This window comes from Staurois parvus, unplaced genomic scaffold, assembly GCF_062004578.1.
Source record: "Staurois parvus isolate SC_StPar_1 unplaced genomic scaffold, SC_StPar_1.0 ptg000320l, whole genome shotgun sequence".
In the NCBI taxonomy this organism is placed as follows: Eukaryota; Metazoa; Chordata; class Amphibia; order Anura; family Ranidae; genus Staurois; species Staurois parvus.
Genome location: NW_028318116.1, coordinates 2,068,112 through 2,212,290, shown reverse-complemented (window position 1 = coordinate 2,212,290; position 144,179 = coordinate 2,068,112). Strand labels below are relative to the sequence as shown.

At 43.3% G+C, this 144,179-nt stretch overlaps 1 protein-coding gene across 2 annotated transcripts; it reads right to left on the bottom strand.

Annotated features, from left to right (window-relative positions):
* Positions 1–28,911: 28,911 nt before the first annotated feature.
* On the bottom strand, positions 28,912–143,621 carry CLCF1 (cardiotrophin like cytokine factor 1). 2 transcript variants are annotated; one of them, XM_089683706.1, is made up of 3 exons: positions 143,411–143,621; positions 96,891–97,054; positions 28,912–40,129 (listed from the first exon to the last, which is right to left on the bottom strand). In XM_089683706.1, the coding sequence occupies exons 1-3, from the start codon at positions 143,424–143,426 to the stop codon at positions 39,638–39,640; spliced, it is 672 nt and encodes a 223-aa protein (XP_089539832.1). In that variant the 5' UTR covers positions 143,427–143,621; the 3' UTR covers positions 28,912–39,637. The 2 variants fall into 2 exon arrangements, 1 of the variants encoding a protein (XP_089539832.1); XR_016313626.1 differs by lacking the exons at positions 28,912–40,129; positions 143,411–143,621 and adding an exon at positions 88,798–89,372 and having other exon boundaries at positions 96,891–97,028.
* Between the last annotated feature and the right edge of the window lie 558 nt (positions 143,622–144,179).

Below are 144,179 nucleotides of genomic sequence, written 5' to 3'. Positions count from 1 at the left end.
CAGGGGTAGGTACAGTCAGCATTCAGGCAGAGTCGATAACAGGTCAGGTCGGCAACAGAAGATAACTTAAGAACATAATTCACAAATGCCAGAACGTAATACACCATGGCACTGATACAAGGCACTAGTGCAGCTTAAATAGCCCGCCTGGCGCCAATGTGCTGTTGTGCATACGCACTTGCACACACCTATAAGTGTGTCCGTGCGTGCGTACCTCCTAATTGGCCACAAGCAGGGTTCAGAGGGATTCTGCGCCTGTGACTAGGTATGCGCATTCCCTGACATTGCCCCCTCCTTAACTGGGCATGTTTTTCAGGATCCCTGTGGAAAAATGCTTGAATCAGTTCTTTGGCATGTACCTTAGTATCAGGTTCCCCAAGAGTTCTCGTCTGCCCCATACCCTTCAACTTAATCAAGTATTGTACATGGTTTCTCCTTTTCCTGCAGTCCAGGATGGTCTCCGCCTCGTATTTCTCCTCTCCATCAATGATTACTGGTTCCAGAGGATCTGTGTTGCGACCTGGAAAAGGATTAGGGACCATGGGTTTCAGCAAGGATACATGAAATACTGGATGACCTTTTAAAGAGTTCATAAGATACATTATTGATTCTTTTCTTGACAGGAAAAGGCCCCACGAACCTTGGCCCCAACTTCTTCATAGGGCATGCCAACCTTAGATTAGCTGTGGATAACCAAACCTGTTCTCCAGGTTCTAGAATTAATTCACCCCTTCATTTTCTGCCAAAATCTTTTGTTGCCCTCCTGTGCTTTAGCTATAGTTTATTGCAAGATCTCATTGTTCTGCTTGAATTGAAGATTCTGGCAGCTCATTGGATAGAAATGATGGATGCAATCCGTAATTTGTAAAAAACATTAATTGCTTGGTTGCTGAATGTATGGCATTATTGTAGGCAAACTCGACCTGGGGCAATTTATTATATATTGTACATTCACATTAGTCCCCAACCCTGAAGGGGCGTACAATATAAGGTTCCTAACTTACATTCATATACTAGGGCCAATTTAATCATTAGTAAGACCTCATCTGGAATATGCAGTTCAGTTTTGGGAACCAATTCACAAAAACAACATTGGGGAACTGGAGGAAGTACAGAGAAGGGCAACTAAACTAATACGAGGCATGGAGAAGCTCAGCTATGAGGAAAGATTAGAGGAACTAAATTTATTCTCTCTTGAGAAGAGGAGATTAAGGGGGGGGATATGATCAACATGTATAAATACATCAGTGGTTCATGTAGTGAACTCAGTGTAGAGCTATTCACCCTGAGGTCATCACAGAGGACAAGGGAGCACTCTTTACGTCTGGAGGAAAAGAAATTTATTCTCCAAACACCGAAAGGTTTCTTCACAGTGAGAGCTGTGAAAATGTGTAATAGACTCCCTCAAGAGTTGGTTCTGGCCAGCTCAGTGGATTGCTTCAAAAAAGTCCTGGATTCTTTCTTAGATACACAGAATATAATTGGATACTAACATTTATAGGTAGAGTTGATCCAGGGAATATCCGATTGCCTCTCGGGGGATCAGGAAGGAATTTTTTTCCCAGCAAGTGCAAATTGGATCATGCTTTGCTGGGTTTTTTTTGCCTTCCTCTGGGTATAGGAGTATAACTTTTTTTTTTTTTCTATGGTTTCAGCCAGACTATGTAACTGTGTAATTTAGACAGGATCCAATTAACCTACCAGCATGTCTTCTGAGTGTGGGAGGAAACTGAAGTCCCCGGAGGAAACCCACGCAGGCACAGGGAGAACATGCAAACTACAGGCAGGTGGTGCCGTGGCTAGGATTCCAACCAACCACCCTAGTACTGCCAGGCGGAAGTGCTAACCAGTTAGCCACTGTGCTGCCCAGGGGCAATAAAAATACACAATCTTCTTGAGAGAAGGATGTGAAGCAGCGAATATACTGTTTTGGGGTTTGATTTGTTCTCCTTGTCTGCCCATTGGTTTGTGGGTGGTATGTAGATGAAAACGAGAGTTCAATTTTTAGGGTCTCACAGAGCACTCTCCAGAATCTGGATGTGAACTGGACTCCTTGATCCGAGATTATATTGGCAGGAGTACCATGATGTCTCCTTAACGAAGAGCCTTGCTTTTTCCAGTGCAAAGGGTTCACTTCTCAAAGGCATAAAATGGTCCATTTTGGAAAAACGATCGACCACCACAAAAAAAGCCGTGTATCACTCAGAAGGTGGAGGTTCTACGATAAAGTCTATATCCATCATCTTCCATGGTTTGTCAGGAATCGGAAGGGGCGTGATTAAACCTCACGCCTTATTTCTGCTGCTCTTGCTACAGGTACACTTGACACAGGAATTCACATATGCCTTACAGTCCTTGGCCAGATCAAGCCATCAGGATAGGCGTTGAATCAAGTCAGTGGTTTTATGGATCCCAAAGTGACCTGCTAGTGGGTGGTCATGGCACAATTTTAGCACTGCCAAACGGAATCCTACAGGCTCAAAGATCTTGTCCTCCCAACACAGCAATCCTTCCCTGGCTGACAGAGGAACTCCAGGAGGTTCCTACAGATGCCTTCTTAATCTGAGTGACGAAGTCTGCCTTCAACAATATGAAGTTCAAAGCTGGCAGGCAGTTATCTGAAGAAGGAGATTGCTTGGGATCGTCAAACATGAGTGACAAAGAATCTGGTTTAGTGTTCTTAGACTCAGGTCTGTAAGTAATATGGAACACAAATCTGGAGAAAATTAGTGCCCACCTGGCCTGACGGGGACTCAGTCTCTTGGCTGTTTTCAGGTATTTCAGGTTCTTATAGCCCGTGTAAATCAGAATAGGGTGAGCTGACCCTTACAGAAGGTACCTCCACTCTTCTAGAGCAGACTTGTTTGCCAACAAGTTATGGTCACCCACATCATAATTTTTCTCAGCAGATGAGAGTTTACCTGAGAAAAAATGCAATGGGATGTAACAAAGTCTTTCATCCTTGGCGCTGTGACGGAACTGCCCCAAGTGCATTTTCAGAGGCAACTATCTTCATTCAGGATATATGGTAGTGCTGGGCCAGGGTGACTCAGAATGGGTACAGAAGTAAATAGTCTCTTCAGTTTTTCAAAAGCATCCCGCACCTCTGGGGACCAGGAGAAACGTGCACTTTGCTTGGTTAGTGGCGTAATTGTGGCAATAATAGCAAAAAAACCCTTGATGAATTTCTGATAAAAGTTCGCAAAGCCGATGAAGCGCTTGATTCCTTTCTTATCTGTAGAAGCAGGCCAGTCTAAGATGGCAGACACTTTTTGGGGATCCATCATAATTCTTTCTGCAGGGATAATCAATCCCAGGAACTGGATGCTGCATTGCTCAAATTCACATTTTTCTGGTGTGGTGTACAACCCAGGTTGTGGAAACCGGCCCAATACCTTTTTAACGTGAATAAGGTTTAGTTCCAAAGAAACAGAAAAGATAATTTTATCATCAAGGTAGACATGACAAAAATGTCCAGGAAGTCTTTGAAAATGTTAATGACAAAATGTTGAAAGGTTGCTGGTGCATTGCACAATCCGAAGGACATCACTAGGTATTAAAAATGGTCGAACCTTGTGCGGAAGGTTGTTTTCCATTCATCCCCTTCCTTAATTTGTACCAGGTTATAGGCCCCTTGCAAATCCGATTTGGTAAAAATTGCGGCAGTTCTCAGTCTCTGGAACAGTTCAGGGATTAAGGGAAGGGGGTATTGGTTCTTCACAGTAATTATATTCAATTCTCTGTAGTCCACACAGGGCCAAAGAGAATGGTCTCTTTTCTCCACAAAGGAAATCTCTGCTCCAGCAGGAGAAGTAGATGGCCGAATCCTCTGCTGAGGTTGTCATCCTGGTATTCTTTCGGAGCCTCCAGTTCATGCTCTGAAAGGGGGAAAATTCGACTAAAAGGAATCTCTGCCCCAGGAAATAGTTCAATGGGACAGTTATAGGATCTGCGAGGTGGCAGAGTTTCAGCTGCTTGCTTGTTACATACGTCCTGGCATTCATGGTACACTTCAGGAACCATCAGGCGAAGTTCATTAGCAGAGTCCATGTATAGTAGAGTGGAAGTCTGAACTGGACTTTTTGACAGACAATGCTCTTGACAATGGGAAGATTGAAAGTCCACTTCCCCTGTGGCCCAGTTGATATGGGGATTATGTGCCTAAAGCCATGCCATACCCAAAACAACAGGGTACAAAGGTGACAAGATGGCATCCAGGCGTTACAGTTCTTTGTGGGCCGAAAAAGAGGTGGTTACTGGTAGCAAAACCGTTTTGTGTGTTACAGTCCCAGATTTAATACTGGATCCACCGGCCAAAAAAACAGAGTCTTTTAGCCTTAGTTTGTAGGGCAATCTGGTATTGTGCTGCAAAAGACAGGTGTATGAAGTAACTGCAGGCCCCTAAGTCAATAACGGTGGATACCGGAAGGACTCTTCCCGGGAGCTGAAAGGAGATAGGAAGAGTTACTTGACCTGAAGCAAACAGTGCAGGTGGTTTACTGATGGAAGAGATGGACAGGGACTTACACATTTTGGCCGGGCAATTCTGCACATAGTGGCCTGCTTCTCCACAATAGAAGCACAAGTTGTTCAGTCGCCAACACTGGCGTTCCTCTGGTGTCAGTGACGGACACAGGAAGCTCAACTGCATAGGCTCAGGCTCATTAGGTACAGGCGTTGATATAGGTGCACATCGCAAACAAAGGATTTCCCAGCAACACATACCAGCCAATCTGCAAAACTACCAATTTGGCTCTGTCTAACAGTTTGCGTTAAAAACAGAGGGTTTTGCTTGCACCCGTTTGCAAAAACATGCATAAGCCACAGTCCCAAACTAAAATTTTGAAAGCCTCCATAGTAGGAGCACATGTATCAATGGATAGGTTAAGGACAGGTGTGCCTGACGGAGCCCATCCTTCCTTAAAGGTACAGGGACGCATATGATGCCCAGCTATACCAAAATGACAGCAAAGGCATCCAGTGCATCTCTGCATCCAAATTAGCCAAATACACCAACAATGGCAACCATCCCAACCTATAACCAGCCTTAGCAGTAAGGTGCACATGGAAGGGCAATACACATCACAAACAAACAAACGATTTCCCAGCAACACTTATGAGCCAGCCTGATAAACAACCAATTGGGATGGTTGACATTTTTTGTGTAGTTGATATAGGTGCTGCTGAGGATGCTGGAATGGCTGAAGATGGTACCTTGGGCATCATTCATATGGGACAGGTTTGGCCAGTGGATCTCTCAAGCCGTCGCTCTCTGAGCCAACAGTCAATCTGAATTGACAGATCAATTAGTCCTTCCAAAGAACTTGGCACCCCTACCCTGGCCAGTTCATCCTTTAGGGGTTCAGAGAGGTTTGAAAAATGTGGCCATTTTCTAAAGGCTGTATAGCAAAGGAGACATTAGGACTTATTATTAGAAAATGAAATTTTGCAGGCAGGCCATGAATTTTATAACTAATTCTTTTTTTGCCTGGCATTTACCTTTATGTAATGTAAAGGTAATCTTATTGTTATGTCATTGATATTTCTTTGTATAGTCATATACAAAGATAACAGGCTCTCTAGCCAATTTTCTGCCTGACTTCATTAAAGGAAGTCATACCATTCTGATCCCTTACCCGAACTGACATCTCCACTTGATTGCACTGTGTGCAGATATTTTCACGATTTACTATTTGGTCTGTATCCAAGTAAGAAACCGCACATTCCAGCAATAACAAAGAGGGAAAGAAAATGTATGAAATAAATTCCTTAATTTGTGTTCCATCAGATTATGGTACATGGAACAATCAGCAGAGTTTTCGGCTCAGGCTTGGTCTTGAGTCAAAACGGAGTTTAGGCTTGGTGACAGACAGTAAGAGCCATGTGTACAGCCTAATCTAGTAATTGTCCTACCTGGCAACTGGGAAAGGAAAGAGACTACTTGCTGAGTGGCTGCAATTTCCATCTTGGCATATATCTCTTGCGGTTGCCTGCTCCACTTAATAAGGGCTTGTGAAGACAAGCATTGATTTGCTGCAGATGGCATGCTCTGTTACTGGCTGCTGTGTGCAAGGCACAGCAGTTTAAAGTCAACGTATGCTTCAGTTTAAACTCTTTAAAGGCCCACCTAAGAGCAGATAAATGTTTGCTCTAATAAAGCGTCTAAAGCAGTGGTTTCCAACCTGTGGCCTGGGGGCCAGATGTGGTCTTTACTTGCCTTTATCTGGCCCTTGGGGTACTATTCCACCAACTGACACCAATGCTGGCGCTCCATTGCCCCCTACTGACACCATGAATGAGGTATTATTCTTCTCATTGATAGCAACAATAGGGTACTATTCTTCTCATTGATAGCAACAATGGGGTACAGGAGCGGACTGACAACTGATGGGGCCCCCGGCCAATAGGGGATCATGAAGCCCCTGTGTTCTTGCCCACACTCAAAGCACACCCAAAAAAGCCTATAAAAGGTACCAGGGGCATTTCATGGGGCCCCCTACTGACCCCAGGCCCTCGGGCAGTGCCCGAGTACTCGAATGGTCAGTCCGCCCCTGATGGGGTACCATTCTTCTCATTGATAGCAACAAGGGGGCACTATTCCTTCCATGAAAACCAATGATGGGGCACTAATGCCGGGGCGTTTTTGACTCCCATTGGCCACAGTCTGGCCCCCCTAAAGCCTGAAGGACAGTAAACTGGCCCTTTGCTTAGATGGTTTAGAGACCCCTGGTCTAAAGTCTAAAAACAAAACTCACAAGCTGACATGCAATGTTTCTTCTGCAATAAAATAAACGTATCTCCTTACTTAAAGTCTTCTGTAGGATGTACACTGAGCTGCGCATGCTCAGTTTACATTCTCAGCATTGTGCGCATGGGCAGGAGTTACACCTTACCATCAAGACGGCCAAAGACCCAGCACCTGCAAGAAGCCAGGGAGAAGATGCCAGCACCGGCAAGGGACCTCATGAGCCTCAGACCGTTGGAACAGCGGTTTGTATTTCGGACTTTAGTTCAGCTTTACCTTTATTGGACAGAAAAGCATTTTTTGTGCCCTCCTCTCATGCTGTTTACTTTATTATAGAGGCCCGAGTTTTCATGACATAGTTACACAGTCAGGTTAAAAAAAGACACAGGTCATACCTTATGTGCCATTGACAGCCCCTGCATGGGCGTGCCTTTTGCTTCAGTTTTTTTTGGTTAACCACTTGCCTGCTGGCACCCCCTCCCTGCCCAGGCCAATTTTCAGCTTTCAGCGCTGTCACAATTTGAATGACAATTGCGCGGTCATGTAACACTGTATCCATATGAAAATGTTATTTTTTTCACACAGATAGAGCTTTCTTTTGCTGGTATTTAATCACCGCTGGGTGTTTTATTTTTTGTGCTATAAACAAAAAAAGAGCAAAAAATTTGAAAAAAAAAAGTTTTTCTTTGTTTCTATTATAAAATTTTGCAACCAGGTAATTTTTCTCCTTCACTGATGTGCGTTGATGAGGCTGCACTGACTAGCAGCACTGATGAGCACTGACAGGCGGCACTGATGAGGTGGCACGGATAGGCAGCACTGATGAGCTGGCACTGATGATGCTGCACTGCTGGGCACTGACTGGTGGTACTGCTGGGCACGGATGGGTGGCACTTCTGGGCAGCACTGAAAGAGGGCACTGCTGGGCAGAGGTGGGTGGCACTGTTAGGCACTGATGGACACAGGTGGGTGGCACTGCTGGGCACTGATCATCAGGGCACTGATCATCAGTGCCCTGATGATCAGTGCCAATCTGTTTCCTGACAATTGCCGGTCATCGGCAATACTTTCCTCACACTGTGACACATGGTGATCTGCTGTGTCATTGGACACAGCTGATCACGTGGTAAAAGACTGCTGTGATTTGCCTTTTACCACATCACGTGATCAGCTGTGTCCATAGGACACAGCGATCACGGAGATCGCCGGGTGCGCAGGTGGGCGCTTTCTGGGAGGACGTCATATGACGCCCTCCCAGGACTGGACAACCACACTGTAGGCATCATTTGGCTATAGTCCAGTTGTCAAGTGGTTAAAATATTTAAAATGAATAAAAACCATTGAAATACAAAAAAAGACACAGGTCCTTCTGGTTCAACCAATATTTAAAAAATCTCCATATATACAATTACAGTCAGGTCCATAAATATTGGGACATCGACACAATTCTAACATTTTTGGCTCTATACACCACCACAATGGATTTGAAATGAAACGAACAAGATGTGCTTTAACTGCAGACTGTCAGCTTTAATTTGAGGGTAAATCAGGTGAACGGTGTAGGAATTACAACAGTTTGCATATGTGCCTCCCACTTATTAAGGAACCAAAAGTAATGGGACAGAATAATAATCATAAATCAAACTTTCACTTTTTAATACTTGGTTGCAAATCCTTTGCAGTAAATTACAGCCTGAAGTCTGGAATGCATAGACATCACCAGACGCTGGGTTTCATCCCTGGTGATGCTCTGCCTGGCCTCTACTGCAACTGTCTTCAGTTCCTGCTTGTTCTTGGGGCATTTTCCCTTCAGTTTTGTCTTCCGCAAGTGAAATGCATGCTCAATCGGATTCAGGTCAGGTGATTGACTTGGCCATTGCATAACATTCCACTTTTTTCCCTTAAAAAACTCTTTGGTTGCTTTTGCAGTATGCTTTGGGTCATTGTCCATCTGCACTGTGAAGCGGTGTCCAATGAGTTCTGAAGCATTTGGCTGAATATGAGCAGATAATATTGCCCGAAACACTTCAGAATTCATCCTACAGCTTTTGTCAGCAGTCACATCATCAATAAATACAAGAGAACCAGTTCCATTGGCAGCCATACATGCCCACGCCATGACACTACCACGACCATGCTTCACTGATGAGGTGGTATGCTTAGGATCATGAGCAGTTCCTTTCCTTCTCCATACTCTCTCTTCCCATCACTCTGGTACAAGTTGATCTTGGTCTCATCTGTCCATAGGATGTTGTTCCAGAACTTTGAAGGCTTTTTTAGATGTCATTTGGCAAACTCTAATCTGGCCTTCCTGTTTTTGAGGCTCACCAATGGTTTACATCTTGTGGTGAACCCTCTGTATTCACTCTGTTTGAAGTCTTCTCTTGATTATTGACTTTGACACACATACACCTACCTCCTGGAGAGTGTTCTTGATCTGGCCAACTGTTGTGAAGGGTGTTTTATTCACCAGGGAAAGAATTCTTCAGTCATCCACCACAGTTGTTTTCCATGGTCTTCCAGGTCTTTTGGTGTTGCTGAGCTCACCGGTGCGTTCCTTCTTTTTAAGAATGTTCCAAACAGTTGTTTTGGCCATGCTCAATGTTTTTGCTATCTCTCTGATGGGTTTGTTTTGTTTTTTCAGCCTAATGATGGCTTGCTTCACTGATAGTGACAGCTCTTTGGATCTCATCTTGAGAGTTGACAGCAACAGATTCCAAATGCAAATAGCACACTTGAAATGAACTCTGGACCTTTTATCTGCTCATTGTAATTGGGATAATGAGGAAATAACACACCTGGCCATGGAACGGCTGAGAAGCCAATTGTCCCATTACTTTTGGTCCCTTAATAAGTGGGAGGCACATATGCAAACTGTTGTAATTCCTACACCGTTCACCTGATTTGGATGTAAATACCCTCAAATTAAAGCTGACAGTCTGCAGTTAAAGCACATCTTGTTCGTTTCATTTCAAATCCATTGTGGTGGTGTATAGAGCCAAAAATGTTAGAATTGTGTCGATGTCCCAATATTTATGGACCTGACTGTATGTATCCAAAGTTGATGGCTTGAGGAAGGAAAAAAAACTCATTTAAGGTATGGTCAGATTTTCTCCAGCAGTGGAAAAATAAATTAATTCCCATTTCCCATAAGGCAATTGAAAATCCCCTGGATTGTTCCTATAAATGTTAATATCCAGTTGTTTTTTATTCATATAGGAATAAATCCAACTTTTTTTTTTAACCATTTGCCCTCCGTAAGATTTACCCTCCTTCATGACCAGGCCATTTTTTGCGATACAGCTCCGTATACCTTTTAAATGACAATTGTTTGATCATGCAAAGATGTACATAAAGGAAATTTTTGTAATTTGTAATTTTTCCCCCACAAATAGAGCTTTCTTTTGATGGTATTTGATGACCTCTGCTGTTTTTATTTTTTGCGCTTAAACAAAAAAGACCATCAATTGGAAAAAAAACAATATTTTTAATTTTTTTTAATAAAAAATGTCCAATAAAAATTAAAAAAAAAAATTTATTTTTACTAGTAATGGCAGCGATCAGCGACTTATATCGGAACTGCGGTGGGCATTCTGACACTGGGGGAAACTGACTAACTGCCACCGACATCTCCAGTGACACCAATATAGTGATCAATGCTAATAAAAAGCACTGACACTGTACTAATGACACTGGGCAGGAAGGGGTTAACATTTGGGGTGATCAAAGGGTCAACTGTGTACTGTATTGTAGCAGGGACCCAGAGATTGACATCTTCAGGAGCCAATGACCATGCGGGTAGAGCAGCACGCATGCGCTCATGCCCCCTACCCAGAAATGCAAAATCACGTACATTTACACCCTGTAACAGTACATCTGCCTATGGGGTTGTCTTAAAGTGCTTAAAACAAGCTACTGAGCCGGCCTATTCTTCATTTTCAGCTCTTACTGAGAAGAAGCCTTTCCATATGTAGAAGTTAAAGTAATATTAAAGCTTCCAATTTTTTAAATTAAAATAACAAACACATTATACTTATACTGTATGCTCTGTCCAATGATTTTGCACAAAGCAGCCCAGATCCTCCTCTTCTGAGGTCCCCCTCTGGAGCAATCCGCTCCTTCTCCTCTCCAGGTGCCACTATAGGAAGCAGCTTCCTATGGTGGTACACGTGTGCTTTAACCAGAGCCCCACTGTCTGTGTCTATTGACACAGACAGCAGGGCTCAGTCCCACTCCCCACTCCCTCGTCATAGAATTTGTTTGACAGTAGCGGGAGCTAATGGCTCCCACTGCAATCACAAAGGATTTTCTAGCACACTTACGAGCCAGCCTGCAAAACAACCAAATTGGCCATGTCTAGCAGTTTATGTTAAAAGTAGAGGGTTTTGTTTGCACCCATTTGCAAATATATGTGTAAGCTGCAGTGCCCATGCTAAGAGACCTCTGTACAAACTGCGGTCCTAACTCTAAATTTCCAGAGCCTCGATAGTAGGAGCACAAATTTGAATAGATTAAAGGCAGGAATGCCTGGAGGGAGTCTACCCCTCCTCAAAGGCATAGGGACACACATGACATCCAGCAAGAGCACAATGGCAGCATAGGCATCCAGTGCATTCCTACACCCATTCATCCATCTGTACAAAAAAGTGGTAAACACCCCAACCAACTGGCCTTCGCAGCAAGGTGCACATGGAAGGGCAATGCACATCACAAAAACGATTTCCCAGCACACTTACCAGCCAGCCTGCAAAACAACAAATTGGCCCTGTCTACCAGTTTACTTCAAAAGCAGAGGATTTTGTTGGCACACATTTGCAAATATATGTGTAAGCCACAGTGCCCATGCCCAGGGACCCCTCCTTAAAGGCACAGAGAGGAAGTATGTGTATATTTGCAAATGTGTGCAAACAAAACCCTCTGCTTTTAACAGAGGAAATCCTTTGTTTGTGATGTGCATTGCCCTTCCATGTGCACCTTGATGAAAAGACCAGTTATAGGTGGGGGGGCGGTTGTCACTTTTTTGTACAGTTGAACGAATTGGGTTGCAGGGACACACTAGATACCTTCGCTGCCATTGTGCCCTTGCTGGGCATCACGTGTGTCCCTGTGCCTTTAAGGAGGAGTGGGCTCCCACTGCAATCAATCTGCCCAGTGAGAAGGGACAGAGCCGGTGCTCTCGTGCACAGTGCTGGATCGAGATTGGGCTGGCTGGGTGGGGGTCCTCTCCATAAGAAGGTTTTTTACCTTAAAGTGTTACTAAACCCAGGACCCTACATCCACTATATCTGGTCTCCCCGGACCCTGCATTCACTATATCTGGTCTCCCCGGACCCTGCATTCGCTATATCTGGTTTCCCAGGACCCTGCATTCACTATATCTGGTCTCCCCGGACCCTGCATTCACTATATCTGGTTTCCCAGGACCCTGCATTCACTATATCTGGTCTCCCCGGACCCTGCCTTCACTATATCTGGTCTCCCCGGACCCTGCCTTCACTATATCTGGTCTCCCCGGACCCTGCATTCATTATATCTGGTCTCCCCAGACCCTGCATTTACTATATCTGGTCTCCCACAGTACACAAAACATGGAAATGCAATTATTTTAGTAAATATCTTTTCTGATCGGCAGTTAGAGCAGTCTTGTGACTTCTATCAGTGTTCAGCAGAACACTGGTTCAAGCTTATTGGAGAAGTTTTCTTTCTGCTCTAGGAGGATGCAAAACCCCTGACCCTATGTCTGGACAGTGCTGATTGGCCCTGTGCTGATCACATGCACTCTCCCAAGAAAAAAAAACCCTCTCTAGCAATACACACTAAACTGAGCATGTGCATGTGACTGCGGGTTCAGTCTGTTTTATCAGGTGAACATTTGAACAAGAGGAGGGGCAGAGAAGACAGGATCAAACAGCCTTTTTACACAATGCAGGGTATTGACCCCTTAGGTTCGACAATGAGTATAACAAGAATGCTTTACTGCATATACAGACTGATTTTACTGTTGTGGGTTTAGTAACAGTTTATGCATTAAGGTGAAAAAACTTAAAGGAGAAGTAAAGCCAAAGTTCTTAGAGCCGGCAGGGGTCAGAGGCAGCATCAGACCAATGCTGCATCCACCAAGAAAAGTATCATTTGGGGGGAAAAAGCACGCAAACTTCTCTTTTAAAGAAGAATTCCGAGTAGAAATGTTATTTTCCCATGCAGTGGAGCTGTGCCCACACTGCATGGGTTAAACACTTGTTTTTGTCAAGGGATTCCCAAAGCTTAGATATACTTACCTAATCTGCCGTTCTTCTAAGCTTAAAACCTGATCCTGTTGCCCCTGTCCCCCTGCACGCTAGCGGTCTTGTGGAATGGGCTATTCCTGACGTCATCACACTCATAGACCGGTACAGGACGTGAAGATGGAAGGAACAGTCCACCACTGCATCTGCCTGTGAGGAAGCATGGTTTTCTGGAGGATCGGAGGACGGGGTAAGTATAGCTTTGTTCCTGAGCCCCTTGAGAAAACAATGACCCCAACTGCACGGGAAAACAACAATTCTGACTGAAGTTCTGCTTTAAGGCTTTAGAAACACTTTAAAGCTCTTGTCCTCCAGATATAAATAGTGCCCCCTTGTCCTCTGTGATGACTTCAGGGTGAATAACTACACCGAGTTCACTATATGAACCATTGATGTATTTATACATGTAGATCATATCCCCCCTTATGTATTATACATGGCGATCATATCCCCCCCTTATGTATTATACATGGAGATCATATCCCCCTTATGTATTATACATGGTGATCATATCCCCCCTTATGTATTATACATGGAGATCAAATCCCCCCTTATGTATTTATACATGTTGATCATATCCCCCCTTCTGTATTATACATGGAGATCATATCCCCCCTTATGTGTTATACATGGTGATCATATCCCTCCTTATGTATTATACATGGGAGATCATATCCCCCCTTATGTATTATACATGGAGATCATATCACCCCTTATGTATTATACATGGAGATCATATACCCCCTTATGTATTATACATGGAGATCATATCCCCCCTTATGTATTATGCATGGTGATCATATCCCCCCTTATGTATTATACATGGAGATCATATCCCCCCTTATGTATTATACATGGAGATCATATCCCCCTTATGTATTTATACATGTTGATCATATCCCCCCTTAATCTCCTCTTCTCAAGAGAGAATACATTCAGTTCCTTTAATCTTTCCTCATAGCTGAGCTCCTCCATGCCTCTTATCAGTTTAGTTGCCCTTCTCTGTACTTTCTCCAGTTCCCCAATGTTCTTTTTGTGAATTGGTGCCCAAAACTAAACTGCATATTCCAGATGAGGTCTTACTAATGATTTGTACCAGGGTAATATGATATCTCTCTCTCTGGAGTCTATACCTCTTTTAATACAAGAGAGGATTTTGCTCGCTCTAGAAACCTCATCTTGGCATTGCATGCCATTATTAAGTCTATGATCTATCAGAACTTCCAATTTAACCATTGATTTCCCCCGTTTTGCTCCTCCTAGAATGTAATGTTGGGCTTGATGTTTGTGTCAAACATAAGTTCGACTTCGAACATCGGCCGTTCGTGTGTTCGGCGAACACACAAATGGTAAGGGCATTTGGCGGGCTATTCACCCACCACGCCCCACAATGCACTGCGCCCTGACAGTGCATTGTGATTGGCGAAAGCAATGTCAGGTGCAATGCTTTGGCCAATGACAGCGCATGATGATGTCACAAGGGGGTGATCCCGCCCCCTTCTGACATCATCACATTATTTAACAACTGTCATCTGGGCACAGCTGTCAGACGGCGGGAGCTAGCGTCAAGAGCGGAGCGGGTTTTTTTTTCTTTTTTCAGGTAGCAGGAGCAGGCATCATGATTGACATTGGATCTCCTTTGGGGAACTTTTTTTATTTTTGTTTTTAATAATGGACTTGTCAAGCACTATCTCTTTTCAAAGTCAGATGGTATTCTGACTTGAGGTGCGACTTGAAAGACATCTGCTGTAATTGCAGACAATAAGGTGCAACTTGCTATGTGATTTGCAAGTCGCATGGCATGGCAAATCGAATGCCAAGTCTCACTTTGTGTGACGGGGGTCTTACTGGCCATATGAATGACAGTAAAAAAGGCTTAGCCATGAACTCAGGGAAAGCATAAATGCTCAACTGAACTTCCAGTTTAAATCAGCAAAATAATTTCCAGGTGCATGGAAATAAATGGTGCTCAATGTCTCACAATTTGTTCTCTTTCTAAAGTAGCTACAGCCTGAGAAGAAAAGCCTGTCCCTGCCAGTAGTTGCAAAGCGGGACCCTTGTTCTTTATGTGATCTCTCTGCAGAGGTCTGACATCCCCCCTGCTAAGTCAGACCAACCAGTCTACAACCAGGAAAGCTCATGCTCTTTACTGACTCCAGAACTCTGGTACTGACTTAGCAGGGGGCGTGTTGGACCTCTTCATAGAGATTACTGCTTCCACAAAAAGAACAAGGGTCCCACTCTGCATCTACTGGCAAGGACAGACGTTTCCACTCAGGCTGTGGCTGCTTTCTAAAGATAGCGAACTGTAAATGTCATGGTCCAAGATTCAGGCTTGGAGACAAGTAGCTATAGCAGTAGAGAGGCCCCCACCGACCAGCAGAATAAGTACATAAGCAGGTTACCCTGGTGAATGATGTTGGTTCACCCAAGGTGTGGGATCTAAGCACTAACCGGTATTCAGCAGAGCTCCTGATAGTTACATAGTTAGTCTGGCTGAAAAAAGACAAAAGTCCATCCAGTTCAACCATTAGAAAAAAAAAAATTATAATCCTACACCCTCAGTTGATCCAGAGGAAGGCAAAAAACCCAGCAAAGCATGATCCAATTTGCTCCTACAGGGGAAAAAATTCCTTCCTGATCCCCCGAGAGGCAATCGGATATTTCCTGGATCAACTTTACCTATAAATGTTAGTATCTAGTTATATTCTGTGTATCTAGGAAAGAATCCAGGCCTTTTTTAAAGCAATCCACTGAGGTGGCCAGAACCAACTCTTGAGGGAGTTTATTCCACATTTTCACAGCTCTCACTGTGAAGAAACCTTTCTGTGTTTGGAGATTAAATTTCTTTTCCTCCAGACATAAAGAGTGCCCCCTTGTCCTCTGTGATGACCTCAGGGTGAATACATCTACACCGAGTTCACTATATGAACCACTGATGTATTTATGGTGGATGGTGGAGATGGGTTTTGCTACATGTTAAAACCAGGTCGCTGCCTTCAGGATTACCCACCAGTAGGTGAGCAGGAGGTGAGCAAGAGCTACAGCTAGGCACCAGAGGTTGCAGGTAGAAATCTGGACCCTGACAGTAAGAATTTGAACACCTTTTGTTTTGATGCAAAATGTTTTTTGCTGAATAAAGACTGAAAATTCAGTTTGGCTTTACTAATCTTTTGGATGCTCAATCTGCTGTCCTCCACTGTCTGCATTTGTAAATAGCTGTTGCTTGTTAATTACCAAAGAGCTAGTTGGTTATAGATAGGAACCTCTATGACCCTGCTATCTGGGAGAGGACCCTCTATGACCCTGCTATCCACAGAGAGGAACTACAAAAGGGAGAAGCATCTAAAGACTAGGCGATGTAACTGTATGTCACTTAGGACAGGTGCACTGAAATGCCCCCTGGGGTGCGCAGCAGTGCAATCCCATGATAGCTGTGTCTGGTGGACACAGTGGATCATGGCTCTCGGTACCCAGCTGCTGTGAGCAGCTGGGGTATCATATGATTCATACGACCTATCATAGCAATCACATGATATTATGTAAGCAACCTGTCATTAATGACTTTCATTCATAAACAGCTTTCTTACCGTTGTGATGCTATGATTGGCCCACAGCTATCGCATGGCACCTGGCCCCTTTACCATGTGATTAGCTGTAGCCAGTCACAACATTACAACAGTAAGTAATCTGTCATGAATAGAAAGCCATTCATGACAGTTAAAACTATTGCTTATAACAGTGATCATCACTGTTATAAGCAATAACAGTGAAAACAAAATCCCTGATCACTCCCTCAGAGTAGTACAGTGTCAGTGGGGACACTGAACTACTCTGAAGACAATATGTAAGAAAAAAAAAAAATAGTAAACAAAATATACTTTTTTTTTTACATACTGTGAGCAGTATGTAAAATCCTCGATCACTGCCAAACTAATCATATAATGACGCTGTACTGCTCTGGTGACAGTATGTAGAAAAAAAAAAAAGTTGTGAAAAAAAATTAATTTTATTTAATTTCTTCATTTTCCAGAATAAAGAGTTCACTAAGAGTTAAATTATGACTGAGAAAATTCAGTAAAATCGTGCATGCGGTAAATTTTTTGCAAATGTGCAATTCACTAAGAATTTTGCCGTAATTAACTCCTATCAATATCAGTATTGCAGCAATTAATGCATATTTTCATCCCATCCTTAACAACAGAGGACTTATCAGCTGTCAGCGGGTTTGAATGTAAACAAAACATGCTGGCAATTAAAAATTATGGAAAAAAAAACAGTGTGGGGGTCCCCCCCATCCTTACCAGGCTCTTTGGGTCTGTTTGGATTTTAAGGAAAAGCCCACACCAAAATTAAAAAAAAGGCCCTTAGGTCTGATATGGATTTGGGGGGAACCCCACGCCAAAATTACAAAAAAAAATGGCATGGAGGTCCCCCCAAAATCTATACCAGACCTAATCCTGTTTTGTTTTTCAATTTTGGCGTGGGGTTCCCCTTAAAATCAATGCATGACCTGAAGGGCCCGGTATGGATTGAAGGGAGACCCCCTTGCTGCATCCGAAAAAATACCACATGTGATACCGCCAGCAAAACCCTGGTGGTAAATTTTGCACCTTTTTAATTTCTGTTCTATTTGTTCCAAATGGACTTAATAGCTCACCGCATGATTTTTTGCAGTATTTACAGACAAATTTTTAATTTTGCGTTAAATACAGCAGAATCATTATTTTTTTGTGAATTTGACATTTTTTTTGTGCCCATCAGTGCTGGCTATCAGTGCCCGTCAGTGCTGGGTATTATTACACATCAGTGCTGGTTATCTGTACCCATCAGTACTGTCCATCAGTGCCTCCTCAGTGCTGGCTGTCAGTGCCGGCTATCAGTGCCCATCAGTGCTGGCTGTCAGTGCCCATCAGTACCACCCATCAGTGCCACCTATCAATGCCCATCAGTGCAGCTTATGCATACCCATCAGTTCCTCCTCATCAGTGCCCAGTAGTGCAGCCTATCATTTCCTCATCAGTGCATGTCAGTGAAGGAGAAAAATCACTTATTTACAAAACTTTATAACAGGAACTAAGAAAAACTTTTTTTTTTTTTTAATTTTTGGTATTTTTTTGTTTGTTTAGCAAAAAATAAAAACCTCAGTGGTGATTAAATATCACCAAAAGAAAGCTCTATTTGTCTCAAAAAAATTATAAACATTTAGTTTGGGTACAATGTTGCATAACTGTGCAATTGTTATTCAAAGTGCAACAGCGCTGAAAAAATAGGCCTGGGCAGGAAGGGGGTAAAAGAGCCCAAAACGCTGCTCTCCTGAACACGCAAGTGATTTTTTTTCTGCCTCTAAATGCCTATGTGAGCAAGGACACATAGGCTAACATATAGGGGTGTTTAGAGGCTGAAGTTTAATGCCTCTAACAGGAGCATTTTTAACATCCTGGACGCATGGGACCTTAATGTGTTATATCCACCTTATGGACCAGGCCTACTCTCACATTTAAAAATCTGTATTTTTTTGCTAAAAAATTACTGAAAACCCCCAAACACACACACACACACACACATATATATATATATATATATATATATATATATACTGTAGCTAGAGGCTACATTTTTTTTTTATTGTTTATTTAATTAAATTTCTTTGATTTTTACACTGTCCTTTAAATTTTTTTTATTGAAATGCGAACGTCCCTTGTGAAGAAAATAAAATGGCCTTGTTTACATCGTGATATCATGACATCGCTTTGGTCCTTCTAGGCCATAGAAATGAGTGGAAGCCATCTTTCCTCTGCTCATCTCAGTAGCCAGCTGCCGCCAGTGCTGGATCACTTCCCAGGCTCACCGATCATCCAGGTAAGCCCCAGAACCACCGGAAAGCGGCAGGATGGGGGGGCACCTGAGAAAACATTTAATACTGGGGTCATGGCATCTAGCTGAAGCCATAACCCCGGTATTAAACGTCAAAGTAATTACGTATTTTCCAAGTTAGGCGATCAGCAAGTGGATATAGTCAGAGCCTAAACTGTCAGCTTCCTTTATTTTGCAGTAATTACTGTTCCTTTTGGTTGGTCTGCGTCACCAGAACCCAGCTGCATTGTTGGGTTTAAGTGCTTCATTCAATTTACCAGTGTCTCTAATAAATGAAACTTTTACAGGTAATGGAGAGTTCTCAGTCTCTTTAATTGTCTCATTACAGCATGGCTAATATGTTTATATCTCAACTGTGCACTTGTATACATGGAATGTTCTAAGAATTTGCTCACAATCAGGACTCGTCCTGCAGGCCTGGATGGTCTAAATTAAAGACCAGCCTTCCTGGGTCCAAGGTTAATGAGGAAAATGCAAATGCTTAGCTCAAAGAAAGTCTGTGACTAAATGTTTGTACAATGTAGGTTGGAAGCTTTGTTGTCCATCACATACACAAGGCTAAACAGCGTGACAGATGAGAAAAGTTTCTTAGTGGATCCAGATGTCAGCACGGAGAGGATGACCTCATGGAATCAAGAGATGGTTCAGAATCTTCAGCTTTATAAAGGAAACCTGGTTTCCACTCACTAAAACTACCCTTCTTGTCTTTACAGATATTTTGAGCCACCAAATTAAATGCAGGATACCAGCTAGAGACATAAATCATGCCTGTCCTGGCATTTAGGTGGTCACACCTCTTGGACCTCTCTATAGTTACTCCCTCATCAAAAACTTGCCATCTCTGGTCACCTACCCCACCTCTATTGATACTTTTTGTGTTACTGTTTACCTTTGTAATAATTTTTACAGTCCTTCCAGTCACACCTTCTGGACCTCTATCATGCTGTTCTCCCCATGTGGAATTTTCTTCCTTTCAAGTCATCATTAATTGAACCTCTCAGGCTTTTTCTGTGCTGCTGCCCTTCTTAAGGACACCCTAGTAACTACTTCTAAGTACAGTATATCTTTTTATGTTTTCCCCCTCTATGAAACTATCTTTCTTTCTTATTACCCCTTTTCAGTCACAGCTTCTGTACCCATTTTTGCACCTAATTCAGTCTCACCTTCTCTAGCATTGTCATCTACCTGGCATCAGAGGTACACCAAGCCTTGAATCTTCCCCATAAAGACAAACAATCCTAACCCAAATCTTTTTTTTAAGATAATTTTTATTAAGGTTTAACAAAAGGGTACACAATTAAGCACACACACAAAACCCAAAGTTACCATAAACAAAACAACAGCCATATAGTGTCTCACAGGGCTCATACATGGAAATGAAGAGTCAGTATATAAATCACAGTAAAGTTACACAAGGTATAAAAGGTGTGCACTCCAGTACAAAACACACATTGTCCATAAACAGTAAAATAACAATTTTAATATCCTGAATCTAGAAAGTCAAACTAAGGGGATTGGAAATCCATGTGCTCCAAATTTTATCAAATAATTTAGTTTTTTTCCTAAATTCGAAAGGTTATCTCTACAATGGAAGGGAGTCATTGATAAGTTTAAGCCAGTGAACTAGTGTTGGTAAATTCAACCCCTTCCAGGACAGTGAAATTACTTTTTTGGCAAAGAAGTAGAGGATGCCCAATAATCTTTTTGCATATTTAGAAAGTGACAAGTCCGCAAAGATTCCCAGGAGACAATTTTTGGGATCTAGGATATTGAGTTATTTTAACGTTGAGCAAATAAAGGAGTCCACTTTTCCCCCAGAACTTATGGACCACAGGACAGGACCAAAATCTTTGGAGAATATAACAGAAGTTTTGTAAGTGTTACTAAATTCAGACCAGTCTGGGTCTGTAAATAGTATGTCCAGTGAAGCCCATTTCGCTTGAGCACTGGTGAACCTAGGGTTGGGATCTGTCACAAGCGCAGAGTAGTATTCAGAAATAAGCTTAGTAGGATCAGGACATCTTTTCTAAGGGAGTCACCTGTATGGGGTTGTCTAGGGAACCAAATTGCACCCATACAGTGTGGCGGAGTCGATAATAATAAAACAAATAATTAGAAAGCAGGCTAAATTCCGCCCGTAGTTGGTGAAAGGGCCTAAAACCCTGTGCAGTAAAAAGATAGCTTTGATATTTAACCCTCTGGGAGGACCATCGTTGTGTCTCAGGTAAAGAGTATAACTCAATTAAGGTATGATTGAACCAGAGAGGGTTGTTAGGAGTTGTTGATCAGAAGGCCTGAGAGATATGGTTCACAACTGTGCGAAACAAGGAATTGGAAGTTTTTAACATGGCAGTGCTTGGGTGAGAGGGTATCTGATGTTTGTAAATAATACTATGAAGGGTTTCCATGAATGAGGCAATGGCTGCTTCAGAGCTAATTCACACATGTGCAGTGCGGATCGAAGCTCAGTATCACATCTAAATTGACACAGTAGTTGTTCTGCGGTTAAGGTCAGGTTTACATCAGGTTCAGGACAGGATTTTTTCCTGTTCACACATGTGCGGTTTGGAAATGGTTCCCATAGAAGTTAATAGCCTGTAATCCACACCTGAACCAGACTTCACTACTCAGAAATCGTACAAGACTCTTTTCAATTCGCCAGTGCACCGGACATATATGAACAGGCATCATAGGAATCAATGTTATTTCACATGTCATGCAGATTGGATGCTGTTCAAACTATATATGTGAACCGGCACTCAGTAGTAGTACAGGTATTAGCAGAAGTGGGATGCAGCCAATCATGAATGTGTACCAACTGAGACACCAAATAGTACAGGTAAAAGTTAGGGAAGGCAATCCCCACTAAATGCTTGGGCAACCTCAATAACTCCAGTGCCATTTTAGGTATGCTATGTTGCCAGAGGAACACCATACAAATAGTGTCAATTTGCTAAAAAAAAGCAGTTTAGATATACGACAAGAGGAATTGACCAAAACATATAACAATTTAGGTAAATAAATCACTTTAGGAATGTTGACCCTACCCATAAGGTCCAATGGTAAGTCCATCAATAGTTTCGTTTGATGTTGTAACTGGGTTATCAAAGGACATACAGTATTGACAATGTAGGAGTGTAGGGGTAATTGGACCTTAACACCAAAAATACCAAAATAAATTAGAAACCTGTAACCTGGAATTCTGGTGAATCATTGATGTAGCCTGATCTAAGAGGAATGGGCTAAATTTGTTCCAGTTCACCCGAAAACCAGAATAATTACCAAAAACAGTAATTTCTTGTAGTATAAAATATAAGGAATCATGGGGATCGGCTAAATATATCAGGGTATCGTCTGCATAAAAGAAATGCATTCCCCTATTGTATCAATGGGCAGACCTCTTATGGTGGGGGAATTGTGGATAAGAACAGCAAGAGGCTCTATTGCCATGGCAAATAAAAGGGGAGATAATGGGCACCCCTGTCGTGTGCCACAATATATTTGAAAGGCATCAGAAATATGGGAGTTCACTCTAAGTTTTCCCACTGGGTTAGTGTATAAGAGATGTATCAAAGCTATCATATGGGGACAAAAGACATAGAGTTGTAGTATGCGAAAAAGATAGGGCCATTCAGCACTGTCAAAGGCCTTACAGTTGTCTAGAGAAATAACAACACGGTGGGAGGGCAATCATGAGGGTATTGCAAGTTCTAATAATCTGGGAATATTCATTCTAGTGGAATGACCAGTAAGGAAACCACCTTGATCTCTGCTCACCAATTGCACAAACCCCCTATTCAATCTATTTGCCAGAATTTTGACATCTACATTAATTATAGAAATAGATCTATAGGAGTCACATTTAAGGGGATCTTTGTTCAATTTCAAAAAAAGAACAATTAACACTTCCCTCATGGATAAAGGAAGAATGCCTACCTCCAATGCCTCACAGTGAATGTACAGAGAAGAAATGGACCCAATAGCTGTTTGAATATATCATACCATTCTACTGGGAAGCCATCAAGGCCTGGAGTCTTGTGAGCAGGTAGCTACGAAATGGCGAGCTCGATTTCCTTAATGGAGATGGGTGCATCCAATTTCCCACTCCTATGAGAGGACAGGGAAGGGAGAAGCACTTGAGTCAAGTAATCAGACAACTGCTTATCAGAGTATTGAACTGTGAAGGTATAAAGTGTAGAGTAAAAGGACATAAAAGCATCCAGAACCTCATGAGGGGCAAAACTAATTTGACTGGTATCTAATTGGATACAAGAAAAAGAGGTAGGAACTGAATCAGGTCTAGCTAAAAAGGTGAGGAGACGACAAGCTTTGTTACAGTGTTCAAAAATTTTTTGAGTAGTATAAAGCATCTTTTTTTTTAATAAGGTCCACAAGCTGGAGTTCACATTCTCTCTGTTTACAGTATGTAGCCATGCCTCTCGATTATGTAGGGTTGGATCAGCAACGTAACTATGTTCTTCTTGAAGCATAGCGGATTCCAGTTCTCCAGTAAGTAATTGGGTATTCTTGTACATTATCCAGTAATAGACATGAATGTTCCACAGAGGGTGGTTTTAAAGGTCTCCCACTCCTTGGAAGGGCAATCAGTATTTAAATTTGCATGCCAGTAATCTGCAATACCCTGCTTGCATTCCCCTGCATCACCTCATCTTCCAACCATTGTGGTTAAGCGCCATGGGATGGAACCTGTACGTGGAAGAAGTTGGAATTCTAACAAGAGGTGTGCATGATCAGAGATACCTCTAGGAAGGTATGACACTGCAGATACTAGGGAGAGTGTAGAAGAAGTAGTGAAAGCCAAATCTACAATATGTAAGACATGGTATGGAAGGAGTCAGAGTGACAGGAGTACTGTCGAGTATCTGGATGCTTCCACCTCCACGCTTCAGTGAAATCATAAACTTGTATCCAGTCAAGAAATGTCTGATATAGTTAACTACTAACCCCCCCCCCGAAAGCGGTCCATAGCAGAATCCATTACACAGTTAAAGTCTCCAATTTCAAAACATATATATAAACTGCATGTTAAAATCTATTTTTATTACAAAATATATGACAAATATTTTTAAAAATACATTTCAAATATATGGTATGTCTTTAAAAATGCATTCAATCTACATTTTTGGAATGCATTTACAAATATGTGTAAAAATATATGTTAAAATAACTTTTTTTATATGTTAAGAAAATCTGAAGAATATATTTTGTGATATATAAAAATGCATTTCAACATGCAGTATATATATATATATTTTGAAACATATTGAATACGGCCAAAATTGTAGTATTTCAAATACATGTCAATATATTTGGGAAGAATATTTTTAAAGTATATTTAAAATATATTTTTCTTCTATGTGGGAGGGAGTGTGAATGTAACTGAGGCAATTTGCATTGCAAGTATAATAATCCTCTGTTCGGTATCTATTTTTACCTGTCTAATTTAAGCAGGAAGATATTTGGCCAGTAGTATTGAGACCCCTCTGGAGTTATGGGTAGCATGGAAGGATTTAGCAAGCCAATGGTGTTTAAGGGCGAATAGTTTTGAGACAGTTAGATGAGTTTCTTGGAGGTATACAATATGAGGTTTATACTTTTTAAAGAATAAGATCACTTTTTGTTACAAACATGTTTTTAGGGTGGAACATGTAACATGTTCCCATAGCCGCAGCCATGCCCACCGCCCTCCTCCCTCTGACAGATAATACGGGGAGAAGTTTCTGTCAATTATCTGTCAGATTTGAAAACAGCTCTGTCCACATGGCCGCGTCACTCATTCGCAGTGTTCTGTGAGTGCCTACAAGTCCTGACAGCCTTAGCGGCCATTGGCTTGTAGTTTTCAATGAACTTCCATGGCCCTGTGGAGCATCGTGGTAGTTCATTGAAGCTTCCTGTCAGAATTTCTTTGTGACTATACATCCCATGTGGCAAGCAGATATTCTGACAGGTCTGCAGGAGACCATCATGGCATCAGCGATCTACTGAGCCCTGGTGCAATGCTTTACAGGCTCATTTGGACAAAAATAATAAATGCACATTTTTTTACGTAAAAAAAAAATATTATTTTTGTCCAAAAGGTGAACTTATCATTTAAAGGAGAGCAGATGAGAGAAAAAAGAAAAAAACCTCTGCAAGTCTCTAGAAAAATAAAATGCACAGTCCCATCCCTGCCCACCCCACTCTTTTTTAGTTCCAAAAAACAAATTACAATACAAAACACCCTGTGATAACATCACAAACAGGTTGGGGGGTGAGCTGGAACCAGATAGGCCTAACCTGAAGGCCAAAAGACAGGGCAAACAAAATCTTAAAGGGGGGTATAGGAAGGCAGAAGATTTAAATCCAGTATCAATCCAATTGTCCAGCAGGAGTAGAGGCTGCTCATAGAATACCTGCGGGATAATAAAAGGAGGGATTGTAATGACATAAATAGATTGAAGAGGACTCCTTGTAGTAGTTAAACAAGTTATAGATAGCAGGAGACAAAAGGCATAACTAGAGCCAACTGATTCAGAGGAATACCATTCATAACAATAACACTCAGAATGGAAGAAGAGCTTCATCCAGAATTATCGCAGGAACAAAGTAAGGCAAGAGGAACTGAGGATCAGGGATGTCTGTGTCTAGATACCAGTCTATATTGATCATCCAACCAGGGCATTGCTTCTTTTGGAATGGTAAAGAATTGAGCTTTGCCTTCATAGATAGCATGCAATTTCTCTGGGAAGAGCATAGTATATTGTAGGCCCTGGACCCTGAGGCTTACAGCCATAAGAGATGTGCATTGGCATTGAACTTCTGCGGAGAAGTCCAGATAGATAGATATGGCATTACTGTTGTAATGTAGTTCCCCCTTTTCTCTACCAATGCGGTGGATAGTCATGTAATAAATGAGACCCTAACCAAGAACAACTGGTAGGGCTTTAAAGGTACCAAACCATATAAATCAACATTGGTTATACAAAAAATATATAAGGACAAATAATACAAAATTGAACACCTTTTATTGGGTTAAAAAAAACACCAACAGGTGGAACATGACAGACAAACACATACATAGAAGATCATGAAATTCAATTGTTCAAAAGGACAGAACTACAATCAGTAACCCAGCCACAGTAGTTGCCACTGATGTCCAAGATTGATTTACTGATTGTAACTACTGTGGTTGGGCTACTGATTGTAGTTCTGTCCTTTTGAACAATTGAATTTTATGGTCTTCTATGTATGTGTTTGACGGTCATGTTCCATCTGTTGGTGGTTTTTTTTAACTCAATAAAAGGTGTTACATTTTTTATTATTTGTCCTTATATATTTTTTGTATAACCAATGTTGTTTTATATGGTTTGGTACCTTTAAAGCCCCACTAGTTGTTCTTGGTTAAGGTCTCATTTATTACATTTCCAATTAGGGGTGTGGTACCAGTAAAACCCTGTTCACAAGGACATGGAGAGTAATTTTGTCTCCACCTCCCACTCCATGTATGTTTAATGTGGAGGATAGTCACTTTTTCTTGAAAGCTGAGGATCTCTGTTATTATTGAGCATGGTGCATGCTCGATGACAAGGTGGGGGGTAGTGAGTCAGCCCCAAATGTTAAGAAAGCACTCCAGGTGTGCCCCCTCTGAGCGTCAATTATATATATTTTGTATAACCAATGTTGATTTATATGGTTTGGTACCTTTAAAGCCCCACTAGTTGTTCTTGGTTAAGGTCTCATTTATTAAATTTCCAATTAGGGGTGTGGTATCAGTAAAACCCTGTTCACAAGGACATGGAGAATAATTTTGTCTCCATCTCCCACTACGTGTATATTTAATGCGGAGGATAGTCACTTTTTTCTTAAAAGTTGAGGATCTCTGTTATTATTGAGCGTGGTACATGCTCAATGACAAGGTGGGGAGTAGTGAGTCAGCCCCGAATGTTAAGAAAGTGCTCCAGGTGTGCCCCCTCTGAGCGTTCATGGAAGCCTACAAATCTGAGGTTGTTGTAGTGGATATCGTATGTACTCTCCAGCGCCTCAGGATATGCACAGCCAAAAGGGAAGGCAAGGGTACCAGGACAGCGACAACCAAAGGAAATGCTTCAGGGGTGCAGCCCTACTCAGACGGGGAAATCAGCCACTGGATAAAGAGAAAACAGGTGGCGCACACACCTAGTGCATTATCCAAGGTTTATTGTGAGGCATCACCAGCAAGGCTCCCACTTTCCATTCATTACACATCTGCATCAGAGGCTGGTCATTAGCTCTGAGGAAAGGGATTCGTCCCCGAAATGCGTCAACCATTTGACCGCACTGACAGTGAGAACACCTTGCCTGCCGTTGTGGCCATCGTCATTTTTCTATGCTTTTTAGATACATGCTTCGTCTGTGAGTATGTTTTTATTTTTTCACTCCTCACAATAAACCTTGGATAATGCACTAGGTGTGTGCGCCACCTGTTTTCTCTTTATCTGTTGTTGTAGTGGAAGCTGTTTTCTAAGTCATCTACTATGGCTTTAGCTGTTGCTGTTCGAACAGATGCAGTTAATGGGTGCAGAGTATCCTCTAAGGAACTGATACGCTCTTCAGCCGCCCCAGTTCTCTTCCTCAGATTCTGAACATCTTGCTTTAATAGTGAGAAATCAAAATGAATGGTTTCTATTTGCATAGTGAGAGTAGCTTTGCAATCTTGTATAGCCTGCATAATCTGTAATAGAGTATTCTCAGCAGGCTCTTGGTCAGAATCCCCCTCAGTATCTGTGTCTTGTGTTGAGCCCAGAGGAGCAGGTGAAACCATTTGCAGGTCAGGAGAGTCTACAGGTTGAGCACTCACCAGCATGGGAGAATCGCTGCTTGAGACGAGAAGAGAAGGTGGTCAAGAGGACAGGGCGGGAGGATTGGCTATATCTTGCCAGTGAAACAAAGCCAGCCGGTCCACCACTGATGGAGCTGTGGTCTGCCTGATTTTGACCATGGTAAAGGCTCAAAGAGGTGCCCACCACCAGGAGGAAGGACACTGGGGGGTTTGGAAAAAGTTCAGCTGCAGGATACCATGTAGATTGGAGAGGGAAACCGGAGGCTCGGAATCAAGCTGCTGTTTGGTCCGTCATCAAGCCATGCCCCCATCTACCAAATCTTTAATCACCTTATATACTTATATAAGCCTTGGATTCTCTCCAATTCAAACTATACTCCAGGCAGGGTCAAAATACACAAATTAATGTATCTCTGTATTTATGAATAAAACATTAAAGGAGATCAGTTTTTTTTTATTAAAATTCGGCAGCTACAAATACTACAAATACAGCCTTGTCTTTCCTGGGCCGTTTCTTTGCCGGGGGGTAGAACTTATGCTGGGACCACCTAGGTGATTCCAGTGGAAGTAGGAGCAGGTATCAGCCAAAAATAGATACCCATGTCCAAAAATAAATGCCACAAGTGGCAGACTGGGTGGAAGAAGGAGGATCAGTGGAATATCTCTTTTAAGGTTAATTTACGCTTTACATGTATCCAATTTTTATCTAAGTGTCTTGCAATCCAAGCAATGTATTCCTCCAGCACTAGGAGAAGGGGGGGGGTGCAGTGAATGGGAGCCAATCAGGTGTGCCACATGCAAATGTGTTAACAAGGGACAGCAGAGTGAGCAAAAGGATAACCTCACTAGTCTTCTTCTGTTATTTCACTGTGCAGTCAGCAAGGTGGGATTGGAGAGGGCATGAATTATAAGTGGTGTCATCCACCTGACTGTGCTGTTTAAATCTAGGAACTGGACGGACATAATTAAAAACAAGATTTTTTTACTTACTGTAAAATCTTTTCCTTGGGAGTCCATTGAGGGACACAGGATTGTAGAGTAGTCTATGATGTGGTTTATGCTGCCACTTATAGAAAGTTTGAATATCAGCAAACAGAAAAACTCTATCCACCGTCTACATAATTCTGTGTCCAGGTGAGTCTGGTGTGCATTTCACATGCCAAAAACAGACACTTCACAATTAAACACAGAGTTTAAGAATAATCGATTTATTAAAACACAGACTGAGACACATGACGTGCCTGAATCCATACATCTAGGACAGGAATGGGTACAATATTTATTACATTCTGAAACATTCATTTATTTTTGTGGTGTATATACACACTGAGACTTACCTCTACAATGAACAGTATATTGTCATGTGACATACACATTTCAAGAACAGGTGCCAGCATAACAAAGGCCCAGGGGGGAAAAAAACACTGTCTAGATATATACATACATGCCTACCTATAGGTAGAGGAACTTTCCTGAATTACAATGCACAATGAAATGGGGAGCAGTCATTTATAGCAACCAACCAGATTCTGTCATTCTCTAGGCTATTTTGATGCCACCAACAATACATGATCGTTGATTGGTTGCTATTAATGATTTGACTTTACATATTTATTTGATTAGGGAAAGAACAATGTGGAAAATGCAATTATGAGTAATAACCAGTACAAAATGTATGTTTACCTGCCCTGATTCTAATAAACTGAAGTCTGATTGGTTGCTGTGAGCCTGTGCATTCTACACCTCCTTATCAATCTTTCTTATTAAAGGGTCAACCCAGAATTAATATATAAAGGAGATCTTTTGTGTTTTAGGATCCATTGTTCTCAGGCCTTTAAACTAATAAACAGTAGAAGGTACAAAACTCCTATTTTGGCTGGAGAATCCATTGCTATGGGATCCCACAGGAATGTGATAACATGCCGCAGTATTTGGTGACGTTATCTCCAATGAGTGGATGATCATCTTTTCAATTGGCTGTTTCTCCTCTTCAGCAGAAGTCACATTACCAAATAGATGGGCATTTAGAGACATTGTCAACCTTCAAGAGATGTGGAATCAGCCACAGTAATCTTTCTTACAATTTGCTGCTATATGGATTTAAGGGAGGAAGGTGGGCGAAGTAATGGAAGATCTTATTTTAGTGACAAATCTGCTTTTCATGGATGAGGATTATACTGGTGATACCCAGTTTTCTCTGTTAGATTAATCATTTATTTGATGCTGAAGATAACACAGCCAAAGAAGTGTGGTGACTTTTACTACAACATCCAATATGTGTGTGTGACTATGTTGGACCTGTGTTTGGCTGGATATCGAATGGCGGAGGACAGAGATAATGTGTCCTTCACAGAGTCCAATAACTGATGGGGGTATGGTCTTGGTAAACTTGATTGTGGTCTCTGGCTGCTGCCTCTCTAAAAGTGACTGAGATATGCTCTGGGAGATGATCAAGAACAGGTTTAGAGGCACGCTCAGTGTAGAAGTCAAAATTGAGGTTGGACTTTAATTTTATTGAAGAACGTAGTTCCCAAAAAATTCCAATGTGTTTTGAGGGTAAATGCCTCTTCCTTCATCAGGGCTGGGCTTCGGTTAAGAGCCCTTTTGGCGCTGTCAGACCATTAAGATTAAATCTCAGCAATCTGACAGCACCAGAAAGGCACTCAACTGAAGCTGATCTCCGGTTCCATACCCATGCTGGCACAACAATCTACACAACCTTGATGAAGGGGGAGGCAATTCCCCCCTAATGCCTTGGATTTTTACCTGTGAAGTAAATTCTTCAATAAAACTAAAATTAAAATCTAACCTCATCTGTGACTTCTACACTAGGTGCGCCTCTAAACCTGTTCTACTACAGCTGGAACAGTAGGTATCCAAAGAGAAAGGGAAGACCCAGGAAAATAATCTCACCACTGGAAACAACCAAAGCTGAAAACCACCTCCATACATGAAATAGAAGCTTTGACCCTTTAATAAAACTTGACATTCCATAGATTTACATATTCCACAGGTTAAGGCATATTTTAAGCAGTCAAAAGAATACCTGTACGTCCGGTACCCCTAGAGGCACCAAAATAAATACAATGATAAAATAAATAACATTTCAAATAGCAATAAATAAATATGTACAAAGGAAGAGGGGTGCCAAAACACACAAAAGCAAAGAAAAAGAAAAAAGGTAACTGGACAATTGAATTATATAGACAATCAAACCAACGTTTTAAGTTATATTTAGAGTAGATGTTCAAATATAGCTCAACCTTATTAACATATTAGACGATGCAAGGCATGGCAATAAAGTCATCAGCTTTGTATAAAGTATCCATTATCTGCCCAATTCTGTTAGGACTCTTGAAGTATCCAGTATCCCCAAGATGCTATCTTCAGGTTTTGTTGTTTTGGCAGAGGGCTTGTCTATAGCTTTTTACACTCACATTCATAATGTTTCATAACTATTAGATTTATTGGTACCCTGTAACCATTCATGAGGAAAACATGAAGGCTGTGAATGTTCATGAAAATTCCAGTTGCCTGGCTTTTTTGCAGACCCAATTCCTTCAAAATCATTGCCATTTCTTAAAAATTGGATCCCCCTCACCCGTAAAAAATGCACCCACTTCAGCACTACCCTCTGCATTCTCCTCTGCCTTCAGTGGTGGTCTTCTTCTGGGTTGAATGACCCTCACCATTATTCAGCGCACTTCCTGTTAGCCCAGACTGTTATGAGGCTGTATCATCCTACTGACCTGGGCTCACAGTACTTATACACAGAATGTATAATAATACCTTTAAAACATTGCAAGGGGGCTGGAGGAGTGTTCCTGGGGTAGGGGGTTATTGGAAATTGCCAACATAGCAGTCAGGAAAAAAACATGTTTTCATGGGGTCTGCGAAGCAACCTCCAAGTTATTCTCAGGAAAGGTCTACTTTAAGTGTCTATTACTGTTCACAAAGTTGACTCGTTTTCTGCCAAGCCTTATTATATTTAATTTGCAAATAAGGTGAAGTTATGCTTTAAAGGGATGGACTATTATCCAGCCAATATCTGGACTGCCAAGCTAAAAAATGTTCATTTGTTATGCTATCAGGACATGATTGGAGATAAGCTTGGTAGACATGATTGGAGATAAGCTTGATCACCATAAATGGAGATAAGCTTGGCAGGCATGATTGGAGATAAGCTTGGCAGGCATGATTGGAGATAAGCTTGGTAGACATGATTGGAGATAAGCTTGGTAAGCATGATTGGAGATAAGCTTGGTAGACATGATTGGAGATAAGCTTGGTAGGCATGATTGGAGATAAGCTTGGCAGACATGATTGGAGATAAGCTTGGTAGACATGAATGGAGATGTGCTTGTAGACATGATTGGAGATAAGCTTGGTAGGCATGATTGGAGGTAAACTTGGTAGACATGAGTGGAGACAAGCTTGGTAGAATCTTGGTTGCCAACATCTAGTCAAATAATGTATTACCATGGCATGAACAAACCCATCTCTTGTGGGAAACAGTAAAACGCAACAACTCGGGATGGTCCATCCTTTAAAGCTTGTTTAGGAACATGGGCCTTTAACTAATTAGGCCAAGAGAAAAGAGGAAAATACATCAATTCACAGCAAAACAATCAGAATACATTTTTAGGTCTTGCTACATTCTGATTGCTTGCTCTAAATTTCAGCAACCCTCTGCATTTTGCTCTTGTGTTATTAAGACCAAAGCAGTTAACTCAACAGCCAGATATTAGCTTATATATTTTCAACAAAATGTCCTGCAAAATACAAAGCAGTGATCTGTTTGAGGGAAAAATTATAACTGGAACCTAAAAGTTAAAAATTAGGATGGGTCATTGCAAATTAAATTTGAATGTAATTACTGTCCTGTGATCTACAATTGCTATTTACACAAGCTTACTGCTCTTTGCTATATCCAGTGCCCCAATGGTATTGGCCAATGCAGTGTTGATTTTCCGAAACCCTGTCAGCTTAGCTAGGATGGAAGAGGGACCATATCATAACTACACCCCCTCTAAAAGGCAGAACCTCTCCTGGGTTCCTCAAAACAAAGAAACCTTGGTATGGCTACCTTGCCTGTGATGTATGAAGACTGTTTCAACCAAAATTCCCTTTTTACTTTAGGATAGAATTCACATTTCAATACACTAATCCCTTTGTCCCCTTGATAAAGAGATCCAGGTCTCTACAGCTTTAAAAATTATACTTCAGTGCAAGAGAAGACACTGTTTACTCCCTTCTCTGGTGGCCCGTTTCTACTACTTTTCTGGTGTTCCAACACTGCAGCCGTGGAAAGGTTATTTGGCAGTCAACAATTCCATGTGTGTTGGATGCCTACGTCTAATACCAAAGGCTTGTTCCTTCCTCTGACCCTCTGAGTCACTACAGGAATCAGGAGAGTCAGAGGAATGAAACAGCACGGCAGGAGACACAGGCATATGACACTACACAAAGTATTTGAATAACAATGCCAGTCTCCAGGTTCTGAAAGGATCCGGCAATTAAGTCAGTATCCACCTAGATACCTGACTGTCAGCTGGCTCAGCCTTTCAGCATGTCGCTGAGAGCCTGAGCAAGCCGCTCCCACCCCTTTCCCAGCCCAACACTTCAATGAGCGCTGGGGCAGAGCGAAGTGCTGCAACTGACAGTCACTGCTCTCTGTTGAAAGCACACCAAGAACTGAGAAATCAGTGGTCTTGTGATCGCTCAGTTCTCGGGCTTAGAGCTGGTGGGGGACAGCTGCAACAATGCACTAATGCTGCAGCAGGGAGGTGAGTATAGAGGTTTGTTTTTAACCCTAAACTTCTCCTTCAATGCAGAGAATGCATTAAGGTAAACATTTTTTTTTTGCGTTTAAAACCACTTAAAGTGGAATCCAAGTTGGTGAACTTAAGAAGTACATGTAAGAGTTGGCCATCCATTTTAATGAGTTGCACTCATCCTTTTAATGAAGAGGGAGTTTTCACCATGTGCCTCACTTCTATCTTAGAGTATGCCTCATGGGAAGTAAGTTAAAGTGGTTGTACACCTCAGACATGACATATGAACAAATCACATTTAACTGAGATAAGTGTATACTCAGTTAAAAGCAGTAAGAGTCATTTCTGACTGCTACTTCACTTCTAACACGTTTCCTGACACCAAGAGAAAAATGTTGACGGTTCGGAGCTCCAGCATATTGAGAGCCTCAGCTCTGTTCCTGTGAGCTGTGTGGAGGGGGGGGGGGGGGGCATGTCCCTTTCCCTCCAATCTTCTCTCCGAGCTCTCCTTACGGAGCTCTGCAGTGTATATTTTCAGATCTCTAGCCCTTTTTTTCTGAACTCTTAGACAAGCATTATAAATTCTAAACTTTGAACAGCTGTAGAGAAGTAAAGACCACAGATAAACAGGTACAGCTTATGTAGGAGGATTTGTTGTTGCTAAGGAAAAGTCTCCATATTGCTGGGTGAAGAGAAGTTCATCTAGGGTCTAGGATAATACAACTAGGAGCTGCTGGCTAGCACTCCAACAGAGACTGTGTCAGAAAGAGAAGCTTCTGAATAGTTCAGGAAGTTTTCCTAAGATATCGGTTCCCTTAGGCATCCTATACCCACCTTATGCCACTCAATAAAATACCAAAACCAATGCTCAAATTTCGGTTTCTATCTCCAAATGCAAGCATGTGTGGAAAATGCTGAATGACTGGCTGAGCAGGACTATAGGGGGACCCAATTCATTAGCAACCCCTAAGGGGGTAGTGCTACATGTGGGGGCTCCTAAATGTGGGATTCACCTATAGTGACCTGCTACTGTTACCCCTAGCAACGAACGAGCCAGAGAAAAGAAAAAGTGTCCTGGAACACAGTAAATTACGGTAGGCCTACTAAAAAGTCTTGGTGCTGTTACCCAGGTGACTCCCAAGAAAGACTGTGCCTTGTGTCGCTGAACTCTTGTGAAATGCCCCATATACCCAATGTCCTGCCTGCTGTCGGAGAAACCGGGGCGGCTCTGGGGCTGCTTAAATCAGCACACCGAGGGCTAGTTCCTTGGAGGGAAAGTTCCTATACAGCAGTCTGGCTGGCGCCAGGGGCGTGACCACGCCTATGAGGAAGCCCAAGTTCACGCCCAAACATCTGTCTTTAAAACAGCCCACTACAGCCACCACGTGGAGGGAGAACGCGAGTGGAGAAAGATGGAGGGAGTTTTGCCGCTTTATTAAAAAATCTACCGCTCTGAGCTGATCCTAGCTGACACGGGAGTCCGCCTCGAGCATTGCGGCTGCTTTGCTCTGGGGATGATCAAGGGCACCAAAAGATTATGTCTAGTTTCTCCTGAAAGCAGGAGGCCAACTGCACTGGTTGGAGCTTGGGCCAGGTGCGGACATTGCGGAGAGCCTCTGAACAGTTTTCTGCCCAGCAATCTGGCAGCTCGTAGCTGAATTTTGGATTTACAGACAGGACTCTGCACAGACAGACCAGAGAGCTGGAAGGCCAGAGTAATTCAGGAAACTGCTACACCAAGCAATGTCCAGTCCTGGGACCGCGACTCCCCCGCCACTTTTGCTGTCTCATGTAGCGGAGAAGGGTCGCACATTGCCATTCCCTGCTTGTCGAAAGACACTTGAGGGCCAGAGTCTACAGCTGCTGTTCAGCAGGAATCGGGCAACGTATCGGATCAGCAGGTCTTGTTTACCCACACTGACCTCTCTACTCCTAGTTACGGGGATGACCAGTCCTCAGGTGAGCCAGTAGAGAGCGTTAGTGGCAGAGGGGTAGATTGGGAATCGCCCAGACTACTGGCGAGGATCGAGCCCCTGGAGATAGAAAAAGAGGGATGGACCTCTGAGGAAACACAAGAGGAGTGTGACTGGAGAGACATTACAGTTGAGCTGGACTTGCAGGCGGGATCATCAGAATCCCCATACACGCCAGACTCCCCCCAATTTTCAGCTTTCAGCGCTGTTGAACTTTGAATGACAATTATGCGGTCATGCAACACTGTACCCATATGAAATTTTTATAATTTTTTTTCATACAAATAGAGCTTTTTTTTGGTGGTATTTAATCAACACTGGGTGTTTTATTTTTTGCATTATAAATAAAAAAAGAGCAAAAAATGTGAACAAAAATTTTTTTCTTTGTTTCTGGTATAAAATTTAGCAAACAGATAATTTTTCTCCTTCATTGATGTGCATTGATGAGGCTGCACTGATAGGCAGCACTGATAAGTAGCACTGATGAGGCAGCACTGGTGAGCATTGATGAGGAGGCACTGATGATGCACTGATATGCAGCAATGATGGCCACTGATTGGCAGCACTGACTGATAACACCGAATGGAGGCACTGACGGGTGGCACTGCTGGGCACTGACGGGTGGCATTGATGGGCAACACTGATGGGCACTAAGTAGCACTGATGAGGCAGCACTGGTGGGCATTGATGAAGAGGCACTGATGATGCAGATATGCAGCAATGATGGCCACTGATTGGCGGCACTGAATGATAACACCGAATGGAGGCACTGACGGGTGGCACTTTTGGCCACTGATGGGTGGCACTGCTGGGCAGCACTGATGGGTGACACTGCTGTGCAGCACTGATGGGCGACACTGCTGGGCACTGATGGGCAACACTGCTGGGCACTGATGGGTGGCATTGCTGGGCAGCACTGATAATCAGTGCCCTGATTATTAGTGCAGATCTCCCCTGTCACATCTGCTGGTTATTGGCAGTACTTTCCTCATGCTGTGATAGTGCAGCCGATAACCGACAACTGTATTTACATTGTGATCTGCTGTGTCATTGTCATCGCAGTGATTGGCCTTTTACCTTATCACGTGATCAGCTGTGTCCACAGGACACAGCGATCATCAACAGCGCCGGGTGCGCACCGCTAGGCGCGTGAAGGGGGGGTATTCTGGGAGGACATCCATGGACGCTCCCCCCAGAACTAGACAACCACGCTGTAGCCGTCTTTCGGCTATAGCGCGGTTGGGATGCAGTTAAGCAAAGACTCAAAAAAAAAAGCCAAAGCACCCAAACAATTATGGTTCTCATTTCAATACTGTGCTGCTTTATAACCTTGATAGACAGTTAGGGACAGGACTGTACTATTTTCAATTGCTTGAGTTTGTGTGTTGCGTTCATAATTGTTTGCAGGTTACAGGACAGCTGACCTCCCTGCACTTGAAGAACAAAGTTTGTTTACTGATGAAGGGCTTCCTTCTTGGGGGAGGTAGTTCACCTCTATGTTACTTTTTGCTGGTTACCCATCCAATTATAGTACTGTGTTCATTTGTTCCTGCTGCTAGTGAGTTAGCGTTAATCAGGATGTGTAAATATGTAATTTATGTAAATGTGTACATATGCAAAATCTCTATTTTTTATACTATTTATTTATATTTGCGTATGTATTTCATTTCCCTTCCAGTTATTGTACCCTTTTCCCCCTCCCATTTTTGTATGCCCTGCTCCTGGGCTCAGGAGCCCTTTTGCTCTTCTTTTTGCCCCCAGCCAATACAAACATGGCTGTTTTTAGTGGGGGGTGAGTGTAGCACCCTCCTAGTTTAGTTAGGGGGAGCTAAACCCTAATGGCTAGCCAGGAGCTGGTTAGAAGCTTGGGTGTGATAGTCAGAGGGGTCAGGACTGAGAGACTCTGCAGGCTAGCCCCTCTGGAATTTCCCCCTGCTCTCAGAGGAGGGCCTTGGAGGCAGTGGGTAGATCGGAGGAGTGGCTGACTGCACTCAGCCAATCCCCAACAGAAGTCTTGGCAAAGGGCTGGGACTTCCTTAAAAGTGTAGGAGCCTGCCCAGTAGCCGGAGTGTGGTTGTGGGAGAGAAGCAGTGGAAGAAAGATGTGAGGCTGGAAATGTGGAAAAATTGGGCCTCACTGGCCCCCTGAGAAAGGACAACCTGTATGGCAGGGATGGATTAGCCCAGCTGAAGGTCCTGGAAGCAGCAGCCAACCCTCAAGTGGTACAGGAGAGGATCTGAGTGAGTACACCTGCACCCCCTGGGCGGATAGAGGAAGGAACACTCTGGTGGGAAACCAGATTAGCCCCCTGCTAGTGACTGTGCACCTTATTTAAACAAACAGGAGACTGATCCCCTGTTCAGGAAAAGTCTCCAGATTGCTGGGTGAAGAGAAGTTCATCTAGGGTCTGGGGTGGTTCAACTAGGAGCTGCTGGCTAGCACTCCAACAGAGACTGTGTCAGAAAGAGAAGCTTCGGAATAGTTCAGGAAGTTGTCCTCAGATATTGATTCCCTTGGCCATCCTATACCCCCTTACCCTATTCAAGTTCTAATACCCTCAATAAAAAAAACAAAACCAATGCTCAAGGACTGGTTTCTGTCTCCAAATGCAAGCTTGTGTGGAAAATACTGAATGACTGGCTGTGCATTACCAAAAGGAGACCCAATTCATTAGCAACCCCTAAGGGAGTAATGCTACAATAGAATCTTTACCTCTTCTGTCAATAGTGATATAGGGTGATATTAATCCCTTTTTAGGGAGTACCGCAACTGTGGCCTCGTACATAGAATTGATTGATTAATTGATGCCCACTATCATATTTACTGATAACAAGAATTAGTATTTGTGTGCCAAACAAGCAAATAACAGACATATCATGGATCAGAGCCAATTTATCCTTACATATGGGTGACTAAATTTGTTCTCCAGTGATCACTGAGCCTTCCTCTACAAGCAGTTGTTCAGCATTGTCCATTTTTTCCCCATGATTCTTGCTAGAGCCAGAAGATTTCCTACAGACTCAACATAAAAAGCAGTTGACATCACTAGATGCTTCCAACTCTTCAAAGTAGCACATCAGTATAGAGGGGGTGAGGAATTCTTTGAACTTCTGAATATTGTTTTTTAATCTGTATTTTTATTCAGATCTGCTGCTACACAAATGATGGTCTTCTTTCGTCCCATTAATCCCCTTTAAATATTGTGAATGTCAGTGCAGAAGTAGTTTTCTACAAAGCAGTCTAAATTGTATGGGTTTTTGTTTGGTCCATTGAGTCTGGCTGTGTGAGTTTTGCAGCAAAAGGAGCACAAAAAATACATTATTCAAGTACATACAATAAGGCACCCAATATACACACATATATGTACAAAGATAAAGGCATTTAGAGACAGCTACAAAAATATTATTTGCAACGGATATGTCAACAGCTTCATATATAAGGCTATTTTTCCTTGTTATATAAGTGGCACTCTGCACCTTCTTTAAAATCAGATTACTGGGTGCAACAGTTTATTCTATGTAGATGCTTATCATCTTTTAAATGTCCATAAAAGTGGTTTAAATTGACCACTCCATTTGTCTGAACATAACAGTGCATGGTAATACACATGTATCTAGATTAATATGCATATCAATGATACATATCTAGTATTTTCTTATTAAAAACATCTTTTTTATTGTTTTTTTTAATGTTGCAAATGGCTCCGATTTGGCCTTAGAAAATTGAAAAAATAAACACGTTTTGTCATCTTCTATCAAAAAGTGGTTGTTCACCTCTTTATAAAGCTCTTTTTAGCATAAATACTCTAAAAAAAAATTGTGCACAGACAAAAAAAAGTTTATCCCACCGGCAGTGAGAAATGTTTGTTTGGTAAATCATAGGAGTTGCTTCCAACTTGGTAACCATGTTTTGTTCTTCTCCTATCGTAACATTAATTACTGCAAAAAAGACTCTGGAATGAAGACATCTAGTTAACTTTCTCTCTAGCACTGTTAATCTGGTTTATATATTGCTTCCAGGTTTTAATCCTTTGTCAAGAAGTTAAGGAGCAAGGTTCAGAATTCACCAGAAACTTTCTAGCATTAATTTTTGAAGTGTATTTGCTCTTTTTAAAAGTGTTTAAATAAGAAGTTCCTACATTATCACTCTCCTCTATCTCCATCACATCAGTAGCCCCGAGATTCAACTCGGAAGGACACCACTGCAGGTACCTTCCTTTTTAGCCTGTTGAAGTCCTTTGCTGACCTCCAGAGCCAGATCTGCAGCTCTTTCAGCAGCCAGAAGTCCTCCATCTTACGCAGAAAGTCATTGCCCCTCCCAAACCCCAACCCAAGCTGAGGAGAAGAATTGGAGAATTCAGGTGGAGGCTGGTAGCCCAAGGAAGACATGACACCAGCAATGCTGACAACCAGACCCTGCAAGCTGGTGCAGAAGCGGCCCAGGCTTCTTCGAAGTTCAGTTCTGGCCACTTCACTGTCAATGGAACGCAGGTAGCAGAGCAGGAGACTGTAGGCCCGGTGGTTCTCTGCTAAACGCAGGCTGTCATTCAGGTTGCGCCACATCTGAGAGTCCACTGAGGCACTTGGGATGGCGTCTGGACCACCGGCACGAGGGGGGTTGAAGTCCGGATCGTTGAAAGGAGGACCAAGATAGTTTAACTGATGGTGAGAAAAAAGATATATTTTGGAATTTTATATCATTACACAGGTAACATTAAAACACAACTCCAGCTAAAACTTTTCCTTCCTTTTTTATTTGGTTGAGAAGGAAACAACCTTTCTGTGAGGCACAGATAGTAAAAGAACATTTTATGATTTCAAAACTCTCCTTCAGGAGATAAAACTCACTTCTTGTTTGGTCACTGGAACAGGAAGTGAGGTGAAATCTCTAAAATATGGTTGCACAGATGGCAATAAAAATCTGAAAGAAGTAGTAGGCCTTTTCCACTGTCACAAAAAAATGTGTGAATAAACTGTAAAATTATTGGAAATAAAAAAAAATTATATATATATATATATATATATATATATATATACACACATATATACACACACACAAATGCGTACACACAATGCATTCATAATGTATTCAGACCCCCTTCACTTTTTTCAATTTGTTATGTTGCAGCTACAGTTGTTTGAACTCATATTTTTTTTCATTAATAATCTACACTCAGTACCCCATAGTGACAAAGTGAAAACCGAATTTTATAAATGTTTGCAAATGTATGAAAAGGAAAAATCTGAATATCACATTGGCATAAATATTCAGACGCTTTGCAACAACACTCAGATGCTTCCCATTTCTCTGGATCATTGCTGACATGTTTCTACATGATTGGAGTCCATCTGTGGTAAATTAAATTGATTGGACATAATTCGGAAAGGCACACACCTCTCTATAAAAGCCCTTACAGTTTAAAATGCATACTGTATCAGAGCAAAAGCCATGAGGTCAAAGGAATTGCCAGCACAGCTCAGACACAGGATTATTGCAAGGTACAGATCTGGGAAGGCTACAAAATATTTCTGCTGCACTGAAGGTTTCCAGGGGCACAGTAGCCTCCATAGAAGATGTTTGGCACAACCAGGATTCTTCCAAGAGCTGGTCGCCTGGCCAAACTGAGCAGTTGGGGAAGAAGGGCCTTAGTAAGAAAGGTGACCAAGAACCTGGTGGTCACTCTGACTCCGCTCAAGATATACTGTGTGGAGATGGGACAAAGTTCCAGAAGGACAACCATTACTGCAGCCCTCCACAGATCTGGGCTTTAGGGCTGGATGGAAGCCTGTCCTCAATGCAAAACACATGAAAGCCCACTTGAAGTTTGCAAGAAAGCACCTGAAGGAACAAGATTCTGTGATCTGATGAAACCATGATTGAACTGTTTGGCCTCAATTCTAAGCATTATGTCTGGAGAAAACCTGGCACCGCTCATCATTCACCCAATACCATCCCAAAGTGAAGCATGGTGGTGGCAGCATCATCATGTTGTAGGGTGTTTTTCAGCAGCAGGGTCTAGGTGGTCAGGGTTGGTCAGGATTGAGGGAAAGATGAATGGAGCAAAGTAAAGAGATATCCTCAATGAAAACCTGTTTCAACAGTGTCAGGACCTTAGACTGGGCCAAAGGTTCACCCTCAACATGACAATGATCCTAAGCACACAGCCAAGAAAACACAGGAGTGGCTTAGGGACAACTCTGTGAATGTCCTGGAGTGGCCCAGTCAGACTTGACTGACTTGAACCCTATTGAGCATCTCTGGAGAGACCTGAAAATGGCGGTCCACCGACGGTCCCCATCCAACCTGACTCAGCTTGAGAGGATATACAAAGAATGGCAGAAAATCCCCCAATCCAGGTGTGCATAGCTTGTCATGTCATACCCAAAAAGACTCAAGGCTATAATTGCTGCCAAGGGTGCTTCAACAAAGTACCGAATAAAGCGTCTGAATACTTCATTACATATGATATTTCAGTTTTTTCTTTTTAATAAATTCACAGATATTTCTAAACTTCTGTTTTCACTTTGTCATTATGGCGTATTGAGTGTAGATTAATGAGAGAAAAAAAGGAATTTAAACAACTTCAGTATCAGGCTGCAACATAACAACATTGAAAAAAGTGAAGGGGGTCTGAATGCACGGTATATACACACACACACACACGCATGTATACTGTATGACACATCTTGTCTGAGAGAGAACTTTTCTTTTACAATCTTCCAGAAATGATAACATTCTCTATATATTTTAGGCTATAGATATAAAACACTAACGTTTTGGGACTTTTTTTTACAAAAAAAAAAATTTTTTTGTAAAAAGAATTGGAAAAAAACGCAAATGTAAAAAAAAATGCGGCACAACGTCACTAAACACTAATGCAAAACCGCTAAAAACTGCTGAAAAACTCACATTTTTTTAACACACAGTACAATTACAATACAAATTAAGACAGGAGGATTCAGAGGGCCCTGCTCGTTAGAATGCTACAAAAAAGCAAACAAAGCAAAAACATAAATAACATTTTCATACAATCAGTATACAAAAGTTTTTAAAAAAGCTAGTTCAGTAGATCAGAGAGATGGGGGGGGGGGGTTAATTAGGGTTGTTTTTGGGCGTCACTCAAATTGAGAAATCCAAGTGTAGTTCAGCCAAAATGAGCACCAAATATCTTAGGAGTCCAAATTTTTTTAAATTATTTCCACAAATGGCAACAAGAAAACAAAAGGCAGCAAAAGCATTGCAGGAGGGTCACAAATCCCGCTTCATGGGATATACAAAAACAAAAGCATAGAATTTCTTATATTTAGTATTCCATTCTTTGTTTTTTGTAGCCCTGAAGAAGGGGGAATGAGTTGGAGGCTTTTGATTTCTGGGCTCTCAAGATATTAGTTTGGCACTCATTTTGGCTCAGCTTTACATGTACTGTATCTAGACTGTAGTGTCTTTTTAATGCTACAACTGAAGTCAGGTTAAAAAACACTACAATAGCAAGATAAAATTAATCAGGTTAAAGCGTAGCTGTACTTAAAGTGTATCTAAAGCCAAAACCGTTTTTTTTAGATTTGGATAGAGTGGTGATCTGAGAACCTTTGGCTTGTTTTTATTGCTGTTTGTGTTTCTATTAGAGAGACTTACACCATTTATTTGCCCTGGTGTGCACAATCACTGGTGCTGAAAGTGATGGTCACCAGAACAGGGGCAGAGGGAAATCTTTCAATGGGGACAACTGTCTAAGATTTCCACTCACTTCCTGTTGTGTCTACAGAACAGAAGTTGAAAATCTTACTGATAGGACACGGGGACAAAGCAAAAAAAAAAAAAATTACAGTGATGTCATTCCCTACACTATCCAAAACATATAAAACAAATTTGGCTTTAGAGATACTTTAATGCAGACATTACTATGCATGTGTACAGTGGAGACCAGGCAATCGCAAGTCCTTAAAGTATTACTAAACTCACAACAGTAAAATCAGTGTGTATATGCAGTAAAGCATGCTTGTTATACTCACTGTGGAACCTAAAGGGTTAATCCTCTGCATTGTGAAAAAAAGACTGGTTGATCCTGTCTTCTCTGTTCTTCCCCTTCTGTTGCTGTCCCTAATCCATCTGCCATAGTTAGAGCAGCAGTGACATGTCTGCACATGCTCTGTTTGGTGTGTATTCCTAGACAGGGTGCATGTGATCAGCACAGGGGCAATCAGCGCTGTCCAGACAAGAGGGTCAAGGGTTATGCAGCCTCATAGGACAATCAGAGGAGAATGAAAACTCCTCCTATAAGATTAACCAGTGTTCAGCTGGAAACTGATATAAGTCACAAGACTGCTATATACTGCTGATGAGAAAAGATATTTAGCAGTTTATATTTACTAAAATAATTGCATTTCCATGTTCTGTGTACGACAAGATATAGGGAATGCAGGGTCCGGAGAAAGCGGATATAGTAAATGCAGGGTCCTGGGAGACAAGATATAGTGAATGCAGGCTCCTGGGAGACAAGATATAGTGAATGCAGGGTCCTGGGAGACAAGATATAGGGAATGCAGGGTCTGGGGGAGACCAGATATAGTGAATGCAGGGTCCGGGGGAGACCAGATATAGGGAATACAGGGTCTGGGGAGACCAGATATAGTGAATGCAGGGCCCGGGGAGCCCAGATATAGTGAATGCAGGGTCCTGGGAGACCAGATATAGTGAATGCAGGATCCTGGGAGACCAGACATAGTAAATGCAGGGTCCTGGGAGACCAGATATAGTGAATGCAAGGTCATGGGAGACTGGATATAGTGAATGCAGGATCCTGGAAGACAAGATATAGGGAATGCAGGGTCCGGGGAAAGCGGATATAGTAAATGCAGGGTCCGGGGAGACCAGATATAGTGAATGCAGGGTCATGGGAGACCGGATATAGTGAATTCAGGGTCCTGGGAGACCAGATATAGTGAATGCAGGGTTCTGGGAGTCAGGATATTGGTAATGCAGAGTCCTGGGAGAGTGGATATAGTGAATGCAGGGTCTGGGGAGACCAGATATAGTGAATGCAGGGTCCTGGGAGACCAGATATAGTGAATGCAAGGTCCTGGAGACTGGATATAGTGAATTCAGGGTCCTGGGAGACCAGATATAGTGAATGCAGGTTCTTGGGAGACCGGATATAGTGAATGCAGGGTCCGTGGAGACCAGATAAAGTGAATGCAGGGTCCTGGGAGACCGTATATAGTGAATGCAGGGCCCTGGGAGACCGGATATAGTGAATGTAGGGTCCTGGGAGACCGGATATAGTGAATGCAGGATCCTGGGAGACCGTATATAGTGAATTCAGGGTCCTGGGAGAGCGGATATAGTGAATGCAGGGTCCTGGGAGACCGGATATAGTGAATGCAGGGTCCGGGGAGACCGGATATAGTGAATGCAGGGTCGTGGGTTAAGTAACACTTTAAGCCCTGGTTCACATCAGTGCGGCATTACAGTCACGTGACTTTGAAGCCAACTATTCTGTGCAACTTCAATGCAGTTTGCTGAAACTCTGTGCGACTTCATTTACCAGATGTCAATGCAAGAAGCAATGAAGTCCCACAAAAATAGTGTAGGAACCTTTTTCAAAGTTGTGTTGACTTGAGTCGCACCGATTTGAACAGTTCCATTGCCGGTAAGGGGGATGTGACTTGTCAGTCAACTCTGAACTCTCAAGCTGCATGACAAGTCACACTGGTGTGAACCAGGGCTACCAGTTCTATCATCCTTTGAAATCCATATACAGTATGTGACAAACACAGCTGTAAAGGATAATGGCCTTCCCAGCACAAGGGTGTCCCTATAGGGCATGCTAGTTACATATCAGTATATACACACACACATGGCATTGTTGACATTGCCTTGAACCCCTTCCCAGGTAACTTCTACACCCTTGAAAATGCAAGCTCCCACATCGGGGAGAGCAGCCCTGGTTCTCAGATACAGTAGCCTTTCTCAGTCTTTTTACCCCAGAGGAACACTTGAAATAATTTTCAGGTCTCAGGGAACACTTGAAGAATACTCTATCGGGTAGTCATATGAAAAATGGTGGGAGCCAGCAGGAAGAATGCTCAGCTTACAGAGTTGGTCAGAATGTCACCATCAGACATTAGATGGGAGGTCACTTAGCCACAGTTCGAGGAACCCCCAGACACCTCTGGAGGAACACTAGGGTTCCACAGAATCCAGGTTGAGTTAGAGAGTAGTAAACCCAGGGCTTTTATCCAAGAGAATAGGTGCAGGAACTCCTCCCTTCCGAGTCACCTCTTGTCTCTGCCCCCCACCCACCTCCAAGCACTGTTCCTTGGTGCAACCCCCTACCCACCTCCAAGTACTGCCCCTTTTATAAAATAAAAACCCAGGTATCATTTTGTGGTGCTAAGTAGTTTGTATGGAATTACCCACCTCCACAAAAATAGATCTTCTCCAGCAACAATAGATCCCACAGCAGCCAGGATCAATAGACTCTCCATCACACCCTAGAACCCCTTTTCATTATATACATCCAATGCTGGAGGTATATAGCCACAGTTTGAGGAACCCCTAGCCACCTCTGGAGGAACACCTTAGTTCCACAGAATCCAGGTTAAAAAAGACTGAGTTAGAGAGCAGTAAACTCAAGGCTTTTTTCCCAGAGAATAGGTGCAGGAACTCCTCCTTTCTGAGTCACCTCTTGTCTCCGCACCCCACCCACCTCCGAGCACCGTTCCTTGGTTCAACCCTCTACTCACCTCCAAGTACTGCTCCTTTTATAGAATACAGATCCAGGTAACATTTTGTGGTGCTAATAAATTTGTATGGAATTTATTCACCTCCACAAAAATTTGATCTTCTCCAGCAACAATAGATCCCTCAGCAGCCAGGATCAATAGACTCTCCAGCCCACCCCAGCACCCCTTGCCATTATATACATCCAGTGCTGGAGGTATATAGCCACAGTTCGAGGAACCCCTACCCACCTCTGGAGAACTACTAGAGTTCCACAAAATCCAGGTTGAGAAATACTGAGAGAGTAGTAAACCCAGGGTGTTTTTTCCCAGAGAATAGGTGCAGGAACTCCTCCCTTCCAAGTCACCTCTTGTCTCTGTACCCCACCCACCTCCGAGCACCTTTCCTTGGCATTTTTTAAATAGTGTGGCCCTCCCTGTTCAACAGAAGTCAGTCTAATGGGACTGTTGGAAAATTTGCATTCAATCAGCTCTGGTTAGTGTATTCTGACAATGGAGGATTCCCTGCTTTCAGAATACAGTGCCGCAGTGAGGAGGATTCCTCCATCCACCTTGCTTGTGTGGATGGGGGAAATCATTTGTTTGTTTTTTTCGTTCAGCCAGCTGGCACTATGGAGCGTTCTGGTCAAGTCACGTGATCACTTCTAGCAGCAGCTTCAGGGGAGGGGAGAGGAGGGACAGCTGACAATGGATGCCCCATAGCAAGTCTATGCGTGGCGGCGCCACCCAGGCATTTCAGCGGTTGTTGGTTGCCACTGGGGAGATTGCATGACCGGAGCACCCTCAGAATAGGGTAGTTAGCACAGGATTTAGAAGGGGGTGGGAACAAATGTAAGCATAGCTAGCAATAACCTGGAATTCCACTTAAAATTTTTACTGCTAAAAATGTGCAGAAACACTTACTATTTAATGATGATACAGGTGCAGATTCCTTGATCCCTCTGTTTTGCTTCTCTGAACTTTGGTTGGGGACTGCATACTCTTAGCTGCATTCATAGTAACCTGATCTCCCATCCTCTGGACTTAATATAATTATTTCTAGCACCACTGCGCATGCCAAAGTCATGTCTATTGACCTCTGGCTGCCTGTGCTTGTTGATGCAGGCAGCGTCATTACATTATCCTGTAGTCCTCCTCCAGGACCACACACGAAAGGGTAGCTTCAGCCGGGCTGGTTAGGAGCCAAGCCAAGGAGTCACCCTTACAAAAGGAATTCAGCCAACCTGACAGCCCCCCACAAAAAAACACAGTTTACTATGCTTCACTTATGAATGAACACAGTGAGTGATCAGTACTGATCACTCATTGTGTTCATTCAGGAAAGGAAGGGGGTGGTAAATGCTACCCTTCCCCCACTCTCCATCCTGTAGGAGTCTATTGTGTGCTTGCAGCTGCCAGAGGAAAGAGAAGGAAGGAAGCCGGCAGCACTGGGGCATGGGGTGCACAGGGGGGCCTAGGCAGCAGGGGGGAAATGTATGGTGGAACCAATCCCCTGTATTGCTCACTCTGCAGCAGATCAAAGCCAGTGGGAGGGAGTGGAAAAGAAGCCAGCTTTCAGCTGCTACAGAGATGGCCATACAGGTGATTGGTTCCAATAATTGCCCCCCTCCCCCATGCTGACCACCCTCCCTGCCCACATCCAATTCACCCAGCTGCTACTATTTTATCCCCATTGGCATTGCCAGGTGTCATGGAGAGAGGTTACTAAGGAAGTACCATAAACATTTTACTACGGGGCCCCATGAATTGTAGTTACCCTCCTGAAAGAATCATCTTAAAGAGTTTAAAAATAGGGTTTACTGTCACTTTTCTAATTATATCCTTATTCCTGGATCACCATGTTTTACAGTCTGACAGCCAATTTATCATTTCATAGAACAAAATCATGATTCAATAGACATCAAACATGATATTGATCCTATGCATGACATAGTCAGAAGGAGTAATGTGTCTCATCAGCTCTCCGTATCTCAAATTATTGGGGTGTTTTTTTTTTTTGTTTTGGTTTTTTCATATGTAAATATTTTATTAGTTTCACATTACAACATTACAAAATAGATTGTTACATTACTCATCATTACAAGGAAAAAACATTTTCCTTTTCACATTTCCACCACTATTCTCCCTCCAAAACCCCCGTATCCCCCACTCCTCTTTAAACTCCCATTTCTTTTCCCCTTATCTCCCTGATCCTCCTCTCCCCTTATTACTCTCGGAGATTCATTCTCCTCCTTCCTTTCCTCCTACCTCTCATTTCCCTACCTTTTTAGACATGTTCTCTCCTCTCATCGCTCTCCATTCCTACCAATTCAAGCTATCTATTTGATCTTTTAATCCCATTTTTTCCATCTTTTTTTAAATCTCTCCATTTTATCTTCTACGATGTGGTAAAGTTCTTCCATCCTATAAATGTAGTCAACCCTATTTAATCCAGTCCTTTATTTTTGGTGCCTCCTGTACCTGCAAGGGATTTAGGTATGAATCCCTTTGCTGCGTTTATTAAATGAAATATCATATTCTTGTATTTTTCTACTGTAATCTGTTTTCTGGAACAAGCATACACCTGGATCCCTCTAGATATTGGTCCCCGAAATCTCTTGTATTTGGTGAATTATTTCTTCCCAATACTCCTGTATTTTAGGACATTCCCACCATATATGTGCCATTGTACCCTTAATCCCACATCCCCTCCAACACATAGGTGATTTATTTATTTCAGGTACTTATATAGTGCCGTCAATTTACGCAGCGCTTTACATATATATTGACATGCACATCAGTCCCTAACCCTCAAGGGGTGTACAATCTAAGGTCCCTAACCTACATTCATACATACACATACTAGGGCCAATTTTAGACAGGAGCCAATTCACCTACCAGCATGTCTTTGGAGAGTGGGAGGAAACCGGAATACCTAGAGGAAACCCACACAGGCACAGGGAGAACATGCAAACTCCAGGCAGGTGGTGCCATGGTTGGGATTTGAACCAACGACCCTAGTACTGCCAGGTGGAAGTGCTAACCACACTCGGTGTAATAGACCACCTCGTTAAACATTTATAGTTCATTTTCACCACCTTCATGTCTGTAGCCCCGTGTGTTAATCTAAATGTTTTCTTTTTTTGCTGCTCATTTAATGATATTCCGAGTTGCCTTATCCTCTTCTCCATGTATGGCGGGGTAGTAGATCCTGCTATTGCAGTAAGGATTTTATAAATGCGGAAAGTACCATGTTTCTGTATCTTACTTGTACTAAACAGATGTTCAAATGGACTCAAATCCTCCATTGTCCTTAGTGGCTTTGGGAGCATTGCAACAAAGGGTCTTATTATTTAGGTATTTGGTCTTAAAATGATTATTGTCTTTTTATACATTATTATAGCCCGGTGGAATTGAGAAATCTCAAGTACAGTAACCATTGTGCAATATGAATAGGGTTGAGCACTGGATAGGTATAAAAGGACAACGTCTGCTGAACCGAACCTGCCAAAATTCCAACAGTGTAGGGCCCGCATAATAGACGTCCTGCTACAGGGTTTTATGACATCAAATTAGCCATTTACAAAAACACCAGACCAAGGATTGTTTTACGGACTATTTTACGATAGCTATTAGCCAGGCTTTTTTTCTCAGAGAATAGGTTCAAGTACTCCCACTCTGTGTGTGTCACCCCTTGCCTCTGCCCCCTACCCACCCACGTCCGTTGTCTCCATCCCCAACAACAATAGATGTTCCTCAGCAGCAATAGACCTCCCCAGCAACAAAAGATCCTAACCAACAACAAAAGAGGACCAGCAACAATAGATCTTCCCAAGCAACACTAGACCCCCAGCAACAAATGATCCCCCAGACACAGCAGATCCTCCCAACAACAACAGACCACCAGAAACATTAGATCCTCCCCAGCAACAAAAGATCCTCACCAACAACAAAAGAGCCCCAGCAACAATACATCTTCCCCAGAAGCAATAGACCTCCCCGGCAACAACAGATCCTCACCAACAGCAAAAGAGCCCCAGCAACAATAGATCTTCCCCAGCAACACTAGACCCCCAGAAATAATAGATCCCCTAGCAACAGCAGATTATTATATCATTATACAGGATTTATATACCGCCAACAGTTTGCTCAGCGCTTTGCAATATAAAGGGAAACAATACAGCAACAATACAGTTCAATACAAGAGGGTTAGGAGGGCCCTGCTCCTTGGAGCTTACAATCTAAGAGATCTTCCCAAAAACAACAGACCCCCAGCAACATTAGATCCTCCCCAGCAACCCTAGACCCCAGAAACAACAATAGATTCTCCCCAGCAACAACAGACCCTCCCCAGCAACAATAGATTCCCTGACAGCAACAATAGATCTGTCTCAGCAACAATGGATCCCCCGCCAGAATCAATAAACCCTCCACCTCAACAGTAGATCCCAACAACAATATAGGAACCCCAAAGAAACATAATATCCCCGCCAGCATCAATAGCCCCCCCCCTCAACAGTAGATCCCCCCAGCAATATAAGAACCCCAGAGCAACAAAAGATCCCCCACCAGCAACAACAGTCCCTCCCAGCAGCACTACATCCCCTCACAGCAATAACAGATCCCCTAGCAGCCAGCATCAAATAGGCCCTCCAGCACACCTCAGCACCCTTTGCCAGTATAAAAGTTCAGTGCTGGAAGTGCCGGACTACTGCGTAACACTGAATTCCCGCTGAAAAAAAGCCCGGGCTATTATTAAGCTCTGCTTCTGGAGGTTTATGACCGCCAATTCTAGTCAAGATACATAAGAAGCTCTCTATGCACTGTTGTTGTGCTAATCTGAAGGCCACGCCAAGTTTGGAGGTCTTTAGCTATTGACTCTGCAGACAGTTGGCGACTTCTGCGCACTGTGTGCTTCAGCATGCACTGAGCCCGTTCTGTCATTTTACGTGGCCTACCACTTGGTGGCTGAGATGCTGTTGTTCCCAGTTTGTTATAATCCCACTAAGAGTTGATAGTGGAATATTTAGTAGCCAGGAAATGTCACGGATGGATTTATTGCACAGATGGCAACCTATCACGGGACCACGCTTGAATTCACTGAGCTGCTGAGAGCGACCCATTCTTTCACAAATGTTTGTAGAAGCAGTCTGCATACATAGGTGCTTGATTTTATACACCTGTGGCCATGGAGAGGATTGGAACACCTGAATCACATGATTTGGAGGGCTGGCCCAATACTTTTGACAATGTAGTTTTTCCTGGTAATACAGGGAAAATTCACGAGTCTTACGGGTCGAATTCCTAAAGAATTTTCTATCGAAAATCTTTTCCAAGAATTTTCCTTCTAATTCTGCATTATTAGTGGGCTACAGAAACGGCCAATTTTCGTGCGACAATCAAATTTGTGATCGGGCATGTTGGAAGTTTTTTCAAAAACGAATGAATTGCTAATCAATGATGGGAAAATCGCACAAGAAATATAATCAAAAAAGAAATGAGCATGAGCTGTGACCTGGAAAGAAAAGAAAATCCTTGGCCACGAAAATTCTTTTCTGTAGCAACATGAGGTGAAATTGAAGGCTTGGTTCGTCGAATTTCTAAATCAATGTGGTGCCATCAGGTTACAAAATGCACAAAATTTCTAAAGAACATTTGTTCAGAATTTGACCCGGGTGTGGCCTACATAAGTCAAGAGTGAGTAATGCACAGAATGCAGGGGCCAGGAGTCAGTAATTTGCAGAGCACAGAGCTCAGAAGTAAGTAACACACATTGTGCAGGGGTCTGGCAAAAGTAATGCACAGAATGCAGGGGTCAGGAGTAAGGAACACATTAAGCACAGAACTTAGGAGTAAGCAGTGCATAGATCTCAGAAGTAACATCAAAGTGCAGGGATCAGGAGTAGATGACACAGAGAGTGCAGGGGTAAGGAATACTGAGCGAAGCTAAGTGGGGGGATATTCAGTAGGTAGGGCTGGTTACACACCTGATTGGAGTATTCGAGTTTGAGGGTGGTCTTTCCAGGATAAGGAGAGGGGTTGGGACTTGTTGGGTGTCAGTCGGAGCTTGTGGCAGCATGGGTGAGGTTTCTCCTGCCCTCCCTCCCTGGACCTGTTTCATTGTTTTGTTTTTTTTTGTTATTGGTCTTGTCCTTTGTGTTGTCCTGTTGTTTTGTGTGGGTTCTTTGATTTTGTTTTCTTTCCTTGATCTGCATTTTGTGCCCTGGGGTGTTTGTCTGGCGGTTTTTGTTTTGTCATGGCAGCTGGCAGGGGTCGGTGAGTCTTTGAAGGTGGTGCTGGAGTGACAATTTTGTGGATTATGGGTTGGGCGCATCATAGGAATAGGTGTTCCTTCCCAATTATAAGGTTACATTGGTAAGGTGGTAGTTAATGGGCTGTATCTGGGAGTACGTAACTGTAATATTGTCCCCAAGGAGGTGTAGTAGCGGCTGGGGGCCTTTTCATTGGGTGTCAGATACAGTTGTGTTATTGATGTGAGTAACAGTGCCTTCGAAGACCTTGAACCCCGTTGGGATCATTACTGTCAGTTATTACTTGATTGTACTGTATGAAGAGTTATGTTAAATAAATGGGCTGCTATGGCCGTTTTTACACCAAAAGGAGAGTCGTGTGGTTATTTCAGGTGGGAGAAGGTTGAGGGGGTGGTTGTTTTATTGGTTAGGTGGTAAGTATTAGCCTCGATATTCTGCATGTCCCTCAGTCATGCAAGGGCCAGAAGCAAGTAAAACAGGCCAACAACACACACATATGTCAAAGTCCTTATATTCACAAAATACTCCTATCTGCTCTGCTACAAGTGAAAGTTTCACAGGCTCACCTAAATCTCAGTACAATGGAGTATTACTAAATAAATTAAACTCCAGGCTCCAGTGGAAAATTCAATGCTTGGTTGGTCGAATTACGAAATCAATGGTGGCACCATCGGGTTACAAAACGCACAAAATTTATGATTTTCTAAAGAAAATTTGTTCAATGTATGGCCTGCATTAGTGATTTAGTTTTTTTTGTTTTTTTGTGCATGTGCCAATTTATTCTCTGCACCTGTCTGTCAAAGCGGAGCTGGGTACCTGTCTTCTACAGACTGATTATGTAACGTCATGCTGACAGCTTGTTTATTTGAATGTTATGTAAGTACCTGGCGTTGTATATACTACTCAGAGAGTTACTAATGGCGCCCCAGGCAATGCAGGGTGATGTGTTGTAGGTAGTGCAGTTAGGGAAGCAGAACGGAGAGAGAAATTAGCGAGAGAACGACGAAGGAGGGGCAGAGTCCTTGAAGATATAATTATTTGTGAATGTGTGTGTATATACAACAGTGAGTGTTTATGTCAGTGTATACTTAGATACAAGGATCCAATGACACCTCCAGCCCCTGGTGTGTATACAACACCGCTGATTGAAGCCCCCGGGGAATGCCTAGTTGTGTAAGTGTATCTATGTGTGTACACACGGCATTATATGTATATCCACACACTGATCCCTTCATGTTTACACATGAACATTCCTGGAACAAATAAACACGGGGATCAGTCCCATCACAGACCGCCTTCCTCTCGGTGCAGACTACAAATACAGTGGGTTTTTTATTGTGCTGGCCGTCTTGAATGTGGCTTCAAAGACCAACTAGAGACTGAGTTTGGTGCTAGGCATGCCACTCTTCCGAAACTCCAACATTTCACAAGTTTGCTTTTACTCCGTGAAAGTTGATTGTGCTTTCTCTGTCACGGTGAAGCAACAGGTTCACTTTAACCAGGGCTTTTTATCTGCGAAAATAGGTACAGGGACTCCATCCTCTACGCCGCTGCTTGTCTCCGCCTGCTATGCATTTCATATGCTGTCTCTTGGTTGTACCCCTATCCACCTCCCAGCACTGCTGCTTTTTAGAGAATATAGAGCCAGGTATTATTTTGTGGTGCTAAGTAATTTGTATTGACTTTGTAATGATAACAAGAAAAGCAGTACAGTAGATCCCCCCACAGCCAGTAACAATACCTCCCCCCCACAGCAACAGTAGATTTTCCCATCAACAATGGACCACAGCAACAAAATACCACCCCAGCAACAATAACCCCCCCCCCCCCCAGCAGCAATGGATTTTCCCAGCAACAATAGATCATGGCGACAAAAACCACTCCAGCAACAGACACCCAGCAGCAACAATAGATCCCCGGAAGCCAGCAACAATAGACCACTCCCTCAGCAGTAGATCTTCCCAGCAACAATAGACCCCTAGCAGCAACAACAGATCCCCCAGAAGCCAGCATCAACAGACTCTCCAGCAGCTGGCAACAATAGACCCATCCCTCAGCAGTAGATCTTTCCAGCAACAACAGACCACCCAGCATATATAATACACATGTGGCCAGATCGCCGGGCAAAAATGGATTAGCTCCAGTGACAATAGATCCCCCAGCAGCCAGCATCAATAGACCTTCCAGCACACCTCAGCAGCCCTGACTTTAACCCAGATCTCCAAAGGGCCGGATCTAGCCTGTCTGATGTGGGAGTGCAATAAAAAATGTCAAGGGGGCAGAGAATGGGAGGTCAGCAGGGCAGAGTACAAGGGTCAGCAGAGCAGTGTACAGGGATCAGCAGGGCAAAGTGCACAGATCAGCGGAGCTGAGGATAGGGGGCAGCAGAACTGAGGACAGCGGTCAGCAGGGCAGAGGGCAGAGATCACAACTGACAGGGCAGAGGACAAGGGTCACTGCTAGCAAGGCAGTCACCAGAGCTCCTTCTCCCACCCTGGCACTGCACACAGCCTGGGTACAGGCAACAGAGCTCCCACACAGATACAGTTGTGTTCAAAATAATAGCAGTCAGACATCACTAACCTGATCAATCACTGTTTTTGGTAGAAATGATATTTCTACATGGCAAATAATTTACTAGCAGATGTAGTACAGTAATAGAAATCCAACAGACCCAACAGTCATGACATGCATGCTGCTGATTCTGTGTAATTGAATCACTAATTGAAAGGGGCATGTTCAAAATAATAGCAGTGTGGAGTTCTATTAGTGAGGTCATTCATTCTTATTATTCATTCATAAAAAACAGGTGGCAATTATTGCCCTTATTTAAGGAAGGAAGGCAGCAAATGTTGTACATGCTGGTTACAGTGCATTTCTGTCTGAAATTCTGAGCAAAATGGGTCATTCCAGACATTGTTCAGAAGAACAGCGTACCTTGATTAAAAAGTCGATTGGAAAGGGAAAACATATAAACAAGTGCAGAAAATGATAGGCTGCTCAGCTAAAATGATCGCAAATGCTTTAAAATGGCAACAAAAACCTGAAAGATGTGGAAGAAAGCAAAAAACTACCATTCGAATGGATAGAAGAATAGCCAAAATGGCAAGGACTCAGCCAACAATCAGCTCCAGGAAGATCAAAGAAGGTCTAAAGTTACCTGTGAGTACTGTTACAATTAGAAGACGCCTATGTGAAGCTAAGCTATCTGCAAGAAGCCCCCGCAAAGTCCCACTGTTGAAAAAAAGACATGTGCTGAAGAGGTTACAATTTGCCAAAGAGCACATTGACTGGCCTAAAGAGAAATGGCACATTTTGTGGACTGATGAAAGTAAGATTGTTCTTTTTGGGTCTAGTGGCCGGAGACAGTTTGTCAGACGACCCCCAAACACTGAATTCAAGCCACAGTACACTGTGAAGACAGTGAAGCATGGTTGCGCAAGCATCATGATATGGGGATGTTTCTCATACTACGGTGTTGGGCCTATTTATCGCATACCAGGGATCATGGATCAGTTTGAATACATCAGAATACTTGAAGAGGTCATGCTGCCTTATGCTGAAGAGGAAATGCCCTTGAAATGGGTGTTCCAACAAAACAACGACCCCAAACACACCAGTAAATGTGCAACATCTTGGTTCCAGACCAACAAGATTGATGTTATGGAGTGGCCAGCCCAATCCCCAGATGTTAATCCAATAGAAAACTTGTGGGGTGACATCAAAAATGCCGTTTCTGAGGCAAAACCAAGAAATAGAGAATTGTGGAATGTAGTCCAATCATCCTGGGCTGGAATACCTGTTCACAGGTGCCAGAAGTTGGGTGACTCCATGCAACACAGATGTACAGCAGTTCTCAGAAACAGTGCTTATACAACTAAATATTAATTAAGTGATTCAAAGGAAAGCAAAATCTTCAAACATTTTTCAGTTTATATAGTGAATGTTTGAGTTTGTAAAGAAGAATACAAACACTGCAATTTTTTTGAACAGTCTAATATTCACTTTTCTTCAATTGTTTTAGAGGAACAACACAAATTTGATATATTTTTCTTCATGTTTTGATTTGGAATAGAATGTGTAGTGTTCCCAATGCATTTGTGTGTATGGAAATAAAAGCTATCAGAAGGATTTTGAGCTTTATTCACTTTTTTCAACACACTGCTATTATTTTGAACACAACTGTACCTTTGGCTTGGGGGGGCACAACTAAAATCTGGTGGGGCATAGCTCACCCCAGCATCCCCTAGATCCAGCCATGGATCTCCATAGATGTGTTTACTTACCTTTAGGCTTTGTTTAGGCTTGTTGTTGAGAGGTGGCAAAAATGTGCGTTTGAGCTGCCTGCCAACTGCCCCCCCTTCTTTAAAGTATAAGTTCAGAGTATATCATGTAACATGTTATAAATAGACCAACCCCCACTTCCCCCTGCTCCGACATCTAGTGGGGGATCTTCTCCTCCCACCAGCTGTCAAATAAAAAAAAAAAATGTGTCCATGCAGGGCTCCGCCTGTCCAACTGCGCCACTCATTCACAGTCCTGTGAATGAGAAAATGCATGGCATCAGCGATCTGCTGATCGCTGGTATAATGGTTTACAGGCACCAACCAAAAATAATACATGCACATTTTTTTACATGCAAAAAAAGTATATATATTTCATAGCAAAAGGTGAACTTATCCTTTAAAGTGTTACTAAAACCCAGGACCCTGCATTCACAATATCTGGTCGCCCCGGACCCTGCATTCACTATATCCGGTCTCCCAGGACCCTGCATTCACTATATCTGGTCTCCCCGGACCCTGCATTCACTATATCCGGTCTCCCAGGACCCTGCATTCACTATATCTGGTCTCCCCAGACCCTGCATTCACTATATCCGGTCTCCCAGGACCCTGTATTCACTATATCTGGTCTCCCAGGACCCTGCATTCACTATATCCGGTCTCCCAGGACCCTGTATTCACTATATCTGGTCTCCCCGGACCTTGCATTCACTATATCTGGTCTCCCAGGACCCTGCATTCACTATATCTGGTCTCCCCGGACCCTGCATTCACTATATCCGGTCTCCCAGGACCCTGCATTCACTGTATCCGCTCTCCCCGGACCCTGCATTCACTATATTCGGTCTCCCACAGTACACACAACATGGAAATGCAATTATTTTAGTAAATATAAACTGATAAACACCATTACTAATCAGCAGTTAGAGCAGTCTTGTGACTTCTATCAGTGTCCAGCTGAGCATTGGTTAAAGTTTGTAGGAGGAGTTTTCATTCTCCTCTGACTGTCCTATGAGGCTGCATGACCCTTGCCACTCCGTCTGGACAGTGCTGATTGACCCTGTGCTGATCACATGCACCCTCCCATAGAAAAAAATACACACTAAACTGAGCATGTGCAGAGTGACTCCTAGAGCTCTGTACTATCAGCAGATATATTGGGGACAGTGGGGAGGATCAGAGAAGACAGGATCAAACAGCTATTTACACAATGCAGAGGATTAACCCCTAAGGTTCCACAGTGAGTATAACAAGCATGCTTTACTCTGTATACAGACTGATTTTACTGTTGTGGGTTTAGTAACACTTGAAGGAGCAGGCTTTTTCTTGCATATTTTGTTCACATGTAATAATCAGCGTTTTTTTGCTAGAAAATTACTTAGAACCCCCCAAAATGAAGTTTTTTTTAAAGCAGAGGCCCTCTAGAATAAATTGGTGTGTATTGCAATTTTCTATATTTCTTATCCTGTGGACTTAACTGGAAGTCTGAGGATTCCTTTCCAATGTGAGCAGGGTCAGCGCTACCACTAGGCGAACTAGGCAGATGCCTAGGGCACACTGCTGTTTACGGAGAAGCTATGGCCGCTGGTTTTCGTACTCTCCACTATGGCCAGATCTAGGGGGGCGCTGGGGTGGCTACACCCCCCAGTTTTCAGTTATGCCCCCCCCCCCCCCACAGGCCGGCCTTTCCATGGACGCTGTGCCTGGTTGCTGAGTGCCTTCCCCCACCCCTGCACTTACAGCTGGGACAAGGGGAGAGCAGCCTAGAGCAGTGAAGCCTGCAAAGAAAAAATGACAAGAGGGATTCAAGAGGTGAGGGCTGTGCATTCCTCTCCTGTCCCCCCCGCCCCCCGAAACTTACAGGCGGGAAACTTTGTAGAGGTGTAGGTTGTGGGGGCATTTGGGGGGAATTTGTGCTAGAAGAGGGGATTGGGGGGGATTTGTGCTAGTAGAGGTGGATTGGGAGGGATTTTGTGCTAGGAGAGGGAGACTGGGGGAGATTTGTACTAGGAGAGGGGACTGGGAGGGAATTTGTGCTAGGAGAGGTGGATTGGGATGGAATTTGTGCTAGGAGAGGAGCTTGGGGCGGATTTGTGCAAGGAGAGGGATTGGGTAATTGTGCTAGGAAGGGGGGATTTGTGCTAAGAGAGGAGATTTGGGTGGGGAGGAAGGATTTGTGCTGGGAAGAGTAATTAGGAGGGGGATTTAGGGGGATTTGTGCTAGGAGGTGGGATTGGGGGATTTGTGCTAGGAGGGGGGATTTGGGGGAGAGGATTTGTGCTGGAGTAGAACTTCATGTGAAGTTTTATTTATTTTTTTTAGTGGGGGTGCAGGTAGCTGGTCTTGCCCAGGGTGCAAAATAGTCTGGTACCGGCCCTGAATGTGAGGAAAGCCCTCAATTAGACAGCTGTCACAAGATCAAGTGTTCCCGTTGGAAGACTTCTGCATTAATCCTGTTCTGGTGGCAACTCTTTGGCTTTACCATCACTTTCATTCCCTGTGACATACTGTAGGTATTCTGGAAGCATGGCAGCACTGACAAGAGAACAGAGATTGCTCACTACACTGTTACATGAACCTCTAGAGTGCAGCTGTAGAAAGATATATCGAAGCAATAAATCAAATGTTCATCTATTTTCTACACACACATAGAAATTTGAAAAAAAAATTTGAGACATTTTGTTGAAAGAGGTTAACTTCATATGCAGTCAACTATTCTTATGGGTGTTTGCGTAATGCAGTCGTGCTCTTTTATGGTCAGCCTGTGTGAAAGACGGGAAGAGGTAAAGTTTTACTCCCTATTAAAACTTCTTACTGCCATTTGCCGACTAAACATGTTTTCTGAGAGCTTCAGAATGCAAACTATGATCAGGGAGCTTTCCATATAAGCTGAACCTGGGATTCTTTACAACATGAGGTCAGTTTCACTGGATCTATGGGTGAGGAGGGATATAGCAGCATGGCTCTTCAGTGCCAGCGATTATAGGAAGAAGTAGCTGCACACTTGGTCTGGATTAGTTGATCACTAAGTAGTAAAACATTCTGTGTGCCTCTTTTCTCAATAAAATTGTTTTCGGAAAAAAAAAAACATTCTGTATCCAAAATATTCTGATAGATCTTTTTTACCCCCAAAATTGTAGAGAATTGGTGAATTATGCTCAGTCTGGTCACAACCCTTTGACATACATTAATTTTGCCAAAAGTAATGTGCTAGCCCTCCAAATCATGTGATTCAGGTGTTCCAATCCCCTCCATGGGCACAGGTATATAGAATCAAGCACCTAGGCATGCAGACTGCTTCTACAAACATTTGTAAAAGAATGGGTCACTCTCAGGAGCTCAGTGACTCCAAGCATGGTACCATGATAGGTTGCCACCTGTGCAATAAGTCCATCCATGACATTTCCTGGCTACTAAATATTCCACAGTCATCTGTTAGTGGGATTATAACAAAGTGGAAGCAAATGGGAACAACAGCAACTCAGCCACCAAGTGGTAGGCCACAGAAAATGACAGAGTCAGGTCAGCGCATGCTGAAGTGCACAGTGCGCAGAAGTCGCCAACTGTCTGCAATAGCTAAAGACCTCTGAACTTGTGTGGGACCTTCACATTAGCACAACAACAGTGCATAGAGAGCTTCATGGAATGGGTTTCCATGGCCGAGCAGCTGCATCCAAGCCTTACATCACCAAGTACAATGCAAAGCATCAGATTCCGTGATGTAAAACACGCTGCCATTGGATTCTAGAGCAGTGGAGATGTGTTCTCTGGAGTAACGAATCACGCTTTTCTGTCTGGCAATCCGATGGATGTGTCTGGGTTTTGGCGCTTGCCAGGAGAACGGTACTTGACTGACTGCATTGTGCCAAGTGTAAAGTTTGGTGGAGGGGAGATTATGGTGTGGGGTTGTTGTTCAGGGGTTGAGCTTGGCCCCCTAGTTCCAGTGACGGCAACTCTTAAGGCGTCAGCATACCAAGACATTTTGGATGCTCTCAACTTTGTGGGAAGAGTTTGAGAATGGCCCCTTCCTGTTCCAACATGACTGTGCACCAGTGCACAGAGCAAGGTCCATAAAGGCATGGATGAGAGAGTTTGGGGTGGAGGAACTTGTATTTCCATATTTTTGTCCCTGTATCTAACCACTGTAAAGAAAAAAATTGCTATACTTATCTATTCTGAAGCCACTCTGGTCCAGTCCCAGGCTGAACTGTCAGAAATGGCTTCTGTGTAGTCTATGCTGTCTGGGTAAGTCTATGGATAATGTCATCTCCTCTTGTCATTTTTTTTCTTTACAAAGAAGTCACCACTGGAGACCGGACTGGAGTGGCTTCAGAATAGGTATCTTTTCTTTACAGGGGTTAGATACAGGGACAAAAATATGGAAATACAACATGATTTTTAGGTGTGAAAGTGACTACATGTTTCATTTTGAAAGCAGAAGTGATGTAACATTCTTTTGCTTTGGCTGTGTAATAAGCCACCTAACTAACGGGGGAAGCCTCACTCTCCTCATTCACTGCGTGCGCTGCTAGTAATACATGTCATGTCAGAGCTTACTGAGTGTCAAAGAGGGCAAATTGTTGGAGCCCCTTAGCTGGTGCTTCTGGGATTGAAGTTGCACCTTTAATTGCCATGTCACGAGGTGCAGTATCAAAGGTTATGACGGCATATCCATTTTCTGGGAAAGCGTCGCCTGAGAAGCATAAGCGCGGTTGACATGGTCAACTTACCGAAAGAGACAAATGGACATTGAGCAGGATTGTGACCCGGAATAAGAAAACAACTGGTGCAAAAGTGGCTGCAGAGCTCAATCTTAGTCTTCCAAAGCCCGTGTCCACAAAAACTGTGTGGAGGGAACTCCACAAGCAAAACATTCATGGCCCAGGTGCTATTGCCAAACTATTAGTGACTTAATGCTCAGAAGAGGAGGGTGTGGTGCAACAACCATAAATCATGATTGATCAATAGAAGACTGTAATATGGTCCAATGAATTGAGCTTCACACTGTTCCCAGCCACCACACGTGTTTACATGTGGCAAACTCTGTCTAAACCAGGAATGTCTTGTGCAAATGTAAAGCATGGTGGCGGTGCAATCATGGTTTGGGCAGCTGTATCTTGGTATTCTGCAGGCCCACCAACATTTCCTGTAGACAGCAACATTTACCAAGATGATAATGCTCCAATTCACACACCTGGTGTTGTCATATTGTGGTTTGACAAGCATACAGATTAAGTCTCGCAACTTCCCTGGGTGTCACAGGCACCAGACCTCAATATCATACAGCCACTATGGTCAATTTTGGAGAATAAGGTTAGGGTTCATTTTCCACCTCTCTGCGATAACTGGAACACTTTTTGCATGAAGAATGGAATCAGATGCTATTTTCCACCATCCAAGACCTATATTTGTCAATTACCCGAATTCAGGCCATCTTGGATGCCAAAGTCGGTCCAACACCATATTAGGTAAGGATTTTGTTCTTTTACCTGGTGTTTCCATTTTGTTCAACCCCTGTAGACTAGGTTTAGAATGGGGCTGGGAGTAGGTTTAGAGTTTGGGTGGAATTCCACGTTAAGCCTAGTTAGGTTTTGACATGCCTTCCATTTTAATATAGTGCCTTTACTACATCCAGAGGACTGATTTAAATCAAACTGGTTACCAATTTAAAATCTGAATTTAAATTATTATTATACAGTAATTAATTTAAATTCAGAAATTTGGAGTTCAGAATTTAAATCTGAACTCCAGGCAAAAACAATAAAAGCATACACTGATGAATGCAGTTAGGTAAACATTCAAAAATCATAAAATGTGTTATAAATTCACCTAGTGTAAATACCTGACTTGGCTTGAGCCGTGTCTTGGTTTGAGCCTATTGTAACCCTTGTACAGTATTTCGGGGGTGATTGGGCATACTGCTACCTAAACATTTTTTTTACCTTAAAGCAAAGAAATGCAGCAAAGTAAAAAATGTTTAGGGTTTGAGGACCACTTTAAGCTGGGCATACAATAGTAGTGCAATAGATTTTAATTCTAAAAGCTTCACTTTCAGAACAGTCATTTGCTTTTATAATGGTTAGCAGAATCAGCTTAACAACCATTTTCAACTCTAGTGATGAAAAAATTGGAAGGATCAGGATGATTTTTTGTTCTCGAATAAAACCCTAACTATAAATGTGGTTTTTGTTTGGAAAAATTCATAAGGTACTATGACATATTGCAAATGACTATAATGTAATCCTCTTTTTAGCCAGCAGGTGGAGCTTTCCACCCTATTACACATGTCCTCTATCACTGACCCCTTTGTTGTTTGCAGTTCAATAGCTCAAGCCAAAATTTGCAGACCAGGGTGAATGACTTTGAGGAGCCGTCTTTCCTTGTTCGATGACTCTGTCAGAGGTTTCGATCAATGTTCAGTCAAAGAGAACCCAAAGTATAGAAGTTTTTGTTGGGCTATCTGTTCAGATAGACCATAGTATTCTTGGAACCTTAATATATTTAGTAAAATGTTTTCTTAGGAAAAAAAACAAATGTAAAACATCAGTTTAAACTTGTGTAATAGAGACCATTAAAATTCTCAGCTGCAAACAAGATTCGGAGAACAAAAGCTCCAGCAAACAAAATAAAAGATACCTCTCCTGCTGCCTGCACCACTGAAAATCACTCCATTCGTGGGAAATCTCTCTCTGAAGTCTCTACTGAAGCCATCTCCACTGGAAACATTGGTCTCCTGTGTCCTGTGCTAAGCTTAGTGATTCCTCCCGACAACCCCATGTCACCATCATATCCTTTAGTGATGTAGCGGTCCGCAAGAGGAACCACTGACTATAGTGGGGGACCCAAGAGATCGACATTACTAAAAGTGTTGTTTTTTGCAGAGACCCTAGGGGACGGAGAGGTTATCAGGGCCAGCTCCAGTGGTTTTTGCAGAGACCCTAGGGGAGGGAAAGGTAAGCAGGGCTAGCTCCAGTGGCTTTTGCAGAGACCCTAGGGAACGGAGAGGTAAGCAGGGCCAGCTCCAGTGGTTTTTGCAGAGACCCTAGGGAACGGAGAGGTAAGCAGGACCAGCTCCAGTGGTTTTTGCAGAGACCCTAGGGGAGGGAGAGGTAAGCAGGGCCAGCTTCAGTGGTTTTTGCAGAGACCCTAGGGGATGGAGAGGTAAGCAGGGCCAACTCCAGTGGCTTTTGCAGAGACCCTAGGGGAGGGAGAGGTAAGCAGGGCCAGCTCCAGCACAAGGTGACTTAGGAAGCCGCCGTATTATGCCAGAATAGGGGGGCGGTAAAAGTCACTTGTTGGGGATTCGGATTTTAAACAATGCTGCAGACATGATTTTTTTTCACACACAAAAAGTGTGTGTACTTTAGTAAAGCCTACTGTCGGCTGTCATGTGGAAGTGATACATGCGGCTGTGAAGCTACCTATCACTTCCACAACCAGGCAGCGATGTGCTGCCCCCTCCCCCATGAGATTCCCCCTTGCTATGTTTGCCAGGCTTCACTGTCCCATTTGCTGGCCCAATGTTGTCATAGTGGGTTTCGCTGGGAAGGGCGGCAGGAGCTCAGCAGACCTCCATCTGCTCAGCCTCCCTCCTGTACACAGTGTAGGAAGTGGCGCGTATGACTTCACTTCCTTGACCAGGGCTGTCATTCTCGAGATCAGTGCTGGGGAAGCAGCTGACGGAGCACGGTCTGTGTTCCAACAGCTTTAGTGGAGTAAAGAGGAGACATCCAGGGTCTAATAGACCCCGGGTGTCTCCATAAAGAGAACCTGTCAAATATATGTTATTACATAGGGCAGCCTTTTTCAATCAGGGTGCCTTCTGGGTTCTTCAGGGGTGCCCTGACAAATGCCTAAAAATTGCCCCTAAGTGCCACAAAATTGTGTAACAAAAAGGCAGACTTGATCCACTCGCTTGTACACAAAGTCACAGGTTTTCATTGTGCCATGTTACAACCTTGGGCACCATGTCGGTTAATAAGGACATCTGGCACCTGCACAACGTCCTTATATTGACCCTCCCCAGCTCTGGGCTCACATTAGCTGCATGGTGGAGAGAAAACGAGGGAGAACAAATGCTGGAATATTATTGTTATACAGTATTTATATAGCGCCAAAAGGTTTGCTCAGCGCTGTACATTATAGTGGGGGACAGAACATGAGACAATACAGTAACAAAACAATACACGAGGGGTTCGAGGGCCCTGTTCTTTCGAGCTTACAATCTAGGCGGGAGGGGATAGTGGCACAGGAGAAGGTGGCTGTGGGGGATGGAGTGGTAGGAGGAGTGGAGGAGATCGGCAGTTAGGTGAGGGTGGGGTAGGCTTCCCTGAAGAGATGGGTTTTCAGGGTGCGCCTAAAGGTGAGGAGGGTAGGTGACAGTCTGATGGATTGGGGTAGTGAGTTCCAGAGGATGGTGGAAGTCCTGGAGAAGTCCTGCAGTCAGGCGTGGGAGGTGGAGACCAGGGAGCTAGAAAGTAGGAGGTCTTGTGAGGAGCGAAGATTACGGGTTGGGTGGTATTTGGGTATCAGGTCTGTGAGGTAGTTTGGGGCAGCGTTATGAATGGGTTTGTATGTCAGTGTTAGTAGTTTGAATTTGATGCGTTGGGCAATCGGGAGCCAGTGGAGGGAATGACAGAGGGGGGTGGCAGAAGAGGAGCGGTTGGTAAGGTGGATGAATCTGGCCGCTGGGGTTAGGAACGTACGTATTTTGGAGATGTTACGGAGGTGGAGCCTGCATGAGCTTGCTAGTGATTGGACTTTGGGTTGGAAGGACAGGTTTGAATCTTGAGTGACACCTAGGGCTTGCGGGGTGGGACTGATGGTGGCGTTGTTGGTCGTGATGGAGAGGGTGGGGGGGGGGGCGCGGGGGAAAATTAGGAACTCGGTTTTGGAAAGGTTCAGTTTGAGGAAGTGGAGCGACATCCAGTCTGATATGTCGTTCAGCAGGTGGGTGATACGGGCGGAGACTGAAGGGGTGAGTTGAGGGGTGGAGAGGTAAATTTGCGTGTCATCGGCGTAGAGGTGATAGTTGAAGCCGTGGGAGTGTATCAGTTTGCCAAGGGAGGAGGTGTAGATGGAGAAGAGAAGGGGCCCGAGGACAGAGCCTTGGGGGACCCCAACAGAGAGGGGGAGGTGGTAGCGTTATAGGTAACGCTGAAGGAGTGTTGGGAGAGATAGGAGGAGAGCCAGGAGAGAGCGAAGTCTCTGATGCCGAGGGAGTGTGGTTTATCGAGGAGGAGGGGGTGGTCAACTGTGTCGAAGGCCGTGGAGAGGTCAAGGAGTAAGAGGACTGAGTAGTGGCCATTAGCTTTGCGGTTAGCAGGTCATTAGTGATTTTGAGTAGGGCGGTTTCGGTGGAGTGTAGGGGACGGAAGCCAGACTGTAGTGGAACGAGGAGGTTGTTGTCAGTGAAATGGGAGCTTAGGCGATTGTAGATTAGGCGCTCAAGGAGCTTTGAAGTGAATGGCAGCAGGGAGATGGGTCTAAGGTTGTTCAGGTCAGTGGGGTCCAAGGAGGGTTCTTTGAGTATGGGGGTGATGTGCGCGTGCTTTAGGGGGGAGGGGAATGCACCAGTAGAGAGGGAGAGATTGAAGATGTGGGTGAGGGAGCGTAGGATGGAGGGGGAGGGTACCATCATTGGTGTCAGTGAAGTAATAGTGCCCCATCGTTGGTGTCAGTGCAGGACTTATTGCCCTGCTTTTTGTGTCAGTTGGAGGAATAGGACTCATATCAGTGGTGCCTGAAGGGCCAGATAAAATTAAGCAAACAGTCACATCTGGCCCCCGGTCTGTAGTTTGCAGACCACTTATTTAAATGAAGGGAAAATATAATTTCAGAATCTCCACTAGTTAAATTAAATTGCATTATTTTAGCAGTTCTTCTGAAGAACTTTCTGTCATACCACGTGCTTTCCCAAACTGATTTCTGAATGGTTGGGTATACCCTTATTATAACTGCCTGATCAACCCCAATGTAACAATAAAAAAGCTGAAGCTTTTGCATCCCTTTAGAGGTAGATGAGCTTTAAGAAAGATCTCCAAAAATAAATCTCTCTTTGAAAGTGAGGACTTAAAGTGGTTGTAAAGGCAGAAGGTTTTTTACTTTCATGCATTCTATGCATGAAGGTAAAAAAAACCTTCTGAGTACAGCTTCCTCCCTCAGCCATCCCTTACACTCACCCAATCCAGATCCTGATCCAGCGATGTGCACAAGAGCAGCGGCTCTCCTGGGTCTCTCTCTGCTCATTGGCTGAGACTTGCCCTGGGGGCACTAGCAGGGAGGAAGGAGTCAGGAGTGCCAGCGTCGGATCCAAGAGGATCAGGGCTGCTCTTTGCAAAACTATTGCACAGAGCAAGTAGGAATGACATATTTGTTATAGTAAAAAAAAATAAAAATGTACCTTTAATGTGTTGCATTTGTGTTAATTTGTGTTGCATGTGCCCTTCCCACTCCACCAGCATGATAAGGGGGGCTGGATGAACAAACTGTGGACCCTTACCCCCCCCCTGCTCTTTCTGCAGGGGGGGTAGGAGTCCAGGGGTTTGCGCATCCTGCTGCTCAGTACCTATCATGGCTCAATAACCCGCTACACAAGTAACATTTAAAGTGACGTTAAAGGTACAGCTACAGGCTTTATCCCCTCCCCCTTCTCGCACATTGGTGGAGGGAAACAGAGCGGCCTATAGCATTTATTGGGCCGTGGACTACAGCTAGTATTGTGGCAGTGAGGAGGGGGGAGAGAGAATGGGAGAGAACCAGTTTTTGCCTGGGAAAGTGGTTTTCTCCTAAGAAGAGTGTTACAGGACATGAGGGCACAGGAGCTGATGTGACAGGAATGTGTTGAGGAGCTCCACCTAAAAGAGAGAGCCTGGGTCAGCATTAGCCCTCAGCTGTGTGGGGGACATCCGGATGCTACAGAGTGTAATTTGAATTTGGGGGGACGAAGCTGCCTACCAGAGTCGCCACAGGTAACCCAGAGTGAGCCGATTTCCAGTCGGAGGGACTGTTGCTGCTTTGTCACTGGGTATGGTGAAAGGGATTTGAGGCTATTATTTTCTACCATCCCTATAGACTGAGCCATTAGGAAGCATGTAATCAGGTACTCCATAGCTCTAATATTTCCTGCAGGCCTTATCGACTGCCTGAAAGCGCACCAACAGTTAAAGAGCGCCAACATTTAGCTGGCTAAACAGTCAAGACCCAAAACTGCCCCTAACCATTGCTGTCCCAAGGCCTTTGCCCTTTTGCTAGTTAAAGAGGTACCATACCCCTGCCCATTCTTAAGAGTGCACTCAAAACCAGTGTAGTAATATTGCCATTTATACGGAATTTACATTTTATTTGCATTGCTTATTGCTGAACTGCTCATCCATTTATTGGTTCTAGTTAGTGGTATAGAACTTGATGATTTTTTTTCTCTTGGGCATAGTTATTAATCTGTCTAGTAGATTGTGTCCTAATTTACCTGCTGGGTGCATATGCATGTTCAAACTGTCATTTATTCTAATCCATATCAATAGGTTAAGTGTGTTTACCACTAAACAGGTGTGTGTTTATGTAGCACCCTCCTAGTTAGCTAGGGGGAGCTAGCTGATTATATTTTCAGTTAGAAGGGCTGAGTAGCAGCCTGGGCAATAGTCAGCTGGGTCAAATTTGGTACAGGGCTGAGAGGCTTTGCAGAACAGTTCCTTGATACCTTCTCTAGAATGTTGGAAAAGATTACAGAAGCAGTGGGCAGGGATGAGGAGGGGCTGGTCAGCATACTTAAGGGACTCTTGCCAATCTCCAAGCAGTAGGCTTGGCATGGGACCAGAGCAGCCCTTAAGTTTGACTGAACCTGCTCAACAGCAGGAGAGTTTGGGTGGAAGATGTGAGGAAGCTAAGATGCAGGAGCCTGGGAGGGGGCCCAGTGGGGGGCCTACCTGCAGTCAGGAAGCAGGAAAGGAGGATTGCTCAGCCTCACTGGCCCCCAGAGCGAGGGCCACCTGTAGAGCCAGGAAAGGAGACAGCCCAGCGGAAGGCCTGAAGGCAGTCACCTACCTAATTCAGCTCTCAGGACAGAGACTGAGTGAGTAGTCCTACATCCCCTGGGCCAGTTAAAGAGCACTCTAGTGGGAAGCCTGATTAGCTCATTACCCAGGATGGTTTCATCTTAGAGTGGCAGACACTGGATTCCCTTGCCCAGGGAAAAGGATGATTTAGGATCTGTAGTGGTACACCAGGAGAGCTCTCCAAAGAAGAGTTTCTGCTGTGTAAAGACTTTTACATAGTTGCTAAAGAAGTTGTCCTCAGTTCACTGTTCTTTTGGCAACTCATCCACCCCTTACCCCATCCAAGTTCAACACCCCTTAAAAAAACATAAAACCACACTCAAGGACTGTTTACTGGCTCTGAATGCTAATAAAAATGCATGTTGCTCGTTGTGCAGGAGTATAGGGCGACCCAAATCTTCAGCAACTCGTACAGGGGTAGTGCTACATTTATTTACTGGTAATAACCTACAGCCGGGCAAAAAGTATTTTACACTTTTGTCTTTACTTGTGCTTGCAGTCATCTTTATTCAGCCAGGTATGCCAGAGAGGCTGAGATTATTCTTGGTGTTGAGGTGCAGAACAGAGAACCCAAAATTACCAAGCGGTTCCTTCAGGGTGGCGCTACACTTATATCAAACACTTTAGTGGAAGTCAAAATCTCCATTAAAATTCAGGGATTTGGTGAGCACAAAATAACACATTGCGAAGCTCAAGTCAGTATTTGTTAGACATGGTATTCCAAAGCTTTCCTCAGTGAAGAGATATTCTAGTAGGAAATTCAGTTAGGTTCACTCTAGCCATAGCTACCATGAATCCAATGGATGTACTGAGAGGGTGAATAAGGATGTTAAACGGCTTTCAAGAAGCCATTCAGGAGAGATGTTGTCATGGGAATCGTATGCATGTTCCTGCGCATAATACAACTTGTACTCCCAAAGTAAGAATTTGATGTGCCCTAACTCACAAACATGTACACACACATGTACATTAGCATGGTCAGTATGCTCACATGCATTAGTGTAAATGAGCATGGATGTTTGGCACCCACTTGCCTATTTAAAGCTGCACTGGAGACCAGAGGATAACCGTGTGGTGGTCAGCTCTGCCTGTGACCTGATTCTGTGCTTGACCTGGCCTGGTGGGCTCCACTTGTTCCTGATACCCCGTTTCTGACTCTGGCTTGTAACCGGACTCTAACTTTTGCCTGCTGTTTGGAACCTTCTCTGTTTGTCTGATACTGACCCTGGCCTGGCTATGACTCTGCTTTGGTTCTCGATTCTGTACCTGGCTACTTCTGCCCACCTGACCACCAGAGATACTGCATCTACCTGATTGCCAGCAGGCTTACTACCTGCTGTTTTGCACCTGCTACAGTGCCTTCTGTACCTGGCAGTTTACCAGCTTGCCTACTGTCCGGCACCTGCTGCAGCGTCTTCAGGCCAGGAGCTCATACAAGGCCTCCTGCTCTGTTGTATCCTGTCATCAGGAAACAGGACAGGAGGTGTAAGAGTAAGCCCTCTCATCTCGACCAGGTACGTGACAGATGTCAACAGTACAGATGTTGACTCATTCAACTATAGAACTCTGCTATCTATGGTAAAGTGTTGAGTTTTACAAAAGACATGTAGGATCGCTAAATGCAAGTGGGCAAGTCATGTCTGATCACCAGTTCAAGGGAAGTAGCTTTCTGTTATGCAGGATATCCCCAAGAGCATCAGAAAAGTCTGAGCAAAGTGTAAGGATGGGGTGAAAGTCTGACAAATATTTATTGATTTTGATAAAAGGTCAGAAAACAAAGCCAATGCATTTTGGGGATTTGGAGCTGCCTCTACATCAGTGCTTGGAAGATGGCTGTCATTGAGGTTTATACTGGACAACATTAGCAAGGCAACACAGATTATAATGACGATGGTATGATCGCCAATTGAAAACCCTGATGAGAAGGGAGCCTTAAACCCCCAATACATTTCTTCTGATTTTTTTACCCAGGTTAAAATATTTTTACTGGACTTGCATGAATCTGTGATGCTCTCATCCTTTTCCACTTTGCTCAGACATCTACAACTCTTTGGTATTGTATTTATTTGAGAAGCAAGAGCCAGGGTTGAGGCAGGAAGGTTTCCCTATAGGAAGCATGTTTCTTTACAGGCATTCATATTCCAATCCTGATGACAATATATTGAGGAACAAGAGAGGCTTAGTGGATAGCACTGTTACTTTGCAGGGCTGAGGTGCTGAATTCAATTCCCATTATCTACATGGGGTTTGCACATTTTCCTCCTATCAGAAGGAATTTCTTTCAAACACCAAAAATATAGGTAGGTTAACTGGCTCTGGACCACACTGTCCCAAATGGAACTATCAAACATACAGAAAGCAGAAGGGCACCACACCAGTGGTAATAGATTACAGAACAATAGTCCATTGGATAATTAGCAATATTAAAAAGATGAATAGGTTTTGGGGGCTCTCACAAGCCCCCTTCCTCAGGGTTTGAGTAAGATAGGACATTAGCAATGCCTGAACTCAAAGACAGTTCAAAAGTATTTATTGGACCTTGGCAATGCGTTGCATAAGCTGGTAGGTCCCTAATCCAAACACCACAACCACCCTTGGTTTTCTTCTTCTCTATATCACCTATGTTAAACTGAGCGCTGCCAGGGTCTTCTACCACATCAAGTAGGGGAGACAAACTGTAGAATACATTCAGTAGTCATCCAATGAAAGCTTCATTTCTTTCGTCTGTATATTTCACACTCTCTAAACAATCAGGTGTGGGCTTAGGAAACCATGCAAGGGTTAAATGCTCATAATTTCTAGGGGTACTGAAAGAGCCTGTTCTACTTATCATACTCCCACGTCTGACCATCCAGTGCTGTCTTTCATGGCAGTCCTTGCTGTGGACAATCCCTCTGTGGCATCATGAAAAATAAGGTAAGTATTCCTCTTTATCCCTGAGCCTCTTAGACATAACAAGTGTAGAACACCCCCATAAGAGCTGCTGGTGAATTAAGTCCTATTTCCCCCTCTTAGAGTACAGATAGCCAGGCACACAGCATTTTTAGCACTCTTCCACTAGCTCCAAAGCACAGTCTATGCGTTTCTTCTTTTTTGTTTTTTATTGGGAACAGTAAACATGGATAGGGATGGGGAGCATGGGATACCATAAAACTGCAAAACTGAACTTGAGGATTCATCAATTTCTGGCTGCACTGCATACAACTTCTGGCTGCACAGAATCTTCCAGGGTTTAAAAGCTACACATGATCACTACTCTTCAGCACTGCGGTAATTTGCACACAGAGCCACAGGATCAGCGGTTGGCTACTGCCGATATCCACCAGACTCTTCCTAGTGAGGAAGTTGTAGACTTACACCCCCATAAGACAGCGTGGGCTCCTTCTCCCACAACTTCCACCTAGCTCTCCCCAGTGAGCTTCTCCTGACCAAACTTGATCCCCGGACTTGAGTTTGCAAATAGGCCCTTCAGCTAAGCTTACCTGGGACCTTGGTGTCTTCCTGACAGCTTCCTCCAAGACTTTTGCCCAGGGGGGCAGAGCCCATGCACAGGGGTCTGCTCAGGACTGGATCCAGGAAAACTGCACCCTGCTGCTCAGACCTCAGACTATTTATGGTCTATCTTACCACCTACTAGGCACACCTCCCCAAGGATTGGCTAGAGTTCCATAAATATGCAGGATGCATGCTCTGTTCTTCCTCTCATAATGCTTCTAGAATCCTCTAGAACTCAGGGGGAACTAACAGAAAGGCAGGCTTTGAAACACTGACCAGACCTAAATAATCAACCATTACTGATTACAGCCTACTCTTTACTAGAGGAATGCTACATAAGCATTTCACCCTTGCAGGTTTTTTTTCCCAGCCTGGAATTAAGCTTTCATTATTTGTTTTAACCACTTGCCGACCAGCAATGTACTTGCATGTCGCTGACTTCAAGCAAATATACCAGGATGATGCCCGTTTTTTTAGAGCTAGCAGTCAGCTCTCTATTACAAGCAATCCTAGCAGCTAACTAGCCATTGGATTGCTTTTACAAGCAGCGGGAGGGGACCTCTCCCCCGCCGCCTTCCGTGGCTCTCCCAGGCCCTCTTGTCCACTGAGAGACCTGAGCGACCAATCGGCATGTCTGCCGGCTGGATGGACAACTGGACACAAAGCTGGGATTAGCTTTGATTGTCCCTCTACTATGACCTAAAACTACTTAATCTGCTTTAAAAATATATATAACGTTTGGGGGTTCTAACTAATTTTCTAGCAAAAAATAATGACCTTTACAGAGTGTCAGAAAAAGGTCTGGAGGTCAAGTGGTTAAATAAAAATGGGGATGGGGTTGCAGGTAATTAGCTTAGTGAATAATGAGTTGGCACAACATCCCTGTTGCCTTCTGATTCCCAAACTTTGGCATCCCCAGTTGTGGATCTACTATGACAGTCAATATGGCCTCTGCAAGCTCCTGCCCCCAATATGGAGGCTGGGATGCTACAAAGCAGGATGTTCCTGGATTTTATACCTGGCCTCGGGGCAATACAGATAAAATGATGTGACAGGAAAGCGTGTGGCCGGGTGACAGAAATGTGTCAGAGGAGGGTAAAAAGCTATTGAAGAAAAAAGGGGAAAAAAACAAAACGTGAGGGATAAATGTAGTGAAACAGGCGGCGGGGGGGATGCTAGAGGAAGGGGGAGGATGGAAAGAGAGAAAGAGCCAAGTTGGAGAGGTCCGTGAAGAGAGACAGACAGGGAGTGCTGCCTTTAATCACACAAAGTTTACACAGTGTGTAGAAAACGAGACCGCTGCCATGTCTCATATTATAACCAGGATCTTTCGCAGCCAAAACAGAGCCGCCCCTTGCTTCCACCTCCCTCCCGTCTATTTCATTTTTCAATCTTCCTCCATTTAGACATTTCCCTTTTCCCTAAAGCGGGGGGCTTTATCGCTCCTCTCCTTCCACCATCTTTCCTCCATTTTTTTTTCTTACTTCAGACTCCATTTTGCTCGTGGACATCTGTCTGTCTATTTTTTTTTTCTCACCCTCTCTTGGCTCAGTGGGACGGAAGCGGTCCCATTTTAGACCGCACTGAGCCAAACATCTTGAGAAGAGTGAGAAGCGTGGAGACGAGAGGGTCTTATAAAGCGTATGTATACTGATCTGCACCTGTGTTTATGTGTACACACCACAGTGAGGACGTGTAGGCAGCAGGGTTTATGTGGACATGGCTCCGCCCATCCCTTTATACGACCGGCCCGCGTATTTCCTGGTATTTTCCAATAAAACCCTTCCACGTATAAAGCTCTCTCTCTCTGATTCTCCAAATAGCTTTACCATATATAATCCCATGTAGTGCTTTAAAATGTTTAACTGTATCTAGCCTAACCCTATTAACACCAGCGCCTTTCCTTTACTGTTAATGAATTACCACCCAAGCTGCAAAGCCGTTGCAGGCGTCCACCTCTCTTTATGTAAACAGACACTTCCAGCCAGGGGCACATTTCTAATAAGGCAATAGGTAGGTGCCTAAAGCTGGCCATACACTTCGCAATCTGCTTGAACAGTTTTTTTTTCGCTGTACCAACAAATTATGTAGTATGAGAGTCTACCCAACTAGATTCAAAATGAGGGAATTGTTTAGGTAGGAATTCTACTTTATTGTAGAGCTAAAGTACATTGAATAGAGATTGCACATTTAGGTTGCAACATGTATGGCTAGGTTTAGGGAAAAGGGTATGAGGATGCAGGCCTATCACATATCAGATCATTTCAAAATGGTCAGTTGCGGTTTAGTTTAGTTGACCCTGTCATGAAATTTCAGACACAGGTAGATACCAAAGGATTCCAAATTGAAGTTCTCATGAAATAGATGCATGTTAGTATCCATATACAGTTGTAGTGCTACCCCCCTCACGGTCCGCTTTATAATGCAGTGTATGAAGATGCAGGCCTATTACGCATCAGATCCCTTCAGAATGGTCAGTTGCAGCTTAGCTTAGTTGACCCTGTGATGGAATTTCAGACACAGGTAGATACCAAAGGATTCCAAATTGAAGTTCTAATGAAAGGGATGCATGTTAGTATCCATATGCAGTTGTAGTGCTACCCCCCTCAGGGGCCACTTTATAATGCTAGGGTATGAGGATGCAGGACTATCACACATCAGATCAGTTCAGAATGGTCAGTTGTGGTTTAGCTTAGTTGACCCTGTCATGGAATTTCAGACACAGGTAGATACCAAAGGATTCCAAATTGAGGTTCTCATGAAAGGGATGCATGTTAGTATCCATATGCAGTTGTAATGCTTCCCTCATCAGGGCCGCTTTATAATGCTAGGGTATGAGGATGCAGGACTATCACACATCAGATCACTTCAGAATGGTCAGTTGTGGTTTAGCTTAGTTGACCCTGTCATGGAAAAGGATTCCAAATTGAGGTTCTCATGAAAGGGATGCATGTTAGTATCCATATTCAGTTGTAATGCTTCCCTCATCAGGGCCGCTTTATAATGCTAGGGTATGAGGATGCAGGACTATCACACATCAGATCACTTCAGAATGGTCAGTTGTGGTTTAGCTTAGTTGACCCTGTCATGGAATTTCAGACACAGGTAGATACCAAAGGGTTCCAAATTGAGGTTCTCATGAAAGGAATGCATGTTATTATTCATATACAGTTGTAGTGCTACCACCCGCAGAGACTACTTCATAATGTTTGTCCCCAGTGGTTGCTCTGACCTTGCAGGCCTCCCAATGCCTCTGATACTCTGGGTTCAGACAAATTTCAACAGTATAGAAAAATAATGCTAGAGACACAATTCTTAGCAACACTTCTATATTAGTCTTGTTCAAAAGAGTAGATCACAAGAATAATGGGTTTAGGATATACAATCCCAGTTAATGCATAATGATTTCAACTATTTGTCAAATTAACGGCCATCAGGGCTTGTATGCAGTCTTGCTGAGCAAGCCAGCAATGGTGAAAAGCATCACGGAAGGTTGGTTTCAGGTGGAGACATCAATGTATGCATTTTTTTTACAATTATTAAACACAGAAAGAAGAGCTAAGTTTTGGAGTGTGGTTTACAATTTTCATACTTTTGACTGAGAATGGACACGGGCTGTGGTAGCCAGCACCCAAGTTGTCCATGTAAGATGAAAGAAGCAAGTCTGGAGCAGAGCCCATGGGTTTGGGTAGGCCTTGTACGCAGTTTGCAGAATTTTAGTTTCTGAAAAGTATTGTCACGCTCAACACTACCGTACAGTACAACAGAGATGGGGGAGCCACACAAGTATATTCGTTACTTTACATTTTCTTTGGCAGATCAAAAAATATTTAATGTATTTCAACTGCCGTGTAGGTAACTCTTTTTTGGCTGTAGACCCTAAAATCACTGATTGTCTTAAACATTTTGTTTTTAGAAAATATTTGGTTTCATCCTTTGTGGTGACTCAGTGCTGATGATCTACTGCAGCTTCTTTGTAGTCAATGTATGGACAGAACACTGTGAGGTAGCTAAAGACAGAGAACAGCAGTAGTTATCATATTTCTATGCTCTTGCTTACTGAAATCTTGGACACAGCAGCCTGATAAGAAAAAAAAAATGCACTATTTGATTCATGTACGGGAGAACATTTCAGCTTGAGCTATTAAACTCAGTAAACAAAAAGCTTTTTACAAAAAAAAAAAAAGGGAATGAAAGGTTAGAGAAAAGCGTTAAAAAGAGCTGAGTGAACCACCTACTGGCTCAAAAATTGAATACTATGTGTTTAGTTTTACCTAAATTTTTTATTTTTATGTTTTTAGAAGCCTGGCCATAATATAAGACATAAGAAAATATATACATTTTCCCTAAGGAGAGATTATTCTGATTTTATTTTATATGACATGTATGCTTTATATGATATTCAAATTAAGCCTCATGCCTTATTTTAAAATCCTACACTGTTGTATGCTATGATTTTCTAATCTTCACTTAGAAATACCTTAAAACACCTGTTTTCTCTTGGAAATGGTCTTTCTGCCTCTCACTTCAGTACTATATGCTGGCGTAGATGAGTACCAGCCAAACTCTTGATCCCAATGTCCTCATGTACACTTGAAATGTGGAGGAAGAGAGGGGTTTTACTGACCAGAACACTGGGTATCATGGCCAAATTCTCATACCTATTGGACTGCACAGTTGTGCTAAAACACACTGCAAGATAGCTACAATTTACAGTTGGTCAGAACAATGTCAATGTTTTTGAATATCTTACTTTTGTGCTTAAAGAGAATATCAGGACAAAGTGTCAGAGTGTCTTACAAGCTAATCCTCCAACCCATTGATACTCACCTTTGCTATGCTCCCCAGCAGCTCAGTTGCTTCGTCACAAATATGGAATGGAGGCCATGTGTCCTTCATCCAGCATGCAATGCTAAGGTCTCAATGGCTATTTCCAGGTCTGAATACTGTTACCCTCCGAGTAGGAGAAACCCATGAACCCTGTATGAGCTCCCACACAGAGCTTAGATAAGTGTAGCACTACCCCCAGCGGAGCAGCTGTTAATGTACACAGGTTCTTTGTGTAATCAGTGCTGTACAGCCAGGCACACAGCTGTCATCCATCCACCCTGCCTCACTAAACAGTCTAGGGGTCTTTTTGTAAATGTATTGCAGGTAGAACTTGGGAAAGGGATCTGGGAGAAAAGCAGGATACCCCAAGATTAAAAACAGATTGTTAATGGAGGACACTTCTGTCTTGATAGTAGCACTAGTAAATCCCAAGGGAATGATAATCAGCTAGGACAGTCTATATTTGCACAGCTGAGGACCATGCACCAAAAATGTAGCACTAATGATAGAAGAATGAGGTAGTCCATGTTTCACATCCTGAGACCAAGAAAACTCATGCTCAAGAGAGGAGGCTTTAACCACGGGGTCCCAAAGTGTACACAGTCAATTAGCACAACCCCAACAGAAAAGTTCAGCCTCCAGCCCAGGAGTGCTCCAGGGCAAGCAACCTTAAAGATCCATTCCCACACAGGGAAAAAAACCCTGTAATGGACTGCCTGGAACCCCAATTGGGTGCCTCCACGTCAAAGAGTGCCTCCTGCCCTCCAAACCATTCCAACAGACTGATAGCTAATACCAACCCTTTACCCCAAGCATCATACGTAGACAAGATGTTGAGATAAAACCAAGGAAAAGGAATACCTGCTTATTAAAGCCCAAACACATACTTTATACCCCCAGGAGGACATTCCCCTCTTGGGGATATTAGCATAGATAAGACATATAACAAGTAAAACATGACAATGCAACCTTTATGCAGGCCATAGACGGGCTGTTTATCAATCGAATTGTCGGCCGATAAACGAAAAATCGGTCGGCCCCGTTGCCGATGCTGCCACCAATTTTCCAGCATGACCGATAAAAATAAACGAGAAGATCCACGAAAAACGGCCGACGGGCTGGCCCCACTAACGGCGTGAATATCGGCCGATTTTTTGTGCGGACGAAAATTCGGCCAATAAACGACCCATCTATGGCCTGCATTAAACATTGATCTAATTAACAGCTAGGCATCTAGACATGTCTTATCAGTATGGCTAGTAGTTACAGGAATTCCCCACCCTGCCTCCTTTGTCTATGTGCTGGAAAACATCTTCACAATAAGTCTTGATTAGCCAGGGCGTCCCCACCAGGATGCCCAGAAACAGTTCCACAGCCCAGATACATAAAGTACATTACACCACTCGTTTCTAAATGTCTCATCCTAGATCCAGCTCAGATCTAGCTTAACAAGTGGCACATCTTCAGTGAAAAATATAAACAGTTATTAATATAAAGTTTGCATCAGCCAGGGCAAAATGGGCAAATGCTGCATTATGCAGCTCTCAAGGACCAACTGGGGTAATATAAGAAATATGCCCAAGAAGAGGTTCATATCCCGGGCTGGTGAAGGTGTGTCTATGTGATATGTCCAACACAATGTTCTAGCAGACTCGCCACTGTTCTCAGGACTTCCTGGTCGCATAATCCCAGTTCTCCCGGCCAGTCAAAGGGTTTCAGAACCCAGCTCTCCTCCATGCTCTGACCAGGAGAAGCATCCAAAATCCCGGGTCCCCTCCATGGTCCATAATCAGTGGGTAGAAGGCAAGCCCATAGTCCCTTCCAAAAGCCTCTGTCACAAATGAGTTTGTCACAGAGACCCTATCCTCTGGACTCAAGCCTATTTAACAGGAACCCATCCACCATCTGGGCACACCTCTCCAAGGATTGGACAGACCGTACTAAATATTCAGGTATTCAAGTATTTGGAACCACCTGCCCTAATCTCCAGAAGCTTTTTCTTGAGTCAGGGGGGAGATAATCAAACTCCCAGCCTGTGGAGTCCTGAGCAGACCAAACCAAACAATTCTGGCTTCTGTGGCTACAGCAGAAGCCCAGTACTACATATATCTAACAGCCTATGTAAGAGGTTGCTACATAAGGTTTGACTCTTGGAGCAATGGAGCAGTGGAGGAATGCATGGAAGACAAGTATACAGTAAGTGCATTAGGAGTGAACTTGTAAAAAACTCCATAAAGCTGAATGGGCAAAGCAACAAGGTCTCTTTAAACATTGATTCCAGCCATGTTATCTTTCCCACAAATCTTTGGTTGCTTTTGTAGCCTACAGATGACAGCAGTATGTTCCCAGCTGTGACACTTAATGGTTACAACCTCCAATCTACTCCAATTCTCCAAAATCAAAGAGGTTTAAACTTTTGATTGGCAGCTTATGCAAATGATGAGCTGTACATTTGAAGTTGTCTACACTTCTAATCGCCAGTCTGCAAACACTTACTGTGATACAGTAATGTAGATAACTGCTTCCATTGATTTCTATCTTCCATATCTGCACAGAAGGTTCTAAAAAGAGTAATGCTCAGCAGATTCCTTGATAGTCCCATACTGTACTTAAAGGGGAATTCAAGGCAAACAACTAAATATATGGTTGAAATACATAGAGTAAATGTTATTTTACCTGCCAGAGGTTGGCCATCCTTATAATACAGTTTTTGAGAGTGCCAGACCCAAACAATAATATAAGATATCCATACAGAGTATAACATTTATGGAAGAAATTTCTTCCTCTTTAGTGGGGTAGCTCTAATGCATGAAAGGGTCCCCGAGAGGCACGTATGTTCCCTTTTTGATTCAATCTGAAGAAAAAAGAAGCACACTAGTGGCTTAGATTAAAAAAATAAATGATTATTCACTTACATAAAACAATCCAATACATTTCAGGGGCTCCAAAATGCTCCCCTACCTCCATCAGGGCTTTAATGATTGAAGGGGGGGGAAACATAGTACTCGTTGCAGTTTAATGAGTTAATGGACTGTTCCGGGCATAAAACTCCTGATTCAAATTATCAGTAATCTGGTTACGGCAACTGGTTATATTTCCTATACTTTAATACACTTAGTGAATTTTGTATATTTTTAGAAAGACAGTCTCACAGTATAGTCATACAGGTCTTTATTTGTCATAATAGGCTCAATTTTCAAAGCTTTAGCACAAGGACAAGGACCTTTTTTTGGCCTCCTTATTGTAAATTTGAAATCTAATTGGACTCAACTAAAAATGGCGATCGCATTGTTTAAAATAAATATCCTTTCCCTGGAGCAGCTAGCATGTGGAGCACCTGTGCATGCAGAGCTGTGGATAAGGGGGTACACAGTCCTCCTGTACAGAGCCCAGGCCAGCAGGGGGCCCAGGCAGCTGGGTGAATTGGATGTGGTCTGGGAGGGTGATCGGCAAGGTGGTGGGGCAATTACTGGGACCAATCCTCTGTATGGCTCGCTCTGCAGCAGCTGAAAGCTGTCTTCTCCTCTCCCTCCCGCTGGCTTTCAGCTGCTGCAGAAAGAACCATACAGGGGATTGTTTCTAGTAATTGCCCCCCCCCCCCCCCGCAACACTCATCACCATCCCAGTGCACCATACATTTCTTCCTGCTGCCCAGGCCCCACTGTGTGCCCCCACCCCAGCAGTGCTGCTGGCTTCACATCAGCAGCTGCAAGCATGCAATAGAATCCAACATGATGGAGAGTGGGGAAAGGTTCTGGTAAATATGTGTGTATTGATCACTCACTGTGTTCATTCATAACTGCAACATAGTTTTTTTTTTGGGGGGGGGGGGGCCCTGCCAGGTTGGTGGTATGGGGCCCCGTGCTTTCCAACAACAGCCCTGTGCGCATGGCAACCAATCAACTTCTAACTTTTATTTTCAAAGTTTAACTGAACAAGCTAAACTGAAAGATGATTGGTTAACATGCGTATCTTTTCCAGATTGTGTCTTCTCCAGTTTTAATAAAATTCCTCCAGTAGCTATTTAACATCATTTATTGAAATCTACTTATGGCGTACTGAATTTAATGACTGCTATTTACAGTATGTTACAACAGGGTTCACACTTTTTTTGTACTTGTTTTAGATGCTTCAGCATGGTACGAACACTCAGGTTTTATATTTTTTGTGTTTTTTTAGCCCTGATGAAGAGGACATTCTAGATCAGGGGTGTCCAACCTTTTGGCTTTCCTGTGTCACAGAAGAGGAATTGTCTTGGGCCTCCCATAAAATACAGTAACAATAAGGATGGCTGGGGAACAGAAAAGTCATCAGATCACAAGTTAATGATCACTGATATAGATAATCATTAACTTGTGATCTGCCCCAATTTTCTGTTACAAAAAATGAAGATTTATTCCTCAGATAGGTACATCACTGGTATAGATAATGTACCTGAGGAATACATCTTAATTTTTTGTAATATTTTGCAAAATAAAACTAGTGCGATATTTGACACTGTTTTTGATAAACTGTTGCAGGCCATACATGGTTCGAATTCCGAACAATTTTTGGTTCGAAAATTTAAAACGTTGTTCGCTCGGTAATCCGATGGTGCCATCAATGATTTTGAAATTCGGCCGACCAAGTCATAAAGTTCTCCTCATATAACAAGCGAAACTTCTGTTCCTTCCAGGTCCCTCGGAATTCGAACCATGTATGGCCTGCATTAGTGTAAACACATTTTTAAGATAAACCCCGCCCCCAAATCAACATTTTTAAGTAATTTTACGATTTTGTGTTTGGCCGCATTCATAGTTGTCTTCGGTCCTGTTCTAGAACTTTCGAAATTAGCTGCAACAACCCACATCAGTGACCAAATGATTTACTTTGTATCAGGAGTTCTATGTTAAAAGCTAAGTTCACCCTTGGTAAAAGTAAATGAATACATAAATAAATACAAATGATTTTGCAGGGGATTTGGCATAGCTGGAGGTAATATTTGCACCGAATCCGCACTAAACTTGCACAGGAGCCTTTTTTAACCTCCCTGGCGGTATTCCCAAGTGTAAAGTTTCAGCACCACAAGCAGTAACCCCGAGCTACACTCAGGAATACCCTGCAGTGTTGCTCCGGGATCTGTTCTTCTCTTTCCTTGTCCTGCGCTCCCGCGATGTCCCCCCCGCAGCGTCCCTGGCCATGTCCTCCGGCTGATGTCGGCATCTGTCTTCCGGGTTCCATTCCCTGCGACGTCAGGATGTATGGGGGACGGAACCGGCGGGAAATTTGAAAATGTCAAAAAGTGACATTCACTCAATTCACTAAAATCACATAGTAAAACTTTACTGTATCAAACCATTTCACATACATTTTGTCCCAAGTGCTTTGTCCTGTGCCCTGCCTGCATTTTTACTGTTCTTTCTGCCTGGAAACTGAGAAATGTCCATGGCGTCCAAAAAGCGTCCCTTTAGGTCAAAATCGGTTTTAGACCAGCTAGTAAATTAGAACTACTTGCAGAATTGAGTGATAATGATTCGTGGGGAAATTCGTCATCAGACACTGAAAACGATTTTGCGACTTTGCTCAGTGATGTGCGAACTTGGAACTCTATTTCAAATTTCAGTGTTTTTGGTTTGATTATATTATTGAATTAAATTTTCTATTATATTATTATTTTTTATGATTATTTATTAAATTATAATTTATGATTTCATTTTTCAAATTTTATCATACCGGGGATGTTTACTAGACTCTTGTTCGGACAGATTTCAGTGAGTTATTCCTAAAAATTACAGGCCTACAATAAAAAAAATACATATTTCCATGCAAAAAAATGTACCGCTTTGAGCACAGAAATACTGACATAATCAGACCGCTAGGGAGGCTACCCAGATCAGAATCGCACTACATAGATATGAATTGCTTTCATAGCAAACAATATTGTTTCAGATGGCATGATAATCTATGCCTTTCAAATTGGATTCCACATAGAATTCACATCAGCGTGAATCGGGCATGAGGAGGCTTGAGTATGAGAGGTAACAGAGCAAGCTGAAAAAAATTCCAGATCCATCAAGTTACAGTGTACAGTATATAAGGTCTTACATGATCATCTCGAACACAAGTTTACTGCAACTATCAATGTTCCTTTCAAGAAATAGCTCTCCCCAGGAATTTTTAGTCAGAGTCCTATAGAAGGCATTGTCATTTAAGTCCTGATAAAGGGGGGTTGTTGGCCCCCAAAATGCATTGGATAACTTTAATATTCCTATTGTAACATTGTTATCTGAATAAAAAAAAGACTAGAAAAACCTAATGTTGGCAGCACAGTCCGCCTGGCAGTACTAGGGTCGTTGGTTCGAATCCCAACCACGGCATCACCTGCCTGGAGTTTCCATGTTCTCCCTGTGCCTGCGTGGGTTTCCTCCGGGTACTCTGGTTTCCTCCCACACTCCAAAGACATGCTGGTGGGTTAATTGGATCCTGTCTAAATTGGCCCTAGTACGTGTATGCATTAATGTAAGTTAGGGACCATAGATTGTATGCCCCTTGAGGGTTAGGGACTGATGTGAATGTACAATATATATGCTGCGTAAATTGATGGCGCTATATAAGTACCTGTAATAAATGTGAACAAATCACCAGAACCAGATGGCTTATACCCAAGAGTTCTCAAAGAACTTAGCCTTGCTATAGTCAGTAATTGTTAGGGACAGCTTACTTACTGGAACGGTCAGCAGATTGACAAAAAGCAAACATGATGCCAATATTCAATAAAGGACCAAGATATGTCAGCCTAACAACAATGGCACTCCTTTTGTTGATCTCAAAGTGAAGGCACATTTATTTAATGTTGGATAGTTTGCGAAAGGGTTGGAACTTCTGTCCAGTTTTTATTGTTATCTGTGTTCCCACCTGGAAGATTCAACCTTTTCGATTGTACTGGTGACCTTCATCTCCGAGATGGTAGGTGATGGGAAACCAAACATTTTTAACAGAGGAGGGGGGAAATCTTCCATTCCAGAGAACTCTCAAGGATGGGATTTCCAACTGCTTTACAGAGATTTTCTTTCACTGCCAGTTGCATGGAGTGAAACCTCCCCAGCACGACATGAGCAGCAAAAATGAGGTATTTTAACCCTTCCCTACTCTATCCAAAACTTAGAAAAACACTTTTGGCTATACATACATTTTAAAGTGTTACTAAACCCACAACAGTAAGATCAGTCTGTACATGAAGTAAAGCCTGCTTGTTATAGTCACTGTGGAACCTAAGGGGTTCATCCTCTGTATTATGTAAAAATACTGTTTGATCCTGACTTCTCTGATATTTTCCTTCTTTCAGTGCCCCCCTCTTATCTCCTGATAAGACATATTGTGTAGGGACACTTTGCACATGTTCAGTTTGATATGTATTGCTAGAGGGCTTTTTTTTTCTTGGGAGAGTGCATGTGATCAGCACAGGGCCAATCAGCACTGTCAAGACAGGTCAGGGGTTCTGCATCCTCCTAGAGCAGAAAGAAAACTCCTCCTACAAGCTTTATTCAGTGCTCGGTTGGACACTGATAGAAGTCACAAGACTGCTCTAACTGCTGATGAGAAAAGGTATTTAGCAGTTTATATTTACTAAAATAATTCTACTTCCATGTTCTGTGTACTGTGGGAGACCAGATATAGTGAATGCAGGGTACGGGGAGACCAGATATAGTGAATGCAGGGTCATGGGAGACCAGATATAGTGAATGCAGGGTCCTGGGAAACAGGATATAGTGAATGCAGTGTCCGGGGAGAGCGGATATAGTGAATGCAGGGTCCTGGGAGACCGGATATAGTAAATGCAGGGTCCGGGGAGACCGGATATAGTGAATGCAGGGTCCGGGGAGACCAGATATAGTGAATGCCGGGTCCGGGGAGACCAGATATAGTGAATGCAGGGTCCGGGGAGACCAGATATAGTGAATGCAGGGTCCGGAGAGAGCGGATATAGTGAATGCAGGGTCCGGGGAGACCGGATATAGTGAATGCAGGGTCCGGAGAGACCGGATATAGTGAATGCAGGGTCCGGAGAGACCGGATATAGTGAATGCAGGGTCCGGGGAGAGCGGATATAGTGAATGCAGGGTCCGGGGAGACCAGATATAGTGAATGCAGGGTCCGGGGAGACCAGATATAGTGAATGCAGGGTCCGGGGAGACCAGATATAGTGAATGCAGGGTCCGGGGTTTAGTAACACTTTAAGAGCAAACATATATGTATTTCAACGGCACATTTAGCTGATTACCTGGAGTCTCCCTTTACATGGTTTTGGGCCAATTTTTTTTTTCTTGAGTTCCTGAGCTATTACACAGATGTTTTATATTTGTTTTGTACTAATAAATCAATCAATCAATTGTTTTTTTTTCTAAATAAATAAATAAATAAATATTTAGAAGAGGGTCCACCCATGATGTATGATTTCTGAAGCATTGATTGCATTCATATTTTCTCTAACTGAAATGCTGAACAGAGTTGCCTGGACTTTAAGAAGAAGGGGGTGATTCACTCCTCTAACTCAGTTGAAAATTAAATATTTAGCATGTGCTATTCAGCTCTGTAAACAGAATTTGTTTCAGCAAAGAAGAAAGAGAGAATAGAAAAAGTAAGAGTACAGAACATGCATATAGAGTGTGGGACTGGCATTAAGGCGGTGAGGCATAATATTGCTTCCAATATACCAGTACTGTGGACTGTTTGTATTTTAATTTGCTGAAGAGAGCAGTAAAGATTGTGTTACTTTTACAAAACGACTGGTTGGTGATCCCGAGATCCCCACATTATGGTGTGCAATACTAATGTAAACCTACTAGATCAGAGGTCTCCAAACTTTTTAAAGAAAGGGCCAGTTTGCTGTCCTTCAAACTTTAGGGGGGCCAGACTTTTGCTATTGGAAGTAGAAAAGGTCTTGATGTCAGTGGGAATAGAGAATGCCAGCGGAAGGAATAGCACCCCATCATTGGTGACAGTGGAAGTGCGCCCCATCATTAGTGTCATTGGAAGGAATTGTGACCCATCGTTGCTGTCATTGGGCCCCATTATTGATGTCATTGGGAGGAATTGTGACCCATCAATGCTGTCTTTGGGCCCCATTATTGATGTCATTGGGAGGAATTGAGATCCCTCATTGGACCCCTCCTACAACCTTTAACCAGTGCTTGGCTGGACACTGATAGAAGTCACAAGACTGCTCTAACTGCTGATGAGAAAAGGTATTTAGCAGTTTATATTTACTAAAATAATTCTACTTCCATGTTCTGTGTACTGTGGGAGACCAGATATAGTGAATGCAGGGTACGGGGAGACCAGATATAGTGAATGCAGGGTCATGGGAGACCAGATATAGTGAATGCAGGGTCCTGGGAAACAGGATATAGTGAATGCAGTGTCCGGGGAGAGCGGATATAGTGAATGCAGGGTCCTGGGAGACCGGATATAGTAAATGCAGGGTCCGGGGAGACCGGATATAGTGAATGCAGGGTCCGGGGAGACCAGATATAGTGAATGCGGGGTCCGGGGAGACCGGATATAGTGAATGCAGGGTCCGGGGAGACCAGATATAGTGAATGCAGGGTCCGGAGAGAGCGGATATAGTGAATGCAGGGTCCGGGGAGACCGGATATAGTGAATGCAGGGTCCGGAGAGACCGGATATAGTGAATGCAGGGTCCGGAGAGACCGGATATAGTGAATGCAGGGTCCGGGGAGAGCGGATATAGTGAATGCAGGGTCCGGGGAGACCAGATATAGTGAATGCAGGGTCCGGGGTTTAGTAACACTTTAAGAGCAAACATATATGTATTTCAACGGCACATTTAGCTGATTACCTGGAGTCTCCCTTTACATGGTTTTGGGCCAATTTTTTTTTTCTTGAGTTCCTGAGCTATTACACAGATGTTTTATATTTGTTTTGTACTAATAAATCAATCAATCAATTGTTTTTTTTTCTAAATAAATAAATAAATATTTAGAAGAGGGTCCACCCATGATGTATGATTTCTGAAGCATTGATTGCATTCATATTTTCTCTAACTGAAATGCTGAACAGAGTTGCCTGGACTTTAAGAAGAAGGGGGTGATTCACTCCTCTAACTCAGTTGAAAATTAAATATTTAGCATGTGCTATTCAGCTCTGTAAACAGAATTTGTTTCAGAAAAGAAGAAAGAGAGAATAGAAAAAGTAAGAGTACAGAACATGCATATAGAGTGTGGGACTGGCATTAAGGCGGTGAGGCATAATATTGCTTCCAATATACCAGTACTGTGGACTGTTTGTATTTTAATTTGCTGAAGAGAGCAGTAAAGATTGTGTTACTTTTACAAAACGACTGGTTGGTGATCCCGAGATCCCCACATTATGGTGTGCAATACTAATGTAAACCTACTAGATCAGAGGTCTCCAAACTTTTTAAAGAAAGGACCAGTTTGCTGTCCTTCAAACTTTAGGGGGGCCAGACTTTTGCTATTGGGAGTAGAAAAGGTCTTGATGTCAGTGGGAATAGAGAATGCCAGCGGAAGGAATAGCACCCCATCATTGGTGACAGTGGAAGTGCGCCCCATCATTAGTGTCATTGGAAGGAATTGTGACCCATCGTTGCTGTCATTGGGCCCCATTATTGATGTCATTGGGAGGAATTGTGACCCATCAATGCTGTCTTTGGGCCCCATTATTGATGTCATTGGGAGGAATTGAGATCCCTCATTGGACCCCTCCTACAACCTTTAACCAGTGCTTGGCTGGACACTGATAGAAGTCACAAGACTGCTCTAACTGCTGATGAGAAAAGGTATTTAGCAGTTTATATTTACTAAAATAATTGTACTTCCATGTTCTGTGTACTGTTGGAGACCAGATATAGTGAATGCAGGGTCCGGGGAGAGTGAATATAGTGAATGCAGGGTCCGGAGAAACCAGATATATTTAATGTAATGTCCGGGGAGACCAGATATAGTGAATGCAGGGTCTGGGGAGACCAGATATAGTGAATGCAGGGTCCGGGGAGACCAGATATAGTGAATGCAGGGTCCGGGGAGACCAGATATAGTGAATGCAGGGTCCTGAGTGAGACCAGATATAGTGAATGTAGTGTCCGGGGAGACCAGATATAGTGAATGCAAGGTCTGGGGAGACCAGATATAGTGAATGCAGGGTCCTGAGAGAGACCAGATATAGTGAATGCAGGGTCCGGGGTTTAGTAACACTTTAAGAGCAAACATATATGTATTTCAGTGGCACATTTAGCTGATTACCTGGCCCCTCCTACAAGCTTTAACCAGTGCTCAGCTGGACACTGACAGAAGTCACAAGACTGCTCTAACTGCTGATGAGAAAAGGTATCATTGGGAGGAATTGTGATCCCTCATTGGGCCCCATTGTTGGTGTCATTGGAAGGAATTGTGCCTCATCGTTAGTGTCACTGGAAGGAAATGTACCCCTTCATTGGTGTCAGTGGGAGGAATTATGTCCCATTGTTGGCATCAGTGGATGAAATGGTGCCCCAAGGGCCAGATAAAAGCAGGCAAAGGGCGCATCTGGCCCACGGGCCGCAGTTTGGAGACCACTGTTCTAGATCATACAGTTAGATTGTGTGTGGCCAGCTTGATAGAGCACTGTGTCAGTTAGCTGATGCCCAAAAGAAGTACATGAACTGCGGCAACCGCACATAAGCTCTCCTATAATAATGCTAACAAATGGCAAAAACAGTTGGAAAAAAAGCTTTAAACAGCAACAAAAGGCTCAATACTGTACCATCTTACCAGCTAAAATCCCTCACAAGGATTAAAGCATACATTTTTTTTGCTTAGTAAATGCCATAAGACATCCCCACTTGAAAGTTCACAGGTTGTTGAGGTCTAAAAAACACATCTGTGTGTGCCACACTGACAACCCATTCATATGATACCACCTTGTCAACTAAAACCATTGACATACACCTAGGGAGAACATCAACCTTTAGGGCCTGTAACGGCAAAAGCTTCTTGTTGACACCAGCATGTTCAATAAAACAAGAAAAGATGAAGGCCACAACATAAAATCTGTAAAGCTTGTCTATGATGTCGTGTTGTCGACTCAAACAGATGACAGGCAGCTCAGGCACAACATAGCAATTTCCGTCTTGTGACAACAAGAAACCTTCCTTTATGGCAAATTGTGCAGATGTTGTCAATTAGTAGGGTTCAGACCCAAGGTGACAGTTGACAAGCAAAGAAGGTTCCAGTCAAAAGGTTTTGGCCTGTAACAACAACAAGAAACCATTCAATGGCCAAATCTGATTAACCGAGACATTTGACAGGCAGCAAGGCTAAAAACAGAACAGATCAAATACAGAAACAAAAGCCTCTCCATTACACCATGTCATATGTCTACGTTGTGGGCCACACACAGGCTAGATGGTGTCTCTTACTCTTAGTACACCTTAGGTCAAGACCTTTAGCATAATTCCATCAAAAACATATTTCCAAACAGGATTAACCACTTCAAAACCAGGAACTTTTACCCCCTTCCTGCCCAGGCCAATTTTCAGGTTTCAGCGCTCTCACAATTTGAATGACAATTGCGCGGTCATGCAACACTGTACCCAAACTAAGATTTTATCATTTTGTGCGCACAACTAGAGCTTTCTTTTGGTGGTATTTAATCACCACTGGGGGTTTCATTTTTTGCTAAATTAACAAAAAAAGACAGAAAATTTTGAAAAAAACCCACGTTTTTCTTTGTTTCTGTTATAAATGTTTGCAAATAAATTATTTTTTTTTTCATAAATTTAGACCAAGATGTATCCTGCTACATTTCTTTGGTGAAAATAACCCAAATTAATATTTATTATTTAGTCTGTAGGAAAGTTATAGAGTTCACAAACTATGGGATATATCTGAAAATTGATCAATCCTCAAGTACTGACGGCCAATCTAATTTCTTGAGGTCCAAGAATGTCAGAACAGTACAGATATCCCCCAAATGACCCCTTTTTGCAAAGTAAACAGTCAGACATATTTCATAAGAGGCATGGTGAGTTTTTTGAAGTTGTAATTTTTTTGTCATAATTTTTCTGAAAATGAAGAATTTGAAAAAATTATTTTCACCATTTTTTTTTCCATACTGTCACTAGTGCAGTACAGCAGCAGCATATAACTGGTGTGGCAGTGATAAGGGACACTGACTGGTGACAGTACGAAAAATTTGTTTTTTACTTTTTTATTACAATTTTTTCTCTTTTTTTAAGATTTTGTTCTCATATTACACTATGACCAAAGTAGTATAATGTTACCATAGTAACACTGTACTATTTTGGGGAAGTGATCAGTATTTTTTTTTTTTTTTACACAATTTGATTGCTTATAGCAACTAATTTCTTTGCTATAAGCAAGCATTTAACTGAATTAAATTGATTCATTCAGGTTTTCTTTGTTGTGATTAGCTGTGATTGGCCTCGGATAATCACATGACACAGATGGGCTGTGATTGGTCCAGCCTGTGCATGTGATCGCTGTGACCATTCACAGCTAGACAAACTTGTATACAATGGATGGCATGAAAAGAAGCCATCCATTGTATACAACTGTCATGTGACCTGCTGTGATTGGTCACAGCAGGTCACATGGTACTGGCAACGGGGCCGGTACACAGATCTGTCATCGGCCGTGTCCGAGGTACACGGCCAGTGACAGATCTCGCCACAGTGCGGCCCTGCGGGCAAGCGCAGGGCGTGATCCTGAAAGGACGTCATATGACGCTCTACAGGAGGGACGAGGTGTCCGCCCAGCCATCATTTGACTATAGGCTGTGGTTAAACTTGTTTCAAATCTATGAATTAAAAATGGGCAGCTCAGTGGCTTAGTGGTTAGCATATCTGCCCTGCAGTATTACGGCCATTTATTCATATTCCATTCAGGAGAATCCTTGTGTTTGCATGAGTTTCTGCCAAAGACATGCCCATAGGTTACCCACTCTGGAAGGTTTTACCCCCTTCATGACCAGGCTATTTTTTGCTATTAAGCACTGCGCTATTTTAACTGGTAATTGCTCGGTCATGCAAAACTGTACCTAAGTTAAATTTATATTTTTTTTTCATACAAGTAAAACTTTCTTTTGGTGGCATTTCATCACCACTGTTTTTTTTTTTTTATTATATACTGTAAAAATTAAAATTTGGAAAAAAAAATTGATCAGTTTGATTAATAATTTTTTTATATAATAATTTTGAAAAAAAAGTTCTGCTATAAAACATACCCAATAAAACTAAAAAAAAACTAATTTCTTCATATATGAAGGCCAAGATGTATTCTGTTACAAGTCTGGTTAAAAAAAATAAAATCGCAATAAGTATATATTGATTGGTTTGTGTGAAAGTTATAGCACCTACAAACTATGGGATAGATACCGGAATTTGTATTTATTTATTTTTTTATGCTTGTAATGGTGGTGATCAGCAACTTATAGTGAGGCTGTGATAGTGTGGCGGGCAATCTGACACCAACTAATGCTGGCTGAGAAGTACACTGACATCAACAGTGACACCAATACAGTAATAATACTATACACTGCCACTGCGACTGGGAAGAGGTTAACATCTAGGGGCGATCGAAGGGTTAACTGTTTGCCTAACAATGTGTAATGTGGGCTGCTTTTTACTAAATACATTTGTTCCTTCTCTCTGAAACAAATGGATCGTTCCACAAGGCTCTGTGCTGTGATTGGGCACAGCCAATCAGCAGGTCTCAGCCATAAATCATTGACTGGAACCTGCTAACAAAATCCCGCTGTGTCCAATCAGTCGAGCAGGATGGAGGGGGGGGGGGTGCTCTGAATGCAGAAGCCATTGCCGACAGGTGATTTTGCCCATACGAGCCACCCACCCACAGTAAAATGTGGGTGGGCGGTCAGCAAGTGATTAATTGGCTCCTGTTTAAATGTGCTTCTGAGATAGGGATCTTAGATTGTAAGCTCCTTGAGGGCAGAGATTGATGTGAATGTACAATATGTAAAATGCTGCCTATATGCTGGTGCTAGGTACATACCTGTTGTAAATAAATAGAGGCCAGAATAAACCACAAGATTGAGTTTTGCAGTCACTGGCAATTGTTGTCAGTGACTATTTAAATTTAGAACATAAACCTCTTGCCACCCACATAATGCATATGTGGCCTTTAATGGGGGCATGCATCGATGGAGGCAGAGCTTTCTGTGCTGAGAGCGCACTGACTGCATGCTCCCAGCACAGTGATTGAGCTTCAAAGACAGCTGTCAGTCTGTACTAAGGATCAGGAGCTGGCCGGACTGGCTCCTAATCATGTCACCACTGTGAGGACTTGATTGATGACCTAGATCAGATCTAGATCTGAGGGAACCATACAAGGAAAATTAAAAAAAAACAGCATTTTTGCTTGTAGATGATTGGATGAAAGAAATCAGCAGAGCTTCACCTCATTTCAGAGCTTAGCCTTGGATCTAAAGCAACTACACTTGCAGTGCACAACCTATTTACCTTTAGTAAATCAACCAATCAGAGTGTTCTCTGATTGGCTAAGGTGGAGAGGCTGGGCAGTAATAGTAAGAGGAAATCTCCCCAACAAGCAAACAAAGGGCCATACAAGCATTGCAGAGGCTCCAGCTCCTCCCTGCTCTCTCTAAAATGAGAGCCATGCTTTAGACCAGGATTTCTCAACTGGGATTCCGTGGAACCCTGGTGTTCCTCCAGAGGTTTCTTGAGCAATTAGGAGTTTCTAACTCCCAGTAATCAATCAATTTTTTTTAGCTGTGTGTAAGGAAAGGGGCAGTTTTCCTCCAGTCAACAATGCAAGACCCACTGACCAGGTTCTTCTCCCACTGACCATCAATGTGTGGAACCACTACACCAACTACCAATAAAAGAAGGCAATTTTCACAGGTGGTGATTCTTTTCTGTCCATTATTATTATTTGTTCCATTTCACAATTTTTTCTGATCCATATTTTTCTTATAGCGCAGAGGATTGTTAAAAAAACAATCTGCTCTGGGTGTCAAATAAAACGTATGCTAGATACACTATACTCTATTCTTATATATATTATTATATGTACAACTTGCTGACCACACAATTATGCTATGAGCTAGAGAAGTAATGTTAGCAGAGATTCCCTGAGACAAGAAAATATTTCATGGGTTCCTCTATATTAAAAAGGTTGAGAAAGGCTATTGTAGACCATATTTCATATAATATCCATATTTAGGGTGTAGGAGAACCCAAACTGTAAATAGTGGACTAAGCTTTTTCAGTAGATGCAACCCCGATATGAATAACATTTTGCAATGTGTCTCATAAACAATTGTCATTTGGTTTTGCTTCCTTGGGGGGGGGGGTTCTGGAGTTTGGAGATTTCGAAGAGTTTCGGGAGTGAAGAAATCTCCAACCCAGTGTCCATGTCTCGCAGGAGACCATCAGACTGTGAGTGCAGGTGCTCACATCCCTTATAATAAACGATTTTGTCATAGCTCAGTGCTCCCATTAGGAGACAGGTGTCTGCCACTCAAGAGACAGCACTGCATGCTGGAGGAAAGATGCCATGTCCATCGGGCTGAGAAGATCACGGCGGCTAAGCGAGTGTGGAAATTTACGAGAGCCAGAACACCTAGGTGAGTCCAGGGGGCCGAGGGTATCTGGAGGTCTCAGAGGAGTGTGAGAGCCTCTGGATGTCAAGAAGAACCACTATCAAGAGGCCAGGGAGTGGACCCAGGCAGCAGGGTGCTGCAACTGAATTGGCTGCCAGAGCAGGAGAGCTGAGATACTGTCTGAGGGACCCGTCAGGTTCCTCTGCATTTTTCTGTTACCTGTTTTTGATGGTGAAATTCCCTTGCATGGTCAACCATTTTTCTGTTGAACTCTGCATTTCTTTCGAAAAAGGGGGCTAGCGAGCCTTATTAATAACCACAGTTTGGACTGTTATGGAGTCACTACAAATGCATCTATCAATGAGTTAACAATTCCCCAATATCATACAATTTAAAGATTATATGAGATTTTTTAAAGAATGTTTTTCCATACTGAAACACAGATCCAGTTATGCTTGGTGCAGGTGGAGGATTGTTTCCCATATTTGTTCCTTTGGCCTCTGCAAAATCATCCTGTATCACGCAAAGCAATGCAACACGGAGATGCAGCTTATACACAAAGGTTATTATGTAATCCTATAAAAATCTTATTATGAGTCAATGTGGATTACAGCTCATGAATGGTCTTTAGAGGAATATTAATAAAACATGGTAGACTGCCCAAAACAAAAATGGTGACTATTGTAACAAAAGTACTGAGACTGATTCTTCTTGGCCTTTAACATACAAAGTCAGTGAACACCACTTAACCACTGTCTCAGGAATCTTTCTGCTAAACCTTAAAGAGAACCTGTTATTTGGCAGTAGAGACCTTGGCTGCATCATTGTAGTGCATAGTAAGAAGGCTGCCTAGTGCACACCTCCACTGCAATCTATTGGATGTAATTGCATTGTAGTCAAGTCATTAGAAGGTTAATGTACAAACAATGCAGGGAGACTTGGGTAGACTTGGAATGACGTTAAAGCCCAACTCCAGCCAAAACATGTTTTTTTTGTTTTGGATAGAATAGGGAATGGTTAGAACTTGTGTCATGTTTTTATTGATGTTTGTGATCCCACTGGGGGTGATTTCACCTCATTTCCTGCCCCGGTGGTACCTGGACAAGGAAAGAGGGAGGGGAGTTGGTGTCCCCAGGACAGGAAGTTTCAAACACCAATAAAAACCTCATTCTCTTTCCTATGGAGCACCTGGCTATTGTGATTCGTAATAATTTATCCATAAAGGGACTGTTGGTAGGAGACGCTGAGTACAAAATAATCCTATATGCAGGTGATTTATTTCTCTATATTACCAACCCTAAGACTGCATCCTCTGTAGTTAGGTTTCACTGACACACACACACCACAACTTCATGTATAGATCAATATCCTAAAAGATGAGGCTATCAACATTTCTTAATTTATGGATGACAAATTAGATCAACAAACAGAATTGCAATGCAGAACCCTTAACTATTCCTCCCCAACTGGACAACCTATATGACCTCAACTGCAAACCCCGGTGGATACTTGTCCAACAAAACTTGAAGGACTGGGCTGGACTGGGCCAAACATACACATACCTAGTTTGGCAGGATGGCCTTATACATCATTGAATGGATATTTTTCCACTTTTACTATACTTGTGCTAAACCACTCCCTTTGGGATTTCAAAATCTCTCTTTAACACATTACAAAAGATTGTGGGTACAACTGGAAACCCTCATCCACTAATCCCTCAAACGTTCTTACCCTGGATGCACTATACTACTACACTTTAGTGGGAGAGCTATAACCTTATAGCTGCAGCCATAACTTTTATCATCTTTGAATTTTCTTCCCAAAGTTTGAAGTTCCCATCAAGATTTTATCCTGTTATGTTTTTATGACAATTTTATTAATGTATGTGTCCCCATTAATGAGATTTCCTCTTACTTACTGCCAATGACATGGGTTGTCACATAGTTAGCCTGGCTGAAAAAAGACAAAAGTCCATCCAGCTCCACCATTAAGAGAAAAAAAAAGTTATAACCGTACACCCACAGTTGACCCAGAGGAAGGCAAAAAAACCTAGCAAAGCATGATCCAATTTGCTCCTGTAGGGGAAAAAAATTCCTTTCTGATCCCCTTAGAGGCAATTGGATATTCCCTGGATCAACTTTACCTATAAATGTTAGTATCCAGTTATTTTCTGTGTATCTAGAATAGAATTCAGGCCTTTTTTAAAGCAAGCCACTGAGCTGGCCAGAACCAACTCTTGAGGGAGTCTATTCCACATATTCACAGCTCTTACTGTGAAGAAACCATTCCGTGTTTGGAGATTACATTTCTTTTCCTCCAGACGTAAAGCATGCCCCCTTGTCCTCTGTGATGACCTGAGGGTGAATAACTCTACACGGAGTTCACTATATGAACCACTGATGTATTTATACATGGAGATCATATCCCCCTTTATGTATTATACATGGAGATCATATCCCCCCTTATGTATTATACATGGAGATCATATCCCCCCTTATGTATTATACATGGAGATCATATCCCCCCTTATGTATTACGCATTTTGATCATATACCCCCTTACTCTCCTCTTCTCAAGAGAGAATAAATTCAGTTCCTATAATCTTTCCTCATAGCTGAGCTCCTCCATGCCTCGTATCAGTTTGGTTACCCTTCTCTGTACTTTCTCCAGTTCCCCAATGTTCTTTTTTGTGAATTGGTGCCCAAAATGTAACTGCATATTCCAGATGAGGTCTTACTAATGATTTGTACCGGGATAATATGATATCTCTCTCTCTGGAGTCTATACTTCTTTTAATACGAGAAAGTTTTGCTTGCTTTAGAAACTGCAGCTCTCTTGGACAGGAAGTGAGGGACAATATAGCACACATACATAAACGGCAATACAAAGCTGAAGTCTATAAAAAACTAAAAGAAAATGGCTTTAGCCCTACTTTAATACACAAAGGTATGAAGTTGTGTCTAACATGTTTTGACAATTTAAAGCCAGTCTTATTTATGGCAACACCTCATTAATCAAAGTGTCCAAACAACCAAACTCACTTTCCCATTTGTTAATATTATTCTAATGGGGGGCAACTGCTGCAAAACCAAAATCTATACAAAAACAGTAAATGTAACTTTATGGCAAATACAATAATAAAAAAAAAAAGTTATTTACTCACATATGGTCCAGCAAGTGAGCGAAGTTGGTGTTCCAGGTATTTCGTGAGATCGTAGCTTTTCTGTATTGAGCTTCTAGCAAGAGGATCTGTTACGTTTAAAGCATCAACAGAGACAGCATGCAAGAGAGATACAAGCATAGCACATAGGACTCTCTGTGAGCCCTCTTCAGAGACAGTTAGTGACCAGGTTTTAAGAGAGAGGGCAGTACAGGGAGGGAGAGAAGGTGGATAAACAAGAAGATGGTGGGGGGGAAGAAAGAAGCAGGATAAAGATAGAGAGGAAGAGGGTGAAAGGGAGAGGATAGAGGTAAAGAGGTGGAGGAAAACAATAAAAAGGTAGAGAGGAAGAAGTGGGAGAGAGAGTAAGCAAAAAAAGAGAGATGGGAAGATGTGGGAGAGCGGGATAAAGAGAGGAGAGAAGAGGTGGGAAGGAGAGCGGCAAAAAGAGAAAGGGGAAGAGGTGGGAGGAGAGCGGGATAAAGAGAGGAGGGAAGAGGTGGGAGGAGAGCGGGATAAAGAAAGGAAGAAAGAGGTGGAAAGGAGAGCGGGATAAAGAGAGAGGGGTGGAGAGTGAGATAAGGAGAGAGGGGAAGAGGTAGAAGTGAGAGCAGGATAAGGAGAGAGGGGAAGAGGTAGAAGTGAGAGCAGGATAAAGAGAGATGGGAAAAGGTGGAAAGTAGTGAGTGATAAATAGAGGGAAGAGGTGGAAACGAGAGCAGGAAAAAGAGAGAGGGGAAGAGGTGGAAAGGATTGCGGGATAAAGAAAGGAGGGGAGAGGTGGAAAGGAGAGTGGGATAAAGAGAGAGGGGAAAAGGCAGAAAGGAAAGCAGGATAAAGAGAAGAGTGAAGAGGTGGAAAAAAAGAAGGAAGGGACCATGGGGGATGAGGAAAGCAAGAATGAGTAAGAAGAGGAATAGAAGGGGTAAAAAGGAAATGGAGGGTGAGAAAAGAAAGGGAGATACAGGAAGACAGAGAGGGAAAGAAAGAGAGAGGGCAGGATGGACAGAGTGGGATATACAGAGAACATATGGAGAGTACGAAGAGAGACCGTGGGGAAATTAAAAAGGTGGGAGAGAGAGATGGAGAGGGAAAAAGGACTTAAGAAATAGGGAAGGGAGAAATGATGAGAAAGGAAAAGAGAATTAATAAAATTAAACAAGGTGAAATATGAACATAGAAATAAATTGTGAAATGTAGAGAGGAAAAAAAAGAGGGGAAAAAACAAATATTAGATAACATTCATGTTAACAGGAAAATCAACTTGAACAATTAGAAAACACACAATATAAAGTATAATGCAACAGAATGCAGAATAAAACATATCTAGACTGTGAAAAAAGTGGTTTGGAACCTTGCAATCAATCAGATCTTTTCATTCACTCCTTTGCTCGGGCTTGACATGACAGCTAGAATCTGATTACTTAGTCGTTATAAGAGAGGTCCCACTTAGAAAGAATTGTGTCTTTAAGAGAAGGTTTTCTTTGAGAAATGCTAATGCTGAGTTTTCATTAATTAAATGTTATTAAACAGTTCTTTGAGTTACTGATCCAGATAAGCGTTTCTGACTTTATTCTGACTTCAACATATTGCTCATATGACTCAAAGCATTGAGGCAGAAAGCCAGCATGACAGCCAGGCAGCTAGCATTTTCAGAAGCAACAGCAGACTTCATTTTTCTCTTAGGAAAGTTTACTTTAAGGGCCCTAAGGTTTGCAAATTACTGGTGGGTGTAATCACTTCTGGCATGAATATTCATTTCCGATCTTCAGGAAGACTCATGATTAACTATTGAAAAATTTATCTGCAATTAGTTTCCATCATACATATTTCCAAGGATGGAAAAAGCACTTCTATCCGGGAACAGATGCCGCTGCCAAGGTCTGGTTTATTATTTTCTAATTGTCAATTCAGACACTGGATGTACTTTGGAAATATTTTTTTTTTTCACTTACATGAAGAATAAATCCAACCAAACCGATATTTGTGGTCAAGGTGGACACCTAGGACTCAACCATCCACTGGGTTTTATATTTCCAGGGATAAGAATTTGTATACTAGCAAACTCTTATTCAGCATTCTTCCTATTTACATTTCACAACCTCATAGTATTTAATGGATGAGAATTTAAGTTTTAAACAAACCAAAACAGCAAATACTTCAGGAAGTTTACTTGCCCCAAACCTGGGTATCAAAACTGAATAAATGGTGAAAACATGCATAAGCAGAGGTTACCAGTGAAAAACCAATGTCAATGCATTAAGCAGGTCCAGAGATACAGACAACTAAAGTTGAAACATACCCAAACCCAAAAACTTTAATAAATCAAAGCGTTCCAGTCCTATGCAGCAGCTGCATTTATTTTCAGTTGGCACTACAGAACACTTCTCTTCCCCATATTGTACAAACAGCCCACATGGAAGAAAAATATATTTGAAATATATTTTAAAAATATTCTTCCCAAATATATATATATATATATATACACACACACTATATGTTGAAATGCATTTTTCTTAAAAAATATATGAAAAATATTTTTAAAAATACATTTTCAAATATACTGTATGTCTTTAAAAATACATAAATACATTTAATCTACATTTTTGGAATGCATTTACAAATACACCCTGTTCCAAATTATTATGCAAATGAAGCCGGATGCCGGCATCGGCTGGAGGAGATGGCCGGGGATGCTGCAGGGGACACATCGCGGGAGCGCAGGGTAAGGTAAGTGAAGAACAAATGCCGGAGCAGTGCCGCATGGTATTCCCGAGTGTAGCTAGGGGTTACCGTTTGTGGTACTGAAATGTTACCCCGAGCTACACTCGGGAATACCGCCAAGGAGGTTAAGAGTACAATTCAAATTTTATTGAACAAACCTCCTAATGATAACAGTATTTTTTTTAAACATAAAAAACTTACAATGGACTGTTCCACATTATTACGCACAGTAAGTTTCAAAACACTTTATAGGTTGTAAAGAACTGAAAATTGTCATTTGTTGTGTTTGCAGCATATTTACTGAAATCAAAAGCTATTTTGATCAAACTTTTAACAACATTTTAACTTTTTAAACATTTTAACAGGTCACGTGACATTTTAACATAGGACCCCTTATTTGATAGCAGCTTCACAAGTCTTGCATCCATTGAACTTGTGAGTTTTTGGACAGTTTCTGCTTGAATTTGTTGAACTGCTGTTTGGATGTAAATTGCCTCCCAACCTTATAGATCTTTTGCTTGAGGATGGTCCAAAGGTTCTCAATAGGATTGAGGTCAGGGGAGGATGGAGGCCACACCATGACTTTCTCTCCTTTTATCCCCATAGCAGCCATTGATGCAGAGGTATTCTTTGCAGCATGAGATGGTGCATTGTCATGCACGAAGATGATTTTATTACGGAAAGCATAGTTCTTCATTCTGTACCAGGGAAGAAAGTGGTCAGTCATAAACTCCACATACTTTGCAGAGGTCATCTTTACACCTTTGGGGACCCTAAAGGGGCCGACCAGCTCTGTTCCCATGATTCCGGCCCAAAACATGACTCCACCACTGCCTTGCTGACGCCGCAGCCTTGTTGGAACAGGGTGGCCGTCCACCAACCATCCACTACTTCATCCATCTGGACCATCCAGGGTTGCATGGCACTCATCAGTGAACAGGACTGTTTGAAAATTAGTCTTCATGTATTTTTCTGCCCAATGCAGCCGTTTCTGCTTGTGAGCATTGGTTAGTGGTGGCCGAATAGAAGGTTTATGCACAGTTGCAAGACTCTGGAGGACTCTACACCTTGATGTCCGTAGGACTCCAGAGGCACCAGCAGCTTCAAATATCTGTTTGCTGCTATGTAATGGTATTTTAGCAGCTGCTCTCTTGATCCGATGCATGGATCTGGCAGAAATCTTCCTCAATGTGCCTTTATCTGCACCAACCTGTCTGTGCTCTGAATCAGCCACAAATCTCTTAATAGTGCAATGATCACGCTTACATTTTCGTGAAATATCTAATGTTTTCATACCTCGTCCAAGGCATTGAACTATTTCACTCTTTTCGGCAGCAGAGAGATCCTTTTTCTTCCCCATATTGCTTGAAAACTGTGCTCTGCTTAATAATGTGGAACACCCTCCTTTAGTAATTTTTTCCTTAAATTGGGCTCACCTGCCAATCTAATTATCACAGGTGTCCGAGATTGTTTTCAGTGATCAAAAGAGCCCTGACACACAATGCCATCCATGAGTTACACTGAAAAACAAAATATTTAATCTTTGTGACACTTAAATAGAATTTGCATAATAATTTGGAACACGGTGTATATGTAAAAATATATGTTAAAATTGCTTTTTAGATATTTTATTTATATATATTTTATGCATTTCAACATGCAGCATATATATATATATATATATATATATATATTGGGTAGCCCAAAAAACAGTTGCCCGTGAGGAAGATCGATAAGCTGTCTGCAGATGTTTTCAAAATCAAGAACAGTGATTTCAAAGAAAGCATCACTGGCATCCCTCTTCTTCAAGGCTTCAGTTGAGATAAGAACCTAAATGCACTCAAAGTAGAGCTTTCCTGTGTGAATCAGCTAATTGTTGGATTGAGACAGTTACTGATCAGCTGAGGGAATGGCGCCCCTCTGTCAGTGTAGGGCAGGGGTGTCCAAACTATGGCCCTTCATGTGTTGAGGAACTGCAAGTCCCATGAGGCCTTGCAAGACTCTGACATCCACAGGCAAGACACCCAGAGGTATGATGGGACTTGTAGTACCTCAACAGCTGGAGGCCCATAGTTTGGACACCCTTTGTGTAGGGAACAGGGGCCCTCTGTCAGTGTAAAAAATGGTACCCCTCTACCAGTGGAAGGAATGGTTCCCTATTACCAGTGGAAGGAATGGTGCCCAGTTGCCAGTGGAAGGAATAGTGCCCAGTTGCCAGTGGAAAGAATGGTGCCCAGTTGCCAGTGCAAAGAATGGTGCCCAGTTGCCAGTGCAAAGAATGGTGCCCAGTTGCCAGTGGAAAGAATGGTGCCCCTCTACCAGTAGAAGGAATAGTGCCCCATTACCAGTGGAGAGAATGGTACCCCTCTACCAGTAGAAAGAATAGTGCCCCGTTACCAGTGGAAGGAATGGTGCCCCATTACCAGTGGAAGGAATGGTGCCCCATTACCAGTGGAAGGAATGGTGCCCCATTACCAGTGGAAGGAACAGTGCCCCTCTGCCAGTGGAAGGAATAGTGCCCCTCTGCCAGTGGAAGGAATAGTGCCCCTCTGCCAGTGGAAGGAATAGTGCCCCGTTACCAGTGGAAGGAATAGTGCCCCGTTACCAGTGGAAAGAATGGTGCCCCATTACCAGTGAAAGGAATGGTGCCCCTCTACCAGTGGAAGGAATAGTGCCCAGTTGCCAGTGGAAGGAATGGTGCCCCTCTACCAATGGAAGGAATAGTGCCTTGTTGCCAGTGGAAGGAATGGTGCCTCTCTACCAGTGGAAAGAATGGTACCCCTCTACCAGTAGAAAGAATAGTGCCCCGTTACCAGTGGAAGGAATGGTGCCCCATTACCAGTGGAAGGAATAGTGTCCCTCTGCCAGTGGAAGGAATAGTGCCCCTCTGCCAGTGGAAGGAATAGTGCCCAGTTGCCAGTGGAAGGAATGGTGCCCATCTACCAATGGAAGGAATAGTGCCTTGCTGCCAGTGGAAGGAATGGTGCCCCTCTACCAGTGGAAGGAATCTTGCTCTTGTGTCAATGAAAGGAATGCTGTCCATCTTCCAGTGGGTGGAAATGTTTCTCCTCTGTCTGTGGAAGGAATGGTGCACCTGTGTCAGCAGAAAATGGTGACCCAGCTTTGGTGTTCAGTGTGATTTAACTTGCAGACTCATTGTCTCACACCATTCCTCTTGATGTGAGATGGCAATATACATGCACCATCATGAGAGAGATCATTCAGTCCCGATGGTGCCTGTTATGTTGCCAGGAATGCTCTTTGTTCCAATGCCCAGCACCTACTGTCACTCTGCATACAGCAGTTTAATGCAGCTGCATATGTAGCACCCTCTTTGTTTAGCTAGGGGGGAGCTGGAGTCCTGATTGTCAGTGAGGAACGCTCAGTACCAGTCTGGGTGTAATAGCCAGAAGGTCAAATTGTGGTCAGGAGCTAAGAGGCTCTGTGGTCCTTTGCTTGCCTTTGTTTGGCCCTTGGGGCACTATTTCTCCCACTGATATGAGATACTATTCTGCCAACTGACATCAACAATGGGGCACCATTTCTCCCATTAACATCAACAATGGGGCGCTATTCTTTCCAATGACACCAATGAGGCGCTATTCTTCCCAGTGACACCAACGATGGAGCACTGTTCTTCTCCCTAATACCAAATATGGCGATGTTTACTCCTACTGATGCTAGGAAAATTTCCACTACCGCTGTACACAGTTCAGCCCCCCCCTAAAGTCTAAAGGCAATAAACTGGCCCCTTGTTTAGACAGTTTGAAGACCCCAGATCTATGGAAAGAGCTAAAAAATGATCTGGAGATGGCACCCTGCATAGGGAGGTAGCAGAAGCAGTTCGCCTAAAGTTGACCATACACTGTTAGTTGTTTCGCGCTCAGCCAGCAGGCTGAAAGAAAAAAAAACAATGGACTCCTCCATCCACATAAATTAGGTAGATGGAGGAATCCCCCACTCCGGGAGTTTGTATTTTGACCTATTGCTATCAGAATACACTGCAAATTTTGCAACATGTCCTTTTGACAGAAATCAGTCAAATGATTGACTTCTGTCAAGCAGAGGTGGCCATACTCAAACTGATATTCGTCCAGTCCCCACTGAATTGGCCAAATTTCAATCAGCGTTCAATCACCCTCAGTACTGTGGGCCAAACTACCTGTTGGCCGATTTTAATCCAACTGTCAGTGCAATTATGTAGTGCAACTTGGATTTCCATTGTCATGCGATTTTGAGCAACTCAAGTCGCATCTGAATTTGCACAAGTGTGAACCAGGCCGAAAGGTTGTGGAACAACATATTAAGTTAAGGGACCCATCATTTTTTGCCATGCCATTTTCGTTTTTTTTTATTATTTAAAATATTCTGTAGATTCAAAATCAAAAGTCAAGTCTGATTTTGCTTAAGTATGAAATAAACAATGGTGGATGCCAATTACTTTGGTCAGTTTTAAGTTATTTCAGGGAAAATTGTGGGTTCTTCTTATTTCGTGGAAGGGTATCAGTAAATCTGTGCATATTTGTATAAATCTCCCAGCCATTGCCTAACTCCAAAGACATGCTGGTAGGTTAATTGGATCCCGTCTAATTTGGCCCTAGTATGTGTATGTATGAATGTAAGTTGGGGACCTTAGATTGTACACCCCTTGAGGGTTAGGGACTGATGTGAATCTACAATATATATATGTGTAAAGTGCTGCGTAAATTTACGGCGCTATATAAGTACCTGAAATAAATAATAAATCATTCTGGACAATTTCTAGATTATAGAGATACTGATTTTAAGCCTGCAAACCTATCTGAATAAATAAATCAGGAATATGAAACAATATAATTGTGTTTTCCTATCACAAAATGCATTTATTATGGGCAGCACAGTGGCTAAATGATTAGCACTTCCACCTAGCAGTTCTAGGGTCGTTGGTTTGAATCCCAACCATGGCACCACCTGCCTGGAATTTGCATGTTCTCCCTGTGCCTGTGTGGGTTTCCTCCGGGTACTCCGGTTTCTTCCCACATTCCGAAGACATGCTGGTAGATGAATTGGCTCCTGTCAAAATTGGCCGTAGTATGTGTATGTATGAATTTAAGTTAGGGACCTTAGATTGTACACCCCTTGAGGGTTAGGGACTGATGTGAATGTACAATATATATGTAAAGTGCTATGTAAATTGACAGCACTATATAAGTACCTGTAATAAATAAATGTATTGTTTAACTAGGGGTATTAATAAGTGGATTGCACCTTAACACATTTAGGGTCAATTTATATACAGGCGTACCTCGGTTTACGAATGCCTCGGTTAAAGTAATTTTCGGTTTACGAATGAAAATCCATTGAAAATAATGCCTCAGTTTACAAATTTTTTTTCGCAATACGAACGGATTAGTTGGTTTTCAATGCATTTACAAATTTTTTTTATTAATCATGCCCCTGTATAGTATTTATGCCTTTAAAGTGCACTTTATAAAGAGTTTTGAACAGATAAGACTTTTTTTTACTTTTTGATGACCTCCGGAACGGATTACTTGGTTTTCAATGCATTTACAAATTCATTTGTAATCATGTCCCTGTACAGTATTTATGGCTTTAAAGTGCACTTTATAAAGAATTTTGAACAGACAAGACTTTTTTTTACTTTTTCCTAACCTTCAGAACGGATTAATTGATTTTCAATGCATTCCTATGGGAAACCGCATTTCGGTTTACAAATTTTTCGCAATACGAAACGTCCCACAGAACAAATTAAATTCGTAAACCGAGGTACGACTGTATTATATATATATATATATATATTTATAAATAAGGTTCATACAACTTTCACCCTGGATTCACAGATTTGTTCCAATTGAATCCATTTAGAAAAATGTGAGAATTTTAGGTGAAAATTGTGTGAAGAAAAAAAATATATAAACAGACCCCTACATGTCTTTTCTTTTCCTTAGATGGTAAGGTATGTTCTATTTTGGAATAGTGCTTTACTCCATGTTTCCATTTTTTATTAATGAAACTGAAAAGGTTTGACTTTTAATTTATTTCCGAGTTGAAACAAGTGAATTTAAATCCTTACACTTGACTCAGTTAATGAATCAGAAAATAATAAAATCATTGGTCATCATGAACTCTGAACCTCCTAGCTCTCTTTATACATATTCACTAGGGGTGGGATTTAAGGGTGGCCATTGTATCCATAAAGAGCAGATGTAGTTGTAGGTGGGTAGGCTTGAGAAAGAGGTGGTAATGCCTCAAAACATGTAGCCTCACCCCCAAATCATTAGTAACACCTCATCTGGAATATGCAGTTCAGTTTTGGGCACCAATTCACAAAAAGAACATTGGGGAACTGGAGAAAGTACAGAGAAGGGCAACCAAACTGATAAGAGGCATGGAGGAGCTCAGCTATGAGGAAAGATTAGAGGAACTGAATTTATTCTCTCTTGAGAAAAGGAGATTAAGGGGGGATATGATCAACATGTATAATACATAAAGGGGGGATATGATCTCCATGTATAATACATAAGGAGGATATGATTACCATGTATAATACATACAGTGAGGAACAGAAATATTTGAACACCCTGCGATTTTGCAAGTTCTCCCACTTAGAAATCATGGAGGGGTCTGAAATTCACATTGTAGGTGCATTCCCACTCTGAGAAACAGAATTTCAAAAACAATTCAGGAGATCCCATTGTATGATTTTTAAAGACTTTATTTGTCTTGCACTGCTGAACATAAGTATTTGACCACCCGAGAAAATCAGTGTTAATATTTAGTACAGAAGCCTTTGTTTGCAATTACAGAGGTCAAACGTTTCCTGTAGTTCTTGACCAGGTTTGCACACACTGCAACAGGGATTTTGGCCCACTACTCCGCACAGATCTCCTCTAGATCTGTCAGGTTTCAGGGCTGTCGCTGAGCAACACGGAGTTTCAGATCCCTCCAAAGATGTTCTATTGGATTTAGGTCTGGAGACTGGCTAGGCCACTCCAGAACCTTGATATGCTTCTTACGGAGCCACTCCTTGGTTATCCTGGCTGTGACTTCGGGTCGTTGTCATGTTGGAAGACCCAGCCACGACCCATCTTCAATGCTCTGACTGAGGGAAGGAGGTTGTTGCTCAAAATCTCACAATAAATGGCCCCATTTATCCTCTACGTAATACAGTGCAGTCGTCCTGTCCCCTTCACAAAAAAGCACCCCCAAAGCATGATGTTACCACCCCCATGCTTCACAGTAGGGAATTCTTGGGATGCAACTCATCCTTTTTCCTCCAAACACGATGAGTGAAGTTTAGACCAAAAAGTTCTACTTTGGTCTCATCTGACCACATGACTTTCTCCCATGCCTCCTCTGGATCATCCAGATGGTCATTGGCAAACTTCAGATGGGCATGGACATGTGATGACTTGAGCAGGGGAACCTTCCGTGTAATGCATGATTTGAAACCATGACGGCGTAGTGTTCTACCAACAGTGACCTTTGAAATTGTGGTCCCAGCTCTCTTCATGTCATTGACCAGCTCCTCCCTTGTAGTTCTGGGCTGATTCCTCACCTTTCTTATCATCAGTGATACCCCACGTGGTGAGATCTTGCATGGAGCCCCAGTCCGAGGGACACTGACAGTCGTCCTTAGCCTCTTCCATTTTCTAACAATTGCTCCAACAGTTGATCTATTTTCACCAAGCTGCTTGGTAATTGCCCCGTAGACCTTTCCAGCCTTGTGGAGGTCCACAATTTTGTCTTTTTGTATTTTGACAGCTATATGGTCTTGCCCATGGTAGTAGTTGGCGTCTGACTGACTGTGGGGTGGACAGGTGTCTTTAAAAGCTCAGACAGGTGGCTACTAAGTTAGATTAATGAGTGGAGTAGAGGTGGACTTTTTAAAGGCACAGTAACAGATCTTTGAGAGCCAGAATTCTTGCTGTTTCTTAGGTGTTCAAATACTTATGTTCAGCAGTGCAAGACAAATACATTCTTTAAAAATCATACAATGTGATTTCCTGAATTTTTTTTTTTTAATTCTGTCTTTCAGAGTGGGAATGCACCTACAATGTGAATTTCAGACCCTTCCATGATTTCTAAGTGGGAGAACTTGCAAAAATCGCAGGGTGTTCAAATACTTCTGTTCCTCACTGTAAGGGGGGATATGATCACCATGTATAATACATAAGGGGGGATACGATCTCCATGCATAATACATAAGGGGGGATATGATCACCATGCATAATACATAAGGGGGGGATTTGATCTCCATGTATAATACATAAGAGGGGATATGATCTCCATGTATAATACATAAGGGGGGATATGATCACCATGTATAATACATAAAGGGGGATATGATCTCCATGTATAATACATAAGGGGGGATATGATCTCCATGTATAATACATAAGGGGGATATGATCTCCATGTATAATACATAAGGGGGATATGATCTCCATGTATAATACATAAGGGGGATATGATCTCCATGTATAATACATAAGGGGGGATATGATCTCCATGTATAATACATAAGGGGGGATATGATCTCCATGTATAATACATAAGGGGGATATGATCTCCATGTATAATACACAAGGGGGGATATGATCACCATGCATAATACATAAGGGGGGGATTTGATCTCCATGTATAATACATAAGAGGGGATATGATCACCATGTATAATACATAAGGGGGGATATGATCTCCATTTCTAATACATAAGGGGGATATGATCTCCATGTATAATACATAAGGGGGGATATGATCTCCATGTATAATACATAAGGGGGGATATGATCTCCATGTATAATACATAAAGGGGGATATGATCTCCATGTACAATACATAAAGGGGGATATGATCACCATGTATAATACATAAGGGGGATATGATCAACATGTATAAATACATAAGGGGGGATATGATCAACATGTATAAATACATCAGTGGTTCATATAGTGAACTCGGTGTAAAGTTATTCACTCTGAGGTCATCACAGAGGACAAGGGAGCACTCTTTACGTCTGGAGGAAAAGAAATTTATTCTCCAAACGTGGAAAGGTTTCTTCACAGTGAGAGCTGTGAAAATGTGGAATAGACTCCCTCAAGAGTTGGTTCTGGCCAGCTCAGTGGATTGCTTTAAAAAAAGTCCTGGATTCTTTCTTGGATACACAGAATATAACTGGATACTAACATTTATAGGTAAATTTGATCCAGGGAATATCAGATTGCCTCTCGGGGGATCAGGAAGGAATTTTTTCCCCCTCCAGGAGCAAACTGGATCATACTTTGCTGGGTTTTTTTCCCTTCCTCTGGATCAACTGTGGGTGTAGGAGTATAACTTTTTTTTTTTAATGGTTGAACTGGATGAACTTTTGTCTTTTTTCAGCCAGACTAACTATGTAACTATATAATGACGGATGACATCTAAGAACTTTCCCATCTCCACCACTGAATCTATGTAATGGCAAGCACTGCTGGGTTGTGCTGGAGGGTCTATGTTGCTGGCTGCTGGGGGATCTGTTGTCTTTGAGGAGGGATCTTATGTTGTGGGGGTCTATTGTTGCTGGGGAGGTCTGTTGTTGCTTCTGGCTTCTCTCTTGTTGCTGAGGGGGTCTGGTGTTGCTGCGAGGTCAGCTGTCTATTGGAGGGATCAACTGTTGAGGGAGGGTCTATTGATGCTGGCTGCTTGGAGATATATTGTTGCTGGTAGCGGTCAGTTGTTGCTGGGAGATCTATTGTTGCTTGCATGGGTCTATTGTTGCTGGGAAGGTCTGTTGATTTTGGGTGATCTATTGTTGCCGAGGGGTTCTTATGTTGCTGTAAGGATCAATTGTTTATGGGAGGGATCTACTGTTAAGGGAGGGGTCTATTGCTGCTGGCTGCTGGAGAGTCTATTGACGCTGGCTGCTTGGATATTTATTGTTACTGGCAGGGGACAGTTGTTGCTCAGAGATCTATTGTTGCTTGCAGGTGTCTATTGTTGCTTTTGGATGATCTATTGTTGCAGAGGGGTTCTTATGTTGCTGTGGGAAACAATTGTTTATGGGTGGGATCTACTTGTAAGGGAGGGGTGTATTGTTGCTGGCTGCTGGAGAGTCTTGATGCTGGTTGGTTGGAGATCTAGTATTGCTGGCAGGGGCCATTTGTTGCTTGGAGATCTATTGTTGCTTACAGTTGTCTATTATTGATGGGGAGATCTGTTGTTGCTTGTGGGTGATCTATTCTTGCTGGGGGGCAAGAATAGATAAACCCTAGGGTTTATTGTAACTGGCTGCTGGAGGGTCTATTGATGCTGGCTGCTGGGAGATCTATTGTTACTGGGAGAGATATACTATTGAGGAAAGGGTCTATTGCTGCTGACTGCTGGAGGGTCTATTAATGCTGGCTGCTGGAAGATCTATTGTTACTGGGAAAGAGCTACTGTTGAGAAAGGGGTCTATTGCTGCTGACTGCTGGAGGGTCTATTAATGCTGGCTGCTGGGAGATCTATTGTTGCTTGCAGGGGTCTATTGTTGCTGGGGAGATCTGTTGTCGCTGGTGATCTATTGTTGCTGGGGATGGGGTCTTGTGTTGCCGTGGGAATCAATTTTTGTGGGAGTGGTCTATTGATGTTGTCTGTTGGAGGGTCTATTAATGCTGGCTGCTGGGAGATCTATTGTTGCTTTCAGAGGTCTATTGTTGCTGGGGAGGTCTGTTGTCTCTGGTGGGTGATATATTGTTGCTGTGGGGGTCCATTTTTGCAAGAATGGTCTATTGATGCTGACTGCTGGGAGATCTATTGTTGCTGGGATTCTTGGGCTCTGTATTCCCTAAAAAGGAAGGTTCTGGGGGGTGGGTAGGAAGGTGGAACCAAAGTACGGTGCTCGGAGGTGGGTAGGGGGTGGAGACAAGAGGTGACTGGGAAGGGGGGAGTACATACATCTATTCTCTGACAATATCGATTTCAAAAACTCTTCGATTACTGTAGTATGCCAAAATAGCATCCAATTACATACAGGAAGAAATCAAAAAATTCTCAACAGAGTTTTTGAAAAAAATCAGCCAACATTTTTTTCTTACTAGAGCTGACTATTTCAATCTGTGTACTTTTTTTTTTCTCTAAGATCATATAGAACGGTTCCAATGACTCTTTTTCGGACATAAGCGGATACAATCCAAGGAACATCTAGCACATTTTAGAAGCAGAAAAAAAAACTGGAGGTTATGTTGACCCCTTAAGAGCTGTAAAAAAGCAAAAAACTTTGAGGGCCACTAGTGGCTCTCGGCCCAATTGTTGAAAGCCTTACTCCCCAAAGGCCGTTCCGAACACGCGGATCCACCATAGCTGGCTAACTTCGGCAATCATGTGCGGAAAAACAACATAAAACCCAATGATGTCACAGAGATGGAATTCTGAAAATAATTTAAAAAATAAATAAATCCTAGGGCCGATTTTCTTTTGCTCGTTTTTTTTAGACACCTCTATCTCTCTTATTTCGGTTCCTCGCTCTGTTTTTACATGTAATGGGAAGCACATGTGCACTTTGTAATAACGAGAGGAAACAGGGAGAAGAGGGAGAAGAAGTAAAATATACAGCACGAGGGAGCTAGATCCAGCAATGTTTCAGCAAATGACAGGATAGAAAGGTAGGGCTGGCTGGACTTGAGACTTTATTGGTAGACTGAAATGTTATGGAAGCTTTTCTTTTTAAAAATATCGTACAATTTCAAAATGTTTTATTTTCTTGACTACGGATGCAGTTCTACGGCCGTTTTGCGTGCAGGTTAAATCAGTTGGTGAGGAGGCAACATATCACCTCCTCCCTGCCCTGTCAACAACCTCTGAAAAGTTATCCCAGCATGGATCGCTTTTTAGAGGGGTGGCAGTCCCTGCTGCACTTTTGAATGAGCCCAATGAGCATTTAAGATGTGGTGGCAATATGACAAAAGTGATCATTTATGAGCATTTAAGATGTGGTGGCAATGTGACAAAAGTGATCATTTATGAGCATTTAAGATGTGGTGGCAATGTGACAAAAGTGATCATTTATGAGCATTTAAGATGTGGTGGCAATGTGACAAAAGTGATCATTTTTCATTCTAGTTTTCTAAGGGCTCGTTCACACTAGCTTTGGTCACTGAAGAGCGATCTGTGTCCAGATCACTCTTCAGAGAGCATTTTACACCACAGGCTTTAATGCCTTGAACTCCACACTAGCGCCACACAACCACGTTCATTACTTGGAGTTGTGGGGCACTTGCAGAGCGGCCTATTTCACTTGAATGGCTTACGCCTGGCAGATGCCCGCCGGCAGTGACGTGTGGTATCATTCCTGCTGTGGCATGTGCCTCTGCGGCTAAAGGGAGAAGTGGTTAGGGGGTGGTAAAAGTGTGGCTCAACCAGGGGCGGACTGACAACTCATGGGGCCCGCGGGCAATAGGGGATCATGGGGCCCCTGTGTCCTTGCCCAAACTCAAAAAAGCCTATGAAAAAGGTACCAGGGGCATCTCATGGGGCCCCCTACTGACCCCAGGCCCTTGGGCAGTGCCCAAGTTTCCAAATGGTCAGTCCGCACCTGGGCTCAACTGTAAGGTTTACCGCTCCCCCAACTATTAGTGTAAATGAGCTCTACAAAAACAAACAAAAAAAAACCAAACAAACAAAAAAAACAATACACACAGCATTTCATTCACTTGATGCAACTTGAATACTTGTGCAATTAGGGTTGTCACCTCATTCCTTTAAAACCGAACACATATGAATGACACAGGTTCTGGTGCTGATTTAGGTGGTCATTAAACTCACTTAGTGCCTTATCTGCATTAAATCAGCCCCGGAACCTGTGTCATTCATATGTGTTCAGTTTTAAAGGGATGAGGTGACAACCCTATGTGCAATGCTTCAGAAATTCTTAAAAATGGTTAAGGGGCATTAAAGGCTTCTTTAATCCCTTGCCCTCCAGAGGATTTCCCCCCCTCCCTGACCAGGCCATTTTTTGCGTTACACGCTGCGTTACTTTAATTGACAATTGCGTGGTCATGCAACGCTACACTCAAATGAAATTTATGTACTTTTTTCCCCACAAATAGAGCATTCTTTTGGCGGTATTTGCGGTTTTTATTTTAGCGCTATAAACAAAAAAGACTGACAATTTAACAAAATATATATTTATTTTACTTTTTGCTATTAAACATGTCCAGTAAAAATTTTTTAAAAATCATCACCTTAGGCCAAAATATATTCTGCGACATGTCTTTGCTAAAATAAAAAATCCCAATACGTGTACAATAACTGGTTTACTTGAAAGTTTTAGTGTCTGGCGGTGGATGGCAAATGGCGGTGGATACTGTAATTTTTTTTTTCTATACCAGTAATAGCGGCGATCAGTGACTTAGAGCGGGACTGTGGTGCACATTCTTTTTTTTTAATTTAAATATTTATTGGTTTTTCACAGTAATTACAAAAACATTTTCATCTCATTCATAATAAATATACAATTATTTCTTGTTACTTTATTTTCCCCTCTTAAAACATTACTCCCTACCCCCCCCCCCCCCAAAACCCCTCCCCACTCTGCATTTTTCACTATCTTTTATCCAAAGCAAGCGTATCCTACTCATCTATCCATTCTATGACTTTCTCCTTTTCACTTTCTCACATTTGCTACAAAGTTTTCCCATTTTTCCCATTTCGCAGAATATACCCTCCACCTTATCTTCCTGTACATAATACAACTTCTCCATCTTACTAATCCAGTTTACTCTCTCTATCCACTCCTCCTCTTTCGGTATTTCTTTTTTCTTCCAATACTTAGGGATCAGGCTTTTTGCCGCGTTCAAATAGTACCCTAAACCTAATTTCTTATATTTGCGAACTGATAACTCTGAACTGTGTAACAGGCACATCCCTGGATCTAACCCGATGTTCATTTCAATAATGGTCTCTATTAAATGTACTATTGTTTTCCAGAATATTTGAATTTTTGGACATTCCCACCAGATATGATACACTGTCCCCACTTCCCCACATTCTCGCCAACACCACTGTGATTTCTCCGCACTTATCTTACATTCTACACTCGGAACAATGTGCCATCTTATCAAACATTTATAATTTGTTTCTACGTCCCTCAAACTTACATTTTCGTGAACTAATCTATTTATTTTCTTCTGTTTGTCTTCATCTAATATCACCCCCATATCTCTTTCCCATTTCACTATGTGCATTGGTTTAGTGTTTGTGTCTAAATCTGTGAGTATTCTATATATTTTAGCTGTTCCGTGTTTCCCATCCCCCCGTGCATCCAACAACCTTTCAAACAAATTCCAATCCTTTTTCATTCTCAGGGGTTTTGGGAGATTTCCCCAAAAGCATTTTAATTGGTGATAACGCCACTCGTCTAACCTAATGAAAATATTTCCCTTTTCCAACTCTTTAAAAGATCTTTAATTTCCCTTCCCCCATTATATCTCTAAGTTGGACATCTTCCTTTATAAACCATCTACCTGTTATCTCTTCTCTACCTGGGGGAAAAAATTCTGTATTTCTTAGTGGCATTAATATAGAGTTAAATTCCCATTTCATATATTTGTGTATTTTATCCCATTCCCTTAACACATTTACAGTGTACAAACTTGATTCCTCCTTCAATCCTCTATATTGTGCCGGTACCCATATAATTCTATTCAAATTAGTTCCACTAAGTGCATTTTCAATTTTTACCCAACTTTTCCCCTCTAAATTGAACGTCCAGTCAAAAATTCTCCCTAATATTACTGCTTTGTAGTATCTCTTAATATCTGGAACTCCCAGACCGCCCTGCGGTGGACATTCTGACACTGGGTAGGAACTGCCTGACTACCACTGACATCCCAATGACACGAATACAGTGATCAGTGCTAATAAAAAGCACTGTCACTGGGCAGGAAGGGGTTAACATCTGGGGCGATCAAAGGATTAACTGTGTGCTGTTTTATTGTGTGTGCTGTGTGTGTTTTACTAGGGAGACATGCTGCTGTGTACTTCTCTGTAGAATCTCTGACCCATTGATTAAGATCTGTAGCCGGCGATGGCAGCACGGGTAGGGTGGCGTGTGTACTCCTACCCAGAAATGCAAAATCACGTGATTCTGTGCAGCCCTATCGCTCTGTAGCAGTAGTTCTGCTATAGGGCGAAGGGCAACTGGTTAAAATTCAATGTCTGCTGAACTTAAGGCCCATTTCACATGAACGTTCCAATGGGGTCCGCCTGTTCATTTCTCAGGCAGACGTGATTGGACCCTCCATTCTCCTCTACGGTGCAGGGGGTGTAAATAGGCATGTGTCCAATTACACCCATGTACATTCAATCCGATACGCTAAAAACTATTTTTCCCTCTGTCTGGACAGGTGATATGTTTAGTCCTGGTTCACACATTTGTGTGTGGGGGGGGGCCTGCGTTTGCTCAGCCACGGCATTCAGTTGAATGGGCGGCCGCGCCTGCGTTTCCTGCAGAAAAAGGTGCATGTTTCAAAAAGTGACCTGCAGGGAAATCACATGGTCCTTTTGACCATGTGATTTCCCTGCGATTCCTGCAAACGCGCTGCATTTTTACATGCATGGGGGTGCCATTCTAAATGAATGGCAGCCCTGCGTTTTCTCATAGCAGCGCATTTTCACTGTGGGTGGTTGCGGGGGCAAGAATTGTGATTCCCACAACTTGTGCCTCACCCATGTGTGCCTTTTCTACTTTTTCTTCATTCTTGGTGATCAAATATGTGTGTATTATTGATTACAAATTGGAGATTATGTTTCCCACAGTATTAGCGCTTTATCTCCTCAAATCTCCTCAAATATATAAACATGTTTTATGTACTCATATAAACTATATGTTACGAGTAGGTTATACCTTTGAGGGTGCTCCCCATGGGCTTTTTAATAGGGCATATATATTCTTTTTAATAGAGTATATATATTCTTTTTAATAGGATATAGATATTTTTTATAGGATTTAGATATATTTTTTTTAAAAGGGTATATATTCTTTTTAATAGGACATATATATTCTTTTTAATAGGGTATAGATATTTTTTTTAATGGGGTATATATTCTTTTTAATAGGGTATAGATATTTTTTTTTAATAGGGTATAGATATTCTTTTTAATAGGACATACGGTATATATTCTTTTTAATAGCACATATATATTCTTTTTAATAGGGTATATATATATTCTTTTTAATAGGACATATATATTCTTTTTAATAGGGTATATATATATATATTCTTTTTAATAGGACATATATATTCTTTTTAATAGGGTATATATACGGTATATTCTTTTTAATAGGACATATATATTCTTTTTAATAGGACATATATATTCTTTTTAATAGGGTATATATATATTATTTTAATAGGACATATATATTCTTTTTAATAGGGTATAGATATTTTTTTAATAGGGTATATATTCTTTTTAATAGGGCATAGATATTCTTTTTAAAAGGGCATATATATTCTTTTTAATAGGTCGTATATATTCTTTTTAATAAAATATATGCTTTTTAATAGGGTATATATATTCTTTTTAATAGGGTATAGATATTTATTTTAATAGGGTATAGATATTCTTTTTAATTGGGCATATATATTTATGTGTCCATTTTTATATTTGTGTAAATAAAGTATATACCATTTTTATTGCAGTTATGTGTGGTCTCATGTGGTGCCTATAAAGTCCGCTTATACATTCTAATCTTTTAGGAGGTGTTCTTTTTTTATATGTAAATTTGGATGTGGCACACTGAAAGCTTCTATGGTTGATATGCTCATAGAGGAGAGCAGGCTGCATCTGTTTCCGCTCTGCATTAGGGGACCTGTTTACCTGCTCTGTGTGGGATCAGTGGACAGATCCCCCGCTAAGCAAGCGACCTACAACGGAACACGCCCCATGTGGAAGGAGCCTTAATATTAAAGTGGTCCTAAAGCCACAACAGTTGTTATACTCACTGTGGAACCTTATGGGTTAAGGCTCTGCATTGTGTAAAAAGACAGTTTTATCCTGTCTTCTCTGATCCTCCCCTTCTACTACTGTCCCCAATCCATCTGCTGATAGTACAAAGCTCTAGGAGTCTCTCTGCACATGCTCAGTTTTGTGTGTATTGAGAGTTTTTTTCTTTCCTTTTTGCACCCTCTTTCTTTCAGAGGGTGCATGTGATCAGCACAGGGTCAATCAACACTGTCCAGACAGAGGGTCATGGGTGAGGTAGGCTCATAGGACAATCAGAGGAGAATGAAAACTCCTCCTAAAAGCTTTAACCAGTGCTCTGCTGGACACTGATAGAATTCATAAGACTGCTCTAACTGCTGATTAGAAAAGGTATTTAGCAGTTTATATTTACTAAAATATATATTCGGGGTGTTCATATCTTAACATACACACCTGCAGCGGTTCCCATGAACGGGGTGCAATTGTGATGTGGTGCGGAATTCGCACAGAAACCACTGAGAATTCCGCACCGCATCAGTGTGAACCCAGACTAAAGGGGGATATGATCTCCATGTATAATACATAAGAGGGGATATGATCACCATGTATAATACATAAGGGGGGATATGATCACCATGTATAATACATAAGGGGGGATATGATCTCCATGTATAATACATAAGGGGGGATATGATCACCATGTATAATACATAAGGGGGGATATGATCACCATGTATAATACATAAGGGGGGATTTGATCTCCATGTATAATACATAAGAGGGGATATGATCTCCATGTATAATACATAAGGGGGGATATAATCTCCATGTATAATACATAAGGGGGATATGATCACCATGTATAATACATAAGAGGAGATATGATCTCCATGTATAATACATAAGAGGGGATATGATCACCATGTATAATACATAAGGGGGATATAATCTCCATGTATAATACATAAGGGGGGATATGATCACCATGTATAATACATAAGGGGGGATATGATCACCATGTATAATATATAAGGGGGGATATGATCTCCATGTATAATACATAAGGGGGGATATGATCTCCATGTATAATACATAAGGGGGGATATGATCTCCATGTATAATACATAAGGGGGGGATATGATCTCCATGTATAATACATAAGGGGAATATGATCACCATGTATAATACATAAGGGGGGATATGATCTCCATGTATAATACATAAAGGGGGATATGATCTCCATGTATAATACATAAGGGGGATATGATCACCATGTATAATACATAAGGGGGGGATATGATCTCCATGTATAATACATAAAGGGGGATATGATCTCCATGTATAATACATAAGGGGGATATGATCTCCATGTATAATACATAAGGGGGATATGATCTCCATGTATAATACATAAGGGGGGATATGATCAACATGTATAATACATAAGGGGGATATGATCTCCATGTATAATACATAAGGGGGGATATGATCTCCATGTATAATACATAAGGGGGGATATGATCTCCATGTATAAATACATCAGTGGTTCATATAGTGAAATCGGTGTAGAGCTATTCACCCTGAGGTCATCACAGAGGACAAGGGGGCACTCTTTAAGTCTGGAGGAAAAGAAATTTAATCTCCAAACACGGAAAGGTTTCTTCACAGTAAGAGCTGTGAGAATGTGGAATAGACTCCCTCAAGAGTTGGTTCTGGCCAGCTCAGTGGATTGCTTCAAAAAAGGCCTGGATTCTTTCTTGGATACACAGAATATAACTGGATACTAACATTTATAGGTAAAGTTGATCCTGGGAATATCCGATTGCCTCTCAGGGGAACAGGAAGGAATTTTTTTCCCTGCAGGAGCAAATTGGATCACGCTTTGCTGGGTTTTTTGCCTTCCTCTGGATCAACTGTGGGTATAGGATTATAACTTTTTTTTTTTATGGTTGAACTGGATTGACTTGTCTTTTTTCAGCCAGACTATGTAACTATCTAACATAGAATGCAGCAGGAAATGTGAGACTGCATGGCAGAGGAGTCAAATAGTGTGTTGGGTGCATCACCAGACATATTCTACCTGAGCCCCTGATCAAAGCTGGGCGGAGGGGCTGTGTACTTGTATAAGTTCTGTATACTGGAAATGTTTACTGTGTATTCTGTACATAATGGAAGGCATGTTTCCACTTAGGCTAGGTTCACATATGTGCGGGTTGAGGACGCATGCATAATCACACAGGTTCCCAACCTGAACAGAAACACACTGCTCTTTAGTAGACACACAGGGGTGCCGTTAATCCTTTTTGCGCATGTATTGTAAAATTAAAGCGACAGTGTAAAAAAAAAAGAAAAAATTTTAAAGTGCCCTTGTCCCCTCGTGCTTGCACGCAAAGGCGAACGCACATGTCGGTCACACGAGCAGTGATCATCCCACACACTATGAACATCAGATCATGGGCAGTAATTCTAACATAAGATCTCCTCTGTGTCCTCGTGCACACGGGACATTTTTACAGCAGCTGTTTTTGGCTTTTGGTGTTATTTTCTACAGCCAGTAAACCCCCCAGCACGTTATCCTATGTGTCCATGCATACAGACTGGAATCAACATTTTTTGGCTGGAAAAAAACCCCAGAACTAGTGGGGCTCTAAAGGAGATTTTTAGCTGTAAAAATGCTCTAATGCGGTAAAATGCGGCAAACCAGCGTTTTTTGACTTTTTTTTAGCAAAAAAAAAATTTTTTTAACGCGACTTTACACAGCCAACGCTACCAGCGTTATTAACCACTTGCCCTTAAACTATTAAACTGCTATTAAACATATCCAGTAAAAAAAATTAAAAAATCAAATTTCGCCATAAATTTTTGCCAAAATGTATTCTGCGACATGTCTTTGCTAAAAAAATCCCAATATGTGTAAATTAATTGGTTTACGTGAAAGTTATAGCATCTACAAATGGCGGTATATGTACTGGAATTTTTTGCTTTTATTTTCCTACTAGTAATGGCGGCGATCAGCGACTTTTAGCAGGACTGCGGCAGGCATTCTGACACTGGGGTGGAAACTAACTTGGTGTCACTGACATCCCCAGTGACACCAATACAGTGATCAGTGCTAAAAACACTGACACTGTACTAATGGCACTGGGCAGGAAGGGGTTAATGTGAGGGGCGATCAAAGGGTTAACTGTGTGTAGGGAGTGTTTTACTAGGGGATGGAGTGTGTGCTCCACTGTACTCACACTGCTCGGGATGGCTGTGCTGTGCACAGCCATCCCGAGCACTGGACCCGAGCTGACAGGGAGGAAAATTTGTAAACTTCCTCCCCATCTGTGATTTTTGGTAATCACTGGCCGGGACCTGGTGATTGACATCCATGACTGCCGATGGTGACGCGGGTAGGGTGCACAAGCGTTCCCTACCCGGAAATGCAAAATTACATATATATATATATATATATATATATATATATATATATGTGATTTTGCGCACCCGTGCAGCAATATATCTGCTATACGGCGGTGGGTGAACAGTTAAAACACCCAGTGTGCATGGAGCCTAAATCTAAAGTGGCAACCTGGAAAGGCTTTTAAAGCTTCACCTATAATTGGTAAAATTGACATTGTTTGCCGCCGTTGCACAGGCAAGCGCAATTTTAAAAGCATGACGTGTTTGGTATCTATTTACTCGGCATAACCTCATCTTTTATTACTTTACCAAAATTGTATTGTGTTTTTTTTTTTGCATTAAAATGTTTTTTTTTTCATTTTTTTTAAATCCCTGTGCAAATACTGTGTAACATAAAAAAAATTGCATGACCCACTAATTTATTCTCTATGGCCTTTGCTTTAAAAAAATATATATATAATGTTTGGGGGTTCTAAGAAAAATAGTGATCATTACATGTAAATCAAAATAGTGCCAGCGGAGGTCTGGCTATTGGAACTGTTCAGCACCACCATGTGAAATAAATAAGGTGACCACAAAATGTTCTATTTCTGAGAGCAGATCACACAAACGTCAGACCAAGACTCAGGCTCCTATAACTTACCTCCTGGTGTGGATTTCTCTTGATGGCTACAATGGCGAAGTTTGGACTAATGCAAGTCGGCATATGCCATACCTGTGGACACAGAGAATCACTGTAGTAGTCGCAGCTACTACAGTGATCACTTCTGTCTTCTGGGTGCCATGATGAGCAGCTGCCCTGCTGCATAGTAACCACAAGGGATTGCTCAGCACGGGTGACATTTTCACATTTTTGTTAATGAATGCAAAGCATTTTCTGAATGGATGTGGTGGAGATAGGGACGCAAAATTTAGCCCTGGTTCACACTAACGCAGTGCGGGAAACACAGTGAATCCTATGCATTTCTCCCACAGCAATGCAATTGCATGGCATCGATGCGATCTGATACAGGTGTCAATGTTAAATTAACGACACACTGAAGCAGCTCACATAATGCAGTGTGATTACCAGAGTCAGGCGCACGAAAAAAAAAGGGTCCTGCATGTTTTTGGTGCGGTGCGATTTGAGCCATACAAAACGTATGGCTCAAATCGCACTGCACAGACATCGCATGTGATTTGCACAGGAATGTGGTTCGGTTCCTATGCGAATCACATGCGATGTGCCACACCACATCAGTGTGAACCTGAGCTAAGCCTGGGTTCACATATGTGCAGTTCAGTATAGCATGGTAACCATACCGCATTCCTGTGCAAATCACATGCGATTTGTGAGCAGTGCGATTGGAGCCGTACATTTTATATGGTTCAAATCACACTGCACCAAAAACGTGCAGGACCCTTTTTTTGGTCCGCACTAGAATCGGATCACATAGGTATTCACACCTATACGATCTTATTCTGCACATCGCACCATGTTTTGCGGACCGCTTTTGGGATGTTGTTAACTTAACATACACATCCGCAGCGGTTCACATGAACGGGGTGTGATTTTGATGCGGAATTCGCACTGAAACTGCTGCAAATTCCACACCACATCAGTGTGAACCCGGGCTGAGAGTGAAAATGCAATAATATAGAGTTTCGCAACAGCCCTCATCCTTCTGTATAAATAGAAATCGCAGCGCTCCCATCCAGGTGGCCAGCCTGCTCCTGCTGTGTCTGCATTGGATGGTGTGCAGGTGTCAGTTGTACCTGTTGATTATAATTGGCTGATGTCTATTCAGGATCTGTTTTTTCAATTGTCAACCTTTGTGTACTCAATTCTACTTTAACCCTCGGTTCACACTTGCCTGCGCTGTGCCGGCTGTTTGCGGGTTCTGGAATCGCATCTGTTCCCTCACCCACAGCCAAATCGCTCTGCTCTTACGAGATGAGATTCATTCTTAATGGCACCCCCACGCATCTCAACCCGCAGCGTGTTTGCTGGAACTGCAGGGAAATCGCTTGATCAAAAGCACCATGCGACTTCCCTGTGGATGTGTTTTTAAAAAGGTGCATGCACCTTTTTTTTCTGGGGGAAACGTGGGCACAGCAGCCCATTCAAACGTAAGGGCTGCCATGCCAGCACCAACACAGGCCGCATAGCCCGTACAAGTGTGAATCTAGTGGTTAAATCAGTGTTCTCCAAACTGTGGCCTGGGGGCTGGATGTGTCCCTTTGGTTGACTTTATTAGGCTCTTGGGGCACTAAACCTTCTACTGATGCAAGGCACTGTTCCTTCTACTGACACCAACAATGGAGCATAATTACTGTCACTGACACCAACACTGTTCCTGCCACGGACACCAATGGCAGGGCACTATTCCTCCCACTGACACCAATTGCAGGCCACTATTCTTCCCACGGACACCAATGGCAGGGCACTATTCCTCCTACGGACACCAATGACAGGGCACTATTCCTCCCACTGACAACAATTGCAGGGCACTATTCCTCCCACGGACATCAATGACAGGACACTATTCCTCCCACTGACACCAATGGCAGGGCAATATTCCTCCCACTGACACCAATGGCAGGGCACTATTCCTCCCACTGGCACCAATGGCAGTTCACTATTCCTCTCACTGACACCAACTGCAGGGCACTATTCCTCCCACGGACATCAATGGCAGGGCACTATTCCTCCCACTGACACCAATGATAGGGCACTATTCCTCCCACTGGCACCAATGGCAGGGCACTATTCCTCCCACTGACACCAATGATAGGGCACTATTCCTCCCACTGGCACCAATGGCAGGGCACTATTCCTCCCACTGACACCATATGCAGGGCACTATTCCTCCCAATGACACCAATTGCAGGGCACTATTCCTCCCACGGACATCAATGACAGGGCACTATTCCTCCCACTGACACCAATGGCAGGGCACTATTCCTCCCACTGACACCAATGGCAGGGCACTATTCCTCCCACTGACACCAATGGCAGGGCACTATTCCTCTCACTGGCACCAATTGCAGGGCACTATTCCTCCCATTGACACCAATGGCAGGGCACTATTCCCCCCACTGACACCAATGATAGGGCACTATTCCTCCCACTGACACCAATGGCAGGGCACTATTCCTCCCACGGACATCAATGGCAGGGCACTATTCCTCCCATTGACACCAATGGCAGGGCACTATTCCTCCCACTGACACCAATGATAGGGCACTATTCCTCCCACTGACACCAATGGCAGGGCACTATTCCTCCCACTGGCACGAATTGCAGGGCACTATTCCTCCCATTGACACCAATGGCAGGGCACTATTCCCCCCACTGACATCAATGATAGGGCACTATTCCTCCCACTGGCACCAATGGCAGGGCACTATTCCTCCCACTGACACCAATGGCAGGGCACTATTCCTCCCACTGACACCAATGGCAGGGCACTATTCCTCCCGCAGACATCAATGACAGGGCACTATTCCTCCCACTGACACCAATGGCAGGGCACTATTCCTCCCACTAACACCAATGGCAGGGCACTATTCCTCTCACTGACACCAATGGCAGGGCACTATTCCTCCCACTGACACCAATTGCAGGGCACTATTCCTCCCGCGGACATCAATGACAGGGCACTATTCCTCCCACTGACACAAATGGCAGGGCACTATTCCTCCCACTGACACCAATGGCAGGGCACTATTCCTCCCACTGACACCAATGGCGGGGCACTATTCCTCCCCCTGACACCAATGGCGGGGCACTATTCCTCCCCCTGACACAAATGGCAGGGCACTATTCCTACCACTGACACCAATGGCAGGGCACTATTCCTCCCACTGACACCAATGGCAGGGCACTATTCCTCCCCCTGACACCAATGGCAGGGCACTATTCCTCCAACTGACACCAATGGCAGGGCACTATTTCTCCCACTAACACCAATGACAGGGCACTACTCCTCCCACTGACACCAATGGCAGGGCACTATTCCTCCCACTGACACCAATGGCAGGGCACTATTCCTCTCACTGACACCAATTGCAGGGCACTATTCCTCCCATTGACACCAATAGCAGGGCACTATTCCTCCCACTGACACCAATGATAAGGCACTATTCCTCCCACTGGCACCAATGGCAGGGCATTATTCCTCCCACTGACACCAATGGCAGGGCACTATTCCTGCCCCTGACACCAATGTCAGGGCACTATTCCTCCCACTGACACCATATGCAGGGCACTATTCCTCCCAATGACACCAATTGCAGGGCACTATTCCTCCCACGGACATCAATGACAGGGCACTATTCCTCCCACTGACACCAATGGCAGGGCACTATTCCTCCCACTGACACCAATGGCAGGGCACTATTCCTCCCACTGACACCAATGGCAGGGCACTATTCCTCTCACTGGCACCAATTGCAGGGCACTATTCCTCCCATTGACACCAATGGCAGGGCACTATTCCCCCCACTGACACCAATGATAGGGCACTATTCCTCCCACTGACACCAATGGCAGGGCACTATTCCTCCCACGGACATCAATGGCAGGGCACTATTCCTCCCATTGACACCAATGGCAGGGCACTATTCCTCCCACTGACACCAATGATAGGGCACTATTCCTCCCACTGACACCAATGGCAGGGCACTATTCCTCCCACTGACACCAATTGCAGGGCACTATTCCTCCCAATGACACCAATTGCAGGGCACTATTCCTCCCACGGACATCAATGACAGGGCACTATTCCTCCCACTGACACCAATGGCAGGGCACTATTCCTCCCACTGACACCAATGGCAGGGCACTATTCCTCTCACTGGCACGAATTGCAGGGCACTATTCCTCTCATTGACACCAATGGCAGGGCACTATTCCCCCCACTGACATCAATGATACGGCACTATTCCTCCCACTGGCACCAATGGCAGGGCACTATTCCTCCCACTGACACCAATGGCAGGGCACTATTCCTCCCACTGACACCAATGGCAGGGCACTATTCCTCCCGCAGACATCAATGACAGGGCACTATTCCTCCCACTGACACAAATGGCAGGGCACTATTCCTCCAACTGACACCAATGGCAGGGCACTATTCCTCCCACTAACACCAATGGCAGGGCACTATTCCTCTCACTGACACCAATGGCAGGGCACTATTCCTCCCACTGACACCAATTGCAGGGCACTATTCCTCCCGCGGACATCAATGACAGGGCACTATTCCTCCCACTGACACAAATGGCAGGGCACTATTCCTCCCACTGACACCAATGGCAGGGCACTATTCCTCCCACTGACACCAATGGCGGGGCACTATTCCTCCCCCTGACACCAATGGCGGGGCACTATTCCTCCCCCTGACACAAATGGCAGGGCACTATTCCTACCACTGACACCAATGGCAGGGCACTATTCCTCCCACTGACACCAATGGCAGGGCACTATTCCTCCCCCTGACACCAATGGCAGGGCACTATTCCTCCAACTGACACCAATGGCAGGGCACTATTTCTCCCACTAACACCAATGACAGGGCACTACTCCTCCCACTGACACCAATGGCAGGGCACTATTCCTCCCACTGACACCAATGGCAGGGCACTATTCCTCTCACTGACACCAATTGCAGGGCACTATTCCTCCCATTGACACCAATAGCAGGGCACTATTCCTCCCACTGACACCAATGATAAGGCACTATTCCTCCCACTGGCACCAATGGCAGGGCATTATTCCTCCCACTGACACCAATGGCAGGGCACTATTCCTGCCCCTGACACCAATGTCAGGGCACTATTCCTCCCACTGACACCAATGGCAGGGCACTATTCCTCCCACTGACACCAATGGCAGGGCACTATTCCTCCCCCTGACACCAATGGCGGGGCACTATTCCTCCCCCTGACACAAATGGCAGGGCACTATTCCTACCACTGACACCAATGGCAGGGCACTATTCCTCCCACTGACACCAATGGCAGGGCACTATTCCTCCCCCTGACACCAATGGCAGGGCACTATTCCTCCAACTGACACCAATGGCAGGGCACTATTTCTCCCACTAACACCAATGACAGGGCACTATTCCTCCCACTAACACCAATGGCAGGGCACTATTCCTCCCCCTGACACCAATGGCAGGGCACTATTCCTCCCACTGACACCAATGGCAGGCCACTATTCCTCCCCCTGACACCAATGGCAGGGCACTATTCATCCAACTGACACCAATGGCAGGGCACTATTCCTCCCACTAACACCAATGGCAGGCCACTATTCCTCCCCCTGACACCAATGGCAGGGCACTATTCCTCCAACTGACACCAATGGCAGGGCACTATTCCTCCAACTGACACCAATGGCAGGGCACTATTCCTAGCACTGACACCAATGACAGGGCACTATTCCTCCCATTGACACCGATGATGGGGGTTATTCCTTCCCCGCAAATCACATGATGCTACGTGCATTTGGAAGCCATTATCCTTTCATCGGCACCCCAAAGGCAATGCGATCCTGCCTCAATTGTTGCACGTAAAGCTTGTCGCCCAAAAAGAAGCTCATGTGACAAACGCACATAGGGCAGCCCATTCAAGTGAATGGGCTGTCCTATACAACATGCAAAATCGCGTGAAAATTGTGATGTAAAAATCGCATATCGGGAACATAGTGTGAACACGGCCTAAGAGAGGCTTGGTGATCGTCCATAGTAGGTTTTATTCATTACACCCAAGTTCCTCTTTTGTAGGTGACTTTGCCAGTTCCAGCACTCATCAGAAGTCTTAGGTTCCTATCACACGGGTTGTTGGGGGGCGGGAAAACTGGCGCTCAATCCATGATTTACAAGTGGACATGGTGTCACTGGGAACCACATTGCCAAAACTTTGCACTGTGGCAAATTTCCCACTGCAAGCAGTCACTGCCTGTCCAACTCTGCCATTTTAGGCTCCATTCACACCTATGCAGTTTGCTTTTTGTTCATTTTACAGTGCTTTTGAAGCGTTTTAGCTTTTTTTTTTAAAGTGGAATTTTTTTGGGTTTTGCTGGGCAGAATAAAAATGCAAAACGCAGCAAAAACGCACACATCCTGCATTTCAGCAGATTCTCCATTGAAATCTATTGCAGCAAAAACGTTGCTTTTTGCTTCTAAAAAAGTCTCTGACCCTTTCCAAAAACGCAGCAGCTCATAAAAGCCTAATGTGAACGTGCCCCATAGGAAACCATGTTAAATGGACTGTTTCTGCAAAAAGCAGTAAAAAAAAACGCATTGGTGGGAATGGAGCCTAAGTGGATGTTACCGTGCCAAAACTATGGGCCAAGTGTTTGGTGATGCCAAGGTCCCACAGTTTAACATTTCCATTTGTTAATTGAAAAAAAAAAAAAAGCAGTGTTGTCTCCTGAAAACCAGATAACCTCTTTTCATTGTGCTCTTAAAAAGCAATCCAGCACAGAATGCTTTTCAGGAGTGGTAAACAATATGTGTGAAAGGAGCCCAAGGCTAGGATCACACTACTGCAATCTGATTTTAATCCCATTTGAATTTACGATTATATGGTGCAACTTTGTTGCGACCTGGTTGCAGTTTGGATCTGGTTTGCATATTGTATGGGCCCTAATCGCATTAAAGTAGTACAGCAGGGGTGCTTAACGTGTGGCCCTTAGAGCCTTCTGATGTGGCCCTGGACCTAAAACTGAATGTAGGAGTTTTGGTGAGCTTTCAGAAAGTGCCCCACAACTGCAAGATATAATAGAAGTCTATGGCAAAGCCCGGCCAACCTGCAGGAGTGCTGCACCCGCATTGCATCAGTGTGAAAGCAGCCTTATAGGGGTCTCAGGACAGTAACATTTGTGGTTTGAGGGGGGCGGTAAAACCCCATGGTTGAAAAGTGTATTTATGACACTCCCCCAACCATTGATGTAGCACAATGGCGACCCTATCCCATGCTCTGTGTGGCCTCCCTATCACATTGTTCCATAAATAAACCTCTGATAGATCCATTACAAAATTTATATAAATTGATTATACTGCCATCAAATCGGCTTTTAAAATCATGTCACATGATCACACATCACATGATCACACTGTCCAGAAATAAAGTATAGAGACAATATAACTATACAGGACTAAAGCATTGAAAAAGCCCTCCCACCCAATCAGTGCACAGCTCAGTAAATAGCAGACATTCCCGAGTCTCCTTCCATATATATCCCCAAAATAGGAGGATTATTCCTCATTTCATGACAATGGGTGGAGCCATGTAAATAAGGGATGCACCAATACCGGTTTTTTTATCGGAGACGATGAGTACCGATACTTTCGTTAAAGTACTTGCCAATACCGAGGACATGCCCAGGGCTGGCCAATCAGAAGCTGTCTAGTCAGCACTGCAAAGAGAAAAGGGGAACAAGTTGCAGGGATTTAAAAGCCCCAGACCTGTGAAGTGGCTTTTCGTTGTCTGATAGCGGGGAATCGGTAATCTGGAACACCAGGACTGGGGGGGATGGGGAGGGAGTCCAGTGGACGGCTGGAACTATTGGAGGCTAGTGGACGGCTGGAACTATTGGAGGCTGGAAAGAGAGAGCCGCTGTAGGCTGGGAAGAGAGAGCCGCTGGAGGCTGGGAAGAGAGAGCCGCTGGCGGCTGGGAGGAGAGAGCCACCGGAGGCTTGGAGGGAGAGAGCTGCTGGAGGGAGAGAGCTGTAGGAGGCTTAGGGGGAGAGAGCCACTGGACGGAGAGAGCTGCTAGAGGCTGGGAGGAGAGAGCCGCTGGAGGCTTGGGGGGAGAGAGCCGCTGGAGGCTGGGGGGAGAGAGCCACTGGAGGCTGGGAAGAGAGAGTCGTGGGAGGCTGGGAAGAGAGAGTCGTGGGAGGCTGGGAAGAGAGAGTCGTGGGAGGAGAGAGTCGCTGGAGGCTGGGAGGAGAGAGCCGCTGGAGGCTTGGGGGAGAGAGACACTGGAGGCTTGTGGGAGAGAGACACTGGAGGCTTGTGGGAGAGACACTGAAGGTTGGAGGAAGAGAGCCGCTGGAGGCTGGGAGGAGGGAGTTGCTGGGGGGAGACAGCCGCTGGAGGCTTGGGAGGAGAGAGCTGCTGGAGGCTGGGAGGAGAGAACCGCTAGAGGCTTAAGGGGAGAGAAGCACTAGAGGCTTAAGGGGAGAGAGCCGCTGGAGGCTGGGAGCAGAGAGCCACTGGAGACTTGGGGGGGGGGAGAGACACTGGAGGCTGGAGGGAGAGAGCCACCTGAGGCTTGGGGGGAGAGAGCCACAGGAGGCTTGGAGGGAGAAAGCCACAGGAGGCTTGGAGGGAGAAAGCCACAGGAGGCTTGGAGGGAGAAAGCCACAGGAGGCTTGGAGGGAGAGAGCCGCTGGAGGCTGGGTGGAGAGAGCCGCTGGAGGCTGGGAATAGAGAGCCGCTGGAGGCTGGGAATAGAGAGCCACTGGAGGCTGGGAATAGAGAGTCGCTGGAGGAAGAGAGCTGCCGGAGGCTGGAGGGAGAGAGCCGCCGGAGGCTGGAGGGAGAGAGCCGCTAGAGGCTGGAAGGGAGCCGTTGGAGGAAGAGAACTGCTGGAGGCTTGGAGGGAGAGAGCCAGTGGAGGCTGGGAAGACAGAGCCGCTGGAGGCTGGGAGGAGAGAGACACTGGAGGCTTGGGGGAGAGAGACACTGGAGGCTGGAGGGAGAGAGCCACTGGAGACTTGGGGAGAGGGAGTTGCTGGGGGGAGAGAGCCGCTGGAGGCTTGGGGGGGGAGAGCCGCTGGAGGCTTGGGAGGAGAGAGCCGCTGGAGGCTTGGGGGGAGAGAGCTGCTGGAGGCTTGGGGGGAGAGAGCCGCTGGAGGCTTGGGGGAGAGAGCCGCTGGAGGGAGAGCACCGCTGGAGGCTTCGGAAGAGAGAGCCACTGGAGGCTGGGAGGAGAGAGTCACTGGAGGCTGGGAGGAGTGAGCAGCCGGAGGCTTGGGGGATAGGCACTGAAGGCTGGGGGGAGAGAGCTGCTGGAGGTTTGGGGGGAGAGAGCTGCTGGAGGCTGGGAGGAGAGAACTGCTGGAGGCTTGGGGGGAGAGAGACACTAGAGGCTGGGAGAGAGCCACTGGAGGCTTGGGGGGAGAGAGACACCGGAGGAAGAGAGCTGCTGGAGGCTGGGGGGATAGAGCCGCTGGAGGCTTGGGGGGAGGGAGCTGCTGGGGGGAGAGAGCCCCTGGAGGCTTGGGGGAGAGAGCCCCTGAAGGCTGGAGGGAGAGAGCCACTGGAGGCTGGGAGGAGAGAACCGCTGAAGGCTTGGGGGGGGAGAGCCGCTGGAGGCTGGGAGGAGAGAGCCACTGGAGGCTGGGGGGATAGAGCCGCTGGAGGCTTGGGGAGAGAGAGCCTTCTGGAGGGAGACACTGGAGGGAGAGAGCCGCCTGAGGCTTGGGGGGAAAGAGCCGCTGGAGGGAGAGAGCCGCTGGAAGGAGAGTCACTGCAGTCACTATATCCGGTCTCCCAGGACCCTGCATTCACTATATCCGGTCTCCCTGAATCCTGCATTCACTATATCCGGTCTCCCTGGACCCTGCATTCACTATATCTGGTCTCCCTGGACCTTGCAGTCACTATATCTGGTGTCCCAGGACCCTGCAGTCACTATATCTGGTCTCCATGGACCCTGCATTCACTATATCTGGTCTCCCTGGACCCTGCATTCGCTATATCTGGTCTCCACGGACCCTGCATTCACTATATCTGGTCCCCCCCAGACCCTGCATTCACTATATCCGCTCTCTCCAGGCCCTGCAGTCACTATATCTGGTCTCCCCGGACCGCGCATTCACTATATCTGGTCTCCCTGGACCCTTCAGTCACTATATCTGATCTCTCCGGACCCTGCACTCACTATATCTGGTCTCCCCGGACCCTGCATTTATTATATCCGCTCTCCCGGACCCTGCATTCACTATATCTGATCTCCCTGGACCCTGCATTCACTATATCTGGTCTCCCTGGACCCTTCAGTCACTATATCTGATCTCCCCGGACCCTGCATTCACTATATCTGGTCTCCCCGGACCCTGCATTTATTATATCCGCTCTCCCGGACCCTGCATTAACTATATCCGCTCTCCCGGATCCTGCATTCACTATATCCGCTCTCTCGGACCCTGCAGTCACTATATCTGGTCTCCCACAGCACACAACATGGAAATGAAATTATTTTAGTAAATATAAACTGCTAAATACCTTTTCTCATCAGCAGTATATTGCAGTCTTGTGACTTTTATCAGCATCCAGCACAGCACATGTTAAAGCTTGTATGAGGAATTTTCATTCTGCTATAGGAGGATGCAGAACCCCTGACCCTCTGTCTGGACAGTGCTGTTTGGCCCTGTGATGATCACATGCACTCTCCCAAGAAAAAACTCTCTATCAATACACACTAAACTGAGCATGTGCAGAAGTGCTACGGATTCAGTCTGTCTTATCAGGAGATAAGACATGGACATTTGAACAAGAGGAGGAGCAGAGAATACAGGATCAAAAGGCCTTTTTACACAATGCAGAGAATTAACCCCTTAAGTTCCACAGTGAGTATAACAAGCATGCTTTACTGCATATACAGACTGATTTTCCTGTTGTGGGTTCAGTAACACTGTAATGTGTGTACTGTGTGCTGCTTTTTACTACACAAGAATTGTTTTTTTTCCCTGCAAACTGATCATTCCCTCAGCACAGAGCCCCGTGTTGACTGTCAATACAGGGCTGAGGGCTGTGATTGGACAGCCATGAATCATTGGCAGGGATGTGCTGACAAGCTCCTGCTGTGCCAAATCACAGGGTAGTTGGCAGGCGGGGGCGCTCACGCGGAAACATGCACTGTGCCTGTAGGAGCCGACCCATGACAGTATATGTACTCTGGAGGGTCGGCAAGTAGCCCCCCCTATTACAGGCAGTATGGAGCAAAAAGATGGATCACAGATGGAGAATAGACCCGAATCCAGAGTCTCTGCCTATTTAGCATTTCAATGAGTTTTACATATTTGTCTAAAAGAGATCAAAGCGATATAAATTATATTATCAGTACGTGTTGATGGGTTAGATACGTTCACATGCCTTCACACACCGTTCTGTTGATTTCAGTGGAAAATACACGTGCCGAAAAATTAACAAGTATGAATGCAGCTAGAAGGTAGATGGGGGCAGAAAAAGGTCCTGTGATGCTTTTTTTGGGTGAAAGCTTCTCTTTAAAAAGACATCAGGGGTCTAAAAGACCCCTGATGTCTCACCTGTGCTCCAATGAAGCTGATGGAATGCAGATCTTCCCTGGCCATCCTGGAAGTGATGTTTTACATGTGGCTTCCAGGTCAGTAACAGAAAGAGGAGGCTGGTGAACGGATGTATTCGTTATTCGGATACATTGGTGGCATTAAAAGGGTTAAATGATTATGTATAGCAAACTATGGCCCTTTGCATGTCTATTAATCCTGCCCTTAGGGCTCGACTCCTCCCACTGAGGGCATAATTCCTGACACTGACACCAACAATGGGACACAATTTCTCCCACTGACACCAATGATGGGGCACTATTCCTCCTGCTGATACCAAGGATGGAGCACTATTCCTCCCACTAACACCAATGATTGGGCACTATTCCTCCCACTGACACCAATGATGAGGCAGTATTCCTCCCACTTACACCAATGATGGGGCACTATTCCTCCCACTGACACCAATGATGAGGCACTATTCCTCCCACTGACACCAATGATGAGGCAGTATTCCTCCCACTGACACCAATGATGAGGCAGTATTCCTCCCACTGACACCAATGATGGGGCACTATTCCTCCTATTGACACCAATGATGGCACACTATTCCTCCCCCTGACACCATAGATGGGACCAGGGGCGGACTGAAAACTCATGGGGCCCCCAGGCAATAGGGGATCATGGGGCCCCTGTGTCCTTGCCCAAACTCAAAAAAGCCTATGAAAAAGGTACCAGGGGCATCTCATGGGGCCCCCTACTGACCCCAGGCCCTCGGGCAGTGCACGAGTTTCCATGTTGTCAGTCCGCCCCTGGATGGGACACTATTCCTCTCACTGACACCAATGAGGGGGCATTATTCCTCCCACTGACACCAATGATGATTAACTATTCCTCCTACTAATATCAATGATGGGGCACTATTCCTCCTATTGACACCAATGAAGGTGCACTATTCCTCCCACTGACACCAATGATAGTGCACTATTCCTCTCAGCGACACCAATGATGGGGCACTATTCCTCTCACTGACACCAATGATGGGGCACTATTCCTCTCACTGACACCAATGATGGGGCACTATTCCTCTTGCTGACACCAATGATTGAGCACTATTCCTCCCACTGACACCAATGATGAGACACTATTCCTCCCACTGACACCAATGATGGGTCACTATTCCTCCTATTGACACCAATGATGGCACACTATTCCTCCCCCTGACACCAAAGATGGGATACTATTCCTCTCGCTTGAACCAATGATGGTGCACTATTCCTCTCGCTTGAACAAATGATGGAGCACTATTCCTCTCGCTGACACCAATGATTGGGCAATATTCCTCTCAATGACACCAATGATGGTGCACTATTCCTCTCGCTGACATCAATGATTGGGCAATATTCCTCTCAATGACACCAATGATGGGGCAATATTCCTCTCAATGACACCAATGATGGGGCATTGTTGATTACACCAGGTGACAGTCCAGCCCCTTTAAAGTTTGAAGAATAGTAAACTGACCCTTTGTTTAGAAAGTCTGGCGATCCCTGAAGTAAAGTATAGAAATGTATGAAAGAACAACACAAAGGTTTCTCTATAGTGTATGCAACATTGGATTTAAAAAGTAGATTCTAGTACATGTTTATACATAGTATATCCACTATAACCCCACTGGCTTTTTTTTTTTTTTCCAGCAGAGACCTTGTAGAATACAATGGCAATCGTTTAAATTTTTTATGTCACACTGTGTTTGTGCATCGGTTTTTCAAATCAAATAAATTTTGTTGCGCCTTCCCTAATTATTAAAAAATCAATACCTTAATACAGTGGTCCCCAAACTGCGGCCTGGGGTCCAGATACGGCCCTTTGCTTGCTTTTATACGGCTCTTGGGGCACCCACTGATCCACTGATACCAACAATGGGACATAATTCCCAATGACACCAACAATGGGGCACAATTCCTCTCAATGACACCAACAATGGGCACAATTCCTTTCAATGATACCAATGATGGGTCACAATTCCTCTCTATGACACCAATGATGGGGCACAACTCCTGTTAATGATACCAATGATGGGGCACAATTCCTCTCAGTGACACCAACAATGGATCAAAATTCCTCTCAATGACACCAATGATGGGTCACAATTCCTCTCAATGACACCAATGATGAGGTCACAATTCCTCCCAAAGGCACCAACGATTGGGCACAATTCCTCTCTATGACACCAACGATGAGGCACAATTCCTCTCAGTGACACCAATGATGGGTCACAATGCCTCTCAATTATACCAATGATGGGTCACAATTCCTCCCAAAGACACCAATGAAGGGCACAATTCCTCTCAATGACACCAGCAATGGGCCACAATTCCTCTCAATGACACCAATGATGAGTCACAATTCCTCCCAATGACACCAACGACGGGTCACAATTCCTCCCAAAGACACAAATGATTGGTCACAATTCTTCCCAAAGACACCAGTGATGGGGCACTATTCCTCCCAATGACACCAATGATGGGTCACAATTCCTTCCAATGACACCAATGATGGGTCACAATTCCTCCCAAAGACACCAATGAAGGGGCATTATTCCTCCCAAAGACACCAATGAAGGTGCACTATTACTCCTAAAGACACCAATGAAGGGGCATTATTCTTCCCACTGATCCCAATAATGGGGTGCTTCTCCTCCCACTGACACCAAAGATGGGGCACTGTCTATTTCCACTGAAGTAAGGACCTTTTCTACACCCAACAGTGAAAGTCTGGCCCCCCTTAAGTCTGAAGGACAATAAACTGCCCCTTTGTTTAGTCAGTTTGGAGCCCCCTGTGTTCATACAATGCAATGTCATATATGTGATCAGTAAACAAAAATAATATCGTGCAAACAAGTGATAAATGCATAAAAATATTTCTTATAAATTTTTTCAAGTGCAATTTTTTCAGACAAAATACACTTTAGCGAATAAAAAAAAAGCAAAACACAACATATAACCCAATTATTTTGTAAATTATGAAAGCTGAGGTTGTGCGGAGTAAATAGATGCCTAACATGTCATGCTTTAAAATTGCGCACTCTCGTGGAATGGTGAAAAAACTGCGAGACTTGAAAATCTCCAGAGGTAATGTTTAAAAAATGTTTACAGCTTACCAGGGTCGGACTGACAGCTCATGGGGCCCCTGGGCAATAGGGGACCATGGGGCCCCTGTGTCCTTGTCCAAACTCAAAAAAGCCTATGGAAAAGGTACCAGGGGCATCTCATGGGGCCCCCTACTGACCCCGGGCCCTCGGGCAGTGCCCGAGTTTCCAAATGGTCAGTCCGCCCCTGCAGCTTACCTATTTGGAGATACAAAGGAGGTCTATCGCTAAGATTTTTTATCTCAATCTAACGTTCACTGCGAACACCGTTTACATATACGCACACACTTTACGTGTGCGTTCGTTTCTGCGCACGAGCACAAAAGGATGGGGGCACTTTATTTTTTTTCTTCTTATTTTATTAAATTTTTTAATTTTTACACTGTCCCTTTAATTTTAATTTTTTTTATCACTTTTGTTCCTATTACAAGACCTGTCAACATCCCTTGTAATAGAAATACGGGATGACAGGTCCTCTTTATGGAGAGATCAGGGGTCTATAGGACCCCAAATTTCTGCGCACAAGCACAAAAGGATGGGGGCGCTTTATTTTATTTTTTTCATTTTTACACTGTCCCTTTAATTTTTATTTTTTATCACTTTTATTCCTATGACAAGGCATGTCAACATCCCTTGCAATAGAAATACGGGACGACACGTCCTCTTTATGGAGAGATCAGGGGTCTATATGACCCCAAATTTCTCCTCTACCTATTATAAGCAAAAAATTAAAAAAAAAATCTTGATCTTTTACATAAAAAAAAAAGAAGCTGTTTATTGCTACCCACATGTGCTTCTTTGGCAGGACAAACTCAAGGCAACCCATTCACTGACATGCATGACACATGGAATTGCATGTAATTTGCACTGAAAAAAATACAGTGACTGGCATTGATCAGGTGCAGAAAAACACCAATCACCCCACATAGTATGAACAGGCTGTAAATGAATAAAAGCTGACCATCGTAAGCACCCGTTAGTGGTAAGTGGTTTGTCTCAAACCTTTAACTGACACTTTTGCTGGACAGCTTGGTCTGTTAGCATTTTTCTGCGCTGCACATTAGACCATCGCTATGATGTCAACAGTGCCAAAGTGGAAAAATGTTGATCACTGCACACAGTGGGAACGAGCCCTTACAGGAAATTTAAAATAACAGACCTACTGGCGGGATCAACAGGTAATCATACAATTTTTCGGGGGAACTCCAAGTACCGTATTTTTTGCTCCATAAGACGCACTTTTTTCCCCCCAAAAAAGGGGGGGAAATGTCAGTGCGTCTTATGGAGCGAATATAAAGCGGCCGGTCCGGTATTTTTGCGGCCACCATGTCAGAATATCGGGCCGGCCGCTCAGCTGTTCTCTCCTGCAGGGCCTTACCTGTTCCTCGCTCCAGTGCTGCACAGTCTTCCCTCGCTGGCTTCTGTGACAGCCGGGTGCCCACTGTGCATGTGCGGCGCTTTGTGAATGATCCGGTGTCTTCTGGGACACATGAAAGGTTCCAGAAGGCGCCGGGCCATTCACAAAGCGCAGCGCTTCTCGTACATGCGCAGTGGGCACCCGGCTGTCACAGAAGCCGGCCCGGGAAGAAGAGGGAAGGCAACTCCGCGGAAGTGGGAGCAGGTACCTGTCAAATTCAGGTACCCGCTCCCCCTCCCTCCCCAAAGGTCAGCAGTCTCCGGTCATTCCCTTCACTGTCTGCAGTCTCTGGTCATCCCCTGCACTGTCTGCAGTCTCTGATCATTCCCTGCACTGTCCGCAGTCTCTGGTCATTCCCTGCACTGTCCGCAGTCTCTGCTCATCCCCTGCACTGTCCGCAGTCTCTGGTCATTCCCTGCACTGTCCGCAGTCTCTGGTCATTCCCTTCACTGTCTGCAGTCTCTGGTCATCCCCTGCACTGTCCGCAGTCTCTGGTCATCCCCTGCACTGTCCGCAGTCTCTGGTCATCCCCTGCACTGTCCACAGTCTCTGGTTATTCCCTGCACTGTGTCCGCAGTCTCTGGTCATCCCCTGTACTATGTCCGTAGTCTCTGGTCATCCCCTGTACTATGTCCGCAGTCTCTGGTCATCTCCTGTACTATGTCCGCAGTCTCTGGTCATCTCCTGTACTATGTCCGCAGTCTCTGGTCATCTCCTGTACTATGTCCGCAGTCTCTGGTCATCTCCTGTATTGTGTCCGCAGTCTCTGGTCATCCCCTGTACTGTGTCTGCAGTCCATTGGTTCAGAATATTTTTTTTTCTTGTTTTTCACCTCTAAAACCTAGGTGCATCTTATGGTCAGGTGTGTCTTATGGAGCGAAAAATACGGTAATGGTATGACAGACTACATCATATATGTCATTTTTGATTTTGCACATAGTCCAAAGCCAAAACCTTTTTTCATACAGTTTTGGATACAGTAGGGAAGTTTTATTTCTGGTGTCCCTTTGGGGAGATTTCCATTCACTCCCTGTCCCATAGACAAAACAGGAAATGAGTCAAAACTTCATGTGGGGCTATTCAAACGTTGAAATGCTGCGTAACATGAACACTTCCTGGCAGTGCTGGGACAAGGTCACCAGGGTGAAGATGGCTAAATGCGACCCCCCCCCAGCATAAGGTGGAGTCCCCAGTAGAGTTCTCCTTTACATCAAGTGTTCTTAACAGAGTCCCCCTTTACATCAGGTGTCCCCAGAATAGTCCCCCTTTACGTCAGGTGTCCCCAGTAGAGTCCTCCTTTACATCAGGTGTCCCGAACAGAGTCCCCATATACATCAAGTTTCCCCAATAAAGTCCCACTGCACATGGGGTGTCCACAGTAGAGTCCCTCTTTACATTGGGTGTCCCCAATAGGGTCCCCCTTTACATCTGGTGTCCATAGTAGAGTCCCCCTTTACATCAAGTGTCCCCAGTAGAGTCACACTGTACATGGGGTGTCCCCAGTAAAGTCCTCCTTTACATCAGGTGTCCCCAGTAAAGTCCCCCTTTACTTCAGGTGTCCCCAGTACAGTGCTCTTTTACAACAGGTGTTCCCAGCAGAGTCCCCTTTTACATCAGGTGTCCCCAGTAGAGTCCCCCTTTACATCAGGTGCCCCAATACAGTCCTCCATTACATCAGGTATCCCCAACAGAGTCACTTTACTTCAGGTGTCCCAGTAGAGTCCCCTTTTACATCAGGTGTCCCCAGGAGAGTCCCCCTTTACATCAGGTGCCCCCCAATACAGTCCTCCATTACATCAGGTGTCCCCAGTACAGTCCTCCTTTACATCAGGTGTCCCCAGAAGAGTCCCCCTTTACATCAGGTGTCCCCAGTACAGTCCTCCTTTACATCAGGTGTCCCCAGTACAGTCCTCCTTTACATCAGGTGTTCCCAGTAGAGTCCCCCTTTACATCAGGTGCCCCCAATACAGTCCTCCATTACATCAATTGTCCCCAGCAGAGTCACTCTTTACAACAGGTGTCCCAAGTAGAGCCCCCTTTACTTCAGGTGTCCCAGTAGAGTCCCCCTTTACATCAGGTGTCCCCAGTACAGTCCTCCTATACATCAGGTGTCCCCAGTAGAGTCCCCCTTTACTTCAGATGTCGCAGTACAGTCCCCCTTTACATCAGGTGTCCCCAGTACAGTCCTCCTTTACATCAGGTGTCCCCGGTAGAGTCCCCCTTCGCATTAGATGTCCCCAGTAGAGTCCCTCTTTATGTCAGGTGTCCCCAATAGAGTCCCCCTTTACATCAGGTGCCCCCATGTTTCCGAGTTGTTTCCCCCCATTTTTCCCCTTGTACTGGGAGATCGGTACTCACAGTTTCTCCTTCCTCTCTCCATTCCTGTGACAAGTCACATAACAAGGGGAGAATGGAAGAAGGTCACAGTCCACCCTCCTTCCTCAGCAGCACAGCACAGGACAGTTCTCTGTCTCTGCGCTGGCTCTTTTCCGCCCTATGCAGGCTGGAGGTAGGAGAAAGGCAAATTGCTGCTCCTTCTGAAAGGAGTGACACTTCAGTCATTCCTGTCAGTAAAGAGCAGGACGAGCAGCCAATTCAACAACGCTCCCCTCAACAAAGCACCCAGGTGCCCTCTTGACCCCCCACTCCTGCTTTCTGAAAGATGCAGAGACTACAGTATAGCAGAGGAGCCAAATTTGTCCTGGCCTGCTGTTTTACAATGCGCACTGCCCTACAATGACATATGTTAACAATGCATTGTGTTGCGCTTGAACTAAATTTTTTCCAGCTCATATCAGCACAACGAACCAGTGTAAACTGCTCCCTTTTTTCACAAATCCTTGTGCCGGCATGCATTGAAAAAATGTGCCAATGTTTGGGACATCTGACAGTTGTCAAAGCAACATATATCCCCATTCCCCTCTATCCTGCGATGGTGACATCCTATATGTTTGAGTTTTTCCTCACTTTCTGCCTCAGTTTTTGCCTCAGGATCATAACTTTGAAACTCAGAATTCTGATTTTTAATCTCAGAATTATAACTTTGAAATTCAAAATTCTGATTTTGAGTGTCCATTCACACATAGGCTTTAATCAGCATTTTTGGCAGGGGTGTTTTTTGGCTGGAAAAAATCCCCAGAACTAGTGGGTTTCTAGAGGGGTTTTTTTAACTGTAAAAGGCTCTAACGCTGAAACACAAAGAAAACATGGCAAACCAGTGTTTTTGGATTTTTTTTAAGCAAAAACATTTTTTTTGTGTAAAAAAATGATAAAAACCGCGAACGTGAAAAAATGCCAAAAAATGCTGAAAAACTCGTATTTTACAAACACTTTACAAAGCTAATGCTACCAGCATTATTAAAACGCTTAGTGTGCATGGAGCCTTAATCTCAGAATTATAACTTTGAAACTCGGAATTCTGATTTTTAATCTCAGAATTATAACTTTGAAGTTCAGAATTCTGATTTTTAATCTCAGAATCATAACTTTGAAACTAGAATTCTGATTTTTAATCTCAGAATTATAACTTTGAAACTAGAATTCTAATTTTTAATCTCAGAATCATAATTTTGAAACTAGAATTCTGATTTTTAATCTCAGAATTAGAACTCTGAAACTGAGAATCCTGATTTTTAATCTCAGAATCATAATTTTGAAACTAGAATTCTGATTTTTAATCTCAGAATCATAACTTTGAAACTAGAATTCTGATTTTTAATCTCAGAATCATACCTTTGAAAATCAGAATTCTGACTTTTAGTCTCAGAATCATAACTTTGAAACTCAGAATTCTGACCTTTAATCTCAGAATCATAACTTTGAAACTCAGAATTCTGATTTTTAATCTCAGAATCATAACTTTGAAACTAGAATTCTGATTTTTAATCTCAGAATTATAACTTTGAAACTGAATTTTGTCATAAATGTTAGGATGGCCTCAGGGCTCTACTATAGGAGAAATCAACTACATTTGTCAGAGTAATAGAGTAAAACAAAGGTGTATACTTTGCCAATCTCCACATAAAGCTTTATCCTTCAGGCCTGGTTCACACCAATGCGTTTTTGAGTGCTTTTTGCAGAAACGCAGTACAATCCATTTAGCATGGTGTCCTATGGGACACGTTCACGTCTATGCTTTTTTGAGCTGCTGCATTTTGGGAAAGGGTTTTTTTGTCTTTGGTACAATAGAGTTCAATGGAGATGCTGCTGAAACGCATGCAGTGCTTTATTCGGGACAGCAACAAAAACATTTCCCCTCTGCCCAGCAAAAAAAAACAAAAAAAAAAGTTGAAAAAAAAACCACAGTAAAAACATTGCAAAAAGCATTGCAAAAAACATCAAAATAAACTGCCTAGGTGTGAACCAAGCCTTAGAGAGAGCAGAGTGGACAGATGTAGACAGGACCAAGGTGTGACACCCAGACTCTTAAATACCAGAGAAGATTTAAAGGGGGAAGACGGGGCAAGACGGGGGAGGTGAGCCAGTAAGACAAGCTGCATCTTAAAGTGCTGCCTGTCAGTGCTATGGGTGGGGAACTCTGAGAGATGTCACAATCTGTCTTTGATACTGACACTTTCTTACAAGTGTCTGTCTCAAGGGCCCCTCTCATGTTTCACCCTGAAAATGACACAGACGCCCAGCGACCTGCACAACGCCTCCTCCTATTCCCAGACACCTCCATTACAATTGTGTGTGTGCCCACTTACCAGCTACAACAAGGAGATCACATCCACCGCCATTGTACAGAAAGGTGCACAACAAAGAAATCTATCCATCTCAGTAAATACATATGGTGTAGAAAAAGATATGAAGACAGATAGATAGATAGATAGATAGATAGATAGATAGATAGATAGATAGATAGATAGATAGATAGATAGATAGAGAGATAGACAGATAGACAGATAGACAGATAGACAGATAGACAGATAGATAGATAGATAGATAGATAGATAGATAGATAGATAGATAGATAGATAGATAGATAGATAGATAGATAGATATCACTATTATATCTTTCTGTCTATCAGTCTATTTCTATTCTATCTTCCTATCCAACAATCTACCTATCTATCTCATTTAATATATATGATGTAGAAAGAGATAGGTAAATAGATAGTAAATTAGAAAATAGATAGATATTAACTAATCTAATAAATAATTAATTATATATTTTTATCTATCAACATGTTTACATTTTATCAATTAATACATATGCTGTAGAAAGATATAAGAGAATATATAGATAGATAGATAGATAGATAGATAGATAGATAGATAGATAGATAGATAGATAAATAGATAGATAGATATTAACTAATTGTAAAGCGCTGAGAAAACATAATAATAATAATAATAATGATAATCTAATAAATAATGAATGATATATTTCTATCTATCAATATGTTTACATTTTATCTTCCTATCCAACAATCTATCTATCTATGTCAATTAATACATATGATGTAGAAAGATATAAGAAGATAGACAAATAGATAGATAGAATATAAATAGATAGATAAATAAAAAATAGGAAGATAAAATCAAAATAGATAGATAGATAGATAGATAGATAGATAGATAGATAGATAGATAAATTAACAAATCCATCTATCTATTTCTTTTCTATTTTATTATCTATCTGTTAATAAATACTGTATGCTGTAGAAAGAAATATGTAGATAGATAGATAAAAAATCTATTTATCTATCTCAATTAATACATATGATGTAGAGGGAAATGTGAAGATAAACAGGTAGATAGATAAATAGATTGAAGGATAGGAAATAATAGATAGATAATAAAGGGACATATATATAGATAGATATATAGATAGATAGATAGATAGATAGATATTAACTAATCTATTCAATATTTAATTATATATCTATCTATTTAATTCTATCTATCACTATTTCCATTCTATCTTCCTATTCAACAATCTATATATCTATCTATGCCAATGAATACATATGATGTAGAAACAAATGTGAAGGAAGATAGATAGATAGATAGATAGATAGATAGATAGATAGATAGATAGATTATATATATATTTATTAATCCATTTCTATCTATCAATCTATTTCTATCTTCCTATCCAATCTAAATTATATTCTAAAATTCCTTTTCCTTCATTTTGTTTTCATTTTGTTCCTCTTTAAGAAGAACCCCATCCTGGTATAAGCCCCCATATACCCCAGACAGTACGTCCTGGATGCAACATTCCAAAATCAGCGACTTTGCCCTGAAGTTGATTCGTATTGAGAAGCAGAGGAACTTTTTCCAGGAACACGGATTTCCAGGGACAAATCCTGAAAAGCCGGGACTGTTCCTGGAAGTCAGGGTCACCTGGCAACGGTGTGACAGTTGAAGAAAATCCACCGGAGAGGGTTGCCTGTATGCAGAGGACTCACGGATGGCCAAGTGTGCCGTTTGTAAAGACGGTGTGGAAGCCAGAGGAGGCTAGAAAACTTTTGGTGAAGATGGAAGCTTGTGCGGCGCGCTGGACCCATCGGAGGGGTGATATAGAGTGGGAAAGTTCTGGGATGTAGGTACTGAGCTAGGCGGCCCTGCAGAGGACAGAGGAGCAGAGACAGATGGAGGAAACGCTGGAGACCAAAGTTTTTACCTGTGATAAGCCGCATGTCGAGGCCCAGGAATAGTCAGTGGTTGGGGTTTGCTGGTAGTAGCCCAGCTGTCTCTTTAGTAGCCAGGGCAGAGAGTGCCATGTCTCGCTGTTACCTTCCTTTAAAACCAGACTGGGTGATCTGTGGGAGGGTGGAGGGAGAGGAGGAGAGAGGAAGGAGGGGGGAGCAGGAATTTTTGGGAGGGAGAGAGAATTGGAGCCTCTCCCCTGACGTCATATGAGTAACCACAGAGAAAAAGAGAGAGAGAGAGAGAGGAAGTGAGAAGGAAGAGAGGGAGGGAGAGAGAGAAAGTTATCAGGCTCCGAAAGGGCAAGAGGTGTCAGGATCAGAGAACCCGTGTCCACATCCCACCTAAAGACCCTGTTCACATGGGAATCTCTCACCTCAAGGGGTTCACAAACTTTTAGGGCCCATTCAAACACTTGCTGCACCTTAGCATGCATTATGTTAAGCTGGAATGGGATGCCTAGTGCACTAGAATGCACCAAAATGAAGCGTTGCAATGAACGCCTGAATGCGTTTGGTTGCCATTCAGAATAAACATCGCACAAACACAGGTAACTTGTGCTGCCACACATTACTGCAATGCAGTAGTGTGAACAGGCCCTTAGGATTACCTAGGAGTAGTTAGTCACTAGTGTTGAGCTTGGGTCTGGTCCAAAACCCTAGTTCATCTAAACCTTGCTTTCATTGCTGGGCCAATAAGATGCAAACACGGGAGACGTACACAAAAAGGCAGGGATGCTCATG

Excerpts from the sequence above, each read along its gene's own strand:
- CLCF1 (XM_089683706.1), bottom strand. Across the intron at positions 40,130-96,890 it reads GCTCACTTGCTGGACCATAT|TTAAACTATCTTGGTCCTCC; the intron begins GTGAGTAAATAA and ends TCTCACCATCAG.